A 121896-nucleotide genomic window follows, 5' to 3' on the forward strand; every position below is an offset into this window, starting at 1 on the left:
TGTTTTTTTTTTTTTTTTACTCAAAGTAAGTTTTAAGCGTTATTATAATTAACACACAACCATACAAAAACTATAAATAAATCTTCTGGAATACTGTCAAATAACTGCAGGGTTGTGAGAATTTTTTTTTAATGCTAAATGTATGGCTAAGGTACATTTAAATACACAATTTGTTCATTTCAACTGTATACTGTACACTTTATTGTACTCCTGACAGTGAAGTTATCCTGCTTAACTACTTAAATATGGAAATAACTGAAGCAGAGGCAATAAAGCCACTTTGAAGCCCATTGATTTTACTGATAATGGCTAAGAATCCCAAGAACCCCATGTGTTCTTGTGAAATACATTGTAGGTTCACAGCCACAGATTGTCTATTTCACTTAGATAGCTGAAGAATTAAAATAGAATAAAACTAAACAATCTGAGATAGACAAGTCCCTGGGCATATTCATTCGTTTACAGAATTTACATATTTTACCAGGAGGTACAGAGTCAAAGAAGAGGAGATCCAAAAAAAAGTATTAAAAAATACTACATAAATTATAAGCGCCCATAGATCGCATGTCAAAAAACTGATGAAACACTTGGAAATCTAAAGACGGGCCGTATCACTTCCAGGTTCTGCCTTTTGGACTTTGTGCTGCCCCAGTCACATTATGCAGCGTATGGCAATGGTCCTTTGGCTGTACTGCTAAAATGTTGCAGCTCTGCCTGAAGTGATTGATTTAAATGATTAAGCTGGTCGAAAATACCTGACACATCAGCACTGTGAAGGATTTACTGTAATAAACTGCTTTGTTTGCGTTTTTGTTCAAGAAAATCATTGACCTCTGCCTGCAATTCAAAGTTAGAAGTTCATCGACTTACTCCTAGATAGCCATTAAGTGTTGACTCTTGGTGACCCAGGGTGTTTGACACCTGTTTGGTTGCTTTTTTTTGGTTGTTGGTAAAGTAATGTGTATAAAAGCAAAAAAAGACATTCTCTCTTACAAATGTATTTATCAACTTGCAGTCATATTTATCTAGATGTTGTTTTCAACCTTTGTTACTCTTTCTGGCATCCAGCAAACCCTGAAAAATAATATATATTTTTTTTTTTTACTTAGAGCTGAACACATTATCTTGGCTTTGTCCAGCAACAATTTTTTATTAAATTCCTACATCGGAGAGATTTTTGAGGTTCAAACAAAGAAAAAGTGGCTTATTACAAATTACAGCCAGAGCTTTAAGTGACAGAATTTCTGCAGCAGCCAGCAGTCAAGAGAAATCAGCGATAAAAGTACTATGACATACCTCCACGTGGAAGACTCGATGCGTTTTGTATTTTTTTTATAATCGCACCTCATCAGAAAAGAGGTTTCATCCCATGTCTTACAAGTTAAACGTTTCTGGCTTCAAGGTTGCAAACAGTCCTAAACATACTTATATAAAATAGCTAACACTTACTGCATAGTGAGCTGTTGAAGTAAACACCTTAACAAGCTTAAAAGAAAATGCACTGTATGTTATGAATATAATAATCAGCGACTTTCCATTTTTGTCTTCTGAAACGTTTCATCTATGAGCCTCTTTTTCTGTAAAAATAAATTCACTTTTGTTTTTCTATACATTTCCCCAGAATTATAGTAGAAACAATGCACTTTAAATGTTTAAAAATTTTTAGGTAAACATCTTTCAGTCTGGTGTCCAACATTTTGCAGCAAAAAAATAAATAAACAAATAAAACAAATAAATAAGCTTTCATGTGAATGCACTTTAATAAAAGGGAAGGACATCTAGGGAGTTTGCGCTTTAAACCACAACAATGAAACCTAATTAATCATTTCAGGCTTTCCACTTCATGACTCATTTTCTGCCCTTTTTTTCACTGTGTTTGAATTCTTTGTGCTTTGGAGGACGAGTAATGTTTTTCTGTTATTGCTTAGGAAAAAATACATTATACTATAATGTGATAATGATAAATAAACTTATTACAGCTGTAGACTATACAGCAAATGAAAAGTTTTCCATGCAAACTGGTTCAAATTAGCATGGTGAACAAATGGAACAGTAGGAATGAGTAAAAAGGCTACAACATAAACAGGAGACAAATGTTTACCTCTCCACCCAAGTGGCTGCATCCTGCTCTAGGAAATATAACGTTGTAAGAAATTCAGCCTACTGTGTTGAGGTACAGGTAATTTTTTGCATGTTCTGGGCTTAATGAAATAATAAGAAACAGTCTCCATTGCTTGACTTCCACTATATCCCGTGTTACTTGCTAAATACGGCTTTTCATGAGATTCCTGTTTTTGTGCCTTGGACGATCTTGCTTTGTCTTCTCATTTTTATCCGCCCTGCATTTCTAGCAGGGGGCTTAAACTTAACATTTTGCGGGACTTTAAGATACCAGGTGTAGGAGATAATGAACACAGGGATGATGGGGCAACATATCGCTCTGGTTGCGTGGAATCTGGGTGTCACGACCCATAGGGACAATGCCCCTATGGGCCAGAGGAGGCACCACTCAGTGTCTGCAGGTGTATTGTCCTTGTGGGTCGTGACACTGGGAAAACCGGAATGTCCTTGAGGTGGACACACAGGTTGACCTCTACCTGATGAGATGTTAATGGCGGGCTACCAGAACTCAAGTAATTGCTCTGTCCTGAGGGAGCTGTGAGGACCTGAGATGATCTCTCCTGGGATTGTCCTCACCCTGGAGGCCCTCGTCAAGGAGGGAGAGAAGGTCATGAGGTCATTCCAAGATTTGGTTTTATGCTATTCCCCCAGTGCTTCAGCCCACCCACAGATACCCCTTTGTGTGAGTGGCTCATAAACAGGATGATTGAAATACAAGATACACCTACATCTCTTTCACACTACTTTCTTCTTAGTTTGTAAAGTAATTGGTGGATGAGGGCCATGTGTTGAGGGCCGGAGTGGTGTATAAAATACAATTTCTGTTTCCATGAGCATCAAGGCAGACTGTATATAGCTATATAAAGTGCTGTGAGCTTGGGCACTGGAATGACCAGCAATGGATGTCTTTCAGACCAGAAGGGTTGAAATCCAACATGAGTTTGTGCGTGGCTTAGAAAACACAAATTCTTTAAGAAAAGAGTGGTTGAGTTAGAGCTCACTGAATAGGGTTGAGATAGGAAACCGTCTCCAAGTGCTGAATTCTTCAGGAATAGCAACCATCTGCACAAGACAGCTGGTCTTGAAGAAGATGTGGCAGTCAGGTGTGGGAGGCGGAGTGGCAGCCAGCCAGGTGGAAAAGATTTCAAGCGATTTTGTTTTCTCATTTTTTCGAGAATCATTCAGCATTAACAAAAAACTAATAAGAGGCCGATAAGCTACCTTCAGAAATATCTTGTCTTGATTGTGTGCACATCATTTTTTGTGCATGTGTTTTGAAAACTAGTCCCTTCTGGTATAACGAAGCCCAAAAAAATAACTGGGAGGATGTCCCCACAAAACAAACAGGTTTGTGACCTGTACTGTAACAATTACAATGGCAATAATAATAATAATAATAATAATAATAATATAAAACCCACACAAACACGAGTAGAACGTGAAAACGCCACACAGACTGAGTCTGATTCAAACCCACATGCAAACTCAGAATCCAGCAGCTACCCTTAGACACAAAAATTAATCCCATAATTACCTCTAAACATCATGTATTTTAAAAGTGTTCTATGCTAGATAAATATAAAGAAGCATTATTCCTTTTCTATTTGCTTCACAACATGCAAAATCAGTGGCACAGTCCAGCAGTGATTTAACATATTCAACTTCAATGATTTTTTTTCTATAATAAACATACAATACAGGTCCCCTATCAAACTCCCAGCATTGCAGATTAGTTCTTTCCAAAGCTGTTGTCTCCTGAACACTAGTTTTCTGTCGATGCAACATATGTTTTAACTAATAAGAGGACTGGAATTGTAATAACATAAGGCATAGGTGGACTTTGGTAAAAAACTTACAGTACCCAGAGGAACAATGTAAAGTTTATCACTTACAGCCCACATTACTCACTGAGGGAGGGGCTGTCTTGCACTGTTATAATCCCGGCCAGTTATATGCTTGGAAATACACAGTACCTGGTCAATGTTTTTAAAACCTGTTTCCATTAATTTTACCTTTAAATACACACACACACATTTTCAGAACCGCTTGTCCCATACGGGGTCACGGGGAACCGGAGCCTACCCGGTAACACAGGGCGTAAGGCCAGAGGGGGAGGGGGACACACCCAGGACGGGACGCCAGTCCGTCGCAAGGCACCCCAAGCAGGACTCGAACCCCAGACCCACCGGAGAGCAGGACTGTGGTCCAACCCACTGCGCCACCGCGCCCCCTACCTTTAAATATTTAGTTGCATTTAATTTTGAACAGTCGATACATTCCTATCAGATCCCATTGACAGATGTTGATGATAATAGTGATGATGGAGCAAAGGTGATAGATATTTAAGTTTATACCCTTATTTACGGTTAGTTTTCAGATGCCTCTACGCTTCATTGAGCAGATAGCCACTCCATTACTGAAACAAATTATATTTATGTAAAAACATAATGCAGAGCAATCTTTATTACAGCTTAGTTTGACCATAACTGCCACAAGCAATTTTATTGATTTATTGAAGCAATTTGCTCAATATTTTTTTTCACAGCTACAATTTTAAAATTGTGACATTAAACATTAAAAAATGCTTGAAGCTAAATAATTGACTTTTGCCACACACAAGCTGTTAAGTATGGCTTAATATAGCCTGGTAAGTAAATCAATCTTATTCATAAAGAGGTCAAATGAATAGAGAATTTACTCAGGAAGTCCTGTCTATAGTGGAATTGGCATTTTTTAAAAGAATAACTCAAATAAATATCTGTGATGTAAATATGATAAATATATGTTACATATGATGTGGACATGCAAGCACGTCTTAATTTAAGTTCAGGCTTTATTTATGGTTGGAAACAGTTATATATATATATATATATATACATATATATAGTCTGGGTGGGGGTGCGGTGCTACTCTCCGGTGGGTCTGGGGTTCGAGTCCCGCTTGGGGTGCCTTGTGATGGACTGGCGTCCCATCCTGGGTGTGTCCCTTTCCCCCTCTGGCCTTACGCCCTGTGTTGCCGGGTAGGCTCCGGTTCCCCGTGACCCCGTATGGGACAAGCGGTTCTGAAAATGTGTGTGTGTATATAGTCTGTTGACTTAAATTGTTATTCTCACCAAATTCATTCAAAATTCTCTTTGAATAAGACAAAGTTTTAAAAAGTAGACCTTAAAAAACAATGATGATTTTCTGGACTACATTATTACTTGTTTGACAGCAAAAAAAAAAAAACCCAATATATACACACATACATTTTCAGAACCACTTGTCCTATACAGGGTCGCAGGGAACCGGAGCCTACCCAGCAACACAGGGCATAAGGCCAGAGAGGTGGGGGGACACACCCAGGACAGGATGCCAGTCCATCACAAGGCACCCCCAGCAGGACTCAAACCCCAGACTCACCAGAGAGGAGGACTGCGGTCCAACCCACTGCGCCACCACATCTCACCTAAAACCCCATATATTTAGAAAGAATGATAAAAAGACCTCCAATAAAAACAAGTCAGTTTAGTGTTCTTCTCTTTTTTTTTTTTTTTTTTTTTTTAATGTAAACAAATTTGAAGAAACAAAGCTCAGGGCATAAAAGAGAGGTCCATGTTATCCTTCCTGAGCTTTTCAAAAAAGAAAAATTAAAGCTGAAAGAATTTAAGTGACGCGAGAAGAAAATATGGCGGACAAAGCAAGAAAGAGCATCCCGCTTTGGGGGCTCGGAACGCGCAGCGATGATAAAGGGCAGGTGCTTGGCAGACGGGCCCCTTGGAGGAATAACCGCTGCGGGCTTGTGGGCGCTGGGCGGGCACTGAGACTAACCACAGAGCGCACTCCTGACACGCAGGCACGCCTTGAACGCGAGCAAAGGGAGGCAAGGCAAAAGAAATGTATATGCGCACTGCCTGCTGCTCCCAAAGTGTTCCTAATAAGAAAACAAAGGCATGGTACTGATTTAGCCATTGCTCTTCATCCCTCACCCTGCAACTGGATAGCATTCTTTTGTTGCATGTTTCTACCAGCACCGCAATTAAAGGTCGGGGCCAAACAATACGGGCAACCAGGCGAAATGCAGGACGAGGAATTTTCCCAGCACGCCTGAAAACAAGCTGGACGGGTGCAGCGCAGAGCCCAGCCCAGAGACGAGACGCCGCGAAAAGGCACGACTGACCGACGCATTCAAAAGGAGTGCCTCGATCGAACGACTTCCTGACGGTCAGGAAACTCTGCATCTGAGCCTTTGAACCTGATGTCATTGAACATCTGTAACCGTTCATTTTTACGTCCGCTGTCGTGTTATGCGTTCGTCATTCTGGCCAGGGAACCAGGCCCACCGCATCTGCGTCACAGTGGAAAACTTTAAATTTCTTGATTTCTGCAGCAACGGTATGATGTACAATGCAACGTTTCGGTCGTTGAACTAAGCATCGGGGATGCAAAATACCTTTGCGCGTTAGGGAAATGGAGCAGGTACTAGTGGTGACTCTCTGTTCATTGTCATACTTTTCCTGCCAGTAAGCTTGGTAGTGAGCAGGAAAGTGTCGTGAAATGAAAAGAGACCCTCAGAATGGCTCCACCCTTCAGTTTGCTGTTACATATAATATCTGCTTTGTATCCATCTGCCAATTCCTCACCCAGTTAATCCATTCAACGATATCACCCCATTAGGCAAATTCACATTAGCGGGAGGTTGAATTGCTGTTTTTTCTTATTTCTTTTTGCTCCTGGACAAAAAAATGTCACCTATAAAAAAAAAAAAAAAGTTATTTTACACATATTTTATTATATGTGTAACAAAAATGACTGGATTCTATCACTTTATATTAATATGTGAATCACTGAAGCGATATAGTGCGGTGGCGCAGCAGGTTCGGCCAGTGCCTGGTGGGTCTTGGCTTCGAGCCCTGCTTGGGGTGCCTTGTGATAAACGTGTCCCCCCTCGCACCCCGCGTTGCCAGCTCGCTGCGGTTCTTGGCGATGGATGACATAGTGCAGAAGCACGAATGATTTTCGGACGGTCAGCATCATCATGAATGAATCGCTGAAGACACATGATATAAATAGCTGAGTTTGTGCGTAACTTTATACAGTTTATTTCTTACCGTTTGTACTGAATCTGCTTGTTTAGTTGGGAGTTAGAGTTACCATAATCGATATTGTCATTGGTTGAAATTGGCAACGGGACAGGAAGTAGGAAACATCAAGTATAGGCACGAGTTAGTTATATTACGGAAGAAGCATAGCATCCATATGCTTACGCTGTAAAACACATAGGCAGTGACTAACATACCTGCTGTTGGTGTAAAATTTCCACATTAAAGGGGGAAAATGCTGTTTTACTCAATCATAAATCCATTGTTCAGGGAAGCATGGTGGCACAGCGGTGCAGCAGGCTTGGCAGGGTCCTCCTCTCTGGTGGGTCTAGGATTTGAGTCCCGCTTGGGGTGCCTTGTGATGGGCTGGTGTCCTGTCCTGGGTGTGTCTCCTCCCCCTCCAACCTCATGCCCTGTGTTGCCGGGTTAGGCTCTGGCTTTCTTCAGCTTGTGTTTGGGTGTATGTCTGTCCTTTGTAAGAAAAAGGTATATTTTCATAAGCTTTTGTAGAAATATTTCATGGTTGAAGGGCAGCTGGTAGCATAGTGGCTTGAGGCTACTGCCTTCAGGTTGCAGGTTCAATCCCCACCTCTGGCTGTAGTACTCTTGAGCAAGGTCCTTACCCTAAATCTCCAGTCTCCATGTTTTTCTTTCTTCCCCATTTATACGTATAAGAAAGAGAATAAAGCAAATGCAACAGTGTTTTTCTGTCTTAGAAAATTCTGTCTATGATAACTATTGATACTGCAACTTATCAATCACTCTTCTTTGACTTACAAGGCTGCATGTTTCAGATTTCAGGCTTGTTTTCCCAGCGCAGCCAATATTTGGCCTGCTGGTTTGTGTTTTGGATGGCTGATTAAATGTCTTTTTAACAAGCTGGGTGGAAGAACATAAGGGTAGACGAAAAGAATTAGGAATTACAGACAGGGCTGGCAAGACAGAGCAAGTGCAAGTGAAAGAGCAGACAGCGTCTCTAACATCTTCTGCGCAGATCATGTTTGTGGACCTATGAAGAAATTTTGCTTTCTTTTGTTTGACTTCAGTTTCTTCTTTCTGCCCATCTGTGCTTTAACTTCCTGTCTTTTTTTGCTTTAAGAAAGTTTCTTTAGGCCCAGTTTTGTTCCATCGTATGTGGTGACCTCATTCCCTATCCTGCCTCAGCTTCCATCTATGTCCACTTCTCCCCACTGGGTAAAAACAGCTCCAATCTTTTGTCAGTTCTGCAAGACAAATGCCACATATTGCCCAGACCAGAGAAGTGAATTGTGTTTGAATTCAGTCAATCAGTATTAACATTATTAAACTTCATGTTTTCATTCTGAAGGGATCTCATTTGGTGTAAAAATCAGCGCAAGTCTTTTTTTCGCTGCATTGAACACATCTATATATAATGGACATGTTTTCTAGATTGTGAGAACTGTATGCTTCACAAAGAATTATACCGAGTCCCACAATATTACTATTAGACAGTGCGGATTATTTCAATTTATGTATCTTAAGGAAAAAACCTGTTTCAGCCTTGTTCAGTTATGACTATGGGCTCAACAAAGAAACTGAAGAGAAAAAAAAAAAAACTGGCATTCTGGATAAATAAATAAATTTGTTCAAACTCAATCCAATGACCAGCACAGAATTCCAAATCAGAGCTATTGACTCAATTTGTTCTTGAAAATGTTATCCATACACGTACTGAGAGCCTTTCAGTAAAAGTATTTTAATGAATACTTTTAAAAGCAAATGTTCTCCCTTTGAATATCAGTCACGCATGTATTTTTACTTGTCTTTGCTGGAAAGGAATGTCAAATTAAAAGACTGATTGACAGCTTCGATGTATATCATTTACATTTCCGTCTCGGTTGCCATGATAACCAAGTTTTCTGCGGTTCCCGTCATTGAGTGTTTTCGGTCGATTTCATAGAGCTGTTTGATTCGGGCTACTGGGGCTGGTTTGGTTGTGCTGAAAGTTTTCAAAGACCTCTGCTGTCTGGAACAATGAGCACTGATGGTTGAGGGCTATTTTAAGGCCTCCGTGAATTACTGTGCAAGGATATTTTGTGGTCTAATGCATAAAAATGCATTTAATCTTAAGAGAGAGTAGCAGCCCATCAATTCCTGTGACATTTTTATTGGCATCCCATGGAACCAAACAATATTGTGAACTGTGTCTGTCATGGGAAACTACATTCTGTTGCATTAACAGTGTTATAGATGTTCAGTATCTTTTCCATTTATTCATTTAGCTGATTATTTTCTCCAAAACAACTTACATCGTTCGGTTTGTATAATCGGCTAATTACACTTACCCATTTATACAGGTATTTAATTTTTACAGAATCGGTTCGGCATAAGTACCTTGATCAAGGGGACCGTAACCGGAGCAGAGATATGAGCCTTGGAACTTTGATTGCGCAGCAATGGCACTAACCACTGCACCCCCTGCTGCCCTTCAACAGAACTGACTTAACAATGTTTTTAAATAATGCATGAACTGATGTTTCACCAAAGTTTTACAGATATTTGTATCTGCCGGTTTCTGATGTTTATGAATCTCTCCTTTTGCCCCTCCCCACACACCCTGACCCAGAAGACTTATTCCATACAATTTTCATTCTCTTGCTCACTCCCTTTCCATAACCACTTGTCCTGGTGAGGGTTTCAGCAATCCAGAGCACATCCTGGAATCAATAAGTGCAAGGCGTGGAGGGGGTACACCCTGGACAGGAGGCCAGTATATCGCAGGGCAAAATTTAGTTCTGAAAAATCCATGAAAAATAATTTTCGTGCGGTTAAGTCGTCATCTTGGAAATACCTCAGAAGGGTTTGCTTGTAAATGAACTGTGCCCCCCCCCCGGAATATCGAGGGGGTGTGAACCGCACCTCCATAGGAAACAGTGCTATGGGTGTGAGAAGTGATGTAAATAAAGATAAAGTCAGCAAAGCTTAAATGTGCAGTAATTGCAGTTCATTATATTTATTATTGTGCATTAACTCCAAAAACATGCTAAAGTGCCGTTTCACTTTAGGGCCAAATATCTTTTGTTTTTAACCAGACAAGAGCTACGAGTTCATGTGATGAAGAAAATTGACTTATTTTCTCGCTCTTTTTTTTGGGTTCTTGTTTACGCTTTAGCGCCTTCTCTAGTCCTGGTGAATATTACGAAATGGAATTCTGGACTCATATCAAAACAAGCAAGGTGATTAGGAATGGCCAAAGACAAATTTTTGTCGCTACTTTCGAGTGTCAGAATACTGTCATCGGCAGCAGCAACACCTAGTTCACGGGAAAGGGAAGTCTCCACTTCCAGATTTCGCAAGTGTTTCAAAGAAAATATGTGCAAAACGCGCCTTCGCAGAGCCGCCCTCCCTGCCAGCTTCCACCGCCGCGAGCGTCCCGGCCCACAGGACGCCGGCGTCGCACCGGAAGGACGGAGCGACCCGAGTCACACGCGTCGGCTCAAAGCGGGACAGCACGGATCTGCGCGAAGATGCCGTCCGCAGCCGTAACATCAGCGTGTCTAATATTGTGGTTTTTTTGATCTTAAGGCATGTCAACGGCAGTCGCCAAGATCCAGCCAATTTGTGGGTTATGGTCAGTGAGTGAAGACTGTTTTTCCCATCACCACACAGCAAATTGCTTGTCAGAAGACGCTAGGCTGACTATCAACGTGACCGACTTTTGGAGGGGAAATAAATTAAAAACCGGCCCCACGTATTGGGGGGGGGGGGGGGAGAAAAAAAGCGAAGCGAACGATTTGGATCTCGCGATTTTCAACAGAGCCCAGACAATGGCGTTCCGTTTTTTACCAGCGCTCTGTCCGACAGCGCGGCGGTCCAAAATACCACACGTTCAGATCCAAGGAGGGCGACGCAGATAATCCGAACGACTTCATTAAAATGTTCCGCCATGCACATCGAGCAAGTATGAACGCGCATGTAAATTTGTTGGCTACGTTAACGGCTTTAGTTGAGCCGCGTACGAAACTCGTGGATCGCGTAACGGTTCCCGCAAACCGGGCAGTACGCGGCGAATCGAGCAGAAATTGTTCGGACGAAGCTCGAGAGACATATTTGCAGTCAACATGTATTTCCCCGTCGCGTCACAGCCAACAATTTTAGCGTCCGATAAGCCAACGTCAACAGAGGAGCAGACAGGAGACAGAGTATTAGTTCTGGAGCTGACACAAGGTGCAGAGTCCGGTCCAGATATGTGCAGCTGAGCTCGGCTTCATATTATGCACTATGCAAATTGGATATTTTGACACGAGTTATCCTTTACGACGCGCTAGCCGGGCCAACCGCTTCCAGTCGAGCGCCACAACAAGTGCGTTTTCCCCAACGAAACCCCCGCCCCCGCCTCTCCGATTTTCCCTGGGATATGCTCCCCAGATGCCGTGTGCCTTTTCATCACGGGATGCACGCGAGAGTCGAACCCCTCCGTATCGAGTGGGATCTAAGAGTTTGGGAACAGGAATCCCAGCCATCCAGGCCCAGTGCGTGTTGTGCCTGCTGCTCCGCAAGATTACCGGGACCTGCGGCTGGCATTCTAACACCTTTGCGCCACATGTGCCAAAGCTTTCAAAGCTCATATGCATTGCAGGAAGAGGGGAGAGGCTCATTTTCACTGGCTCCGCATTCCTTTCCATTCCAATATCTGTGCTTAGAGCTCCTACGTTAAATGGGGGATTAAAAGGAAAATACTTGCTTCTTTCTTCGCGGAATTACCTTTTAGTTGGGCAGGGGGCGAAGGTGGTATTTCGCAAAGAAGTGGGTTTGCGATACGATCGGAAAGGATGGGAAGAAAATGCCTTGACGCGTTGTGCGTCGGGGCACGTGCCAGCATGTCTTCCAAGATCCGGAGCTATAACGCTCGAGACTTAAGCTTTCTTGGGAGCGAAGGTCAGTTTCCCGCATTCAACACGACGGATTCCCACCTGCATCGTCAAAGCAAATAACCCCACCTTGGAAATGTGAAAACAAAGCAAGGTTTCAGTTTACGAAGAAACTCGCTCGAAGCACCTGGAGTCCAAGAAACCTCAGAGCAAAGGTCAACAAGTCAAGGAGTGGTATTTCTCCTCAGGTTACCACAGGTGTGCTTCAGACATTCCTGATGTGTCAACTGAATTGAGTGAATATATATATACACACACACACACACACACACACACACACACACAAACTGTATATTCATATTTCCCATTGGTGAAGCAAACAGCAGGGAGCATAATGATTAATGCAATAGGAGGGTCCCGGTTTTGAATCCATAGTCCTCCTCTAGGACCCTTGATCAAGGTACTTACCCTGTATTGATGCAGTAAGAATTATCCAACTGTATAAATGAGTAAATCATAGTAATTAGCTAAGTGTACCAAATTTACCTTGGAAAAAGGGGCGTGCGAAATCAGAAATATAAAAGGAAAATGTAAACACTGTACATTATTTCTCCCAGTTCACCTCAGAATTAAATCCCTTCTCTAGTTCTGGTTCAGTCATTAAATCCACTAAGTCAATGCTGTTTGAAATCTAAGGCAGTCGAAAAGTTTGTCCTGTTTTCTTATTGTTTTAATATCCAATGAGCATTAACTCAAAAGGCTTGATATCAGCTAATGTCAAAGGATACTTTAAATAATGCTTTTTTTGATAGTAGGAATAAAGTTTGCCTTTCCGTCACAATGAAACAGTGAAGCCAGCAGGTAGTATAGCATAGCGAAATTACATGACATGTCAAAAAGCAGTCACAAACTTCAGCACAAGTCCTTAACAGGGGTCTTTCTTAGGACCATCCAGAAACTGGAACGTATTCTCACGTCCTTATTCCAAAGCACGCGGCATTTCAGCCCCGTTCCCCACTCCGAAGGTGTACGAACTGAAGCATGCAAAAGGACGGACAAAATTAAAACTGATATTATTGCAAGGGATCACAAGCCAGCGGCAAATTAAGGGGTGTGATTACACGTCGATACCGAGGGGACTCCGGCAAATAGGAACATATTCGTAGTATTTCACTTCAGTTCTGTTCAGACTTCAAAAAAAAAAATCACAGGAAATCCCACTAAAAGAAAAGAATGTTTTAGAGAAAAAAAAAATAAAACATATTTGGACATCACTGACATAAACTGAAATTCTCCGACACTGGGGTCTTTTGCGCAAAAATTCGGTCGTTCCGCTCATTTGAAATCGACCGCAATCTACGCAAATGGATTCACGTATCTTGTGCCTGCGCCACCCTGACCTTGTTCGATCAGTTAAATATTTACACGTATTCTGTGGAACTCACACATCGAGAGCAAGACCGCGATGAACCCCCTCTGTCTATTTCCATTTCCCTGCAGCTCTTTCCACAACGCAGCGCAAACCTCTGTAATAATAATGGTTATGGGATAACTGGGCCGCAACATATTCCACCGGCTAAACCGATTTACCTCCCAACTCACGCAATATCCTCATTTAGATATCAAGTTTTTCGGCGAGGGTTTCGAAATGCTGCGTCTCCCCGCTCGTAGCAGCGTAGAGCTGAGTGTTAAATTACAAATTAGAGCTGAGGAGACATAACACTTACTTTGCATGCGTGTGGGTGGGAAAGGACTGGATGTGAGAAGGGAAAACAATTTAGGGAATGTATCGGGGGGAGTGTGGTATTGATTTCCTTGGGTCTGAAAGCAACGGGCCATGTGTTTTGCATAAAGACAGTGATTGGACACTATTTAACACCGTCCTGCGACATCGAATGGAACACGTTACGGTCCGTGTACTGTATGCTTTATTTATCTGGAAATAAGAGAGAACGCAAAGTTCTTCTAAGCTTTGCTGCTTTTGACTAGAAAGCACTTTTCAATCGATGGAGTCAAGGGCCACAGTTAGACTGGGGGACATTGGGTATTGAGGCAGGTAGAGTCCTTTCCCTCCAATCCAAGCACACAGGTTTGAATCCCTGGACCCTTGAGCAAGGTGCTTAGCCTGAAATGGAACAGTAAAACTTGCCCCGCTGTGTAAATGGGTAAAAAAATTTTTTGTAGCTCAACATTGTTAGTTGCTTTGGACAAAAAACATCAGCTGAATGTCAAACTGTTTGTGACACTTGGGTTGTGAAGCAGTTGCACAATCATATTTAAGATGCGGAAGGGTAGGAGTAAAAATAAGTTACTCAGTAGTAAAATAAGAAGCAATGAATGAGGTTTTATTTATTTATTTAGCAGACACTTTTGTACAAAGAAATTCCACTGAACACTATGTAGTGTTACCAGCCCACACACCTTATTCACCATGGTGACTTACACTGCCAGATACACTACTTACACTGGGTCACTCATCCATACATCAGTAGAACACACTCGCTCTGTCACTCACACACCATGGGGGAACCTGAACAGCATGTCTTTGGACTGTGGGAGGCAACCAGAGCAGCCACAGGAAACACACAAACTCCACACAGACTGAGCAGGGATCAAACCCACACCCTCTCGCTATGAGCCAGCGGTGCTACTCGCTGTGCCACCGTGCCACCCGACGCAACCTTCAGTTGACAGAGCAGTGCTTCCTTCGAACCCAAAGGCCACTGGTTCGAAATCTCATGTACTGCAGTACCCTGGTACCAATGCACTTAACCCTTAATAGCTGCAGCAAAAAACACCCAGTTGGATAAATGAGTAAATCGTTGTGGGAATCTTAATATGATTAGTCGCTTTGTAGAAAAGCATCAGCTAAATGAATAATTAATTGGCTTTCTGCAGTTGGAGAGCTGCCATTAGTCATTGAGGATGCAAGAATACTCGTCACGCTCACTCTTGATGTATGAAATGTTTTCCCAGATTTTAGCGTCCTGATGGTGAGGTCTCATCGAAGCTGCGCAAACGCACTTCATATTTGTCATTCTCAGCCTTAATTGCAACCATATCAAGCCCAGAAGCCTGGTTTGGAGGTGCTGGTCAGTCAAAAAGTAACATGGTTGCAGAAGCTTTTTTGCAGATCAGCTGAAATTTATTCATGTCTTAGCCTGTACAAAGTGACAAGAGTTAGACAAAAAAATTCAGCTCGTAGCATAACTTCGTGACCCCTGACGTGACTAGTTATTTAAATCTGAACTTGAAGTACCACATTAAGGACACACTGACAACTCAAAGCATTGCGAGATCTGTCAAATGACAGCGAAGAAGCGAAAGCCCATTTTCATTTTACAATCACACACAGATGGTGTGTCTTGGGATCACAGCCTTCCAAAACAACAAATCTACATCTGGTTTATACCAAGAGATAAACTACAACAACCTCAGAATTCTCATGCACGCATTCAGAAAACATTAGTCAGCATTTCAGCATGCGACGTTTCCGCGTCTCTTTGCATGTATGTTTGGGGCGTGAAGCAGGTTCACATGTTTAATGTAGAAATGATGGGTCTCGAAGATCTTTCTTCTCAGCTGGAAATCTGAAGCGAAACTCAGTTGGCATAAATGACTGATCTTGGTACAATGCGTTACTGAAATTATTTAACTTAGTCATTTTTACTGTATATATATATATGTGTACAGGTGGTCCCCGACTTACGATGGGGTTACGTTATGAGAAGCCCATCGTAAGTAGAAAATATCATAAATTGAAAATATCGTACTCGAAAATGCATTAATGCACCTAGTACACACCTCTGCCCAACATTGCAAAAGAGTATCGCTCCACATATCAGTTGCTCAGGAGAAAATCGAAATTTGAAGTACGGTTTCTACTGAATGTCTATCGCCAGCTCGCCATCGTAAAGTCGAAAAAAATCGTAAGTCGAACCATCGCAAGTCGAGGAGCATCCGTACGCATATATACACAGATATATACAGAGCATAAACAGTAAGGAGGCTGTACAAAGTTGTTCAAAGTGCCTCTTTTCTACCAGAATAGATGATGAGAATGACTTGGAAAACGAAAGTTATTAGGATGAGTTAGCGTGTATAAGTTACGAAATTAGCACTGGGGGATTCAAACCTGCAACCTTCAGGTCTGAACGCAGAAGCACGAACCACGACGTTAACAGCGAAAAAACGGTTAAGCGCCGTACCACCCTAATAATGCAGGGCCAAACCAATTTGTTTAGCTGATGGTTCAGTCGATCTACCAAGCAGCCCGTAATCTCCGCAAACCAGTAGTTTTAATGGGGGAACTGAGTGTCCATCACTTCATGGGACACTCATCTCTCCAACATGCAAGTTATGCAACAAAGAAATGACCACAATATCACAGCGCTACAACCTCCCCCTCTCAGTAAATTATTCGTGTCGGAGAGCACTGCGGGACGTTGAATAAATAACACCTCCCTTCTCTGTGACGGCAGCAGTGTTTTTCTTCCCGTTTTTCGGAAGGAATGCGACTCCTGCTCATGCAGTGTCTCTGAGAAGCGCATTTTTGCACCTGTGCTCGTAAGGCACGTTTCCTGCCAGAGATGTGACATTTAAACAGATGTGAGGAATAAAACAAGAAAAACATGGACTGAAAATGTGCCCCAGCAGTGCCCTGCCTTCCTCACATGGAAATACAGCTTCACAAGATTTACTGAACCACACCTCTGACATCAGATCCTTACAGAAGTGCCTCTGCCAGCCTTCAACTTGCCCTCAACTTACCCTCTTTTATCCACTTAATTTTTTTTTTTGCATAAAAAAAAGTGTAAATCCTATACACATGCTTTGGATTGATATGTTTCCTTACTGAGAGAACTCAGAATTTATTAATTTCTCTGACTTTGGTACCGTTGGTCTGATAGGTGATGCTGGTAAAGTTTCTACAGTATTAAATCTTTTTAAAATATTTTTTGCTCTGTATGGTTTACAGTCAAGCGGTGTGTGAGTGACAGGGAGAGTGTGTGCTCAGCCATGCTCAGTCGGTGTGGAGTTTGCCTGTTGTACCCCTGGGTGCTCTGGTTTCCTCCCACAGTCCAAAGACATGCTGTTCGGGTTCACTCATAGCATGAGTGACAGAGAGAGAGTGTGTGTTCCACTGATGTATGGATGAGTGACCCAGTTTAAGTAACGTATCTAGCAGTGTAAGTCTTCGGGTGCTCTGGTTTCCTCCCACACTCCAAAGACATGCTGTTCAGGTTCACCCACAGTGTGTGAGTGACAGAGAGAGTTCGTGTGTTCCACTGATGTATGTATGAGTGACCCAGTGTAAGTAGTGTATCTAGCAGTGTAAGTCACCGTGGTGAATAAGGTTTGCGGGCTGATAACCCTACATAGAGTTCATTGGAAGTCGCTTTGGACAAAAGTGTCTGCAAAATAAATAAAGGTAACAGTGGTTTCACCTCCAGTAATCCTATAAATTGTGTGTGGTGCTGGAACGTATGTAAAGCAGGGGAACAGTCTGTCCCGACCGTGTTATTGGCCACCGCTCGGCGTTTCCAACCGGGACGCTCGAGAGCAGGTGCCGAATCTGTGCCGCATTAAGGGCAGGGAGCACGTTCAAAGTGTTGCTGAGCCTTGGAAAAGTCCGCGCCCTCTGTTCTCCTGCCACGTGTTAGAGCGACGTGACGGGACTGTAGGTAAGGATTTCGACGACTCTTACAGCAATTTTAACAAGAACAATTACATCTGAGTAAAATTCCTTCCACTGTCTGAAGAGAACATATTATTAATTTCAATATTTTTTCAAGTGCATTGCCCCCCCCCCCCCCCATGTGATGATATAAGCTCAAACACATGTGCTCAGTTTTTACACCGTTAGAAGTAATTCCTCAAAAATTACTCTCCTGCGGTTAGTAGCTGCTCAGCATGAATGACATAATATGGATTCAGCTGACGGAAACAACATTTTTCCAGTGTTCTCCGTGAATGTATGGCTCTATAATGGTCCTACTTGTTTCCAGTTTAATAGTTCAGAGAAATAGTGTTGCTTCGAAGGGCATTTGGAACCATATTTTTCCCTTAGTTATTTAGCCACAACCTAAAACATTGCCCTCAACCAAAAATTCTGGATATAGCCATCAAAGTACGAGAGCCCAGCAAGAATATGTCAGAAGACAGTGAGAAAACAAATGTAAATGGTTTCCAAATTGTATCCAGCCTGTGCTGATTTGTATTAATATGTTACTGAAGCCCACTGCACGCCAGTGTTCAAGCAATAAGAAACAGCTCTAGAAATGAATCTCTCTTGGCAACGGTTCTTGTGACAAGGTGATGTTTCCAAATTAAAAAGAAAAAAAAAATGTTTTATATATATATATATATGTTCTATGTTATATATTTATATACTGCATATATATTTATATACCCACTGTCAACAACTATGTATGTATACATACACATATATGAAAATACATATATGTATACATATATAGTTGTTGACTGTGGATATACATATATATGTATTATATATATATATATATATATACAGACATATTTATATACAGTACATACATGAAGCATTGTATTGGACTGTAACTGAACTGACTGCTATGAAAGTTTTCATCATTGTGCTGTGTTTACAGTGGAGTCACGCTCTTCAAAACTGATTTATACAGTCATGATGCTAATGGCTCAGTAAATAACTGATCTGGAGCATTCCACATTTACGTTGAAAGGAACCACTAAACAACTTACTGGAGGTCCGATGATGTGCTTGTACACAGCAGTCACACTGGTCTAGTACATTTATACATTGTGGAGACACTTTTCTCCAAAGCAGCTTCCAATGAACTCTATTTAGTGTCATCAACCCACACAGCTTATTCACCATGGTGACTTACACTGCTAGATACACTACTTACACTGGGTCACTCATCCATACACCAGTGGGACACACTCTCTCTGTCACTCACACACTGTTGGGGAACCTGAACAGCATGTCTGGAATGTGGGAGGAAACCAGAGCACCTGGAGGAAACCCACAGGGAGAACATGCAAACTCCACACAGACTGAGCAGGGATCGAACGCACGTCCTCTCACACCACCCAGGTGCTGTGAGACAGCAGCGCTACTCACTATGCCACCGTGCCACCCCAGTTACTCCGGTTTCATGTTGTGTTTTTGTTATTTTGTCCACCTCCTGTATTTGCACAGGAGGTCTAAGTCATCAACAAAACTCTGTCAACATGAGCGTAAAGCAATACAGGTAAGAGCTTGAACTAAGAAAGAAATACACAGAGGTATTACAGTGATTAAAAGTAGAGTGATTCAAAATGCAAGAAAAAAAAATCAGCGTTCAATTGTTCTTAGGTAAACAATAGCAGCGTAAAAGCAAAATATAAACAATGGTTATAAAAACACAGCTTTAATTTCAGTTCTCCTGCCAAAAATGTACAATAGCGGCATTCCTTCAGTAGAAGATTGAATCAGGGATGAGATAGCACAGACCTTAGAGAATATAACTACACGGTCCCCCGTGTGCAAGACCGTGTGTGGTAAGAGTGCAGATAACATGTAACGACTTCAAGAGAGTTAAGATACGTCTGTTTATTAAAAAATAAGGAACTTGTCAAACACAGTCACAGTCACACGATGATGAACAGCAGAAACATCTGTACGATTGTATGGTAAGTGAATATGTTACGCAAATGTGCACCAAGTTCTACGTCTAAATAGCTTAATCTGTCAAAAAATTTCGGACATTATAATGACATAGGACGTTGTTGTGTTTTCACAGCAATCGCATGCAGAAGTCAATAGTTTGAAGATATACTTGTAAAATACACCGTTAGCTGTGTAGCAAATTCTGTAATTTATGCACACAAACAGAAAGTCTGTGAAGTGACAAAATTAAAAAAAAAAAAAACGAATTAATTGAACAGAATTAACTTCTCAAAATTAATTAAAAAAAAACAAAAAAAATCATGCCAGCACTGAGCAGGTTAACGCTCCAAGTAATATGAAGTAACTCTGCGCAAATGACTTCAGGAAGAGCTCAAAGATAAGGAGCGACCCAGCATCAGAGGGAAAAACTCAATGGGCATAACAATGTGGACAAAACAAAACAAACAAACAAGAAAACAAAAACAATACGACCCGAGGAGCCCGTTTGTCACGCCACCGTGCCATTTTCTAGAAACGTGTCTTTGTTTTCCTTTCATGACTGACGTCAGTGATTTGCATTTATTCATTTAGCGGCAGTGGCTGCCCAAGCCAAGTCCTTTTTCACTTCTATACACTTTTCTCTTGTGTCAACAAGCAGCTGCAGCAAAATGAACAGCAGGGGGTGTGGTGGTTAGAGCTATAAGCCGGTAGAGTAAGGGTCATGGGTTCGAGTCCGATTCCGACTGTAGGACTCTTATGCAAGGAAAATTAACCTTATTCACCACTACTTCTACATCCTTTCCCTCTGCCTAGCGATGCTGAAGTCCTTCTTTACTAATGTATACATCATTTGTGCATTTTAAATATTTACTATATTTTGACTACACATCATTTGTGCATTTTAAATATTTTCATACCATGTGCTCCAAGTAAATGGACTCCTTTGCTGCAGCAGCGATTCGTCAGTAAAACCAAAGAATTACTTTATCCGTTACTGAAATATTTGACAGAATTTAGTTTTCTCCTACTGTACATGTACGTAAATATATATAATACAGTGTGAGCAAAATGTATTTGGCACCACAAAGACATTATACATTTTAAGCAGCGTCCTTACTGTTGAATAAATATATTTATGCAAATAGTTGGAGTCGCCGATGTGCTTTTTAACGCAGTCCACATGTTTCTAATACTTTCCATGTATATATTGCAGGCTTTTTTTGTCCCAGTGAAATCCCTATTTAGGAATCTTCTGCCACAATAGTGATGAGACATGTCAGAGGAATGCTTTTTCTCCGATGGCTGGAACCGAAGCACTTAATGTAAACTCAAAGAATTGGGGCCTGTGTTTAAAAACGGAGCTCAGCCAAAAGCAATGCCGTATGACTTTCCAGGGAAATAATGAAGTACGGCATAACAGGTATATGGTTCTCTTCTTACGGCTGGTCTTCGATCTCCGTTTTGAGACAACGTGGAAATACGACCGTTGTAAGCAAGGGCACTAATTTACCTTAAAACGCCCTTGGTACCAAGTTAAAAGCAAAATTAGTAGTCTTTGTATGGCTGATGCCTTTGCCCAAGATGACTTCAAACGTTGTATAATGAAATTTATAATACCCAACCAAGCAACCAACCAAGCAACCAACCAAGCAACCAACCTCAATAAATGCTTGTCCCGAGCCTATCCCAGAAACACTGGGGGCAAAGCCGAAGGGGGCGGCACACCCTGGATGGGACGCCAGTCCATCGCAGGCAAATTTGTAATGATTTACACATATATACGTGAGGGTGTTCTCTGCGGACCGTCTTGAGGTAGGTTACATCTTTAATGGTATTCTGGAAAAGAGAAGGGGGTTGAACGAGGGATCTTCACACCGCAAGGACCAAACCACTGCGCTACTGCTGCCTGTCTTACAGTGTGTTATAATCGAAATTACCACATATTATACTCAGGGCAATGAGTGAAATCCCTTACTGTATCTGTCGACAGTATGTTGACAAGAGCACACTGTCATATGATTGCTTTCCTGGTCTGAGGATGGGAAAGGATTAGCATGTAAGCAGCATGAGGGTGGTTTGTAGAAGGAGTAGTCATCAAGTGTGCAGTTTCTCCAGAGTTATAATGACATTTTCAGCTTATGCTTATCTGTAATGTTCTCCGTTCTGTGTCGTCTACCTCAGACGGGCTCCGTCGGACGGCGCTGCGTCCCCAGTCCTCCCGGGCTTCGATGAAATAGTTGGCTGGGTTCCATGCCGCAATGGTTCCTCCAGCGGAATGCTAGGAGATATGCCTCGGTTCATTCCTGTAGATATGTCTCAATTGCCTAGTGTTTTAACACGCAAGGATCGACCGAAGAGCTTGGCTGAAGACTTCCCAAGAAGAAAACTTGTTATCGAATCATAATTTTGATATTATTCTGATTTGGTGCATAGGCAAAGGTTTTGTCAGAAGCAACCTGCAATTTCATCCTTCGATAGAGATGGAAATTTTATTGGATGAGAGTTTTCAACTTTGGGGTAATGCAGTAGGAACCATCCACCCGAACCATTAAAACTTCAGGCTCATGTTCTTAACCTCTACTGTATCAAGTCTAAACAGGCGCCATGGTGGCATAGCAAGGAGCTCTGCTGGCTCACAGCACTTGGGTGGTGTGGGTTCGATCCCCAGTCAGTCTGTGTGGAGTTTGCATGTTCTCCCCGTGTCTGATTTGATTTCCTCCAGGTGCTCTGGTTTCCTCCCACAGTCCAAAGACATGCTGTTCACGTTTACCCATAGTGTGTGAGTGACAGAGAGAGAGTGTGTGTGTTCCACTGATGTATGGATGAGTGACCCAGTGTAAGTAGTGTATCTAGCAGTGTAAGTCACCGTGGTGAATAAGGTGCATGGGCTCATAACAGTACATCATATCCACTGGAAGATGCTTTGGAGAAAAATGTTTGCTAAATATGTAAATGTGATGGTCGGGTAAGTGCTATATTGCACCACATAGTTAAATTAAAACTCTGTATTGTGAATCGAACCTGATGAAAAGTCAAAAAACTTTTTTTTCTTACAAATATTCAGATATAAAGGAAAAAAAAAAGTGAAAAATGGCAGTGCGATCTTTGACCAAGCAGACTTGTGATAAAAGTGGGGGCTGTAATTCTGTCAATCCCCAGAGGATGCTGCTTTGGGTTTAGATGACACCCCACTGCAAAGTGATGAATTCCTTTTCTGTCCCGCAGCACAAAAAGGAATTTGCAGCTCCCTGCTGCTCTCCACGGGAGTCTGACCGTTATTTGAGGTTCCGTTGAGCTCCGCAGAGAAACTTTTGCATTCTTACTTTAAGTTTCTGCGAACTGATCTTCGCTCATACAAGGCGTGACCACACACTGTGAGCACTGTGCCTCATATTGAGGGACCCTCTTTGCTGTGATTTAAAAAAAAAAAAAAACTCTTACAGACAAGGCTTTAGATCCAGAATTTATATGTAAAGTTCGTCACGGCTGGAAGCGGGAATCCTCACTTATTTAACCGACAAAGACACTTAAACTAAGACGAACATCAGTTTTGCGACAGAAAGAAATGCATTTCATTTCCGAAGGCCTTTCCCGATCGCTGCCACGGCACAGAAAACGAGAACATTCGACCGAGCCAAGCGCACGTGCTAAACACACGCCGCGTTCGTCAATTAAACGCGCGTGCATTAACAATTTTGCGTATTTTCCACACCGTTTCAGTTTAATTAAGTTTACTCTCCAGATTCTATCTTCGGTTATATGGGCCTTTCAGGACGTTCTAATGTACTTCCAATCGTAGCTTTCGAAAAGCAGGCTGGAGTCAAATCAGGTCGCTAACGTTTTGGGCACGGTTCCACCCTGTTAACACGTTTCTTCTGGGTCGCTAAAACGCTGATGGGTCTCGAAATAACAGCCCGGGGGGGGGGGGAGGTTTCCATAAAACTTGGCCTTTTGTTCAACCGGGGCCAACTGATTGCGGCACCTCTCGGCTAGGCATGCGGCACATGGGACAGCGGGGGGTGTTTTTTGGGGGAGCGGGAGTGGAATTACAGGGCTGGCGAACGCGAGAGCGGGTCCGATCCACGGGTCTTATCTAGACCTGACACGAATTCCATGACGGGCCGGAAACCGCGAGTCGACCTCTCTTTCCAACACCGAGGACAGCAGTCGCACGACACCCTCTCATCCGCTGCCAGGTAATCAAGCGGTGCATTGTGCGATTAGCGCAGATTGCCTCGAGGATACGGCATCTTAATGAAGCCTATGTTTATTTACCCATTCAGTGCTGCTCCCTCCACCCCCCATAAAGGCCAAGCCAGCTTGGAAAGATTATAAACATGTTTTGTAATCGCTTAATGAGATGATACTCCAGTGCGTGGCAAATCTGGATCTTTTTTCCCCATAACTACATTGCCTTGTATCCTCAGAATGCTGACAGTTCCCAGTGTTGGACTGTAATGCATTTCCAGTGATGAGCCTAATATGTCACTGACCTGCAGCGTAACGCTCGAAGGAAGGCTTTGCGTGCTTTTGACGGATTCAAGGTTGGGCTTTCAAAGCGCTCCAAGAATAACCCGTTAAAGAATTGACAAACTTTATGAATTCATGTACAAGCTGTCGGGTTTATGTTTCCCCAGATAATGTCCTCGGACCCATGTTGAACTTCAAGAGGAAATGCTGGGATAGATAACGCCGGGATGACATTATTACCCCTCTTTAAGGGTGCATCTGGAAATGATGTGGAAAAAAGCACTCGCTGATTGAACGTCTGCATGTTTTGCCGTAACGTTTCGGGAAAATCGTTCTTTTGCACTGCTTCTCAGTTTTCAGCGGGGCTCGAGGTTGGTATAGTTTCGAACGCCCCTCTGTCTGCACGTCGGCTGCAGGTGACTATGTAGCTGATGTAGATTTCAGTGTTTTCAGCAATATTTGGCATTTGCCTACTTGAAACAAAGGGTTAAACAAGAACAGGTTGAGCCACTGTAATCGCATTGCTTTCTGGAGGACCATTCTAAGGCACTGACCCGCTGGACTTGGTCTTCAGCTCAGCTCGGACATCTCAAGTAGCCCTACCAGTCCTGCATGCAAAGCTGTCTTTGCTTAATCTGCTCCTAAGAATAAACTGTCAACATTAATATAAATCTCTAGGAATGTACAGCTAAAGGAAAGACTTGCATATACACTTCATAAGAATTTATGATCGATTGGGAAAACTACTGATTCAATGCAACAGTTAAATAAATGGTTATAATAATAAACTGAAGATACAATATGCAATACTCATAAAGTGAAGTTTAGATTAACCAAAATTCTTGAATTACTAGCCCACCAGGCACCACCCACACGCTGACTGAAGCCGCTTGTCCCGAGAGGGGTCGCGGTGAGCCGGAGCCTAACCTGACAACACAGGACGCAGGGCTGGAGGGGGAGGGGACACACCCCCGATGGGACGCCAGTCTGTCACAGGGCACCCCAAGCAGGACTCGAACCCCAAGCCTGTGTGTGCTCCCCCCCCAACCAGGCACCAGTATCTTAATATTGTAAACTGCTTTGCAGAAGGTTTCTGCTGACCAATTCAATAATAATACAACAACATTATTATGGAATCAGTTAGCAGACACTTTCTCCAAAGCGGTTTACAATATTAAGCTACTTGCATTTATGTAGCTGTTTGCAAAGTAGGGTATTTTTTGTAGCCTCCTGAAACCATTCCAACTTCTCAAGGGCAGTACGGCAAGTGGTGGGATTTGAACTCAGGTCCAAGTTTGCACCACTAGTCAATACACTTACACTTAATTCATTTCGCTGACGCTTTTCTCCAAAAGAAGTCATAATTATTTATGCGTCGGGGTAATTTATGACTGAAGAAATTTAGGATAAGTAACATGTTCAAAGGTGGGATTCAAGCCAGTTACCTTTGGATCTGAAGTCAGCGGCTCTAAGCTACTGCCAACTGCTTCACTTCTGACTTGACGGAAGGCAAGAACATCTCTGCTGAACGTCATCATTCCAGCAGAGCCAAGTTAAGAAGACAAGCTACAAAGACTCCCGATCTTTTATAATACATATTTAGCCATACTAGTTATCGCAGATTAGCTATTATACTGGGAAATCCATGTAAGCAACTGCTCTTTTGTTTTAAACGTAAGCTACTTCAACCGTTTAGACCGCTCAATACCGCGGGTCATTTTCGCTAAAAGTAAAAGATCGGGAGAAAAGCTATCGACGAAACTGTGGCGTTGTCCTTCACACGCTCAGAAGGGATGCCAGCACTGGTCCCGCACGTGGTGAACGAGCGGGAAAAAAACACGTCTGCGGCCGGACTCGTGAGCATCCGAGCTGGAAAAAAAGAGTGTTCCCACATGTTCTGCTCAGATTCCTAAAGTCAACAAAAGCACAGGGCAGCTCATTTCCCTGCACTTAGGACCTTGACATTGAGGGGGCTGGGGATGAAGAGGCGGAAAGGGACCTTCCCTCTGTGGGCTTATCTCGATTGCTTCCTGATAGGAAATGGCCACAAACAAATAAATATCCTCGAGCCTGTGAAAATCAGGTCCGAAGGGAGAAGTTGCCCTTACGGAGCGGGATCGTTCCCCGCCTTATCGGCGCGGGAAGTAAACAGTACAGAGTTGTTGTTCTGAGCAACAGGCTCCTGGTGGGCCGTTTCCCTCATCTGCGGTTGTTATACAATCGTCCATCCATCAATGCATCGAGTAAACCCTCAGCTCACATCCTCTCGGTATTCCGGAGATGTGTCGGACCCCTTCTCCCCCCCAAAAAAGTAAGCCTTCCAACTACTCGATGAAGAGGAAATGCCTTCAAACGGCGCATGTAAACAAGTGCCACCTTACACAACCTTTGCATTATCAGCGGGGGGCCGCGGTCACCTTCGCAAACACCATCACGAAGAAACAATGACAGGAAACGACGGAATCATTGTTTCCGCTCTAGTCTTTCCATGGTAATACTTGCACTTTTTTTCTCAAAGGTTCAAGAAGCGAATTGTCTTCTCGGATGTTCGCCCACGTTTTGTTCTCGGGTCGAGGCGTCCTCAGGTCCGCTCGTTCGAAAAACGAGAAATCGCAACGTTTATTTTCGCACCGCAACCATTTGCTTTTTTAAAGGCGCTTCACGTGTGGTTTGAGATACGAGAAGAATCTCCGGATGTTATATCGGATGATGTGGTCGCCACCGATCTGTGAAGACGTGATCGACACATCTTCGCAGCTGCCGCGATGTCAAATGTAGCAGGTTTGCGTCAGTGATGAGACTGGTTGGAGGGGCAGGAGAAAAGGAGGCAGCTGGAAACATAGTGGTTAGAGCTGCTACCCTTCATCCCAAAGGTCACAGGTTTAAATCCCATCTCCATACATGGTACTGTACCTCTGAGCTGGATATTTGCCCTAAATTGCTCCAATGAAATTACCCAGCTCTATAAATTGGTAAATAATTGTATGTAGCTTAACACTCTAAGATGCTTTGGAGAAAAGTGTCAGCTCAATGAATACATTTAAAAGGGTAGTAATCAGTTACATTTATTCTCTTACTTCTGCTTAAGTACATTCCTTGAGGTACTTTAAAGCATGGTTTTGGAAACAAAACTTTTATTTTTACTGACATAGTTTTGGAATGAAAGAAATGTACTTTAACTCCGTTACATTCGTCACCATTTTCTATGCTCTTCTGAATAATTCCAGGATGGGCTCTGGACCACCATGACCCTGATGAGAACAAGCAGTTATTGGAAATGGATGGATGGATGTTCTTGAAATTAATTATTTGGTGAGTTCTTCTCATTTTATTCAGTGGGTAAAGCTGATGCCTCATGATTCTTGAGCTGCTTAATGGGAGAAGGGTTCGAGTCCAGTGAGAGTTGTATGTTTCTCCCCCATGTCTGCACAGATGAAAGCACTGGTCTTTGGAAACACTTGGGAAACAAGATGTTGTTGTGGGTAGAACTTGACTCAATAACACTTCCAACATCAACATTCTATTTTACATTTACATTTATTCACTTAACAGACGCTTTTCTCCAAAGCGACTTCCAATGAACTCTGTGTAGTGTTATGAGCCCCCACACCTTATTCACCGTGGTGACTTACACTGATAGATGCACTACTTACACTGGGTCACTCATCCACACACCAGTGAAACACACTCTCTCTCTCTGTCACTCACACACTATTTATTTCATTATTTTATGTTGAGAAGATGACCTTAGGATGGGAGCAGCAGGTAGCATAGTAGGTAGTGCCGCTGCTACCTTTGTAACCAAGGTACTTACTCTAAAAAGCTCTAGTAAAATATTACCCAGCTGTATAAATGGGTGAATTTTTAATGGAGTGTAACATTGCAAGTCCCTTTGGAGAAAAGTGTCTGCAAAACAAACAAATGTAAATGATACTGTATGTGCAGCTAAAAAGGACATTTTGCAAGTTCTTAACAAGCTAATAGTAAGAAAAATGTTTTAAAGGTACATAACACCTGTTTTATCTTTTTAAAAACATTTAATTGTCAGAAAGTTCTGGAAAGCTCAAAATGATGAGTTAATTAACGCTAACTAACATGTCAGTAACAATGTCACTTGTTAATATTATTATAATATTATGGTTTTTCATAAATTCTGATTTTAACCAAAGGCTATGTGCTTAAGACAGGGCAGACCAGCAACTAAACAGCAACTTGAACATTTTCATATGGGCATCATATATCCTGATGATATAAGAACATTATAGGAGAACAACACTGAATTGTGCTTTTTTTTATAATTTAATATGTTTTTACATCACATGGTGTTTAATCATTCATTACTTTCAAAATGTGTGGATCATTTAACATGCTTCAGGGAAACAGATGCACCGCGTAGTGGGATCATTCAGGGCATGGATTTGTCACACAACTGATATCTCAGAGGATGAGATCTGTCAAGTCTGTAGAAATCCTACTGTATAAATGGTTAATGCTCTAAATTTGCAAAGCAGATATAAAGTATACATACATACATACATATATAAATATATATATATATATATATATATAAAATGCTGATTACACTTAAAGGGGGGGTTTGGCTTGTGCCTGCTGTCTGGTGGGTCTAGGGTTTGAGTACCCCTTGGGGTGTCCTGCGATGGACTAGTGTCCCGTCCTGGATGTGTCCCTGTGCCCCGTGCTGCTGGGCTAGGCTCTGCCTCGTCATGACCCTGCTTGGTACAAGTGGGTTCAGTCAACGTGTGTGTGTGATTACACTTGTGTTCTACTGCTTCAAGGAAAGTGTTTTCTTTATATAGTGGTTACTTAATAAGATCTTAATGGGCAGCATGGTGGCACAGCGAGTAGCGCTGCTGTCTCACAGCACCTTGGTGGTGCGAGAGAATGTGTGGAGGTTCTGTGTTCTCCCTGTGTCTGTGTGGGTTTCCTCTGGGTGCTCTGGTTTCCTCCCACACTCCAAAGACATGCTGTTCAGGTTCCCCATAGTGTGTGGGTGACACAGAGAGAGTGTGTTCCACTGATGTATGGATAAGTGACCCTTTGAAACTAGTGTATCTAGCAGTGTAAGTCACCACGGTGAATAAGGTGTGTGGGCTCATAACACTACGTAGAGTTCATTGGAAGTAATTTTGGAGAAAAGCGTCTGCTAAGTGAATAAATGTGAATCTATGGTAGTATTACCAATGGTAAACATCGAGAATTATTGCATTATTTGAAAGGCGGTGCCATTAAGTACTACAAATGTTTATCTCCCTCTCTCTATATATATACTGTATATATATATATATATATATATATATATATATATATATATATATATACACACACATATATAAATATGAACTATGCGAAGATATGGTTACACGATTACTTCAGGTGAGGGACCGGGTATTTCTGAATCATATGGCATATAATGCAAGTCACAGACTGTTGAGAATTTATTTATGCTATGTTATTACACGGTATTTGAATATTAACCCAAAGCTTTACTCCAAAGTGAGATGAATTGTTCCACGGTTTAAGGAACCACGGCCGGGGGACCAGCAACACATCCAACAACCAGTTTTACATGTTCTTTTCACATATAATACACATATGCGTCACTTTGGAGAAAAGTGTCTTCTAAATGAATAAATGTAAATGTAAATGTAAATGTAAATGCAAGGGGGGGGCGGTGGATTGGACCGGGTACTCTTCTCTGGTGGGTCTGGGGTTCGAGTCCCACTTGGGGTGCCTTGCGGTGGACTGGCATCCCGTCCTGGGTGCGTCCCCTCCCCCTCCGCCCTTATGCCCTGAGTGCTGGGTAGGCTCCGGTTCCCCGCGACCCCATATGGGACAAGCGGTTCAGAAGATATATATGTAAATGTTAATACAAAGGGCTGCTTGAAAGTATATGAACCCCTTGCGTTCCACAGTTTTACTACAAAATTGTTGTTGCAGTAGTTAAACCAAGTAGGTGAGTAGAATCAGGTGAGTTAATCACATTCATTTATTCAGTTTAAAGTTTAGATTTAACTTTTAGACTTTCAGTTCTTTTTAATATTTTATACGCTACTAATTACCATCCCTTTAGGGTTCGCACACTTTGAAGCAGTACAGACAAATTTGGAACTTAATTATGACACGGATTTGTAACGCTAGTAATGATGTAGTGTTGTGGCCAAGGAGCTACTCTACACACTGAATGGTTACTAGTTCATCCACCACTTTCTATCATAGCAGTCTTACAAAAAGTTACTTCAGTAAAAGTACCCAATGGGATAAACTGGTCAAATGCAGTAAAAATACAAATAAAGGTGTCCTCTGAAGAGTAGAGTAACAAACTCATCTCCTTTGTGTTTATGGGAAATGTTTTACCAACAAACCAATGCCTACAACCGCTTGCCCTGAGCAGGGTTGCAATGAGGCAGATCCTGTTCAGCAAGGCTGAAGGGGGATGGTATACACCCTGGATGGGATGCCAGTCCATTGCAAGGCACCCCAAGTAAGGCTTGAACGCCAACCCTACCACCCAATGGGCACTGGCTAAACCAACTGTGCCACCACCTTACAAGAGGTTTTACCACTATACCATTATACCACTATAATTGCGTGGGTTTGCCATAATTATTACTCAGCTGTATTATCGAACATTTATCCTTTAAAAAAACAGTTGTGAGGCCCATAAAGGTTTTCGTGAAGATGCTAAAATTAAATTATCATTATTCACTCTCTTCAATGAGAAAATCTAGATTTCTTTGTAATGAAAGAACAAATTCATAATTGCTTTGAATCCTGAGGCTGTCAAAAATATATATATATATTTTTTTTTTGTATAAACACATTTATTACACTGGCACCCTCTAGAGGAAACTGTGTCCTCACAATTGCCAGCTTTCAAGGCTGGATTCAAGATATGGAATTTATACCTTGCAAATTATCATAATGAAATAATGAAGTGGCACTTTTTCCATTACTTAGCACCATTTCCCTTGATTACTGTTGCTGCCAAACTTGATATTCAAACCTGCGTTGGTCTTTTACTTGGACCTGGGCCTTAGTAATGGACCAGGGGAAAGGGAATCCAGAATTATTTCGCAATAACATGCGCTTGCATTTCGATGCGTAGAATTTTTGGTCATTGAGTCGTGTTAATCAAATATTTTCCTTTTCCACAAATGTTTCGCCCCATGCTATATTTTAACAAGAAAACACTAAAGTATACCTTGGCTTTATTACTGTTATTCTTCATATTACACATAAATTAGCCATGGTGGGTGACTGAATAGTAATCAGGATAATGGTACAAGAAGAAACAATCATTTTAAAAAACAGTGTCGAGGACAATTACTGGTCTTTATCAAGAAAATAAAAAAGCACATACCGTAAATATATAAAACGGTGGGGATATTACTGAATATTCTGCAGGCTGCGAGAAAGAATCACATCGACATGAGGGAACATGGTACAATTACTCACAGTATCATTGGGGCTAATATCGACACAAGATGTCGGGGACACCGTGTGTTTCAGTTCTGTGCTGCGTTTGAAAAGACGTTTTTGAAAATACCATTTTGCAATGGTTTGCGTTCTTTTCAAAACGAACAAATGTGAAAGTGCGATACGTGAAAAGGAGAAGACCATTGTCAGCAGGAGCAAACTGGTTAAATGGAAATAATCTTTTCATTGTCATAAACTTATTATTGAAAGCTGTTATGAAGAATAACATCAGAAATAAGATGGCCCTTTTCATTTATAAAGTTAATTCTGCGTGAACTTAATTAAATTCTGCTCAATTCGACTTTTCGGCAAAAATATTTACATGACGTAACGTTTAATGTTACATTGTAGGGTATTGGTGTTCTGCATACAAACTATATTGGTTGTACAAGTGATGCATGCAAAAGCAATAGTCTGATCATAATTTACTATTACGATTATGATAATTACTCATTGCTGTTACTCATTAGTGTTAGGCAACATGACTTGACCACTGAATATGAATCGCTGTCAAATGACTTATAATAAAGACGAAATGACTGCTGCGTTGGGACTTGGATCTGGGTGGCTCCCAATGTTCTTGTCCACTACAGATTGAATTTTTAAGAGTTTTTGGAAAGTCAGAGGTGTTATGCTCCCAGCAGGCATGTAAACACTGGCAAAAATTCCAATCATTTCTCACATACTGCAAGCCAATATTCCAGGTCCTGGGCACAGCCTGCAGTTTCACTGAAATCCCTGTTTGTATTGAGCGAGACGCGTACGCCGCTCGAGGATTATTGCTCTCTTTGAGCGTTCTTCATCCTTTCTTTCTACCGTTCCCAAGGATACGGTGCAGTACTGTATGTTAAAGTGCAGAGCTGTGACCTGAACACTGGTTACTTAGACAACAGGAATGGCAATTAGTTGTGCGCTCTGACACAGCAAACTGAGTGCAGCACAAGGCTGAGATTTACCGCCCATGTTCCCCAATCGCTCTCGTTCCAGTAATTGAGCTCGATATTAACCGCTAATGATGGGAATTATAAAATCAGGACAGTTCTTTCAAATTCCCCTTCAGATTATCCTTTCGAAAGAAGGACATTCGCATCTCCTCCAAAAGGAATGTGTGCCTGGAGGATTAACTGTTATACATATTTCAGCAAAAAAAAGTTAACACATGCAGTAATGGGTCTGCTGGCTGCGTGATGTGCTCTTCCACAAAAATTCTGAACCAGAGCTCTTCTAGGCATCTCAGATGTCCAAACTGCCTTAGCAGCTGATTCTCATTTTTTTATCTCCACTTGCTTATATTTCTTTCATTCCTTGCATCTGCATCAGTTAAAATGTATGAATCATATTACCTAGACTGTGTAATCCCTCCTATGCAAAGTGAACCTGTAGACCGATTCTCACGCGATCAAGGCGAATATATCTTTCATATTTCTTCTTGTCGGTGCAACAGTGCTAAGACCCTTGCATAACAAAAGTGGCATGCGGATGGAATGCTGGGACTTGCAGGTAGATCTTATCCTTGTACAGCTACCAAGGAACCTGCATTGGTTATCTCCTACCCTAGACTGATGACATCCACGCAGGTGAGAGTGCCCCGTTGAGTACGCTGTGTGTTATGGAAAAAACTCGCCGTCTCCATATTTGCACATGAGCAACAAATACCTTAGTGATTAGCGTAACTATAAACACACCCTGATCTGCTTCCTCCTCTTCATCCTGATCAAACAAGCGCTGGATGGCATCACTCTGCAGGTGGACACACAACCCATCGCACAGGGCTTCAGTTGCAGATCGGTTCCAGATCAGTTCCAGATGCTAGCTTTGCATTTAAAATGGCCCAGAGATTCGAGCTCTTTAAGATCCTGATTACCTCCACGTGGGAAAAATGTGCATGTGCAGTGATTTGTTAGGAATGATTCGGGTTTACTACGACACAGGTAGTAAAGGGAAACATTTACGTTTACAAAGCTTCCCGTCTGTAAGGGGCCGATCGTAATTACAAGGCATTCGTGAAGTCAGGCTGTGTTCGCTCTCAAATCTACGTCATGGCTGGATGATGCAGCCAGCAGCTATTACAGTGTGAAGCTCTCAAATGTTCTACTAAACATTGTAGAGGCCTCCTCTTATCTGCAGTTGCTGGTTTGTACAAGTCCGTGGAGCTAGAATACTGCCGTTGAGAAGTTCACTCCCCACATGAGTGGATACCAAGCTACTGGGGCAATCTGTCTCACTTCACCTTTTACAGCAGGAATCAGATGTGTGAGAGCTTCAGCTGCACAGAAACAAAACCTCATAAATTAATAAAAGTACCCAAGTTATTGTTTCCTGAGTTGCTTAGCAAGAGTTCCTTCCCAAAATGACATACGGTTTTTCTCATGCGTGCATCAGTGTACTTCATCTCTCTTTTGTCAGCAAGCACTTGTCCAGTTCAGGGTCATGGTGGTCCAGAGCCTATTGCAAAAGGATAGGGGATGAAGCAGGCACACAACAAACAGGACACAAGTTCATTGCAGAACAATCACACACATTTACCTTTATTCACTTAGCAGACACTTTGTTCAAAGTGACTTACAACAGATCCTACGTAGTGTTACTAGCCCACACACCTTATTCACCAAGGTGACTACACTGCTAGATACACTACTTACAAGAGGTTACCCATGCACACATCAGTGAAACACACACACCGTTAGACACTCACACACTACGGGGGAACCTGAACAGCATGTCTTTGGACTGTGGGAGGAAACCAGAGCACCCAGAAGAAACCCACACAGACATGGGAGAACATGCAAACTCCACACAGACTGAGCAGGGATCAAATCCACACCCTCTCGCACCACCCAGGTGCTGTGAGACAGCAGCACTACTCACTGTGACACCGTGCCACCCTGACTCCTGGGTATTCCATGTAAGAGCAATTTATTGTCACCAGTTTACCCAAAACACATCTTTAGCACCCAGAGGGAACCTGCGTAAACACAGAGAGAACACGCAATCTCCACACAGAGGGATTCAGGCCCAGAGCCTGATTTAAATATCATCCATCGTCAAAACTGCTTGTCCTGAGCCTAACCCGGCAACACAGGGCCAAGGGGACACACCAAGGACAGGACACCAGTCCATCGCCAGACACCCCAAGCAGGGCTCAAACACCAGACCCCCTACACAGTAGGCACCTGGCTGAACCCACTGTGTCACCACACTCCCCAATTTAAGCAACCAAGCTGTGCAATTCTGCTTAAACACCTTGATCAAAAATGCTGTAGAAGGACACCCAGTGTTACTACTCCAAACATGCCACCAAAGCTTGACCTTAATTAACCCTGCAGGGTTACATTGCTCTGTGATACTGCTCAGCTTCTTCAAAGAGCAGATTTGATGGGGCATAACAAGTCGACCATTTCAGCCAAGGACGGAAGAGCAATAGCTGAGCCCATGAAGGCCATAGATAAAAGCAAAACAGAGGTATGTTGATCATCTTGTGGAGAGTCATCCAGACCGTGGTTTGGATGGGGAAGTGAGAAAGTTGGCCATTCGTTTGTCATACGTGATTGCTTTGCGTTGCGTGTTATTCCAGTGATGTCAAGCTAAAATACAGGTGCTGAGTGATTTTGGAAGGAACTGAGCATCTGCTGAGAGTCAAAGGTTTGTGAGATCACCAGGGAAATAGAGTAAACACAATAAAAACTTCCAATCAGGGGAGTGTCTCTTTGGAGACTCATCTGACATGTGTTAGAGTTTTTGTCAAAAGGGCACAATTGAATAATTACACACGGTACCCTATAGTCTCAAATCTCAGCTACTAAACTGCTGACTGCTTGCACTTAACACACAATGGCTATTTTGTTAAACTTTTTTTAAAAAAAAAATACAATAAAGCCACTGTGCACTCAAAAATAATAACAAGCACGCTGTAAATACATATACTTTTATGTGCAAGCTGATGTCATACTGATAATGTCATGCCAGTAATGTCATCCTGAGCTCAGTACACATTTATTCTGGCTAAATCACCTTTACCCGTGATATCATTTGTCACATATTCACAGTGCTGGATTTTTCTCTTTTTATAGGGTTGGCTTTCTTGGCAACTCTTCTGGATTTTCAACCCATTTCATTTCTTCATTGGTTCAGTATTCTTGGAGAAGAAAGGCAATTATTGATGGTTAATGTTTAAAAAGTTTAACCTCCATGAGGTTTATTAATATGAGCCTTATAGGTCTTTGCTAAAGAATTAAAAGTAATGATGTAGAGCAGAAGTGCACGGTGGTGGTCCTGTGGGTCCATTGTATGCACTATGCACTCTTGGTCAGTCTGAAATCTTTTTTGTTGTATTGATGTTATTTTCAGCTAACTTGGTAACATGTCACCTCATCTGGAAGTTCAAGTGTCGGCAAGTACTAATTAAAATGCCTATTGTAATATCAGGAGTTGTGCGCCTCTGAAAACACAAATCAGAAAAGGATCAAATTGAAACAAACACGGTGACGTGAGTGAAGTTTGGATTAGATGAGAATGAGAAAGTACTTTTTACTATTGAATTTTAATGAAATGAAATAAGTGATGAAACGATGTTCCTCATTTTCAACAAGTGTTCAAATGTTAATAGGTAAGAAGCGAAGAACCAGGTGCAATGTTCCGTTCAATAATCGGCCTTTTCTTTTCCTGTTTCCCACAGCATGACCTCAGTTCCAGGCAATAAACAGGCTGTCTCCGCTTCGTCTCCTCTTGATACATAACCTGGGGGGGGATAAAAAAAAATCTGTCAGCAATGGATAACTTTATAATAACGTCGCAAACCACACATCCTGCATGTAAGTGATTATTTGCCCAATGGTAAATTTGTACCCGATAGTCACATTTTACTCCTCGAAACGAAATTACAGCCTTGGAAACCACCTTTGAAACACATAGACAAAGTGTCAAGTGTAAGTTTTCATCCCGTCTCCTCTACCACAACAGAGCCAAGAATTACTTTAAAACCGTCAGGGAGACATTTGTACTTCATGAATCACTGAGAGGAACAAGTGTTTGTTGGTTGTCAGATGTCCCATCCTTTCTTTGCTCCTACAGTTCCTCCATTCTTATTGTAATGCCATCCTTTGTGTTTCAGGGTGAGCAGTGGTTTTACTGACACCTCTTGGATCTCAATGTTTAATACCAGCTGATGGGCAAATTCCAAATCAAACAGTACAGCTCAGAAAGTGCCCCTTCCTACCGCAACACCTAGCAACACCAGTGTTCCGAAAGAGCACGTGGCCCCCATGACCTGCACCAAGAGTGAAGCGGAAAGGTTGAGCTGGACGTTGATGTTACAGACACCCCTCGTATACCAAGAATAATCCTGAAGGTCTACTGTGAAGTGAATCCCTGTAAAAAGAACTCATTACCATGAATTTAAATAGGAAAAATAATTGATCCAATGCTGAGCCACAAAACTTAACCCATTTTTTCACTAAACATGCAAAATTCCTGCCTTATCCTATAACATGGACAAAATCTAAATCAAGACCAAGTCCAAAATATCAGAACTGCTCTGGATACCTTTAAATCCGGGCTTAAGACCAACATGTTTAAAAATGCTTATACATATTACATCTGTTCTTTCCTTTTCGATGTCCCCTTTCCAAGTCATCATTTGTCTTACTATTATTTTCTGTTTTTATTTTGTTGTTTTAATCTGTCCTTCGTGTTTGTCGTGAGTGCTGAGAGGTGCCTCGCAATGCCAGCACTGTGGGTTTTAATGTGGATCCAAATTTTATTCAATCAGTGTGTAGTTTAAATGTTCTGCCTGGGCTTGTGGGGGCTTTCTTTGGGTGCTCTGGTTCCCTGCCACAGTCCAAAGAAATGGACTGGTGACTCTAAATTGCTCATAGTATCTATGTAGGGTTGCAGTGATCTGGAGTCTATCCTGAAGCACAGGGTACCAGGCTAGAGTAAGATTCACCATAGACAGGACTCCAGCCTATCACTGTATCACTGTCGCCATGCACGCATTCACACATAGGTTTTCTTCAGGATTTTTTCACAAAATACTTTTTAGATTTATGCCGTATCCTAAAAGAGATACCTAACATTTGAACTGTAAACAATGGTGGAATATACACATATTATTGTTGACCCTGGCAGCACTATTAGGAGTTTGCAGTAAGTAATGTGCATGGCTGTGAATTACCACCATAAATGAGAGGGGTTTTTTGACTTTGGTCTAAGTGCTCAGGAGCCATTGACTTTATCGAGGTCAAATTCAATACAGTGCCCACAACGCTGACATTTTGCCTTCCTTTGTCCAACTGGGTTCTCTTCACATGTCATTTACCATGAAGTCAAAGTCTTTTTTCCTGAACACATCACCGGTTTACACTACTAATCCTGTAACAATAGACATGTCCTATGCAAAGCAATGAGAATAACACATTCTGTGCACTATTCAGCGCATGCTGGTGAGCTGAATTATTTACAGACCCCAAATAAGTTTGGGAAGGAAGTGAGGACCATTGCTTATTTTTTTTTAGCTTTTTCTGCTTTCGACATTGGTATAAAGTCCATTTGTTTGATCCCTGGAAAAACTCACTAAAATGACCAACACGTGGGCACAAAATTAAGTCCCAAAGTACATATTTCAGTTTCAGCTGCATATGTAACTACAAGAGGGGTTATTTTTATATTTTCATGTATAAATCCTCAAGGCTTCAAGAGAAAAAGAGTAAGGGATCTGTAAAAAGTCTGCACACGAAAGGTTCCTAAGAGACATGTAATTGATGCAGACTATCGACTTAGATACGGAAGTATGTAAATAATAGCAATACTAAATCAGCATTTGTCATAAAAGAGCTGAAAGTTGCTTTGTAAAGTCATAACTCTGACTAGACAAACTGTGAACAATAAATTATTCCATAATTGATTTTTTAAGTTTATCAGGATTATGCATTGAGGTTACTTATTTAATGTATTTAAGCAAACGTGAATACAGAAAAGAACAATTTAATGAGAGAAAATAGTGTGTCATTTCAGAAGTTCATGTTTCATAATGTCATTTTCAATACAGAATGCATATTTGTACCTTACTCTCTGTATGCTGCCATTCTCACTACATTGCAAAAACGCTCATTATAAAAATAAGAAAAAAAAAGACATTTCTGATACTGTGGACTCCAAACGAACTCAGGGAAAAACCATCTGAAAGATTATTAGCCACATGGAAAGAAGCCTTTCTATTAAAGTCAATTTGCCAAACAGCGGGAAGCCGCCGAACAAAACCTTTGGAAAAGGTCTTGGACAATCAACACAGTATAAAACAGAGCTGTAAAATGGCATCTGCCATGGAATAAAAGACACAGAACAGCGGGGAGAAAGACCCTGAGCTTCAAATCGACAGAACACTCAAAGCAAAAGAAAAAGTGCTTGCCACCTAACATAAAACTCAGATTTAGTGAAGGTCAGTTTCATAAATTTCCATCTCTGTGTGGAGACTGCTGCTCTAGAATTTACTTTTAGAAGTGTCCATTTCCACTAATTGCTATTAATCTTTTTCATAAGTCAATCAGGATGTCTTTGTATAGTGATGAATAGTCAAAGGGCTCGGTAGCATCTGGGGTTTGCATAGAATTATGGCCCTTTGTTCAAAGTAACCAAAAATGTAGATTTCGTCATGGTTTATGATGCACATGTGTATAAGAGAGATACTGACATGTACATGTGCAGGAATGTCTAATTTTTGACACCCTGTAACATCAAGTGAAAACCAAAGACCATTGCGCCAGATCCTCTAAAATATCTCCATGTCATATGTGTCTTCATAGAAAATTAGAATTTATCACTCCAGGTCTATGAATTTCATTATTATTAACCTTTACTTATTTAGGTGGAACCTTTCCTCAAGTCATTTTACAGTGATAAACCAGCAATTTTACTGGGATTTACCAATTAATACAACAGAGCATTATTACTGTATAAGTACCTTACTCAAGGGCACTAGAGAAGGAACAGGGATTTAAAATCTGGGATCTGGAACCTTCAAATTGCAAGGTAACAGCACTATATACCACGGTACTTGCAGCCTCACTCAAGTGTGCAGCAGATATTTCACCTCCTATTTTCTTGTGCACATATAATCAGAGTTGTAGGTTTATGGGTGGAAGGAGGACTTGTCTTTCCGGTTTCTTTATTGTTAGAATTCAATATATCCCATTACATTGTATTTATCTTCAGCCATTTAAAGAGGGTAATACCTTAATGTTCAACATTTGTTACCTTTTAGTGATGCTTCGCATTTCACACTTACAAGGAGATTATTTGGTTCCTAGTTTATTCCTCATTCAAAACACATTTTATTATGGTCTTTCTGTCATCAAACTGTAGAAGAAACATAGAAATATCAGAAACAGTTCAGTACAGACAGCTCTTATATATCAAAAGGCTGGAAGGAGCAATGGAAAAAGTCTTTGACCTGTGCCTTGAGAAGAGGGCGTATTGCCTTCGCATAAAACAGTATGCATGAAACTTATTCACTGAGAATTATACATTTTTTTGTAAACAATCCAGCTATTTAATGGGTTTTAATGAAGTGTTTTACAAAAGTAAAATAATGCAAACATATATGCTTTGCTGGAAAGTAATATACGTATCCACAGAGCCATTCTGAGGTGTTTTGGCTTAAATAATGGAAATCTATTTGGGACCAGAATATTGCATATTGCTTTCATTCCGTTCCTGGTTCTCATGCAATCTCCCCTGCTTCTGAAACATGAATGACCTCCTCTTGGCTGCACATTGAAATCGCACGGTCACCGTTTTTAACAGTCACCAATGGTTTATATGAAATGGCAGCATATATTTTCATCAATTTTCTTCCTTCTTTTTTCAGAACAGGATGTGTATGGGATGTGGTCAGATACGCGGAAACATAAAATTGGTTCATTTGTTGACCTGGGACTTTAAAATAAATATCTTGCAGAGAATCATTTCCTTTCTAACTAACAAAACTCCTGGTTTTCCACTACAAAAGCAGGATTCACTTTTCCTTTTTAACGTTCAGTTGAAAACATGTATTTGGTTCTGCGGCAAAAAAAAAAAAAAAAAATCAGTTCAGGCTGGGCAAGGAAATGTGTAGATAATTCAGAACACATGAACGTTGACCATTCCCCATAATATTGTGTCCTGGGTCCTAACTGCAGCCCCGCTTTTATGACAGTCACATGCAATAATCATTCATTTGTTTTCATCCAGTCCAGTAGTCCTTATGTTTATAGGACATTTGGGCTGCATAATTCACCCATCCCTAACTCATTACATCCACATTTCCATTGTCTGTGTAAGAAAAAAAAAAGAAACTTATGTCTTTCTCTGCAGTAACAGTTGTGGAAAAACCCTAAATTTACATTAAAAAACAAACAACACATTGGATTAAATGACAGGGTCTCGTCAGCAGCAAAAAATGCCGACCGTTTTCCGGTCGAGTCAATAAAAACAAATTGCATGAAACCCAATTTTCCCATAATTCCACATTTTGAGATTAGCAATCAATATATATGAATCAATATATTTATACCAGCCTCTTCCATTAATAGACACATTAATAGAGACACAGACTGTAAAATCAACAGAAAAAAAAAAAAATGTGGAATCAACATTGATAAGAGTATTCTGCCTGGCCAACTTACTTGGACTAACGAATACAAGGGTGAAAATCAAACTGGCCTCATATGTGTACTGATTTCATCTAATTATTACAAAATACATCTAATTTACAACAGAAGGAATCAGAGTCCTGTAAACACAAATACAAAGTGCATTTATTCAAAACTTTAAGGAAGTAAGGTGCACTAAAGTTATTTTTAATAGTACTTTTTTGGTTCCTAAGGCCAGTCAGTATGGGACAGAACTCAACTGGTTAACATGTCTTTCCATCTTTCCATGCTGCAGAGGTGATCCTCGATGACTGTATTGTATTCTTGAATATTTCTTAGTTCTTCTGCACTGCATCATAAAAATAATAAAAGCATGGACTGGCACAACAAGATGCAGATGGTTCTGTGAAAACAGCAAAAGGACTTGACCCACAACACGATGGTAAAACATATAATGGTGATGGACTGAAACCAGGCAGGCTGAGTCCAAACAACCTGGTGAGTATGCTGCCCCATATTGACTCAGCGGTGGGTAGCTTTTAGCACAGCTCTTTCAGTGTAACTATAGTAACGCAGTCTCAACAATTCTGTCCTGCAGTCACATCTCTGCTGGAGGAGAACAAGGAAAATAGCCACAAACACAGAATATAAAACTTCCAACTCTATTGAAAATAGAACCATTTGACTATGAGAGTTCTATGAAGCAGAAAGTATGTGCTGGGAAATTTTCATCCTGACATCTCTAAATACAGGACAAACATTCTCCATTCTAACATTTATTTCTGGCTGCTTGAACTATCAAAAAGTGCCTTTAAACTGTCTTTTCCATTCCTCTGGCATGTCCCATTAACCACCTCAATACTGAAATTTGTATTTCCTGGGAAAGGCTGCAGAGAGTGGCTTGTATTACACTTAACTGGTTGGCTGGATGGAAGGAAGATGAGGGAAATGAAAGGTAAAACTGAACAAGTGGAACTGATGATTTTGGGTAAGGAGATTGAGCATGGAGTAGGTAACATTGAGGCTGGGTCAAGGGAATTTGTGGAGATGAGTATGGTAATGTAAAGAGACAGGTGTTTTAGGATAGGGTAGCATGAGGTCAAGCAAGTAAAGGTAAAGTAGGGTAGAGTAGAGGATGGTCGAGTGTGTTAAGGTAAAGTAGGGTAGAATAGTGTATGGCTGAGTGTGTTAAGGTAAGGTAGAGAACAGTTATGTATGTTAGGGTAGAGAAGATGAAGTATTTCGGGGGCAGTGTAGAGCAGTATCATGCTAGGTATGGAATAAAGAGAGGGAGTCTGGGGGTTCTCAATATATTTCTTCCTTTAGATAATTATTTTAATGTACCTTCTGTGTACAGCTGAAAAGAAATATTCATTTGATTGTTTCCTGATCATAACATAATGATACAGCTATTACCACTGTTAGCTTAATTCTTCTCATCAAAGTGCTGGTAAAGTCTGAAAGGTGGAATTCAACATTTTAAAGATGTTTTGGAAAGAATTTCAAATCATTTCCATTCTACTGCTTGTTGATGCAGTTCACACAAGTACCAGTGTTCGTAGCTGTTGCTAGGATGTCTGTCATTGCCACTTTAGGTTTTTCTGCTAAGAAAAATGAAGATATTTCATGACACTCAAACTGGTTTGCATCAGAGATATATGTGGATATTATTTTCTTTCTGATATTAAAGACTCTCACCCCCGAACATACAACCGTAGTTTTCAAACCCTCTTAAAAATGTAATTATTAATTCCAGAACACAAGGTTTAGTCCAGTAGGCTGTAGAGGTGATAAACATTTGAAATCAGTTTCTTTTTTCCTAATCATGATGATGTTACTTGACTCTGAAGGTACAAATCATTACTGAGCTTTCATGAAAAAACGGAAGAACAAAGGGCAATACTTTTACTGCAGTAAAATGCATTGTTTTAATTATAGAATGATTAATGTAAACATGTCAGATTAAATGAATGCAAATTTGCCAAAAGGGGCCAATTATTTAGTAGATAAAAACAGAGAAGGAGGTTGTAGTCAAAGCAAGCTGCGAGGGTTGGGGGGGGGGGGGGGTACTGCAGGGATGGATCTGGACAGAACATCACTGAGACCTGATTTAATGTACAAACTAAACCAACCTCAAAACCCCAGGGTCACTAGCAGCGACGCTACAAAGGGCATCTGCCACTTCGTGCATTTTAGAAAACGTCTTGAAGAAAGTTCTGGCGTAACCAGCGAGAAGACTGCTCGACATCCAAGCGCTGTCTGGTGATTCCTGGCCAAGCGGTGGGCAGCTTGGAAAGACGACGCGAGGGAGGCGGCAGGAGCAGGCAGCCAAGAACTCCATCCTCCGTGAGACGGAAGCCAGACCACACATCCATTTGCAGAATACTATCACCACCGTGGCTCACATGAGAAATCCGAGTGTGGAAAAACCTGTGAGAACATACGGAGATTGAAAAGTCAGTCTAACTAGGGAATGAAATACATGACAGAGATGGAAATGGCACAGGGCAGCTGACGAGAGACAAAGGGAGCCAGGCCCAGAATCAACCACACGGCCACAGTGCCTCCAGCTTCCCTGTCTCGTAAGCCCTCGGGGCAAGCAGATCGCCTGAACGTCATTGCAATAGTGGCCTTCAGAACGTCCACGAAGTCAGAAGGGGCAATTCGACAAGGATTTACAAGGGAACGGTGCTGGAGGGCCACAAGCAAATACAAATCGTCATGGCAATCACAGCCGTCCTACGTGCAAAGTGGAGTGGAAGAGAACCAATCAAGAGCAGACAACAACATTTCAATCCATCCAAAATCCATTTACTCAAGTAAAAGTTGAAGATTCTAGGAGAAGCCACCAGAACTGGGAGACTAATGCATCATGCTTAGAAAGACCTTCATTAGTACGTACAACATTAAGAGGCACAAAAACAGGAAAGGAAGTCCAATGTCTGCAACGCGTCTTCCCTTCCTAGCCTTCCAGGAAAGGCTCCGGACCACCATGACCCTGACTTGGACGAGCAGATAATGAAAGCAAGTGATTTAGTGAGAAAACACAATGTGACTTTTCTTCTTAAATGTGCTTAATGACCTGCTATGTGTATTTTATTTCATAGGGAAGGAGAGAGAACATCGTAACGACAAACTTGCATTACTCGGCAGTAGCGCGCTTCCTCCCCTGTGCTGAGGGAATAGAAAAAAGTGGAGAAAATTTTAAATTGCATGGTGGATAGTGTCGGGAAAATGTTATAAAATGCTTGACCTTAAATACCAAAACTTTCTCGATTTGGACCGGCACAATAACGTTAAACTGTCGGAATTCGAGTGTGGCTATTTGACATCTTGGGAGTTAAAAGAAAATTGCAAAAAAAAAAAAAAAACCATAACATCCCCTTGGGAATGACTTCCTTCCCTTTGCAATGTTTGCTGTCTCAAACCCAGCTCTTTTCCTAATCATCGGACGCTGTGATAAGGCCCGTTTTTTTCTCTTGTTTTTTTTCTTTTGTGTTTCTTTGGAGATCACATGTTATCCACGGACTTTATTTCCCTCTTTAATGGCACAGTGAGTCACCCAGGCAAGTTTAACTGACAAATAAATGCGTTGTAAAATAGCCCTCTCCCTTAACTTCGAGTTTCACAGCTTTGGCCATTGGACTCTACACAAGGGTTTTACCACGGTGAATCAGTCTTTGATAAGTTCATATGAACACCACAGAGTGTACCATCTCCAGTGTAACAGCAGCCCTCTTTTTCCCACAAGTATTTCAATGCCAGTTAGATAAAAAAGAGAATCCACCAAATTACGTACCAAGACTTGATGGAATCAGCCAAAACTGAATAAGTCCTGTCAGGGGAACTGAAATGTTTTGATCTCTCTCCAATGACTTAATTAATTTTTTCCACCGCGTTTCTCCAGCCGTTGCCAGTTGTCATGCTAAATGACCAACAGTTGGACACTCCACCATCTCACATGTGCCTCTTGGCTCTTGAGCAATACTCGGTGGAGGAACCCTTGTCATCCTGCATCCTTCCTTGTTTCAGAAGAGTACTAATTATGTGCCAGCACAGATCCCGAAAGCACAGATCACGATTCAACTGTTATCTAGACTACATAGCTCACCCTACACTTGGACAGGCCTTTAGCAGCTAAGCTACCACATATTATAAATTCAATTCAGTTTAATAAATTTTTATAGAACACTTTTCCAACACAGTGGCACAAAACACTGAATCAAGATACAGCGGAGTAGCAAATAACAGCAGATATAAAGTAAGCCTATGAATAAAAGTTTAGCTGTACATTTATTGACTATAAGAATTATAATAGCTAGTTAAGTCATAGAGGAAGTCAGCTGGCAGCTGAGGAAAGGAAAACAAAAAAAACTCAGAACCAAAAGGCAAGGGAGAAAAATAAACCTCTTTGGGTCCAAGTACCAGTGGCTATCCACCATTCCTGGGCTTAAAACTTCATTTAGCCTTTGTTTAGCTGAGGGTATTTTGAATGTTAGATATGTAGGCCTCATCTAGCAATTTATATAGTGAAGTATTCCAGTAGGGACAACTCAGTGTAAACACCTTCATCACGGACAATACAGCAAGCAGGATTCGAACCAGGAACCGCAAGTAAACTGTCAGTATTTTAGGGAAACTAAGGTTCTTAATTAATGAGATTTGTATCCATGGCTTGCAGAAATAGCACGTTATTCCAGCAACCAAGGGTTGGCAACTGAAAAGGAATATGAGAGAATAGCTAGATTTCCATCTTCAGTAAAGAATATATGAAACACAAAAGAACCTGAATAAAAAGGCATCTAAAGGCAAGATTTGCTTGAAAATGTGTATGTCGTGCAGTGACTGTGTTATTGGAATGCAATATTTCAATGCGATAAAAAAAAATCCTCACAGCCTGCAACTGTGGACACATTTCTCCTCATTGTAACTTATACTGAAAAAAGGACTTTTGGGATCAACCCACTGGCTGCTCCTAAGGGGTCTGGGGTTCCATGACATCCAGGTCCATCGCAGGTCATCCAAATCCATTCTAGGACATCACAGTCACTTTTTCAGCTGTTCTAAGTTTTGCTGGACGTTTACCAGCGCTTGGATCTTTACTGTCCTTTTTCTTTCATCGCACGTCAGGTTGCTGGGCTTGACGAATCTCATCTCCGTGCGATCTTGTCGAATTCCCACAAGATCTAATCCCCGCCTTGTGACGGCACCATTGCACCATACAGAGCTTAGCAAATAATACTGCCTGTGCTGTAAAGCTGTCGCTCAATAACATATGGACTTCGGGAAGGTCAGCATGCTGAAAGAATTAACATGGATGCAGTTATGGATGTTTGGTGCCAGTAAGTACTCCTAGCAGTTTTCAACATCCTGTGTCACAAAATATGTTACTACTGGCCCTTGGCAAAATCCACAGCAGCAAAGAAGTCTACAATAAAAACTTTACAAATGTTATTTATTTCCAATGTTACGTGTTTTAAGAAATTCTCCCGAGATGAACAAAAATTGGTTTTCGACAAATTGAGAAATGCACTTTGTCATATAGGTATACTGATGGTTTACTAATGATCGAGGAGAACACGGTTGTTCGTGTCAGGAAAACCTAAAGATGGGGAAACACTGCGAACAGTGTTTTTTTTGAAAGGGGTCAGTTTCGCATTTTGAAAACATTTCACATGGACTGAGTGAATATTTGGGCCGCCGCCGGCCCCCCCTTCCCTTACTGCCCTGTTGGGCCGCAGACGCCCCCCGTGGAATCTCTCCTCGTCCTCCACTGTGGTGCAACTCAGTTGGCCGCATTCCTTCCGCCTTCTTATACGAGGCCGTGGCAGCGAGCGCACAGGCATGTAAAAACAAACTCTCGGGGACAGGTTAATAGGACCCAGAGTCCACATTGAAGGGGAAGGAATGCCCTGGGCCCTGGAGTCACGGTAACGCACGCACAAAGGCCAGGTTTACCAAGCAGTCCTGCTCCTCGGCCTCAGCAACGCTTGTCCATCCAGCTTCCTTCATTGTTAATAGCAGGAGATGTCTGTGTTTTCAGGGAACTGGAAATTACAGTTTACCGTAAATTATACCGCATCGTTGCTCAGCAAAAGGTGGCACAGCGAGTAGCGCTGCTGTCTCACAGCACCTGGGTGGTGCGAGAGGATGTGGGTGCGGTCCCTGCTCAGTCTGTGTGGAGTTTGCATGCTCTCCCTATATCTGCGTGGGTTTCCTCCAGGTGCTCTGGTTTCCTCCCACACTCCAAAGACATGCTGTTCAGGTTCCCCCATAGTGTGTGAACGACAGAGAGAGTGTGTTCCACTGGTGTGTGGATGAGTGACCCAGTGTAAGTAGTGTATCTAGCAGTGTAAGTCACCACGGTACATAAGGTGTGTGGGCTGATAACACTACATAGAGTTCTTTGGAAGTTGCTTTGAAGAAAAGCGTCTGCTAAATAAATAAATGTAAATGTTAACCCCCCCAGATTGAGCAGAACTGGGCGCTTCCCTTGAACCTTCGAACCCTTTTCATCACAACTGCAAAGCAAAACCTCTGATTTGTGTGATGTCCTGACAATTGTCAGACACACCATTCTTTGTACCAGTGCACAAAAAACTGCCATTAATGTCGAAAAAAGTGGTGAACGTAACTAAAATAGAATTAAATATGTGATATATAATGCAATCATATGACTTCCTATATGCCTTGTGACTGACTGGCGTCCCATCCTGGGTGTGTCCCCTCCCCTCTCAGCCTTGCGTCCTGCGTTGCAGGGTTAGGCTCCGGTTTGCCGCAACCCCGCTTTGGACAAGCGGCTTCAGAAAATGTGTGTCTGATTTCATATATGATTTGATATTGCTTTTGGTCAAGCTAAAAAAAATGGCATTTTAGTGACAAATTCATTTAAACCTTTGTTATAAAACATTGCATATAATACAATGGTTATCACTGGATGAAAAAATACACACACACACACACACACACTTTCAGAACCGCTTGTCCCATACGGGGTCACGGGGAACCGGAGCCTACCCGGCAACACAGGGCGTAAGGCTGGAGAGAGGGAGGGGACACACCCAGGACGGGACGCCAGTCCGTCGCAAGGCACCCCCAGCGGGACTTGAAACCCCAGACCCACCGGAGAGCAGGACTGCGGTCCAACCCACTGCGCCACCGCGCCCATGATAAAAATACATTTTTGAAATGATATTTGCATGTGATTTTAAATCATTTTATAGCTGTATATAAAGGCCCAGAGAATAAATAAAACAAATAAAACATGTGTCGAGAATTTCAGTGCACCTTTAGGTTATTTTCATTTTAAGAAAATACGTAGTACTAGTCTTTTTGCTGTAATGGTTTCTAAGTAGGTTTGAAGGGGTTTCAAATCTCAGTGATACAAAACACTTGTAGATATAGAAAATGTGTCTAGTATTATACTAGAGCTGAGTGAAAAATACACCATAAAAACTAACGATTTCAAAATATGCAATACCACATTTCACAATTTGTCTCTAAATTGTTCTGTTAAACTTTCCTTCACCTCCAAACCCAGACTCCCACGAGGATACATTTAAAATCCTTCTTCTCCAATAAAGGTTCATTTTAGTCCAAGTATTAAACGTTTATCAGAAACGGAAATGGGGACTGCAGAAAAACACAGAAAATTAGGCTTGTGAATTAATTGGTGTCGTCACGTGACTCCGACCCAGGGTTGGGGTGCAGTCAGCTTGTGTTTATCTCCTCATTTGGCTACCTGCTCTCTTGCACTTTCTACCGAGGCCGTGTTCCTGTTCAGACATGGATGGGACCGTATCCAACCAACCATACACTCACATTTATTTACTCAGCCGGCACTTCTCTCCAAAGCAGCTTACAGTGTTTACACACGGCAACATCCGCCATTTATAAAGCCCGGTAATTTTTTACATTTCGCTGTACCAATTTGGGGGGGGCGTGGTGGGTTTGGCCCTCTGGCGGGTTTGGGGTTCGAGTCCTGCTTGGGGTGCCTTGCGATGGACTGGCGTCCCGCCCTGGGTGTGTCCCTTCCCCCTCCAGCCTCGCGCCCTGTGTTGCCTGGTTAGGCTCCGGTTCACCGCGACCCCGCTTGGGACAAGCAGTTTCGGACATTGTGTGTGTGTGCATCTGTATCAATGTAGGGTAAGTATCTTGCTCAAGACTACTACAGCAGGAGGTGGGATTCAAACATGGGTCCTTCATGGCTCCACATACAGCAGCTGTAACTAGTGGCTACCCCCAAAAAAATTAACACCATGTAAAATTCATTGTGAGTCACAGATATTTCTTTTTAGTCTCCTATCTCTTTTTGCCATCATGATAGAGTGTTATGAGATTTTTATCCTCATCATTCGTTATTTGGAGTGAATATGCCATCAAGGCCAGATTATTGTCTTATATACCAATATCTACATCACATCGATACAAAAAAAATAAGCAACCTGCGAAAGGACCCTGGAAACAGCAAGGCCTTCCTAGGACATCAAAATCCAGTCCATGAATTAATAAAACAGAGTCCTATTTTTGAAAAGTGCCCTTGTCTGTGAGGATCTCCATGGGAAGGTTATGTATAAAATATTGTATGTGCCTTTGTATAATTTCATAATATTTTAGTTCTCTAGACCTGCGCAGTCTTTGATGCAGGATGTTCAACATGATCATTATAATCACAAACCCCCCAAAGTGTAAAGCACAGTATTTTAGGAACTGGATGGATTTCTGGTGTGCCATATGCAGACTGTTACGCTAAAAGCAAACATATTTCGTAAAAGACACAAATTGCTGTAACGGAAGCCAAGTGGGTAGATGAATCACAAAGCAGTTATTGCATCGCAAATTATTTTTTAGAAGCAAACCAGCTAAGTCTTTTTGCTTATAATGTGATTATTCTGCCCCAACAGGTAATTATGCAACTTTGACAAACACAAACTATGACTGTTTCCGATACGAATAAAGCACGAGAACCACCGTAGTGTTGGAACTGATCTTTCTTCTGACAATCTGAGGCTCTTTGGAATGTCAATGATCAGGCAAAATAAAACTTAAAAAAGGGTTTTATTACTGTACTTCAAAACATAAGTACACTCCAACAGCAGTCGCTCTGTCAAGAAACAGACAGTGGATGAAATGTAAATGACATTTGATGAGTTTGACTGCTAAATGTATTTTTTACATGTTGTATTTGGCCAGTCCTTTGAATTTAGACCGTTAGAGATTAACACAGCAGTCTATAACTGAACAGGGCCTATAGGAACACAAAGTATTCCGCAGACTCGGCAGCTCGACCCCTTGCCAGCACGAGAGCCATCCTTCATTAAGTCGATATAAGGTGAAGATATCAGCAGCAGTTTAAATGATCCCATATTATCTTGTTTCAGCAATATGCCATTTGGGGTCTCCGCACACAACTCCATTACATTAACCCGAGTCCTTCAAACAGATCCGATATGTTCAGGGCAATGTGGCTCTGGCTCTATAAAGGATACCTTTTCCAAGATTTATCTTTTTTCCATTAATCATCACATCTCCCTAAAAAACTATGTGGAACTATAAAGGTGAACACAAAAAAAAATTTCCAAAACTTAGGCCAACTTTCATCAGGAGTTAACTGACAGAAAGAAGGCATCTGGTGAATATTTCTGATCTGGATTGCAAAATGATGATATCACTTAGAAAAAATTTACTAAGAGGGAAAGATTTATACAGTCTACACATGAAAAAAAAAACACAATTCACACAAGTTGCCGCACCTGCATGACAAGAACGGCAAACAAGTGAACAATCATTTCCCTTGAGGAAAGACCTTATTGTGACATTTGGTGTCAGAAGTGGGATCTGATGATCGTTGGGCTGAACCTGGACACATAGCCTGTCTTGGAGAAACCAGGTACCTTCTACTTTAAGATGGCATAGGATTTACATGGATACTAATGAGGACGCATCTAAAACAGAAAGAGAGTCATGGTAAAAACTGTACATTTTGTTTTCGTTGTGTCTCAATATTGGCTGATTGTTACTTATGTGGGGTTAAAATGATTTCGTTACTGGTTTTTTTAATGACATGAGCATGGTAGCAATTACAGGTATTGTGACTCAGGCTAGCAGTGTTGCTGTTAAGGATCTCATTAACAGTGTTGAAACCTGCAGAAATGGTTATGGTTATGCAGTTGCAGATCACGCAATTTTTTTGGTGGCACTGAGGTGATGTCAATGGAACAAGACAGTAACAGTCTCATTTTGGGAACCCCACATAGGATTTTTATTCCAGTTGATGGGAGTCTAGAAACGGGATACACAGTGGTTAGAGGCACCACCTTGTATTCAAGGGACCAAGGTTGAAATCCTGATTCTGCCGTTTTACCCTTGATCAAGGTACTAATCCTGAACTGGTACTGTACAAATGAGTAAATCATTGAAAGCAGCGCTGCAAGTCGATCTGAAGAAAAGGATAAGCTAAACAATCAAAAATAAGATTGGGGTCTATTTCTTATTGCGTTCTATGTGACGTGCAAAATGTTTGGATGTTTTTACCTGGATGGATTTAATCGATTTAATAGCTGTTTGATATCAGATGCTTTTAGAAGCCAGAGGTACTGGAAAGGTTACTGTATCTGGATACTGGATACTGTATCTAGTTGGGGGGCTGCGGTGGCACAGTGGGTTGGACTGGGTCTTGCTCTCCGGTGGGTCTGGGATTCGAGTCCCGCTTGGGGTGCCTTGTGACGGACTGGCGTCCCGTCCTGGGTGTGTCCCCTCCCCCTCTAGCCCTTTTCCCTGTGTTGCCAGGTTAGGCTCCGGCTCCCCGCGACCCCGTATGGGGCAAGCAGTTTCAGACGGTGTGTGTGTATGTAGTTGTACAGCAAAATCTGGTTCACTATCACACTGTAGCACATAGGACATCACGAAAAACTGAAACCCCTTATATCTCTTGTTAAAAGGCATCAAAAGGGAAGGAATCCTCCTTTCGATGTAAATCGTTGGTGGTCGCAAGGTATCTCGCTTGGGGCGCAATGTCCAGCACAATGGACACACTCGCGTACCTTTGGGGATGTCTCTCCAGAAGGGCACCTTCAAGCAACCCCATACACAGCCTCCGCCCTGCAGGGGCCCAGTCGTCTACCCAGCGAGGTGGCTGTGCCCTGGCCGAGCGAAGAACGATCAGCGGGGTGTCGCATTCCACACCGGTCCCCAGCCAACATCAACAGTTGTGGCCAGCAAGGGCTCCGTGGGCCTCTCCTCGCTACCAGCCCAGTGCCGTCCTGTCTGCGCACAACCTGGACACGTGATCCCACGCCGAGCCTCCTGTAGAACCTCCTGTCTTTGCGCCACATGGTCCACACAAAGGACAGCACCCCAGCAGCAAAGCAGATCATCCTCCCTCATCACATGCATTCAATATATACCATTCATATTCATAAAAATCCCATCGCCTTGCTAAAATTATTCAGATTTTTTCATCTTAGTATATCTCCTGTTCTATTTCAGTACTGACTCTCCTGAGTCCTTGTTGCAATTTAACGTACGTAATTACCATCATCACCCGGTTTTAAACAGACGTTAAGATACACGGAGTACCCCACGTTGCTCGGTGTTATCCGCCATGGTGGAAATGGTGCTCGTATAAACATCTCAGACCAAAGGATGGAATTCAGCACAGTTGTGTCATCAGGTCACGTGCGCAGTGCTTCCTGAAACAGTACATTCCACACATTTGCATTAAACAAGAACGTAATATCGAACACTTTGGAGAGAGGCGTGCACTGAGCTGGCGGTTTTGAGGAGGACAACTTTTGCTGATCAAAGAGATGTTCCCGTCGGTTACCATTCAAGCGTTGACAGCGTGTGAGACCTGAGACTGACAGAAGGTTCCTGATGGATCCAACACAGGTGGCCAAATGTTATTTCTGAAAAAGCTTCCATTGACACCTCATCGTTATATGAAGTCAACAGAGTTCCCTGGTATACTTCACAAAATGAACAAATCCATTCTAATAGATGATATTTGTATTTTCAGTAACTGCTTGTTCTGGTAAGGGTCATGGGGGTCTGGAGCCTATCCCAGAATCACTGGGTGCAAGACAGGGAGGAGGGGGGTTCACCCTGGATAGGATGCCAGTCCATAATCACACAAACGGAGGCTGAAGCCGCTTGTCCCGAGCAGGTCACGGCAAGCCGGAGCCTAACCCAGCAACACAGGGCGCAAGGAGACGCACCCTGCACGAGACGCCGGTCCGTGCAAGGCACCCAAGCAGGGCTCGAACCACAGACCTGCCAGAGACCGGGACCCGGCCAAGCCTGCTGTACCACCATGCCCCTGCATCACCCCCTCCCTAATATATACTATAAAGCCTTTAATTTTTCAACTTAGGCATCCTGTGAAATTCCAGTGATGATTCATAAGAAGTATGTTGTCGTGGAAAAAAAAACAGCTCTAAAGCTTCTACTTTACAGTCGAGGGGTCATGGATGAAAGAGTCTGGGGGACAATCTGGCTAGAGCCATCAAGTTAGTTACCTAAAAAGAATTTAGGGGGTTTTTGGGGTCTTAAACCTTACATGGCAGAAGTGGACCAGCTCATTCCTTCTGTATCATGGACAGGAGACAAAAGGGCTGACACGGTGGCACAGCGAGGTAGCGCTGCTGTCTCACAGCGTCCGCGTGGTGCGAGAGGATGTGGGTTTGATCCACGCTCAGTGTGTGGAGTTTGCATGTTCTCCAGGTGCTCTGGTTTCCTCCCACACTCCAAAGACATGCTGTTCCACTTCCCCCGTAGTGTGTGAGTGACAGAGAGAGCGTGTTCCACCGATATATGGATGAGTGACCCAGTGTAAGTAGTGTATCTAGCAGTGTAAGTCACCACGGTACATAAGGTGTGTGGGCTGATAACACTACATAGAGTTCTTTGGAAGTCATTTTGGAGAGAAAGCAGCTGCTAAATAAATGAATGTAAAAGGCCTCCTAATCAATACGATCCACATCTGAGGGGAAGAACCAAGCCCATCCATGAAAGAGGACATTTATAAGTTGCGATGAACCACAACGTTGGAAAGAGGGAACTCTATCAAAGAATATGTGGGTAATTTTTGACACCCTAGTGTCCTCCCCACACCAAAAATGAGATGAACTCAAGTGCAGAACAATCCCACACGCTGTCAACGGACAGAACCTGAGCGCGAAGTAAAAAACGCCACAATCTCACACCACGGCTCCAGCGATACAAACAGCATCCTGGAGTTAAAAAAAAAAAGAGGGTACACTTCAAAGCCCTGGTGCGATTGCCACATTTCGGAGAGTTCAAGTCGAAGACAGATGTGGATCGCGAGAGATCGGAGACCTCAGCGACTCGAGCCATTGGAGCACATTCACGTTTTTTTTTTTCTACTCTTTCCATAATGCACTTCACATGGCTCGAGTCGATCATAAAAACCACTCCGGAGCAACGTTCTCGTAGAGGGGAAGGCCGAGTTTCAGAGAAACAGGAACCAGCAGCCTGGCAGGTGCGTCTACGTTTTCCAGTGCCATGCCAAGCAGGGTTCCTTTGGCCTCTCCCAGCAGCGCGGGACTCGCCTCTCCTACGGAATGCCCCGCAGAGGAAACATCTAGCCTACAAAACAGATGATGGCGTGTCTCATGTAACCGCATGAACGGGTTACGGATATGACCGCAAGCTGCCATTTAACACACATGCTGCACATCTTCACATACACCAGATTACTGCTAAACGTCTCGACAGACACCCTTCAGCCACGCCGTAGGTCAAAGGGCCGATGCGGTTATTCCGTTAATCTATCTCGAAGAATCACGTTAAATTCTGCTCGTGGGATCCTGACGTGTTTCTTTCCCTAATACCGCACCGCACAGCATCCTTCAGCACACGCCGCAAACACATTGATCGACAAGAAACCCCAGCAGCCTTGGACAGGGAACATGAAGGAGAAGCCAAAATGTACCAAAATAAAGATATTAAGGATATTATTTAATTACAGCCAGTTTGCAGTAGGAACTCTTAATTATGCTCTCAGCCTTATAGGGGAATGAGCCCAATGTTATTAAATTCAATGTATGAATGTGTCAAACACACACACACACACACACACACACACACACACACTGTCTGAAATGCTTGTCCCATATGGGGGTCGCAGGGAAGCCGGAGCCAAAGCCTAGACCCGCAACACAGGGTGCAAGGCCTGGAGGGGGGGGGGACACACCCAGGACAGGACGCCAGGTCCATTGCAAGGCACCCCAAGCGGGACTCGTGCCCCAGACCCGGTCCCAACCCACCGCGCCACCGCGGGGTCCGCCATGTACGAACGCATTAATGCTTTTATAAAGGGATTTGATTTTTCCAAAATAATATTGTATATGAGGAACATTAAATATGGCTAGAGATAAATCTATTTTTATGTTTTCTGCATTTTTCAAAGAGATACAACATCAAGAGTTAGTTCCTTGTGATGATGAGAAATATTAAAATTGAAAACTGCGCAGCTATTGCCACCTGGTGGCTCAGAGAACTGAGACGTTTAGTCTGTTTGCATTTAGATGTTGTCACTTTACTCCAAAGGGACCTTACAATGTTAGGCTATTTATAATTACTTACACATTTACCCATCTGGGTGATCTTACCGGAGCAATTTCTGAGGGTAAGTACCTTGCTCAAGGGTTAACTACGTACTTACTTTTCTTCGGCTCGTGATTTTTTTTCACATGCAGCAAGATCCCCATTTTCACTCCAGTTTCAAAGGCTCTCTTGCCAAAAAGATTTATAAAGCACTATTAATTAATAATATTTTCATAAGAAGCGTTCGATTCAGTTACAACCCATATCGCTTCATTTTCAGTAAAAAAAACGAGGAGTTGATGTCTAGAGTCCCTCCTCTGAGAGTACTGTACAGGAACACGGTTTACACGGACGCGTCATGTGTTCCGCAGACCTTCGCTGAATGGTGGGTAGCTGCTGTCACCTGGGTCACTCACATCTGTGTCACGTGTGGTGACCTTCTCAATAAGTCTGAGACCCAGCGTAAAGGTCAGGCCACACTTCGGACATTTGCGGTGATGAAAAGGCTTTTTTTTTTTTTTTTTTTCTTTTAACTACATGGACCTCCCATCAGCATCCCAACAGCATCTACTCATCACTCCAAAGAGCTGGAGCCCCTTACAAGATAAATTCTACAGAAACACCGAATGGTACAAACATGTGCAAGACCTTCAGGAATCGCAGCGCTGGAATCATATCGCATTTTCTTTGCTCGACTTCCAGAATATTTCATGTTCCACCCAGATCAGCTGCATAGCTGCCAGGGAGTTTCATTACTTTAAACCGTGTAGAAAAGGAGGGCTATGTCCAATTGCACACAGAACTGCCGTTCCACACCTTTGTATTGTGTTTCCGTAATGGTTACGTGACTCGACACCATCCGGCACGCAGGCTTATCTCAACGTTCCTCCTACGTTCACTTGAGTTTCCTCCCACCATCCAAGAAACGTGGGTTTCCCCTGGACAGGCTACTTTAAACTGCCCTTAACTTGTGTGTGAGTGAATGAGTGTGTGATCGCCATAGGATGGGGTGGTATCCTAACCAGAGTGCACCCAGCGAACCATCCTATGCTTCCAGGACAAGCTCTGCACCACCAGGACCCTGGACTGGACAAGCGGTTACTGGTCAAGAATGGATCACTGATGTTCCAAAGAGCTGACATCAGTTTCAGCACAGATTTAAATCCACAACACAGGTTAGGAGAAGTACTATTATTATTATTAACATTTTTTTTTTCTTAATAAATGTTATACTCTCCAGTCATAGGCATCCAGGAAACACCCCCCCGCCCCGTACGAAAAACAAACAGTAAGCAACAACGTATAAAATTAAGAGGCCCGTGTGGCCTTTATTTAGAATGAGCACTCTACACAGCTCAGAACCTTGGGTCTAATCCTGCCCCCCACCCCCAGCCCCGCCCCCACCACCCTTACCCTAGTATTGAATAGCCCACACACACACCCACACCCACACCCACACAATAACAACTGGGTTGCACTGAACACACTAAGGACCACATCACAAAAGGTTAAAACTTGACGGAACTGAGAAACATACATTTTTTAAAAAAAAAAAAAAAAAAAAAGAAAAGAAAAGAAAAAAAAGGTCAGTTTCTTTAAAACACTTATATGCAGTGTAAATATTGATGGGGAAAATCTAAAAAACCCTAAAGAGAAGCCAATTCACACCAGAGGCCTTATATCCTCTTCACAGCAGCGTCGATTTCGGAGATCTGCTCCTTCAGCTGGTTCCACTGCTCCGGGTTCAAAGAAATGCCTGAAAAGAGTGTGATGGCAGTTCAGTTTCTATGAACAGAAAACACGTTCGCTCGTTTCATATATTTTATATTAATCACCGCAAGGGTGTTGGCTTTTGCACGGCGTTCTGCTGAGGCACTCACCTTTCCTACCCGGCTTCATCTCTCCCTCTTGGTCCATCCAGTACTCACGAATGTCGATCAGTACCTTCCCCTTAAAGTCTCTGACGCTCACATACCTCATCTTCCCAATCTAGAAAGCAAATGAGAAAAAAGAAAAAAAAAGCAGCAATAAACAATTTGTTTTTGGCAAACTTTTTTCTGATTGAGAACCATCCATATTCTCCCTGGGTATGTGGGTTTCCTCCAGGTGCTCTGGTTCCTCCCACAGTGCAGACATGTGTTTCAGGTGGATTGGTGACCAAATTGCCCTCACTGTGTGTGTGTGTGTGTGTGCGTGCGTGCGTGTCCAGGATGTAGACATCACAACAAGACATCGGGACTCGAAAATAACACAACGTTGACTGGAGGGTCAAATTGAGCACCCCCTGTATGTCCACACACACCGTAAGGTACCTGTGAAAATGGAGAGAACCCAAGCGATAATGAAAAGGGAAGAAACCAGAGCACTCGGTGGAAAAATTACAAAATACTTGTAATTTCCAGCAAGCGGACTTGTCCCGACACCCGAAGCCCCCAACCTGGAACATGTTGTCATCTTTGCTGGCACCACCTCTGGAGGACCCCCCTGCCCTACTGGAGCTCTCGCCACTCTTCTGCTTCTTCGCCGGTTTCTCCGGGGCTGCTGGAGCCTTCCTCTTGGCCTGCAAGGACAAGGCGGGGTCAGCGAGCGAGCGGCCGAGGGCCACCAGCCACGCTAAGAGCTTCGACGGGGAGCCGCTAAATGGATTCGTGACGTCCAGGGGTATCGGCCCACTTCCTGGCAGGCGGCGCGCGCGCTGGGCTTTGCGTCAATTCTAGGCACACGCTTCGGAGTTTGAATGGCCTGCTGTGAAACTGGGCGCGCGCGCGCGCACACACACACACACACACACACACACACACACACACACACACACACACACACACACACACACACAAGGCCTGTTTGGACCCAAGCTTCACGGCCTTGTCGTCACCGGGCCGATGAAACGCACCTTTGTCTCCACCTCACTGTCCGAGTCGCTTCCCGATGAAGTCGAGGACAGCACTTCCTTCGATTTGGGCATTCTGCAAAAACACGGTAAACGCGGATCAGCGCCCGACACCTCAAACGTAAAGTGACACGTGGCACAGAAAGCAAGACGTGCGTAACACCCGTCCCGAACGTATGACATTTCACAGCTGTTCTAAAACTACTGATAGAATAGGTTTAATCTGGACTTTTCAAAACTTCACTCAAAATACACCAGCCATATTTTTTATGATTTTCTTTTTTTGTCATCTTTGGTTGTGGAAGAGGTGAAAAATGTTTTGTAATTTGTTCATCTGTGTTTTACTGTGCATGTAGCACACATGATGTCATCATGTCCGGGGGCTTTCTCCTCTTCGTTGAGTTCCGGGCATCCTGACGATGGGATTTTTTTTTTTTTTTTTTAACCACATTGCATTTCACACAGACCGATAAACCTACATCCTTCAGCAGTCCGGCTGAGACTGAATTTTGCGTCCAACGCGGAGGTAATCTACGGCCGAGTCGGGTGGTTAAGAGCAGACTAGCTGCCTTAACAACTGCTGTAGGAAAATACAGTTAAAATCAAGTCTTCCAGGAATCAGGTAGAATGAGCACCAGTACAGACTATGGTCCATCCTCAGCAAGAGCAACAGGTACCAACTTAGTCCAATTTAGCCCAAGGTCCCAGATGTGCAAGATGACATACGACATTACGTGAGCAACATCACAACAATTTACTCATTTATACAGCAAGGTGTGCATCCATTCAGGGTACGTGAAGCACCTTGATCAAGGGCAGCGCAGCACGGGGAGGGATTTGAACCGACAACCTTCGCATTGCAAGGACACGGGCCTACGACTGCACTTCCCGTTACGAGACAAAGCGGCGTAATCATGAGATATAACCTCTGGGATGCTAATCTAGGAAAACGTCGAGGATAAAACTATTTAAAAAAATTATATTCCTGATCCCCCCCAACACACACACACACACACACACACACACACACACACACACCAACTTGTGTGTTATTTCTCCTCCGGGTTCACTAAGCCCGTCCGTGGTTGGGGATCTCCTCTTCAGGGTGCATATGGAAGCGGGCTCCGTTACAAACTAAGCATGTATATTTAAAAAGTCACGCGGCACTAATCGATCAGATTACTGTAGGAGAGAGGTGAGCGCCGAACACATCCGTCCTGCAGCATCCTGAGAGCCACATCATCATGATGATGATGATGATCCATCCAAGCACAGGAAAGAAGACATAGAGTTTAACGTTTACATCCAGGCCGCATGCAAGCTGGCGCACAGATTAGCTGGGCGAAGAAAGATCATCTGGGCTGCTGGGTTGATCTTAAGTAGCTGGGGAGCAGATGTAGGAGATTCAGGGCCTGGAAAAGAGGCGGTCATGCAGGGTTACCACACCAGCTGGTGTCTCTTCCAGCTGGGTCTGCCACTCAATTATATCATGTCTGTCCCCACCTGGCTTCCCCTCTGGATTACACCATGCAGTCCAGGTTGCTTAAGATACACTTTCTGGGCAGATCACGGGCTGAGAAAGAGTTCCAGAGGAGATGCTGGGCAGATGGCAACCATGACATGTTGAGTCCAGGTAACCAGAAGGGAAAGTACCCCTCAAAAACCCGATCCGCGCGGCCCTCAAGTGGTTTTCCGCGATACATCTGCGAGAAAACTGGCTTCGAAAACGCACCTTAATTATTTCGTAGCCAGCTTCACGCGCTGCTTAAAAGCGAGATAGAAATTGTCGTACTTACATGGATGGATGGATGAATGTATGCTTCTGCGATCTATTGACGCGCGATGGCAACACTCCCAGCAGACGTTAACCCACTTCTCACAACGGAAGCTCATTGGTCGGCTTTAGTCACATGGCCTGCACGGAATTGTGGGTTATGTATTTTTGCACGTATTTTGGACGTCTGCCTGTAGTTCTTCTTATTGTTTCAAACTGACTTTCACGAATAACCGTTGACCAGCGTCAGTAGTAGGAACGTATGGTCCTGCTTTACAGCAACTGGGGATATTCAGCTTTTATACATTAAAAATATCGTTTTAAGGCAATGTGGCGCACGCTGATCAACGTGATCTGGAAGTTAAACTCACATTTCAAACGTCACCGTAACACCAAAGGATTTCTTTGGACTGATTTTAAAAATAAATATTATTTACTTAGAAAGTGCGCATTTTGGGGGGGGGCGTATACTGTCGAAAACACCTAGCAACCAAATACCGTGGAACAAAAAAAAAAGAAATGACGCATAAGAAAGGTCGCTGATGTTAAGTGTGGAGATGGGAATGTGGCGCCCCCTCCTGGTTGGGCACTTTTTAGCAATCGTTGTGTGTGTGTGTGTGTGTGTGTGTGTGTGTGTGTGTGTGTGTGTGTGTGTGTGTGTGTGTTAAACGATAGCAAAGGGAACTACAGTATCTGCAGCCAACAGCTACAGTCCTCCCAACTGGGCTGGCATTGGGCGTATAAAAATATACTTTACACTCATATGGAAGGAATGCACATGTTGAACAATAATATATATTATTTAAATCACCAGGATGCATTATCTACGTGGGACAACCGGAGGCATCATCATGTTCCATCATCATATTCAAACCATCCAAAACCAAGAAGCAGTAATCATCACACACATCTCTCCTTCATCCTGTATTCTCTGTAAATAGATGCAAAGTAGTGTATTTACATCTATAGACCGTCAGTCTCCTGACCATCTGGTTCACATATGGTAAGAGTTTAAGGACCTCCACACCCCCCGAAGTGACTGCTTCCATCTTTAAGAAGTTTTACAGTGTCTTTTCATCACATCGCCTCCTCAGTTCACTCACTCATTAGCATGAAGATACAGTATGTTACTGCTGTAGTGCCCCCCCCCCCCCCCCCCCCCCCCCCAGCATGTATTACCCTAAATTACATTAATAACGTTTCTGGATATATTGTCTATAGCATTCATTTTTTCATTAATTTCCAAATTGAGGGCAGTGTATTACTCATACAATGACAGTGTCGATCACCAGCTCTCACTGTGTATGGAATTTCTATGACTTTACAGATGGACTCCTGACGGCTCAGACTGCAGGAATCGTCAAAGATGGATAAAAGTGATCAATTCTGTGAGAATGTTTCCAGCCATTGCTGACCACGTGTCCATCCATTCAGGTTAAATATGGAGCGAGCGCTATAGTTTTAAGACAAATTACTTTTTGTGTGTCTATTAGTGCTTGTGATAATAATAATAATAATAATAGGGATAATAAGAGGGAATTCCCTAGGAGCGGCAAGTCTAAACACCTCATACGAACCCCACCTCCCTGCAGGCTAAGGGAGGACAAGATCTTCTTTGGAAGAAACTTGCAGGTGGGATCAGGAATGACTGTTAAAGCAAGTTCTAGTGCTGACATGCTGTTTATGCAATGATAATAATAATAATAATAATAATAATAATAATAATAATGCACACACACATTTTCTGAACCGCTTATCCCATACAGGGTCGCGGGGAACCGGAGCCTAACCCGGCAACACAGGGCGTAAGGCCGGAGGGGGAGGGGACACACCCAGGATGGGACACCAGTCTGCTGCAAGGCACCCCAAGCGGGACTCAAACCCCAGACCCACCGGAGAGCAGGACTCGGTCCAACTATAATAATAATAATAATAATAATAATAATAGCAGCCATCTTCATCATCGTCATGTAACACTGCCTGAGGATTTTGGCTGTGACCTTGCCTGTATGAGTTTACATTTTCTTTATGTATTTCATGTTTCTTCCCAAAATTCCACTTCTATTATCCCACTTGTATTAATTCATTTAGCGCACACTTTTCTCTAACACGACTTTCAACGAACACAATATTGGGTTATTAGCCCGCACCTTATTCACCGAGGTAACTTACACTGCTAGATACTCTACTTACACTGAGTCCCTCATCCACACATCAGTGAAACACCCTCTCTATCATTCACACACTATAGGTGATTTAGAGTCATCAATCTACCTGAACAGCATATCTGTGGACTGTGGGAGGAAACCCACGCAGACATGGGTAGGACATACAAACTCCCCTTATACCCTGAGCTTCACGGATCTATTTGTGGATCACTGTGATGCTCACATTTACATTTATTCATTTAGCAGATGCTTTTCTCCAAAGCAACATACATCTTACAGAAATGCAATTTGTGCATTACATTAGGAGAAAGAGACATAGTTGTAGACGTGTGATTCTTAAGTAAACTTTGCTTCTTTCCTCTATATGCACCGATGTTCATCGCACGAGTAACTGCATAAAACTCAATACACGACTCCTGATCACCTTCCTACAATTTTTTCTTTTTTTTAAAGGTACATAAACATTAATGTACAATACAGAGTAGCAGCTGTGTAAAGGCTTATTTGGGCATGATCATAAGTTATACTGCATCAACATTTACACCTTACATGATCTTAGAGATCATGGGGGACATGAGTCCCGAAGGAGTTTTAAGACTCTTTTTAAACGTGGACAGAGATTCAGCGGTTCTGAGTGACAGGGGGAGGTCGTTCCACCACAACGGATCCAGAACCGAGAACCACCAAGCGGGCAGATGTGGAAGAGCGTAGCGGTCTGGTTGGGGTGTAGCGGATGATCGAGTCTTGTAGATATCTGGGAGCAGTTCTATTGATTCATTTGTAGGCCGTAACCAGGGTCTTAAATTTGATCCAGCAGCTATAGGAACCCAGTGCAGAGAAACAAGTAGAGGAAATACACGTGTGCGCTTCGGAAAGTCAAACACAACTCGTGCAGCGGCGTTCACTGTAGAGGTTTGATGGCAGTAGCAGAAAGGCAGACCGGATGAACTTGCAGTAGTGCAGACGGGATGTCACCATGACCTGGACAAGTAGTTGGGCAGAATCAGTGGTGAGGTAAGAATGGATCCGGCAGGATATTATGCAGGATGTATCTACAGGACCGGGTTGTGGTTTTGATGTGCTGAGAGAAAGACGGACTTGAGTCAACCGTCACTTCCAGACTCTTAGCCCAGGAGGAAGACAAAATGTGAGTTGTCCAGTTTGATCAGTAGATGCTTACTGGATAACTATATTTAAATGGGCAGATGATGCAATAATTAATAAAAACTGTGAATACATAATAGCAGGTAATGTAGTGTTGAGTGCAGCAGACTGAGGGAAGCCAGACACACAAGAGGGAATCCTGCTACTTCTTGTACCCCGAGAAAGATTCCATATATTGCTCCAATTTTAAAAAAAAAAAATCCAGCTGTAAAAATAAGAAAATTTATATGTCCGTTGCTTATGATAACAAAAACGTATCTTTCACACACTCTCAGCACTGACCAAACGCATTAAAAGGAAGAACGCGCACGTTCTGCCCAGCTTCACAAATGGCGCGCTTGTCTGTGGCTGACGAATGCGCATGCGCGATGTGACCCGCTTCCTGGCGTCGCGCTCCGGTGCCGGAGAGGAGGGTGAGGAGTCGGAGTTCGCTCGAGACAACAGGAAACCAATGATACCCATATGCCCTGTGGTCTCCTTCACCTACGGTGAGCAAACGCGAATAAAGCCGTTCCCGTTGCTTGTAAATGAAATACAACCGCGCTGAAGGTGTTTGTGTGAAGGAACGGCGCGGTTAATGGCTCCTCGGGGAGCCGCGCACGCCTCGCTGTGTCGCAGGGTGCTCTTGCTAACAGGCTAACCCCGCTCGGCGGCTCTGTCTCCCCCGCAGTGCCCGGCCGGCTCGGTGAAGATGCCAAAATGGCCACCGGCAACTACTTCGGGTTCGGCCACGGCGCTGCTGCTCAGTACAGGTGAGGAGAAGAGCGGAGAGGAGAGGAGAGGAGAGGAGAGGAGGGTGGGGAGGAGCGCGGGCGGGATGAAAAGGAGGGCGGGAAGGAGGCCGGCAGCGTCTAGCGGGCCGAGTGCGTCCTCGGCAATGATTGATGCTAGTAGTAGTAGTGCCACTATTGACTAGTCGTGGTCCCTATCACTATAGACTATCAAATCAAATGCGCTGAAAAACTGTTTATTGTATAAATTATACCGTGGGTACAACACTGGATCTGCCATTATTATTAATAATAATAATAATAATAATAATAATAATAATAATAATAATATTAAAAAATAATAGTAATTAGTATACTAACCCCGCATCGTGTGTCACTGTGTGGCTGCGGTGCATTTCAGTCAGTGCACCAGAATTGAAAAACTGTGTTTATACCGTTACAACACATGATTGATCTGACAGGCATTATTTATTATTATATTATTATTATTATTATTTACTAACCATACACAGTGAGTGTGTCACTGACCAGTGCATTTTCAGTGCACTAGAAAAACTGTTTATACCATGGTATTACAGCACTGGATCTGACAGACATTATATGATTATTATTAAAATAATAATAAGTAGTAGTATTATTCACCATATACAACGTGTCATTGTGTGCAGTGTGTTTTCAATGCACCAGAAAATAGTGTTTATACCATGGAATTAGTGCTCTGGATCTGGCAGGCATTACTGCAGCTATTAATAATAATATAATTAACCACGTACAGTGTCTCTACGATGTGTGCGTCTTCTCGCTGCCTCTTGTGCATTCTGTGCACTGGAAAAATATTGGCTCTGACATGTCGTGTTTTAATTAATGAACCCTGTACAGGGAGTCACTGTGCACTGGATGCATCCCGTATGATAAACACAGTGCTATTAAAGCTTTGTTTCTGATGTGTGGTATTTTATAAACCATATACAGTACAGTGAAAGTACATGATAAATTGCAGATTAGAGCACTGCATCTAATAAACAGTTGTATTATTATTGAATTTTAAAGGCTGTTTCACTGTGCATTGAATGCATTCATTGCACTGAAAGTCTTTGTACTGTGATGAACTGCAATCGGGGACTAATATGAAATACCTTGCTGGTATTAGTTGTTTTACATTATGTTAGTGCATTATCTGCGTTCAGTGGAATAAATCTCTGTTCATATCGTTAAACTGCCCATCAGTACACTGAATTTGACATGCATTGTTATTAATGAATTGTATACAATATGTGTGAAACACTTTTGATACCATGGCAAATTACAATTCAAAGTACCGAATCTGACATTTACTGTCATTATTAATGAACCATATGTAGCAGGTCAGTGTGCATTGAAGCAGTGCAAGAAATGAGCGTTGATACACTGGTAAACCTGCACATTGGCACACAGGATCTCATACACAGTGGTATTACTTATGAGCCATATGCAATATGTCATCGTATGCTGAGTGTATTCACTGAATGAAAGTTGATGATACTGCAGTAAACGGCACATAAATTTGAAAGATCTGACTTGCGTTGATATTATTAATGAAAGCTGAGGTAGGATTTGTGAATGCCTCTTGAAACTTGTAAAAATATATTATTAGTTTTTTGACTAGTTGATGCTTTCATCCAAAACAGTATTTGACCCATTTATACACCTGCGTATTTTTTGTTGTTTTTTTTTTTTTTATCGAATCAGGTTAAGAACCTTGATCAAGGGTTCTACAAGGGGGGAGGGACTTGGAGACACAGCCTTCATGTTACAAGACCATGTCTTTAACTTTTGTATTATCTGCTGCCTGAAGTATGTGTTAAATATATGCACTGGATTACTGGAGGATTATTTGTTATAATGCTGTTGTCAGCAGCATTGTGTGAAACTGGTCACCCAATTACTCCTTACCCAATTTGCCTTCTTTCCATACTCATGAGAGATACCAGAGCCGCAATGTTTGTCGTTCGTGCTGGTAGAAATAAATTTGTATCCCAGGTACATGCAAGAGTTTCATAAGATTGATTTGAAAGGAGCAGCTGTCCAAAAAACAATTCTTAGGAAATAGTGTTTGGTTTCTGAGTGACAATGCTGAGGTTTCGTGTTTTATTTAAACTTGCCTCCTTATCTCTCAATAAAAATCTTGAGGTTAAGCAGGACAACTCAAGAGACATTCTTAATGATGTTGGTATCAAGGGTCCAATAAGGAGTAGGGCCACCCTTTGCTTTCAGAACTGCTTCAGTCCCAAACTCTGTGTAGTGGGATTCTTCACCATTCTACAAGAAAAAGTCCTGTTCTTTGCGGAATGCCGGGCGTACAACTTCTCGTAAAGGTTTCTTCATGTTTAGATTTGGTAACTGGGGAAGCCGTGTAAGGCCATTGACTTCATCCCGGTGTTTAAAGGGGTATTATCATCCTGGAATATGGAAAAATCATGAGGGAATCATGTTTGCACCATAGGGTGCACCTGGTCCTGTAAAGTGTTCTCAGATTCCTTGGTTGTCATACAACCATGCAGAGCAACTGTAGCACCTAATGACTCCAACAAGATGGCTCCCCATACCATTACGGATCCCTCACCATGTTTAACATCTGACATCGTTGATTGTGGGTTAAAGGCATCCTTTAACTTCCTCTAAACGAAACCTGTCCAGATGTAGGACATTGGGTAAAAGATAAGAGGTAATGGTTTTATCGTTGCTCGTGGGTTCAGTTTTTTTTGGTCCTTATACCACTTTATGTATCTTTGTGCTTTGACATTGGATACAAGTGGCTTCAAAATGGCAACCCTGCCATAAATTCTAGCTTTATAAAGCGTACAACATAGAGATTTTGTTGAGGCATTCAATTCTCTGGTAATTTTTGAGGCTGTACTTTTTTGTCATTTAGCAACTGTCCTTTGAAGCTTCTGTTTATCCCTGTCGATGACCTTTGACTTAAGGCCACGGTTCGACGCCGATGGAGCTTTTGCATGTTGGGCGATTGCTTCCATTATTTTTGAAATTTTTCCTTTCAACACACTGAAATAATTTTACAGTTTTTGTGACTCATGACCCTGCAGTTCAGGTACTGATTATTTGGCCTGTTTGGAATTCTGTTTGTCAGACTTCTTTTATAACGACACCCATACTGCAAATTGGCAGTCAACCAAATATGACTCACCTTTGCAGTTGCGTTTGTAATTGTTATTTAGCCCAACGTTAAACTCCTTTTTCATTCGGTGTTTGTTTTCTTCTCTCATGGTCTATGCAGCCTGGTGAGAAGTTACAGTAGTAGAAGATCTCCCCAGATTTTCAGGATTAAATTACCTATTGTTTTCGTTAGCTAATAACAGGGTTTGCCTTTTAAATTGAGCTGTACCTTATTTAAAAAAATGTTTTTTTTTAATCAAACCATGTTACAGTTATGATTTTGTTAATGGGGCTGTCTCACTTTCAGAGAGACAGATGTGGGAAGCAAACTTCAGGTTGGTTTTTACATTGTCTGGAAAGCTGGGGATTTACTGACAGACTGGAGCAGCGTTTGGTATTGATCGGCTTTAATGTTTTTTCCTTATGGTTTGACGTCTTGCTTCTTGTTTACAGTTTAAATATTTACTTGGTGATTTCTTCACTGCAAACCACAGTTTAAATTTCCTCACCATCTTTCCACATGGCACCTGAGGCATCTTTTCATTCAAACATCCTTAAGTACAGGACGGCATGGTGGCACAGCGAGTAGCACTGCTGTCTCACAGCACCTAGGTGGTGCAAGATGATGTGGGTTCGATCTCTACTCAGTCGTGTGGAGTTTGTATGTTCTCCCTCGTGTCTGCATGGGTTTCCTCCTGGTGCTCTGGTTTCCTCCCACAGTCCAAAGACATCCTGTTCAGGTTTCCCCATAGTGTGTGAGTGACAGAGAAAGTGTGTGTGTTCCACTGATGTATGGATGAGTGACTCCATGTAAGTAGTGTATCTAGCAGTGTAAGTCACCGTAGCGAATAAGGTGTGTGGGCTGATGGTAACACTACATAGAGTTCATTGGAAGTTGCTTTGGAGAAAAGTGTTTGCTTAATAAATGAATGTAGAAGGCCTCCTAATTGAGGAAGAATAGGAAGAAGAGAGCTCATCCATGAAAGAGGACATTTATGAGTTGCAATGAACCACAATGTTGGAAAGAAGGAAATCTATCAAATAATTGTGTCTGATGAGTAAATGTAAGTACATTTGACATGAAGTTTAAGTTCAGATCATCCTGCTAGCGAATGATACATTTTTCCCTTTCCAGTGACCTCATGTAGAGACCTCTCCAGTACTCTAACATTTGGCTCACTTGAATGACCACTAAGTAATTTTAACAAATGGCTTAAAAGGTGTGTTTTTTTTTTTTTTTTCTTCTTTCTTTCTCCCTCCTCCACTGTCCTGGGGTCAGAATTGTTTTGCATGATGTATTTTTAATGTTTGCTGAAGTGCTTGGTACCAGTTTTTGAATTATTAAATCTGTATGACTTTGCATGTACCGAAGCTAGCCCGATACTGTGCAAGTCGCACACTGTTAGTTTTTAGCTGAAAGGCATACATTTGAAAAAACATTTACAGAAATTTGATTAAAACTGCATTTTTTGTTTAAATCGCTGTTAGTATTCCATTTAAGACAGTATGTGCCAAAAAGCTCAGAATAATCCATGTTATCTCATCTTTAATGATTGTTAATGACCTTTAGCGCAAAGTTGTTCTGATGCCATGACTATCTACACTAGGGTAAATGTTGATAAATAATTAACTTAAGTCCCCCCCGAAGGAAATTTGCATATGGAAATTGGATAATTCAAACTGCCTGAGAAGTTGACTAAAACATTCTCTGGAGATTTCCGCTGGTTGTGGATATGGTACAGCCCCAAACAAATTGTCAGACACTTTGGCTAAAAATATGCCATTGGAATGTTCTAAATTCTGTACAGCGAGCCAGCGTTAGATCATGTTGGGTGCTTCAGCATCTGCCAAGCAGCACATTTGGAAAGGCAATGGAAGGTTGGTAGGAGGAAGTGCTTACGTGCTATTTCGGTTGCACATTTTGTATTTATTGTTTTTAGTGAGGATAGTGATAGAGATATAAAAGCAAGTAATGTTTTACATGAGCATTGCTCTGCAGATGATATTCTGTGGACTAGAGAAAATCGGCCCAGTTACCTGAACTGAATGCAGAATCTGGGCCAATGGAGATAATAAAATAAGTTTGCTGTAAAGTGAATAGCAGTAATTCCCCCCCCCCCCCCCCCCCCCCCCTCTTTTGGAAATGTTCTTAAATTTCAAATTCTGAAACAACTCATAATTATTTCCTAATGTCATCTTCCATACAGTCAACAGCCGACCGCCGGGGTGGCCTACACCCATCCCACCACGGTGGCCAGCTACACTGTGCACCAGGCACCGGTAGCTGCTCATACTGTTGCTGCAGCCTACGCTCCCACTGCAGCCGCAGTTGCCGTGGCACGGCCTGCTCCTGTGGCCGTGGCCCCGGCTGCTACCGCCGCCGCCTATGGAAGCTTCCAGCCAGCCCATGCTGCTGCAGATTTTGGCTATGCCCAGAGGCAGCCGGAAGTTCCTCCTCCACCCCCACCAGTGACCTCACAGAACTACCAGGTAACGTTGATTTTAATCAGTCAGTTTTGCATATGGCTTTATCGTTTATTACAAGAGATTTAATGCTAAGCTCTGTGTCGGGGCGGGGGGGGATAGCTGTCCAAGGCTTGTGCTCAGATTCCTAAGAATGGTTTTCAAAGATTAACCCACAAATGGTTTTCCAGAAGGGTGGGGGAGATGAAGCTGTTTCTCTTCACATGGGCCTGTGCTGCGTCCCATGTGATCGTCTCACCACACCAGCTCCATCGTAAAACCATACTGTTGTTTTCAGGACTCGTATTCGTACGTGCGCTCCACTGCCCCAGCCGTAGCTTACGACAGTAAACAGTACTACCAGCAGCCTGCAGCTCCAGCGGCAGTGGTGGCAGCTGCACAACCTCAACCCACTGTGGCAGAATCCTACTTTCAGACAGGTATGCATTAGCCAGGAGACTCCTTTAAGAAGTTCCTCAAAACTGATAAGACATATGTAGAAAGTTTTTTTTTTTTTTTTTAAATTATTAAAAATTTAATGTTAATTGGGTTACTAAAATCTGCTAATGTTAAATGGATGACATGAGCTTGTGCTTTGCTTCCTCCCCTCCATTAGCTCCTAAGACTGGATACAGCCAGGGGGCCACACCATACACCCAGGCCCAGCAGACTCGACAGGTCACTGCCATAAAGCCAGCAGCCCCAAGCCCGGCCACATCGACCTTCTCTATCTATCCGGTGTCCTCCACAGTGCAACCTGTGGCGGCAGCAGCAGCAGCAGCCTCAGTGGTTCCTTCCTACTCACAGAGCCCCACCTACAGCACGAACGCCATCACATACTCTGGTTAGCTGCCACCATTTTTTTTTTATTCACCTGCTTGACTTGAATAATTTTGAGTGCATAGGTAAACAGACTTGTATCCAAACAAGGTGGCACATTCAAGCCATGTAAGGTTCCTGATGTTGATAGCCTGAAGGAGATACAGCACTTTTATCTGTTTGTGTCAGTCACATTTCAGTGCTGTATTAGTGTTCAAGTTGTAGGTACACTGATTACTTGTAGAACTTGAAGGCTTCACTCAATTTTCTGCTCACGGATTCATGTTGTTAACTGTTTTCTCACTTCTCAGCTGGTTAGCTGTTTCACAATTAGTTAGGATGCAAACAGCAGTTTTCTACGTAGCAGGAGGCAATGGGTGCTCTGCAATTTCTGGGAAATGAAAACCATTGAATTATGGGAAGTTTCTTGGCACAGTGGGGATGGAGAGCAATTCCTTCTCAGTTACACTGGCTCATTCTTTTACAAGTGATTGAGTTGCGAATTTTTGAAGATATGAACATTTTCCACTTTGTTTATTTTTAACTCTCTTTTCCTACCTATTTCTGTTTATTGCAGAGCAAACAACTTGTATTTATGTAATTGGTCAGCTGATAGAAGTATAGCACACTTCGAATAAGAGTGTTGGGCCGTCTTAATTCACCTCACTTTCACATTAACAGCTCATGTCTAGTGCTCCTGAGAGTCTGTGATTGCAAATATTTCAAGATTGAGTAGTTGTTGTTTCTTATATCTGAGATTTGTGTGAACCTGACCTAGTGGAAAAGTTACTTTGGACTAAACGTTAAAGGAAATGAGACTCCTTGTCCCACTTGTGTTTGTAAAGTGAGCAGCCAGTGTTTTAAAATGATCTACAGAAGTAGAGAAAAAAAAATTAAATATGGAAAAAATCAAAAGTGAATTTACAAATGTACAAACATGAGATTTAGTATGTGTGCTACTCCAGTAGCTTGAGTATGTAAATGTTTGTGTAGGAGTTCACTCATGCTCCTTTGCGGTGCCTAGATGACATTGCACAGGAGGAGTTCTGAGTATTGATCTTCTTGTCGAGCACAGGCACATCGTACTCTGGTTACGAAGCAGCTGTGTACTCGGCTGCCTCGTCCTACTACCAGCAGCAGCAGCAGCAGCAGCAACAACAGCAACAACAGCAGCAGCAGCAGCAACAGCAGCAGCAACAACAGCAACAACAACAGAAGCAGGCAGTCGCAGCTGTTACAGCGACTGCAGCCTGGACTGGGAGCACCTTCGCCAAGAAGACCCCTTTCCCCAGCAAACAGCTGAAGCCGAAGCAGCCCCCCAAACCCCCACAGATTCACTACTGCGATGTGTGCAAGATAAGCTGTGCGGGGCCTCAGGTGAGCCCAGGCTCACATGTGTGGACCTCTTCGGGATTCTTCCGCTCGGCTCAGTTTGCTGCAGCACAATGTGGCTAAATATTAATGCAGAAAATGCGGTGCATTGTGGTGGAGTACAGTGCTTTGTGTAGGGAATGTTTTTATCTTTTATTTGGAATTTTTTCTTCTTTTTGCTTTTTGGCACTAATTTTTTTTTCCCTAGCACAATTGCAAATTGCAGTTTTTTTTCCTTTAATTCAATTGCAGATATTCATATTTATTAGTAACTGCTGGCTGAGTTGTATTACTCTGACGGTGGTTTTCTGTCCTGTGCAGACATACAAAGAGCATCTGGAGGGTCAGAAGCACAAGAAGAAAGAGGCAGCACTGAAGGCATCTCAGGCAGGGAGCAGTGGAGGGACAGGTCCAGCTCGAGGAGCACAGAACCAGCTGCGCTGTGAGCTCTGCGATGTGTCCTGCACAGGCGCCGATGCTTACTCTGCGCACATCCGTGGGGCCAAACACCAGAAGGTCAGTATGTTTCATTTGGGTATTCTCAGGTACTGTGGTCTGTCTGTCTATCTTGCTGTGTGGTTTGTGCCAGAATTTTAGTATTTGTGTACTCCTGCTTTTTGGGTCTGCAGCTACAGAGACGAGAGGTAGTGTAGAGGTTCCCATTTAAAATCCTGATCCTGCTGTAGTATCTTTGATCAAAGGTACATAACCTGGATTGATATAGTAAAATTTACCTGGCTGGAAAAAAAAAATGGAAAAATTATTTGAAGTAGTTTAGTGTGGCCACTTAACATTGACAAGTGTAACATAACATTGACCCACAAGCCACCACGGAGGAATGTCAGCCAAATGTCCATCCATCTTCCTCCGCTTATCTGGGACCGGGTCGCGGGGGCAGTAGTCTAAGCAGAGCCCCCCCAGACTTCCCTCTCCTTGCAAACCTCCTCCAGCTCCTCTGGGGGAACCCCAAGGCGTTCCCAGGCCAGCCGGGAGACGTAGTCTCTCCAACGTGTCCTGGGTCTGCCCCGAGGCCTCCTCCCAGTGGGACATGCCCGGAACACCTCCCCAGGGAGACGTCCAGGAGGCATCCGGAACAGATGCCCGAGCCACCTCAACTGGCTCCTCTCGATGCGGAGGAGCAGCGGCTCTACTCCGAGCTCCTCCCGGGTGACTGAGCTCCTCATCCTCTCTCTAAGGGTGCGCCCAGCCACCCTGCGGAGGAAACTCATTTCTGCCACTTGTATCCACGATCTCATTCTTTCGGTCATGACCCAGAGTTCATGACCATAGGTGAGGGTAGGAACGTAGATCGACCGGTAAATTGAGAGCTTCGCCTTACGACTCAGCTCCTTCTTCACCACAACAGACCGGTACAACGACCGCATTACTGCGGACGCCGCACCGATCCGTCTGTCAACCTGCCGCTTCATTTTTCCCTCACTCGTGAACAAGACCCCGAGATACTTAAACTCCTCCACTTGAGGGAGGAGCTCCCCCCCAACCCGGAGGGGGCAATCCACCTTTTTCCGACTGAGGACCATGGTCTCGGATTTGGAGGTGCTGATTCTCATCCCCGCTGCTTCGCACTCGGCTGCAAACCTCTCCAGTGCACGCTGTAAGTCTTGATTCGATGAAGCCAACAGGACCACATCGTCCGCAAAAAAGCAGAGACAAGATTCTGCGGCCACCAAAACAGACACCCTCCGTTCCCTGGCTGCGCCTAGAAATTCTGTCCATAAAGATAATGAACAGAATCGGTGACAAAGGGCAGCCCTGGCGGAGCCCAACATGTACCGGGAACAGGTCTGACTTACTGCCGGCAATGCGAACCAAGCTCCTGCTCCGGCCATACAGGGAACGAACAGCCTGTAGCAACGAGCCCTGAACCCCATAATCCCGAAGTACCCCCCACAGGATGCCACGAGGGACACGGTCGAATGCCTTCTCCAGGTCCACAAAACACAGATGGACTGGTTGGGCAAACTCCCATGTAAGGGTATAGAGCTGGTCCAGTGTTCCACAGCCAGGGCGAAAACCGCATTGCTCCTCCTGGATCCGAGGTTCGACTATCGGTCGGATTCTCCTCTCCAGTACCCCGGCATAGACTTTCCCAGGGAGGCTAAGGAGTGTGATCCCCCTATAGTTGGAACACAATCTCCGGTCCCCCTTCTTAAAAAGAGGGACCACCACCCTGGTCTGCCAGTCCAGAGGCACCGTCCCTGAACTCCACGTAATGCTGCAGAGGCGTGTCAGCCAAGACAGCCCCACAACATCCAGAGACTTGAGAAACTCGGCGGATCTCATCCACCCCCGGAGCCTTGCCACCGAGGAGTTTTTTGACTACCTCAGCAACTTCAGCCAGGGTAATGGACGAGTCCCCGGCCTCAGCTTCCTCTACGGAAGGCGTGTCGGAGGGATTGAGGAGATCCTCAAAGTACTCCTTCCACCGCCCGAGGACATCCTCAGTTGAGGTCAGCAGCGCACCACTTCCACTGTAAACAGTGTTGGCGGAACACTGTTTCCCCCTTCTGAGTCACCGGACGGTTTGCCAGAATCTCTTTGAGGCCGACCGAAAGTCTTCCTCTATGGCCTCACCGAACTCCTCCCAGGCCCGGGTGTTTGCCGCGGCGACTGCCAGAGCCGCGCTCCGTCTGGCCCGCCGGTACCCATCAGCTGCTTCAGGAGTCCTATGAGCCAGCCAGGCCCGATAGAACTCCTTCTTCAGCTTGACGGCATCCCTTACCTCCGGTGTCCACCACCGTGTTCGGGGATTGCCGCCGTGACAGGCACCGGAGACTTTATGGCTGCAGCTCCAAACCGCCGCCCCGACAATGGAGGTGTGGAACATAGTCCATTCGGACTCGATGTCCCCAGTCTCCCTCGGGACCTGGTTGAAGCTCTGTCGGAGGTGGGAGTTGAAGACCTCTCTGACAGGGGCCTCCGCCAAACGTTCCCAACAGACCCTCACTATGCGTTTGGGCCTGCCAGGTCTGTCCAGCTTTTTCCCCCGCCATTGAATCCAACTCACCACCAGGTGGTGATCAGTTGACAGCTCAGCCCCTCTCTTCACCCAAGTGTCCAAGACATATGGCCGAAGATCAGAAGAAACGACTACAAAGTCGATCGTCGACCTCCGACCTAGGGTGCACTGATGGACACCCTTATGCATGAACATGGTGTTCGTTATGGACAAACCGTGACTAGCACAGAAATCCAATAACAACTCGCCGCTCGGGTTCAGATCAGGGAGGCCGTTCCTCCCAATCACGCCCCTCCAGGTGTCACTGCCGCTGCCCACGTGGGCATTAAAGTCCCCCAGTAGAACGACAGAGTCCCCAGTGGGAGCGCTTTCCAGCACACCCCCCAAGGACTCTAAAAAGGCCGGGTACTCTACACTGCCGCTAGGCGCATAAGCACAAACGACAGTGAGAGACCCCCCCCAGGCCTGGCTGCAGGGTGGGGCCCCGGTGACCCCATACCGGGCGGGGTGAACGAGATCCTTGATTTAATAGTCATAAGGGGATTTTTGAGCCAAATGTGAGTTTCTTGAATTTATATTTATTCATTGAGCAGATGCTTTTCTCCAAAGCGGCGTACATCTCAGAGAAATGTCATTTGTGCATTACATTGAGAGAGCAAAACATAATTGCAGACATGTGATTCTTAAGTAAACTTGGTTTCTTTCCACTTTATGCACCGCTGTTCATTGCATGAGTAGGTGCATAAAACTCTAGATGATAAATGGATCAATATAATCACTCGCACAGACACACATTTTTTGAACCGCTTGTCCCATATGGGGTTGCGGGGAACTGGAGCCTACCTGGCAACACAGGGCGTAAGGCCAGAGAGGGAGGGGACACACCCAGGATGGGACGCCAGTCTGTCGCAACGCACCCCAAGCGGGACTTGAACCCCAGACCTACTGGAGAGCAGGACCCGGTCCAACCCACTGCACCACCGAGCCCCCTCCATATCATTAGTTGTGTGCTTTTTAAATACTGAAAGTTTTGAGAGCCTTGCACTTGGCTAAATAAAGGCAAGTTTGAAAAGTTATTAGTATTTTTCATGTCTCCAAATATTTTATGTTTCCCTTCCCAAGTGTACCTATTTTAAAATAAAATATGAGTTAGAAAAAGTAACTCGTTTAGCAGGTAAGTGGTAATTAAACACACCCAAACCATATAGGAGTACGGGATCATCTAACTGAACTCACTTCCACAGCGTTTATTGCTCATTGCTGGTGTTTGTGGATTTTGGTGATCGATAATGTGATGAAAAACCGAACACATCTTCAATTTTAAATTCATGTTTAAGAATTTAATGGGCCAGTGAATGTTGTAGTGACAGAGTTGCCGTCTTTACGCTCATAGGAGCCAGTTCGAATCCCATCACTTGCTGTAGTATTCAAAAAGGAATGTGCGATCGTGTGCCTTTTTGGCTGTAACGGGAAGAATTTGTGTCCTGCTTTTGTGTTTTAAAAGGTGGTAAAACTACACACCAAACTGGGGAAGCCCATCCCCTCCACAGAGCCCAGTGTGGCCACCCAGACCACTGCAGTGACTGTGACAGCCCCAATACGGACCCCTGCCTCAGCAACAGGTGGAATAGCAACGTCCACCCCTGCTCCCACCTCCAGCTCTTCTTCCTCTTCCACTTTCTCCCCTTACCTGAAACCTGTGAACATTGTCGGCAATGCTGGTTCAGCGACAGTCCCCACAAAAAGTCCTCTGGTTGTCCCTACCAGTGCCACAGCTGTGAAGAAGGTCAATGCACCCAAGATCAACTTTGTTGGTGAGCAAAATATTTTTCCTTTATCTTTTCAAAAGTGTAAACTCTTTTTCCTTTTTAGTTTTATAGAGTTAAAATTGGTAAAATGTTGTTTATAATTGCATGGTGGTGGTTTGTGTTTTGATACTGAGATGTGGAATTCCCAGATACATCCAGAAGCAGGCCCTCATGAGTCACTACTCTTGACTTAGTTGCACAATTATAAATGACTCTAAGAATAAACACATAGTTTAGTCCATTTTTCCAATAATGCCTCACACTGATAGGACAGCATGTATTCCATGTGCCTCCTATTAAGGAGGGTTTAATAGGGCCCCGTGGCTGTGATCACACAGTTTTGGTTGCTGTTTGGTTTTGTTTGATTTTGTTCTCTGCCATGCAGGTGGCTGCAAGCTACAGACCACTGGCATAAAGGCAGAGGACATCAAGGCCGAGGCATCGAAGCAGGTGCAGCCCCCGGCAGCTGCGCAGGAGGTTAAGGCCGATCCCTTGGAGCAGGCAGCTGCGCAGTCCGCACTCGCCGCCCTGCAGAGCGACGTGCAACCGGTGGGCCATGACTATGTGGAGGAGGTATGCTAGTGTCCCGAAAAACCAAAAGGTTTTTGTGTATTTTTTTTTAGGTGTTTTTAGAATGAACTGATACTGATTGTGTTCTAATAATACTCAGGTTGACTCTCCTCCCCCCTACTTCTGTTGACTGAAAAGCAGGTTCTTACATTTTTTTTAATGTTTCTTGCAAGTGTCAAATGTAGTGTTTTGTGTATGTTTCCAGGTCCGAAACGATGAAGGCAAAGTGATCCGGTTTCACTGCAAGCTGTGTGAATGCAGCTTCAATGATCCCAACGCAAAAGAGATGCATCTGAAGGGTAGGAGACATCGGCTGCAGTACAAGGTTAGCGAGCGACACACTGCTTTTCTTTTTCTGGGCCTTTACTTATAAACTTCAGGGAGTGTGGCTTTGGTTTTACAAAAAGGGGGTTAAAATAACCAGATGTCAGCATTTAGTTGAATTGTTTCCCTGTGTACCCCACATCAGCCACATCTCTGGAACCCACACTGGGTTATTGAATTAGCTGAACGCCTGTGAACAGTTTTAGCTTTAAATTTCTGGTATGTATAAACAGTATTTGAAGGTCTTGTTGCCATTTTCCTGTATTAAATGCATTTTGGTTTGTCATATGAATATTTTGTAGGTATGTGTTTTATGCAGTACTTTTTGGGATTATTTGCTTATGGGTAACGTCTGCCAGTTTGAATCACTTAAATGATTTTTTTTTTTTTTTTTTTTTTTTTTTTTTTTTTTGAACTCCTTGCTTTCCAAATCAGAAAAAAGTGAATCCAGACCTCCAAGTGGAGGTCAAGCCCAGCATCCGAGCACGTAAGATCCAGGAGGAGAAGATGAGGAAGCAGATGCAGAAGGAGGAGTACTGGAGGCGGCGGGAGGAGGAAGAGCGCTGGAGGATGGAGATGAGGTGAAGCAATGCCCCCTCCGTATACTGCTATGGAAGTGACCACCAACCAAGTGAACAAAAGTTACAGTGTCAAAAGTAAAGCTGGAGGCAGTCACTGTAAGGTTTAGGTTGAGGTTTCATAGTGAGATGAAGGCCAAGTTGATATGAGTTGCTGACCTTCCTGCCTTCTGGAGATAAATTTATCTGTTTATAAAATGGACTACTATAAATGTAGGTCTTGTAATGATAGTTTAAATTTTGTTGGTGTCATAAGAGTAACAAAGGTGTGTTGCAGGAGGTATGAGGAGGACATGTATTGGAGACGCATGGAGGAGGAACACCACTGGGAGGAACGCCGCAGGGTGCCAGATGGGGGGTATCCGCAGGGCCCCCCTGGACCTCCAGGATTGCTTGGGGTCCGGCCCGGTCTACCCCTTCCTCAACCTCAGGGATCTGTGGTATGTTCTTTAGTACACAGGATAACAAAATATAACAGAAAACATTTGCTCAGGGGGGTTCAGCACATCTAGTGCATCTTCTCTGAAAGCTTCCTGAGAGGACTTGCATGTGGAGACCAAAACACAGAATGTGGCAATATCCACCCATTGATCCATTACAAAAAAAGTCTCCCTGTTATCATAAGGGTCGAAGTATACTTAATGTTTTTCAGGGTTTTTTTTTTTTATAAATATGGGTGTTATGTACAGTGATGCCTATCTTTGGTTCATGTGAACAGCTTAAAATTAGATTGTTTGTTTCTTAGCCGACATCCCACCTCTGTTATGCTTCCCATTGATTTTCTGATAATTCAATCATGTAAAGTGTGCAGGCCAACCAAATGGCACTGCTTTGCATGAGGAGCAACACAAGTGGACTGTAACTCTATACCCACACTGTCCAAATGGATAAATTCAGCTTAATGCCATAAATCAGCTGTGACACGAACAGGGTATTTCAGGTGAATCATTGTAAATTGCTTTGGAGTGAAGCATCAGCTAAATAAATGCATAATAATAACAATGTATAAGAGCATTTAAATGCATTGTTCCCAAAACATTTCCATATTTCCCTTTCTTGTGGTGTGATTGTCAGTAGCTCAGTTCTCCATAAAAGGAGTGTTTATTTTACATTTTTCTGGGGGAGTTGGGTTAAGTAATTAAAATATCAAAGACCAGAACGGTGAAAAGTCCTGAGTTGTGGATTATATTTCGTAATTTGCTTTCTAGCCTCTCCGTCGACCTGATTCCTCTGACGATCGATACGTGATGACCAAACACGCCACCATCTACCCTACAGAGGAGGAACTCCAAGCCATCCAGAAGATTGTGTCCATCACAGAGCGTGCACTGAAACTGGTGTCAGACATAATCTCCGACCAGGAGAACAATGCGGATGGAGAAAAGGACCAGAAGGATCTCCCGAGAGACAGGTGGACTGTGCACATTGTACAATTCAATTTATTTTTATAGAGCGCTTTTCTCACACAGCAACACAACTGTGAGTGTGTCTGGTGAAAATGCTTCTACTGTCCTGCTTCTTCCTCCTTGTTCCCCAAAGTCATAGGGTTCTGAGATTGTGAGGAGAAGGATCTGGTGTTACTACCAAAGGTGGTGTTGACACTGGGTGACATCTTTTTATCCCAGACCAACTGTGATTTGTTCTGCAGTATTTCGTATTATTTGCTGTGCAAGGAGGCTTCATAACAGGAACTGTATTCCAGCCTGTTTTCATCTGCAGGACTCAAACATACCAGAGTGGACGGCAGCCAATATAGCCAACTGGAAGCCCTGCAGTGAACTCTAAGAATCTGTTCTTGTTGATGTTTCCAACAGAGATCAGCTGCTCTACTCAGATGGGCTTCCAAGGAATTCAGAAGTGATGTCTCAACTCTGTAGTCTTGTCACTGAACCCTTTCATCCTGTCATATCTCCCAGGGCTCTGAAGGGCGTGATGCGGGTTGGCGTGCTGGCCAAGGGGCTGCTGCTCCGGGGAGACAAGAACGTCAGCCTAGTGCTCCTCTGCTCCGAGAGACCTCGTAAGGACCTCTTGGCACGCATATCGGAGCTCCTCCCCAAACAGCTTGAGGTAAGAGTCGTTATTTTCAATAATGATTTCGTAACAAAGAGCTCCGTATCATTTTTGAATTTGACTGATCAAGCAGGAAATGTTAACAGTTTAACAGCAGGTCTTGAGTTTGTGGCTCTGTTACTTCATTGACCTCCCCACACACACACACACACACACACTCAAGTGGTGTATTAACTCCAAAGATGACATTTTTTCCTGCCAGGAATTCCTTAGGAGTGTGATTTTGAGAATTTGTTAAAGTCCCTTTGGACAATGTATTTTTTGGAAATCATAGCTATAACATCATAGACCCAGGGGAAAAAAGTAAATTTGACTTATGTACCAATGGAAAATGTTTTGGTATAAATGGTGCAGATTACCCGAATACCCAATGACTGGACCAGTTAAGCAGAGTCAGTGTTTTATAATGCACACCTATGGTCCCACTACAGACAGAATTTGTTGCTATAGTCCAGGTTTGTTTGTTTGTTTGTTGATTTACTTGCTGAACTTCACAGGCTGTTACACCAGAAAAGTATGAAGTCAAAGGCTCCTTGCAAGAGGCCGCTATAGTGCTGACTTCCTGCGCAGAGCCCAAGATGCAAGTGACCATCACTCTGACATCACCCGTGGTCCGTGAAGAGAACATGCGGGAAGGAGGTTGTAAACAGTCTTAATCTTGTTTCCTTGTTTTCCTCATGTTTCAAGGAGCTCAGTTGCTGGCACAGAGCAAGCAGTGACCATCACACAAGCAAACTGATGCAGGGATCCCCAGCATGAATATTTTATTTATGGTTTTTTACACTGAAATGGCAGCTACTGTGAATTTTTCTTTTATAAAAAAGTTGGTTGTTTTATGAGGAACACTTAGCAAATGGCGTTAAATTTGTGTAGTCTTGGTCATAAATCAACCCTGCTACAATAGTAATACCTCCTTTCTGCTCATTTCATTTTACAATTTCTAGTTTTCCTGTTTGTTCTTAAAGTATCCTTAGTTAACTGTTCTTAAACTATATTACTGATATTTTAAAAACCATGCTTCTTCGTCAATTGGAGAAATGTCATATTCAATTTACTTTTGAATTTTCCATGATCATTTTTCCTTGCACCAAGGGTACTCAGTCCTGGTCCCAGGAGACCCTCTTTCTATGCTGGTTTTTAATGTAGCTCAGGGCTTAAGTAATTATTCCTGAGTTGAGTTGTTAATTGAATCAGTGGCACAGTTCAAATATGATTAACCCAAATGTGTTAGGTGGACTCAGTATTGTTTTAAATTATTTTCATCTAATTTTTTTGTCTTAATTCATGGAATATGTGTAGTAGTGGGGAAAAAAATAAGCAAAATGCTTCTTGAATAGCACAGTGATCTTTTTGGTTAAGCAGATGTTACAGCTGTTATGCAGCCTATTTAATCTTTCTTGGAATTTCAACTTTAAGTGACTTAAAAATGTTTCCCTACCAATTCTGTTTTGCTTTAGCAGAGAATACATTAATATATTCTGTTCTATGTTTTTAGACCAAAACCACTTTGGTTTCACATGACTGAAAAAGTGTACCAGAGTCCTCTGTGTGAACATTTGGTTCAATAAGATTTGAATTGTGAGATTTATTCAATTAACAGTTATAACAGCAGAAATGAGCTTAGCTGCAGCAGAAACCAGCGTTCCAAGGGGATGATTTGCCTGGAAATGAGTTGAAACCACTGCTGGTATGCAATCCCCGTATACCCATCATGACCTAAATTTATGTATGTTAAAGTAGCACTATCATCAGGGCTTGTGATGGGGAAAAATACTGCCTGGCCAAAAAAAAAAAGTCACCACCTGGCTTTAACTAAGCAAATAGGTAAGAGCCTTCATTGGATAATTACTGCAGCGATTAGTGTTTCAGCTGGCAACACGTTATTTAACCCTACCTGATGCAGTTAGTAGCTTCTCATTTCTTAAACAACCATGTCGGAAGACTTATCCTCGTGGTCCTGGAAAAGATGTTACTCTGTTTCAGAAGGATCAAATTATTGGCCTGGTTCAAGCAAAGAAAACAACTAAGGAGATTGCTGAAACTACTAAAATTGGATTAAGAACTGTCCAACGCATTATTAAAACCTGGAAGGATAGTGGTGAACCATCATCTTTGAGGAAGAGATGTGGTTGGAAAAAAATCTTGAATGATCGTGATCAGAGATCACTTAATCGTTTGGTGAAATCAAATCAAAAAAAAAAAACAGCAGAACTCATGGCTATGTTTAATAGTGAAAGTAAGAGCGTTTCCACACACACAATGCGACTAGAACTCAAGGGATTGGGACTAAACAGTTGTGTAGTCTTAATGGGGGGGGGGGAGGGCTTCAGTTTCAAGGGAGCATAAAGGTTGGACTCTGGAGCAATGGAAAAAGATCATGTGGTCCGAGTCCAGATTTACCCTGTTCCAGAGTGATGGGTGCATCAGGGTAAGAAGAGAGGCGGATGAAGTGATGCATGCCTAGTGCCTACCATACAAGCCCGTGGGGACAGTGTTATGATCTGGGGTTGCTTTAGTTGGTCAGGTCTAGGTTCAGCAATGTTATGTGCCCAAAAAATGAGGTCAGCTGACTACCTGAATATACTGAATGACCAAGTTTTTCCGTCAGTGGATTTTTTTTCTTCCCTGATGGCACGGGCATCTTCCAAGATGACAATGCCAGGATTCATCAGACTCAAATTGTGAAAGAGTGGTTCAGGGAGCATGAGACATCATTTTCACACATGGATTGGCCACCACAGAGTCCAGACCTTAACCCCATTGAGAATCTTTGGGATGTGCTGGAGACGACTTTACGCAGCAGTCCGACTCTCCCATCATGAATACAAGATCTTGGCGAGAAATTAATGCAACTCTGGACGGAAATAAATGTTGTGACATTGCATAAGCTTATCAAAACGATGCCATGGCAAATGCATGCCGTAATCATAGCAAAAGGCGGTCCAACAAAATATTAGTGTGACTTTTTTTTTTTGGCCTGGCAGTGTATTAAACAAATGTTAAGAGAAATTTTACATTCTACCTGGTTTACACAAATGCTGAGTTTAATGCAATTTTGTTAAAATGCACCATGGCAGCAGTGAGGTACTGTCTGTAATGTTGACCTTGCTTCAGTGCCAGCACTGTCGCTCTACAGTTTTGGCTCTAACCCCCACGCATGCTCCTTACAGCTTGCCAAAGAAACACGCATGAAAAGTGCATTGTCTAGCTAGCTCCTAGATAACCTTATCATGCCTCTTGTCTTCCAGCAGATTTCTTGTAACTTACTTGAAATGCACGGTATCGTTATGTTCCTTTTAATGGGTCTTTGCTTGGTTTTGAAAGGCAACCACACCAAATCCATGGCCTTGACCTGTTGAAAGTAATATGGATTTTATTAGTACAAGAACAAATTGTGGAAGCAAAAGATCCATTTAATTTAAGCCCAAAGTAGGTGGAGACCACAAGAAATGCTCAACTATTTGAAGGGCTGCCTAGTCTTGTCACCCTAGCACAGGGATGGATTAATTCCCATGAGTGTATCAGCATGTGTTCCCTTGTACAGATGATTTGGGGGTGTTCCCTGGTGCACAGCAAAAGGGAGATGGCCCACCAGCACACACTGCAGTAAAACTGTATTAAATTGCATTTAACTTGGATTTTGAAGCCTGCAAGTGAATCTCCCCCCCCCCCACGCCCCCATCGGTCCTGTTTGGGTACACAAGGTGAGGGGCACCTTGGTGGGAGTAGTTTTTCAATCTGGGTTTACTGTCAATCATAACCCAGTGACTGCAGGTTTAAAACTCTTGCAGGAGGTACATGTAGGGATATCCTAACTGTTATACTAAGTTCTGCTTGCTTTGTATTCTCTCTGTGTTTATGACCTCGCATCCAGGTAGTGGTGTAACTCTCCACACCTGCAGGTCTTCCGTAAGGTTGGCTCCCATAGCTTTGGAAGGATTTTTGACCAAGTTCCCACAACCCCCACCCGATACTTTGCCACACGTACCATTTCATGCTATCTGTGGTCAATAAGCTGACATATCTTTGTCATCTCATGACTTTTTATCATCAGCCATGTTGTACTATAGGAAAAAAAACCCAAAACTGCATAGAAGGTTAATGGAATGCGGTTTATATAAATATTCACCATCTGTGTATGGTGTTTGAATTACTAATAATTCAGTAAATTACTAATGATCCTTAAGTAAATTGAGGCCCCTGATCTCTTCTATGTTAAGGGTGAGTTTTAAGATCTGTTAAGATTCATGGTGTTTGTCTGGGTTCATGTCTTTCACATAGGAGTATGGTTTCCCCCCCCCTTATAATTCCAGTATATTTTGTGTACTTTCTAATTCCAATCTTTATTCAAAGTCTGAAAGATATAGTACTTTGTACCATCGTGAATACTACAGGTTTCATAGCATGCCAAGGTCGTTGTCATCGCAGCTGTGATTTAAAGAACCCTTGGTATGTGTGGCAATGTTTGTTTGTAGCTCACTTGGTCAAACACCCATCCCCCTTTGACGATCCGATCCGTTTTTAGATGTAACCACGGGTTTGGTGAAAGATCCAGCGGACGTCTTGGACAGGCAAAAATGCCTTGACGCTCTGGCTGCTCTACGCCACGCTAAGTGGTTCCAGGTTTGGAGCATTTTACTTCTTTATTGTAGCCTTATGAGATGCCTTCTGAGTCATGTTTGAGTTTTACATTAAAAGTGGTTTACAATCATTGTGGAAACGGGCAAAAAAATCAAGGATGCCTTAGGTAATATTCAATTAGTTCTGGGGGGAAAAATAAAGAACAGTTTTAAATTTATATCATCTTATATCTAGTTTAAGGTAATAAGGCATTCTTGTAATTTGGTTGTTCACAGAATCCAGTGTATTTTTATTATTCCATAAGGCTGCAGTGTAACAGTTTGAGCTTTCACATTGAGTGTTTGAGAGTAAGAGAGTGAGAGAGAAGGAAATCTGATTAATTTGCCATAGAGAGACAAGCAAATTAAAGCAGATGTCCTTTGGCTGTTCACTACTCTTGTTACTCATTGGCCATCTTGTTATTCCAAGTTGTTTGTGAATTTCATAAGAATGGAGGTCAGGGTTTCTAAGATGTCAAGGGATCTTTTCTTGTACATCGTGTAAACTTTGATCTCTGATAAATCATGAGGTAAAGTACTCCTGTGAATGGCAGCTGGTCAGTTATGTTGAGGGCAAAGAGGTCTGAATCAGTTATGAGCGTCCATTGTAAACAGTGGTGTTGAACCTCTTGCAATGACCCGTACCCTGGTGTAAGCCAACATCGTTGTACTTGCAACTGATGAACCTTTGTCACGGTCAAGGCCAGAGCCAATGGTCTGCAGTCCTGTGTGATCATCATCCGTATCCTGCGTGACCTCTGTCAGCGTGTGCCTACCTGGTCTGCATTTCCTGCCTGGGTGAGTGACCTCTCACGCTGGACCTTTACAAAGCTTTACCACTGCCTTGCCTCATTCTGTCCGTAGGGATAAACTCTACCTGCAGAGGTTTATTCAACCCTGCTCTTACCTACCTGTACAGGGCTATTCTGCCTTATTCTTTTCTAACTGTTCTCTGCCTTACTCTACGTGCAGAGTTGAACTTCCTTATCTACTCTAACTATAGATGCTTACTCTACGGGGGTGGCGGCATCATCCGAGTTTAGCGTTCCTAACTAGCCTCATTCGTGCTAATGTTTAAAACCATTAAAGTTCCTTGTTTTAAACATCATTCTGTAACCTCAACCAGATGAGAACTGGCTTCATAAATCTGCAAAATTAATTTTTGCGTTCTCAGATTATTTGTTGCTGAATTGTACGTGTAATTTTGACGTGTCATTTTTACTGTGATGTGGGGGAATTGGTATGTTGCAATCCTTCTGTAGGCCATGGAGTTGCTTGTGGAGAAAGCCATAAGCAGTGCCTCTGTACCACTGAGCCCTGGAGATGCCCTGAGAAGAGTCTTTGAGTGCATTGCTTCTGGAATACTTTTACCAGGTAAAGAGTGGGCACATGAGTTTCTGTACAAATGAAGTGCGTTGCACTTTTATGCAGTAATTGTAGATTGAAAGTTTTCTGCATTTTTTTTTTTTCTTTTTCTTTCTCCCCCTGTCATTGGTAAATGCTCAGATATCGTTGAGCATTTGTATAACACAACCTATGTTTCAAAACAAAATATGACTAAATATGGAACAGCTGGTAGTGTAGTGGTTAGAGCTACTGCCTTTGGACCCAAAGGTTGCAGGTTTGATTCATACCTCCAGCTGTAGTACCCTTGAACAAGGTATTTACCCTGAATTGCTCCAGTAAAAAAAAAAAAATAAATAAAAATTACCCAGCTGTATAAATAGGTAAATAACACTGTAAGCTGCTTTGGAGAAAAGCATCAACTAAATTTAAAAAAAATGTATGTACATTTTAAATATTGATCATTTGTTATAGTTGTTTCCAGCCTATTTTATTTGTAGAGTGCCTTCTTGAGGTATTTCAAATGGGTTTGGCATCAAGTGGGATTTCTGTGCCAATAAAGAGAGAGCTTGTGGTTATTAAAGTATATATTTTTGAGTAAGCAATGAATATAAAAATAGTTTGAGGGACTGTATACAACCATATTAAGTTGTATGAATTTGTAAAATTTTCCCTGGGCTCTGCCTGAAGGTCAGTTGCCTAATTAATATTGTGCATTTATACCCACCTTAATGGATGAACAGGAAACTAAGATGCTGCTGCATGATTTTGTGCACAGGAGGTCCTGGGCTCCTGGATCCATGTGAGAAGAACCCTGAGGACACACTGGGTGCAATGTCAGAGCAGCAGAGGGAGGACATCACATCGAGCGCTCAGGTGCTGATGCACACAAACTCACTTTAAAGCAGTTAATGAGTGATTCAAAGCCCATCCCAACAGAACTTGAAAAACCTATGAAAGTTGATAAAGCAGAGTCAATCGGGGCATCTCCACAAACGTTAATTTTCCAGGGTTTTCTTTTTGTACAGAATGTTCCCACAAAGTTACAAAAATCTTTAACCCAGCTTCCAATAGTAAGAGCCTTTAGTGAAAGTCAACTACATCATAATGTTGAGTCAATAGTATTAACACAGGAACAGTCTTGCTTCTTAGTCTGTCGTTCAAGATCATTTTTTAAATCTGCCGAGCCACTAAATGTAACTTCTGTAATTTTTGTACTTCGCGTTGCTAGTTTGCCCTGAGGCTGCTGGCGTTCCGGCAAATTCACAAGGTCCTGGGCATGGATCCCCTGCCCCAAATGAACGGTCGCTTCAGCATTCGCAACAACCGCAAACGACGGCACGAGAACAACGATGGGGCCGACAGCTCCGAGGGTGAAGGGAAGAAGGACAAGAAGGACTACGATGGCTATTGAGACCTCAGTCACGCTAATGTTATAATGAGGTGCATAACCTGCCTCCTGTTTCTCCTTCTAGCTATAATGTTTTGTTCTTTGTGGTTACCTTAGTGCAATATCTGGAGTCTTTTGTCGGTCTCTGCTTGTAACAATTGACCTCTTAATCATAATTAAGCTAAAGCAGTTTTTTTCTGAAAACCGTACCTCTACTGTACCATTTTATTTTCAAACTCACTGTATTTAACCTATGGTTCCAGTCTTTTTTCAGCCTAGATGGAACAGTTTTTTGTAATAAGCTTGTAAAAATAGGGACATTGTGACAATGGGCTCTTAAGCATCTTTGGGGGGGGGGGGTGGCATTTCTGCTAACGTTTAAACTTAACTGTTATAGGTATAGAATAGAAAAGTTATAGTGTGCTTACTAGTATTTTTTTTATTATTATTAGTTTTTTTTTTGTTTTTTTTTTTTTTTGGTGTGTAGCCAGAGTGAAGAATGTTTTCCTCTTATTTAAAATATAACAGTTATATTATGTAAACATTGTATAATGAATAACTACGGTCATGTCTAATGACTGAACTGAAAATGTATTAAAATGTAAAGCCGGTCTGAATTTATGTTAACCTGTTACATTTCAGGAAGCTTACACATTCATAAATGTTTTCTGTTTATGACACTGTTATTATTAAGTGAAGCTCTGAAATAGAAAAGGTCTTGATTTAATGGTTTTGAAGGTTTGCCCTGCTCTTTAAGTTTTTAAACATTTCATAGTGTTTTGGTTTAAACAGGAGCAGTGAAATACTGTATGAAATCACTAAATGTAAGTTTGCTCCCTTCCTATACCTTATCTGCACTTGTTTGGGCAGAATAAAATAGTGTGTTTTTTTTTTTTTCCTCCCCCCTGTAAATGTTGTTCTGGTAAACTTAAGGTTATGAAATTAGTGTATGAAGTTACCAAATGCAATGGCAACAAAAGTGCAGCCAGACTCGGCAGGCCGATATTGTTTCGATTCCTTTCTGTCATTGTTTGTTTGAGCTAAAATGGAGTGCAGGAAGCATGCTTCCTGTGTCTTGTATGCCCCACAAAGCATTCCCCACTGTTAGGCAGGATGTTTTTCTGGACAAGTCTAGTCAAGTTGCAGGAGGAAAAGGAAACGCGTGGTGATGTCATGCATGTTCGCCAGTTTTCCCGCTTACAGGGTTTCTCAGACATACTTTGTTGTGATCTTGCAGCCCACAGCCTGCTTCTTGATCATGATGTACTGAGCCACAGTGTGACAATCTCAATATTTAGTGCAGTTAAATACATGTTTGTGTATTGTGCACCTGATTCTTGTAGTGTAATTTACACTTGGCTCCTCAGTTTACAAGCCCTACTAGGACTGGAAATGTTCCGAATTCAATTTGTTCATAAATTCAAACAAGTTTCTCACTACGTGAAAATCAACAGAATCTTAACACGTCCCTCCATTTTTTCATGTTAGGTTGCGTAAAAATCTCAAAGTTCTAATGAATTAAAAAGTTGCTGTAAGATGTCTTTTAATCCATTTTTTTTAACCATCTGTGTTCCAGATCCTATCCCAGAAACAGGGCAAGGAAGCCAGTCGGTGACACACTTTTATTTTACTATTTAGCTACATGAAGATTAAAATATTTAAAATGACAAAAATAAAAAGCAAACTCCGTTCAATCTTGATTACTGACAGATTCTTCGCACAAGTATTTGCCGTGTTTGTCCCTCAATTTATTTACAAGTAAAGTTTTGTAAAAATCTTGGACATAGTTAAGACATAGTATATAGCTAGCTATGATTAATAATTTGTAAGACAATGTTAACAACTTGGAGCTACAGTAAAATTAGAAATAAAGGACAATAATAAAGGACAAATTCTTCCTTTCTACAAACTTCTGTTTGACATCAGTTTTTGACTGATTCATAATGTAAGCATGCAACGTTTGTTGTCTAGTTATGAATCGCTGACACTCAAGAACACCAGACAGGATCTATAAACACTATGGAAGTGAAGTGAATCAAGCTGGTCCAGTCCCTTTCTGTTTGGGTGCATTTTACTGCCCCCTAACGGCTGGTTGCAGAAACGCAGGTTGCTTTAAAATTGAAGTACAAATTAGAATATGCAGCAGCCCTCTGAGAAATGGACCTAATGAACTGCGTTAGTGGTAATAATTCAAAGATGAGATTGTCTCGATATACTTGTCTCAGGCTTTTATGGGATCCAGCAGGGTGTATTGAGATGCGTGTGTTTCACACGGGCAGCTCCACACTAGACCTCAGAGCGCAGCCACGTCTGCACCCTGACACTTTACTAACGCTGATTTGTGCCCCAGATGCAAACGTGGGAGGTCCAGCTTTTCCAAAACCCCAACCAATGCGTTCAGGTCTACAGTCTGATTTTAGTCTGATCTTGAATGCTTTAACATCGAGCTGATCAAAAAATAATAAATGGCCAAGTGACAATTCTATCAAGTACTAGGACACTTAACTGTGGTGCAAAGGCTTTGTGAGGCTACAGAAGACAGTTTTTGCTTAAATAGAGAACAGTGTACAAGCAGCCAGTTAGAGTAACATACAGGTACTCAGTTTTTTTTTTAATAACCTTTACAGTGAATCTGCTAAACACCGTCATACTGAGTTTTATGTTGAATCCGTTAATCTGCTCTTGTGTGTTTCAAGTGAGCCAAAGGGCTTATAAATGTTCATTTGTAAATAATAGTAGTTCTGTATTACACAATAAATCCACAAATGCCACTGTATTCATTGCCTGTCTTTGTCTTTTTCATAATATTTATACTTCAAGCTATTTTTTAAAGAAAATTATAAACTTAATACCTTATTCATCACCCAGTATGCAAAATATATTGTACTGTATTGCATTTATCATGACTGTGTGTGTATAAATATATATGTATATACTGCAAGTCTCACTTTTGCAGAAATAGTCAGTGAAAGACCTTTTCCCCCTTATTTAACTTACATATAATGTGGAATTATATGTAAGTAAATAAGAGGTATTGTAAAAGGTAAACTTTGGTTGCCAAGGTTTCAGGTTCAAGCCTCACTTCCCCCTGCCTAGCCCGTCCTCACTATGCTTGCACTAAATTACTGTAGTAAAATAGAGTCGTGCTGCATAAAGCCAGGGCTCATACACGTATGTAGTGGTACAGCTGCTGGCGCTGGACCCCAAGGACGCAGGTTCGAATCCCACCACCAGCTGTAGAACCCATGCGCAAAGTACCTGCTCTATGTTGCTCCAGTAAAATTGCCTACCTGTACAAATGGGTAAATAACTTAAAACTGTCAGCTGCACTGAAGGAAAATCGTCAGGTCAATAATCACGTAGTGCCTGCATCAGTTTGTACCACCACGGTCGCATCTCGGTGCAGTTAAAAAAAAAAAAAAAACTTAACGCCGACACTGATGTCCAAAGCGACTTAGGATGAAACTCCTTATTTACCCATTTACAGAGCAGGGGAATCTTTAATGGAGCAACTGATGGTGAATAAATCGCTCAGGGTGCTGCAGCTAGAGGTGGGATTCGAACCCAGGTCCGAGTGTAAAGGCAACAGTTCTAACTGCCACAGTAAAAACTTCGATGATGATAATAATAACAATAATAATACGTTCCGTATAAACTAGTAACTAAAGATGATGCCCGTGTATTTCTTTCGTTGTATGTTTCTCCCATCGTCGTAGATGCCATACTGTTATTTGGAGGCATTAAAAAGCACGTGTTTCGCCCCAGGAAGTGTGCTGCGCGGATGATGAAGAGCAAGAGGGCGGCGGTGCCGCCGCTGCTGCCGCTGCTGCCGCTGCTCAGCGAAGCGCTCCCTTCGGAAAGGGAGGGGGGAGGAGGAAGGGTACAGCTCGCGGGACTGAGCGGCTCGCGGGACGGGCGGTTCGCGGGAACGAGGCGGCCCGTCTCGCCTTGCGGAAGGGGCGCGGTTTTGCTGGTCGTCGCCGCGATTCGGTCCTTCAGCGCCTCAGTTTCACACCGCGGTTTATCGGAGGGAAATATATGAAGGTAGAGACGAATTCGGGGACGTTGCGGTAATGCTGAGCGGCGGCGGCGGCGGCAGCGGCGGAGGCGGAGGAGGAGCGGGAGGAGGAGGAGGAGCGGGAGGAGGCAGCGGAGGGGGAAGGTCCCCGAAACCGTCCTTCGTGTCCTATGTAACTCCTGAGGTACGTGTCGGTCGGTGTCCCCATTCCCGCTCGAGCTCCACCTCCAGCTTATTTCACTTACTACAAAACACGATTTGAAAGAAGAAGAAGAAGAAGAAGAAGAAGGGGGGAGAAAAAAACACCTGCTGACCGAGTTAGTAAACTTCTTGTCCGGGTTGTTCACATCGCCCGAAAAAACTCTGGTTTTCAGTTGAAGCCAAAGTGAGAGAGAAACAACAATGAATGCGCGCATTTTGTTCTCGAGTTGCTTCGAAACTCCCCCCTCCCCCCTCCCTTTTTTTTTTTTAAAACGACCACCGCGTGCTTACTTTCTACCAAGAATAAGAACGCTCGGCAAATGTCTCGCGCTTTCGTAAACTGAGGCGTTTCGTCGCGAGCGAACGTCGTTTCGCGGAGTTTGCCTGGTGTCGTGTTCGTAGGTGTGTCTCCCGTTCGCTACACACTGACTGTGACTGTACCGTGTACGAGCTCTTCTTCAGCCCAAACACCCTGTTTTATCAGCTGCAGCCAAGTTATTGAGGGCTTTTACAGGTATATTTACTGTGGGGAGGGGACTTGGTGGTAAAACAAACAGTTCAGTCTCAATTTTATTTACACTTATTCATTACAGACAGTCCCCGACTTACGAGGGGATTACGTTCTTCTAAACCCGTCGTAAGTCGAAAATGCAATGATTTAATGCACCTAACCTACCAAACATCATCACTTCTTATCCTTTAAGATTCTTGAGATCGTCGATTGTGAAAGTCCAAGTTCACGTGCGATGGCCGTTACGGGCTCGCCGCCTTCATGCTGAGCAGTTTCTTGAGTTTCTCCTCAAGAGACACAGATGGGCGTTTCGTAGACATGATGGGGGAGGTATCCAAAAAAACGCTGGCAACACAGAACACTGTAGTACAGTATATTGGTTGTATACGCTAGCGACCACGTGGCAGTCCGGGAGGTGCAGCTCTCTGCCTCTGCCCAACTGCCCAGCATCACGAGAGAGTATCGCACCACATATCGTTTGCCCGGGAAAGGGTAAAAAATCTAAATTCAAAATACGCTTTTTTCTGAATGCGTATCACTATCGCACCATCGTAAAGTCGAAAAATTGTAAGCTGGACCCTCGTAACTCGGGGACCGTCTGTAGCTGACGCTTTTCTCCAGCACAGCTTAAAATGTTGATCTCTGTACAGTTATTTACACTGCCAGGTTATTTCACTGGAGCAATTTAGAGTAAGTACCTTTCTCAGGGGTCCTACAGCCAGAGGCAAGATTCAAACCTACAACCTTTCAGATGCAGAGGCAACAGTTCTAACCACTATGCTATCAGCTGCCCCTTGGCTTTTTGTCTGCGTACTCTTTTCTCCGCAGCAACTTACAATATTTGGCTTCTTACACTGATTTTGCCATTTATACAGCCTGTTCAGATTACATTTACATTTATTCATTTAGCTGAGGCTCTTCTCCAAAGTGACTTACAATGTTAAGGTATTTCCAACTATTTACCCATTTATACAGCTGGGTAATTTTATTGGAAAGTACTTTGCTCAAGGGTACTACAGCTGGAGGTTAGGTTTGAACCTGTGACCTTTGGGTCAAAAGGCAGCTGCCCTCTAAGATAAATAGGTACAATTGCCAAAGGATACTACAGCAAAGTAGGGGTGCGGTGGCACGGTGGCGCGGTGGGTTGGACCACAGTCCTGCTCTCCAGTGGGTTTGGGGTTCGAATCATGCTTGAGGTGCCTTGCGGCAGACTGGTGCCCTGTCCTGGGTGTGTCCCCTTCCCCCTCTGGCCTTACACTCTGTGTTACTGGGTAGGCTCCGTGACCCCATCTGGGACGAGCGGTTCTGAAAGTGTGTGTGTGTGTGTGTACTACAGCGAAGTAGGATTCAAACCTGCAAACTCTGGATCTGAAGGCAGCAGTTCCAACCCCTATGCTGCCTGCTGGAAATGGGTGAAAGTTCATTTACTAGCAACTGTACTGCTGTAGACATTGCAATACTACATAAATCCACCAGTTTATGCATCATTAATGTTATTCACCATTATGGAGTTGACTCCTTTGTCCAAGGTGACCTGGGTTGGATACCCATTTACACATACGGTAGGGTATTGTTACTGTATTTATTCAGGGTAGGTTCCTTTATTAAGGGCAGTACAATAGGTGGGGATTTGAACCTGACTTCTCTTTATTGTCAGTGGCAGCCCTGAACACTACACTACCTGTGGCTGGGTCATGCACGTAAGGTTTAGCCTGACTCTGTCTTTTATTACTCAAACCCAGATGAAGATATGCTGCAAAGAGCTTCCATCCATCACTCTTCAAGAGATTTCACAAAAGAATGATCTTTGTGTGAATTTCTCCAAATGTTGTGCAAACATGGTTCGTTGTGTGCTTACATTTTTGTCTGCTTGCAAAACCCGGTTATTTTATGCTTTGTGCCAGGGAATGGAAACAGGAATCCACTGGTCAATCCCATTGTAGAAAAACTGGACGAATAAAGTGGTCTGATGGACTGTAAAGTTGAGGGATTCCTCTGTTTGAAGCGCAAACATTTCTTTTAGAAAACAGGAAGTTTTATGCTCAGTGTCAAAGAGGAACTGGTCTAACAACCGCTTTTTGGAGAAGTCAAGTAAATGTGAGACTGTAATTGTACTCATTTAGTTTTCAATGCAGTCAAGTTGAGGACATGGACAGAAGTTATGTTGAAATGCTGCTATTTCAGTTTTTATAATTTTGTGAGCCAGTGTTGTTGGAAATGAAAAAAGAGACTTGTCTATGAAACACAGCTGTATTAAAATTAGCCTTCATGCTTTTACAGTTGTGTTCAGAATTTGTGTCCATAGTGGATTTTGTCACCAGACCCTTTTTTCTTTTTTGGATCAGCTTTATGGTGACTAACACATTTGTCCAGTGGTATTTGAACCAAGACCTTTCAATTCTAAGGCAACTACACTAACCACTACATTGCTGCCCTCAAGTTTGCCACTGTCTTGCTGTTATCTCATCTTCTGCTTGAGAACATGGACCGATTCAAAGAAGAGTAATGCTTAAAAATAGGCTCTTCTGGATTAAGGAAGTAATAGTAATGGCTTGTTCATAATGCCTGTCTTTGACAGTCTTTTGTATTATCATAATTTTCTTTTTTTTTTTTTTTTTTTCCTGAGGTTGAACATGCTCTCATGTATTTCAGATACTCCAAAACAGCTATCCTGTTAATCAGCACATAATGCAGTCATCTATCCCAGCTTGTATTGTCAGCTTTCTTGTGTCTGCTAGCTCTGTATTTAAATTTCCTTTCACTGCATTAGTAATAGTTTGTACATTTGACTACTGAGAAGTATTTCAGAATGTGTGTTTTGTGGGGTTTCTGTGTACTCATAGTAACTAGCAGAGGACTGCCCCAGTTGAAATAATTGTACTAACTGGTTTGGTAGGTCATGGTGCTTATTTCACAGGTAACACTTCGGAGTTGTGTTAAATGTGGTTTTTATCTTTGTTCCTTCAGGTTTAAATCTGCCTCCCTCATATATAATGGTTTTTTGACAATATGCTCAATTCAGTATAGATCTCTTCTGTTTTAGGAAATAAATTTAACTGAGAAAGAAATTTCAAGAAAAGAGAAACAGCCAGACTTGTTGCAAGGTAAAAGTTTTACATTTTTTTGATTGGAAGTGTTAAAGCATTCATATTATACAGTATAATCCCCTAACTTCCCAGTATTAACAGCTGCATAAATAAGAAATCCAACACAACAAACATTGGAGCTGGACCAATGTTGTATCATTTTGGTTTTTGTTTTAAATGTCCAGTTTAGGTTTTGTATCCTTTATGTTGAATATTGGTGTAATAATAATTTTATATTGTGCTTTTGAAAAGGATGCTTCTCAAAGGGCTTTACAGTTTAGAAGCAAAGAAAGTTAAAATACCAGCATTTCCTTTTAGGACAAGTAAACAACAAAACACAAAGAGAAAAATAATACAGATAAATGATGAGTGAAAGGATTACAGGGGTGGAAAAAATGGAGCATGCAAATGTGCTATGTATAAGTCATTTTGTACACTTGGGTCTTAACCCTAAAATAAAGAGGACAATGTGTTTTTATTTACTCATGGTTTAAAATTGCCCCCACATCATCATGGCTCTAAATGTTAAGTAGTTATCGATGGATGGTGAAAAATTTTGCAAGGAGTTTTCTGCAATCTGAGGGTCATACTTTTTTTTTTTTTTGTCAGTAGCAGAGAAAGTGGCTGCCTCTCTCATGCACTGTGCTTTTGCTGTCCAGGGGAAGTAATATTCTGCAGTGCCAGTCCCATTCGCAAGTGCACCCAGGATGACTTCTCCCAGCGTGGCATCTTTGGCTCTCTCTTCTGCACCAACTTCCGCATCTCCTTCATCAGCGATGAGACACAGCTTGAGGAAGAGGAAGTAAGACGTGTGCCATAATACCTTTTTTAGTACTGTTCTGATGTTCAGCTGACCTAAGACTAACTTTAGTGAAGCTACTGAAGTGAGCTTCCTCATATGACGCCGCAGCTATGGTTAACTTTCACTAAAAATATTTGGGCACGTCAGACTTGTTACATACTGTATTTTCTTTTTTCCGATCCATGTTCGTTGTGTCATGTGCATCAGTTTGTTTAAAACAAAACACAAGTGAAATGTTGTATCCAAACAATGCAGACCATGATTAGACATCATTGAAATTTTATCTGAATGCTCTGTCTGTTTGTGTAATTCTGTAAAGTAGCAAATCAGTTATATGATTTTCAGAAGAAGCTCGCCCTCCTTACTACTTTGGCCATATCTCTTTTGTCAAATATATAACTTTCCCATATTTCATACTCAGTGAGCAGGGATTATGAACAGCTAAAGATTGATTTAATACTGGACTGTAAAACTTAAATATGTAATTTTGGTATCTGTTCTAGGGCCAGGTCTTCAAGAATAAATTGTATGGAGAAAATGACATCCCTTTGACATGTGTAGATAACATTTATAGAGGTGAGCTCAACAAAACCAGCATTTGTAAGACTCTTCACTGCATCTCATTTAGAAATAATCTGTGGCTATATGGTTCTTCAGATAGCAGTATTAATTCTCAGTGATATATGTGAATGCTTAATACTAGATGAATATGTGGGGAAAAAATGTTGCATACATTTTATGGAGTATTTTAAATTAAGTTTTTAATTTGCATTTGAACTTTCTAGGATATGAATTTAATTTTTTGTTTATGACTTTCTTTTAGGATTCGATGAGAAGAAGAAACTGATAACAAGTGGTTCAGTGAGGAACAAGTACCCATCCAAGATTATCATTCATTGTAAAGACCTTAGAGTGTTTCAGTTCTCCCTGGCATTTGCTAAGGAAGAGGACGCAAAAAAGGCACAACATTCCGTTCCTTTAGAAATGCACCTCCGATGTCAGCATAGCTTCCACATTTGTCTGTATCTAGTTGGGCTGGAGCTTTATGTTGCTTGTCTGCTTTACTATCCAGATCTTCCAGGGCATTGTCCACCATTGCCTTGAGCCCAAGTCTCTGAAATGCATCTTCGCCTTCTCATACAGTGAAAAGATGACTTTCAGTTCAGGTAACAAAAAGATGTCACCAATAAAGGCAACATGAAAGCAGCTGCCTATATTAGAAATAAGTTTACATATAATTTTCAAGTTTGTGGGTGGTATCAGTTAAGAGGTAAACCACATGTTAATACAGTGTACTGAAGGAGGTGCAGTACACTTAAAACAGGGTGAGGTATGATGAGGCCTGTGGGAGTAGCTGTTATGATGCAAATACTAACTTTCCCATGACCTTCCCAGCTGACTCTCTGCTGATATAAACCAGATATGTTTAAATCTCATAGTCACAGCAGTTTGCCCTTTCGTTACTTCTACACCATGATAGGATGCGTAAAACGGGTAATCATGGGGGTTAGAGTGTTTTTTGTGTACTTTTTTTGGTCAGTTTGGCCTGCCTATTTATTTTGCAGAGAATCAAACAAAACTGAAGACCGTGATGTTTGACAGCATGGTGGACTGGGCCCAGGAAATGAAACGTACAAAAGGGAACTGTAAATTGGTTTCAGCCAATGCAGATTTCAATATCTCTACAAAGTATGCTCAGTTTTAAAAATATCTGTTGTTTGAAATGTGTTGTTGTGTACCATGATGTGTGTTTCTATTCTCAAGCAGCATATATGCCTGTCAGTTTGATTTCTCTCCATTATTGTCTTTATTGGTTTCCTTGGAATTCTCTGGTGTTTCCCTAGTGTTTTAGTGATGGGGTGGTTCTATCTGTCAGAAACCAGATATGAGCAACAATTAGGCCATGCTTTGGCTTAACGGAAGAGGATGAGCCAGAATGAGAATAAAGGAAGTGATAAGGAGAAATTCTGAGGGCAGACCTGCAGGCTTTGGGCAGATATGTGGAGAGTAAGGTGTGATGATGTCTGGCACACTGGAACAGGAGCTAGCAATGACTTTGCATTGTGGTATGGTCAGAACAGGCAAGAGTGGTGCCATGTCGTTGTCATGGGTCCTCATAAATCATGCAATAATTATTTTTCAGGTAATAGTAAAGAGATGAAGGCTCTATTCAGGGTTGAAATGCATTTTCCATTCTCCATAACTGGCTACATGACACTGTAACAAAGTCAGTTTCTAAATCAAGCATCATTACCAAATGAAATCCTCAGTTGTCCCATGCTGTATAACTTTGTCCAGTGTTTCAGAAACAATGTAAAGTCAAAATACTATACCAAGGCCAGGGTCTATATAAATAAGTTATAAAAATGCTTATGTTTCATGGGGCTAATGTGAATTTTATTGAAATTGTGTTTATCCTTCTATTCCTCAGGCTGCCACAGTTTTTCATTGTCCCTTTAGCTGTTTCAGAGGAAGATTTTACACAATTCCAGGGGAAAGGAATACCGGTTTGTATTTTCAGCATATACTTGTTTGGTCTTTTTGTCATTGAAATATTTTAATGATGAGCAGATTGTTTGTTTGTTTTTTTTGTTTTTTTTTTTTTTTTCCTAAATTCAAATGGAGCAGCCAATCTGGAGACTAATATTTTTTCAGTTCCAAGAACTGGGATTGTAATAACATGGATGGATGAATGGATGGATAGTTTACTGATCCTGAAGGAAACTGCATGAGACTACAGTAGCACATATAGAGCAAAGTAGTGGCAGAAGACACTAGAATAACAGAAATAATCATACTAACACAAATATAAAAGAGTGTAAAAGATGGTGTTCAAATGCATAAGTATTTCTGACAGCTTTATTCCTGTAGGTTGTGGGATGAGAGGGTTTGTCAGAGGTCATGGTGACACAAGCTCTATGACTGTTAAATATCATACTAATTGACTTTTTTGCAAAGCATCAGCTCTCTGTCAAATTACCCATCAAAATAATCTCAGCTAGTGATAAATCAAGATTTTAGGTAACATTAGGTCAAGGAAATGTAACTCAAGTGAGGAGGTTAGTTATGATAAACACATAGGTCTGATGTAAAATATCTCAGCTTTATTTTATTTCTCCTGTAGATTTGGTGCTGGTCTCATCACAGTGGCTGCGCTTTGTTTAAAACAGCATCTTTACCACTGATGCAAGAAGATGGTTGTTCCCAATCATACAGGACCTATATGGAAAGGTACTGTACATGTGGTGCACAGAAGATAGTGGTTGTTTAAAATCATAAAAATATTCAGTCATATCAGTGTGATCCAGCATGTTAAAATGTTTTCCCTGGTTGCAGACTGGTTCATTTCCAGTCTAGGTAGTGTGAATTGCTAGAGAAAACACACACACACACACACACACACACACATACACTGTCTGAACCGCTTGTCCCCTATGGGGTCGTGGGGAGCCAGAGCCTAACCCGGCAACACAGGGCATAGGGTGGGAGGGGGATGGGACACACCCAGGACAGGACACCAGTCCGTCGCAAGGCACCTCAAGCAGGACTCAAACCCCCCAGACTCAGCAGAGAGCAGGACCTGGTCCAACCCACTGCACCACCGTGCCCCCCCAGAGAAAACACTGGTTGCCCATTTCACAGAATGTATGAAGGAGTTGTGGACAGCTGTCTGTTGAAGTTTAAAACTGGGGCAAAAACTGTGTTCTGTGATCTCCAGTAGAATGCTGAACGCTGTGGCCCAAAATCATCTGTACTCAGTGAAAACGGAGGAGCTCCCTGAAACACTTCCAACCATCCAGGACATCCAACAGTCCTACAACAAGTTCAAACAGTTCTTCCTTGTTGGTAAGTTCATTACTTACAATAACATAGTAGATGTGCTTCGCAGCTTGCCTACACTGACAATGTGTACTGATACACGTGAGTGAAGGTATGTGATGGAGCTGAGTTTTTTTTAATGTATAACCACAGCCAGCATCATAAACATGCAAAGTCCAAAATTAAATGTGGCTATATTTTAATTGTTGCACCTGACATCAAGTTCACACACAGCTTTTCAACTACAGAAGGTAGATGAAACCTGTGGTCTTATCTATAACAATCTGCCTTCATGTTCTGAATGCCTTTGCCTCACATCTGATGTGATAGGAATGCGTGTAAAACAGGTTTAGTTAAACCAGCTATTTTCTTTAGACTTCGTACCTTTTCTTGAGCTTAATTTGTTTGCTTGTATCTAATTGTATCTCAGTGTTTCTTCCATGCAGATAATACTACTGAATTCTGGATGTCTGATGTGAAGTGGTTCTCTTCACTGGAAAATTCAGGATGGTTAGACATCATCAGGTATGCGTTTGTTGAAAATACAGAACATCAGAACATTTATTCAGAGAAAATGCTTGATACAGATGTGTTTGTATGGTAACCCAGATATTATCTGTTGCAGACAATGTCTTACTAAAGCTGTGGAGGTTGTTGAATGCTTGGAAAACGAAAATACAAATGTTCTTATAATGGGTAAAAATTCATGTTTTATGTGTTAATATGTCTGCTTTAATATTCTGCTTTATGGCTACCTAAAATCTAGTATAAAAAAATCTCTAAACTGTCCAGAAGTCCTACTTGTAAGAAAGCTTTTGATTTAAGTAGAAGTAGTGAGAAATGCATGTTCCTTGGAAACCACTGAAAAGTAAACAGTGGAGTTGAGTTGAAATGTGTTCTTTCTGGTTTGGTGGGTGTTTTCTAGAGGAGGAAGGCTCCGATCTGTGCTGTGTCATCTCCAGCCTGGTCCAGGTGATGCTTGACCCACACTTCAGAACACTGGAGGGCTTCCAGAGTCTGGTGCAGAAGGAGTGGGTTGCTGGTGGGCACCATTTCCTGGACCGCTGCAACTACTTGCACAAAGACAAGGAGGTATGTTCTGTGCATCATGCCCTTCCTGATGAGCTGAGGCCATAAGATGTTGTCCGTTGTGGTGGGTTAAAGCTCTGTGTGGAATGAATATAAGTAAGAAGGCTGACTTTTCAAGTTTTTCCTCTCTGTGATCATGACAAGTGGGGAAAAGGGTTTTCATTTTACTTATCGCATACAGTGTCCCTGTCAGGGAATAGGCTGAAAGATAAATCCCGTATCAGTGTTTTGAGGGGTGTAGAAAATTAGTTTTTTAACATGTTTAAGATTCACCATAAGTACATAAAAGTTAGGTACAGGTGTTTCTCCATCTCTAAGCACCAAATTAACAAATAAAAACAAATACATTGCTGCTTTAAAAATATGCATCTATGAGGAATTGGGAATAGTTTGATTATTATGTTTTTGTACTTCACTCACATTTTTATGATTAGTATTTTTTTTTTTTTATTTTTAAATCTACTTTTGCCATTGTCCAATGTGACTTCCAGTGCCAGGTCAAACAATATAGTGCAGGTGCTTTTAAGTCTACATAGTAGTAATCATAAAATGACTAAATTTCAAGTGCCATTCTCCCTCAAGCAATCCGAGATCATCCTCTGAGAAAAGTGTTAAAGCGTAACAAAAAAACACTTACAATTTAAGCTACTTTATATACCTAATGTCAACTACTGTACATTACTGTATGTACTCTCTGTGGTGGTGTTGCCCATTTTAGACCGTGTTAGTACATTCTTTATGTAAAAGCAAAAGTGTGTGTGTTACTATTCGCCAAAGGAAATAGATGCCTTATCTTGTTTTGCAAAATGGGAGGGGGGGTGGATCTGAGGCTATAGTTTGTGATTCCGAGCCCCGACCTCTAACCTCTGATCCAGCTGCAGTCTCCGGTATTCCTGCTCTTCCTGGAGTGCGTGTGGCAACTGCTCCAGCAGTACGCGCCTGCGTTCCAGTTCTCGGAGACCTACCTAACAGTGCTGTCCGACAGCGTCGACGTCTCAGTCTTCAGCACCTTCCTCTTTAATTCCCCACATCACAGAGCTACCACCATCCAGGTGAGGAGGCCAGCTACAGGATGACTTGTGGTCCTTCAATGACTGTGACTACAGAAATTAAGAGAATGCATCACATTGGGAATGTCTAAATTGGTGAGGTAGCAGCTGCGATTCTAATCAGTAACTTTATACACTTGCTCCTTGTGTTATGAACAGCTGAGTTGTAAATTCTTAAGGAATCTGAATATTTCTTGTTTATTTTTACCTGCATTTTCTTCACTAATCTTTGTTTGCAGTGGTGCAAATGTGACCTGTTTTTACATGCATATGTAAAATGCATCACAATAATATAGGAGTCCTGCAAATTAACTCAGCTCACTTCCACAATGTTTAGCAGCTCCAATCTGACTGTCTGTGATCTGTCTGTGATCAAAACCAAGATGACATACATTGTATATATTTATATGGGTTGAACTGGTAAACAGTTGGTATTGAGTAGGAGTTTCTGAAGCCAATTTTTTCTAGTTTGTCATTTTCATTCTTCATTTTAATGTAGCTCAAAGTTAATAAAAATACTAAAATCTGACTTTTTTCATTTATTATAGCTATATCCAAGATTGTGCCTATTCTGTGAATAAACCGAGAGACATCTGTATTATTGTTTTATTCACTGTAACACGGTGGTATGACTACCAATCCCAACTGTTTATATATACGCAACACTACAGTGTTGTATTGAATATTTGCCATTATAACCTTAAAGTTTTATGAAATTTAAATAATATTTTGGGATGGAGAAAGGTGCTGCTGCAATATTAGTGGTATGATGAGAGTGTATGTTCTGGCTGCGTAATTACACGGTCTGCTGCGCAGTGCCTTTGTCCAGAAGGCACTGAGTCTAGATACACTTTTGACCACAGACAGGTTAGTATTTCCCATGACCTTGTGTTACACGTACAGCTCTCTAGCTCACAGTCTTCTGCTTCTCTTGACAGCCTGTGTCCCTTCTAGCACAAAAGGGCCCATTAAACTTGCCAACCGTGTGGGACTGGTCTGTGCAGTTCAACAGTGCTGCCCAGGATTTCTTCACTAACCCTTTGTACGTGGAAAAGTCCCGTCAAGACAAAGTCCCCAGGAAAACATTCCGACCCAAGGTGAAGAGCACTTTTAATAATTTTCAGCATTTTTCCATGTCCTGTAGAAATTAGACATATGGTTAAAAATATTTGTGGGGAAAGTAAAAATATTATTTATGTTCTTTGCCACATGTTAGAATTCAAATATTATGCACCCTAAATAAATAAACATTCACTAATTAGCTTTTTTTTTTTTTTTTTAACCTTTCAATAACTTGTAAAACAAAACAACATGGCCTGTGCCCATATGTTACCTGACATTTCTTGCACCATCCCTCTTCCCTCCCACTAGCACCAGAGGCATCAGTCCTTGCCAAGCACAGCCTTCAAGTCCTCCCCCAAGAAGAGCTTCTTCAAGGATGAGACAGACAGCCTAAAAAAGATGCTGCGAGTGAAGCGCATCAGTCGCTGGTTGAACCCAACAGACTTGACCCAGAGCACCACTCGGGAGTTCTACGAGGCCTGGCAGCGCAAACCCCTGGACTACCACGGCCTGCTGCTGCCCTGTGTGGACGGTCCAGCTCTGCGTGTGTGGGCGCAGAGGTACTTGCGTTGGCTTCCTGAGGTGCAGATCTTCGGCGGCGGTGCCATGACTCTCGAGAAAAAGCTGGTAGACCTGCTAGCTGAGGTGCGGGAGCTACGGGGCAAGCTGGACTGGCACTGCAGTGTAGACTTTAGCCACCGGGGGGCAGCGGCACTCGCTGGGTCCTCTGTCCGACTATCTTCAGCATTTCCTTTCTTCGTGTCGCGCACCTGGTCCTTCAAACCAGCAATACCCAGCTGCCTCCAGAAGAACCTCATAACAGGCACCTTCGCTGACAAGGAGGATGAAGACTCAGAGTGTCTGGGGGTCATCTAAGAATCCGTCACAACTGATGGACTAAGAGGACGGTAATCCATTTCCTCTGGTGTCCATATCAATATACATCAGTGATGGCTAACAGTAAAACCAGAATTCTGGACCTGGATGTAGATCCAGTCAGATTCACTGTGCCTCATGTTGTGAACCAGTATGATTTCCTTCAGACTTAACATGCTTTGCCATTTTTATTCTGCTGCACAGATTTATTTGTCCTTTGCACCATTAACCATGAACTTGCAATAATATAGAACAGAGGGACGTTTTACTTTGGCACACTGTTTCTCAATATGAAAAGCAATTTTTTCGCCATGCTTTCTGATGATCCTGGTCTATACAGCAGCCATGTCACCGTGGTTTCCAAACTCATAAATCTGTTTACAAGGTGAGAATTGAGATATTCAAGTTGAATTAGCAGAACTTTTTTTATGGGAAGTTGGTCTTTTATGTATTCTGTTCTTATGCAGTCATCACTTTTTTCCTCCAGTTTGACTGGGTGACCAGGCAGTATTCATTATGTTTTTCATTATGTTAAACTTACACTGCATATCTAGAGATACACTTAACTGAAAATATTAAAGCATCTGTAATTTTCGAGCTACAGAGGAATATAGATCTGTAAAATTAGTTCATGAAATTTCACTTCTATATGAATATTTTTTGGTAGAAATTACAATTAAGTTCAGATTTCATAAAAAGAACCTTTGTTGCATGAGGGACATCTTTATAGGAGTCTAAATATAAAGTGTGTGTTGCTGCACGATGGTGGTCAGGTGTCATTATAGCCTGGTGCAATTTCTCTTTGACTTAGCAAATTATAGATGAAGGAAAAAAATTCAGTAAATAGTTATTCAGTTGAGTTTTCAAAATATTGTACAACCTTCCAAAATGTTACCTTCCAAAAATTTGTTTTGAAGTTTGTGATTCAGAATGAGCTGGGTGTGTTGGTACAGTACACCATGCAATGCATTCTAACAGATAAAATTTTAGATTCCCATCACCATATGAATTCAAATTCAAATTTAAATTTGTGCAATAAATAAAAAAACATGTGTAAAACTGTAAGGAAGCATTAATTGTAGTGAGAAAATTATAACAGATTTGTCTTTCGCGTTAAAACAGCCCCTTAACAATCATTGTAACTTTATTTAGTTTCTGTTGTTTACATGTTTGGTAATCTGCTAAAAACACAAGTGGCATATTCCTGGCCCAGAGAAAACTTATTGTAGTATTTTTATATAAACAGTACTGTGCAAGTTTTAGGCAGTTGGGGGGGAAAAAAGCTGTAAGGTGAGAATGCTTCCAAAAATAATGTTCTTAATTAATAAACTTCCTACAAAGCTCAGTAACCATCCATCATTAACAACCGCTTGGCGCGGTGGGCTTGGCTGGGTCCCGCTCTCTGGTGGGTCTGGGGTGTGAGTCCTGCTTGGGGTGCCTTGCGATGGACTGTGTCCCCCTCCCCCACCAGCCTTGCGCCCTGTGCTGCTGGGTTAGGCTCCGGTTCGCCGCGACCCCGCTTGGGATAAGTGGTTTCAGACTGTGTGTGTGTGTGTGTGTGTGTGTGTGTGTGTGTGTGTGTGTGTGTGTACTTTCTTTCTGTAATGACATGCAAAACTCATACCTTAATACTGTAACTTTTTGCAAAAGGAATGCTTGGAAATGTAAAATATGCTCTTTCCCATTGACACTAATGCAGAAGAAATTAACCATCTAAAACAAATATTTTGGTGAAACATCTAATTGCCTAAGACTTTTGCACAGTACTGTGTGTGTGTGTGTGTGTGTGTGTGTGTGTGTGTGTGTGTGTGTGTGTGTATATATATACACACACACATGCATACATACATACTTATAGTGGGTAAGTGGAAAAAGGTATATCACAGTTATTACTGTCATTTGAAATGTGTTCACTTTGTTCATCAGACTGCACTGAAAAAGATGTTTAAACTATTAGGACAACATGATTTCTGCACCAAAGTGAAGCAGTTAAAAGATATTCTTTTTTTTTTTCTTTTTTTTTTTCTCTTCTCGGGGGGCTAACTTATGTGTCCAATTTGAAGTTATTTTGAGGCTTTTACTTTGATCTCAAGTTAGGCTGTTGATACAGTTCTCATCGCTGTCATGCATGAACTGTATTTTTTTTTATAATGTTTCAATGTATAGTATTTGGTTAAAATCATTTACTATGTCAGGTCTATACTGTACAACCAATTGTTATGCTAAGCTGAAAAGTCCATATTTATAGTTATAGTAATGCATTTTTGTTACTGTATTTGTTATAGTTATTATGGATCTGCAATTAACTTTTATGTGAGTAACATTAAATGTGTAATTGGAATGAAGGGTTAAAAATTTCAATGACAAACTTAAGGTTCTCATTCCGAGGAACTTTTCAGCACCAAGTTGCTGTGTTGCACTGGAGAAACATGATAACAGGTGAATTCTAAAATGTATGCTTAATTTGTTGATGCACAAAACCTGCCTTTTACAGTCCTATTCAGATGTTTTTATGGTGTACCATCCATGGCAAGTTATTGAAGTTTATCGAAAAGCAGGGTATAGGTGTCTTTGTCTGTAGTCCTGATGCTCCTGCAGGTTTAAAAGGGTCTGTGCGGATGCTTGTACAGTGTTTGATGATGCTGTAGTTGATTTACATTGAATGTGTGGTGTAAGTTTTTTTTTTTTTTTTTTTTTTTTTTTTAAATTGTTATCTGAGGAGGAAAAATAACAGCAGAGAGCACTGAAATTTTGCAGGATCAATTGCATCTACGCCCCTAGATTTTACATTCAAGTATAAGCTATTCAGTGCAATAAGTACGTGTGTGTGTGTGTGTGTGTGTGTGTGTTTCTTTCTTAAATTCCCTACAGTCTTCTAAAAATGTTTTTTCGTAGGGCTACACTAAAAACTGCTGAGCAGGTCTGGATGAGTAGTTGATTAACTTATTCTGGCTAGTTATCATGGAGTTGCATAAAAAATTGGTAGAACTTGACTCCATAATTCTGGATCTAAAATGGTTTTACACAGTTTCCCCAGTATGGCATGCTTCACTTCGCACACCATCAATTTTCCTGAGGGAATTCTTTTTGGCCTCACTGATTAATTTTAATTAATGTCAAATTATGAATGTATGTTGTGCATGGGGGGGTGTGGTGGCGCAGTGGGTTGGACCAGGTCCTGCTCTCCGGTGGGTCTGGGGTTTGAGTCCCGCTTGGGGTGCCTTGCGACAGACTGGCGTCCCGTCCTGGGTGTGTCCCCTCCCCCTCCGGCCCTACGCCCTGAGTTGCCGGGTTAGGCTCCGGCTCCCCGCGACCCCGTATGGGACAAGCAGTTCAGAAAATGTGTGTGTGTGTATGTGTGTGTGTGTTGTGCATAATGGGTTTTCTTTTAAATGGTTGCATTTTCTGTGGGATATTTTTTAGATGTTAATTTAAACCACAGTTTGTTTAATCATGCTTATGTTTAGGTGATATATTACATAATATAAAATGTAAAATTTTGGTATAAAAGTCCAGAGAAACGTGTGAGAGTGAAACAGAAAATTTGTGTGGTCGTCATGATGATGATGATGATGATGATGATATTTTACTTTCCCCTGTAACTGTCGGATTAACCTGGTTTTACTGCACTGGCAGTCCTCAAATTTACAGCATAATTGGTTCCTGGAAATCTCCTAATTCCATCAATTTAAACAAGAGGAAATATTATGAGTCGCACATGATATGTCACACTACATTCATTAACAGTTTTTCCAAAGTAAACATAACTTTTCAGACTAAATTACAGTATTTTGCAGTATTTAGTGTAGATTTAAATCAAACATTTCTCAGAACGCAAAATACATGGCTTTTTTAATTGTATTTGCATATTATGTTCAAAAGGTCAGGTTGTAGAAATGTATGAATATAGAAAATATTTTACCTTTTGTGCTTCTTTCCTTTTTTGTTTTTAGGTTTTTACATTTTTGTAAACAGTTGTCTTAATAAAACTTTGGGAGACTGTTCAGTTTACGCAAACATGCATCTGAGTATTGTGTTCATAACTGAATGATACCTGAAGTTACGTTAATTTAAAAACTGATGGTTATTAAATGTGTACCAACAGAAGTTCATGTTAGAAATGTATGAATATATATTTATTGTATAATGCATTGAATAATTGTAAAATATTTTGTTAACTCTAAGTGTTGGTGGAAACTTAAGGTATTATCTCTTACTGGTGTTTTATGTGGTTTTATTAGTTTCAGATGATGTCACTAGCTTGGTTATCAAATAACTTTTAATCCAGGTGAGTCAACAGAATCGGTTAATAACCAAAATCTCTTCTACAGGCAATGGAAGTAGGTCCCCAAAATAAGTCATTTAACTTTATTTGAACGTATTCTGTTTCAGTCACTGAACGGTTCTTTTTCACTTGTATATGATCCTGGAAAACTCACTCGCTCACTCTCTCTCTGTCATTAACCACATATCCTTGTCAGGGTCACAGGGGTCCAGAGCCTATCCTACAACCACTGAGCCATTTGCTAGGAGGGGTGAACCCTGGACATGACATCACTTTGTCAGCGTCCAGCAAAAATCCAATATTTAAAAAAAAAAAAAAAAAAAAAAATCCTAAATCTATTTAAATTTTAAACTTGCCACAGCATGGTTACCTTCGGTAAAGTAATAAAAGGGTAAAAAATCCAAAATTATATTAGCATTTACTTTATTATACTGTTAGCTGCGAGAAAAATAGTTAATGGTCTTTTCTGTATAGGTGGGTATCATAGTGGGTAAAGCCATCCCTTTGTGCTGGAAGGACTGAGGTTCAGATCCCACCTCCTGCTGAAAATATGTTCGATCAAGGTACTTACCCTGAACTGCTCCAGGAAAGAGGCCTAATCGCTTTTGGCAGATTAATATTTTAAGATATTTTTGAGAAAAGCATCGGCTGAGTAAAGGTAACGATAAAAGTTCAGAGCCAATCAAAACTGGCTTCAGCGCGATGTTGAAAATCTGGTGTTCCGGTAAATTTGCGGTACACATCCGCAGTTACATCTCATGACATAAATCTAATGCTCTGATTAAATTCATACGCAGTCTGAGAACTTCGAGTTTCCCTCTTTCGGACGGTACGGTGTGTACACAGTTACATCACATTGTATGTATTATGAGCAAATGACTCACTTGTGTTATGTCTGCTAATTTTTTGGAAATGTTAAGACTGCATAACTTCAGCTTTGTGGTTTAAATGAAAACATTAGTCCATTAGTCCTTGAGATTGTTCTGTTATTACTAAACGGAAATATGACCTCTTATTATATCCCTCCAAAACACGGACAGATGAAAAGCCAGCAAAAAGCTGCTTTCCGCCAAGGGAAGGAATATTAATTTAGACCTTGGCTGTACAGTCTTTTTACTACATTTACATTACATTTACATTTATTCATTTAGCACACGCTTTTCTCCAAAGCGACGTGCATCGCATAGAAAATAAAAATGTGTTCATTACATTAGGAGAAAGAGACATAGTTGCAGACGTGTGATTCTTTAGTACAGTTAGTTTCTTTCCACCATACGCACCGGCGTTCATCACACGACTAGCTGCGTGAAACTTTATATAATTATCCACGATTTCTGATCACCTTCGTAGTGTTTTTTTTTTTTTAAATATAATCTGAAAGTTATGGTGCATGAACATTGACACCTTACATGAGCTGGAGAGATCTTGGGCAAAGTGAGTCTGGAAGAGGTGAGTCTTCAGACCCTTTTTAAATGTGGACAGAGATTCAGCAGTTCTGAGTGGGAGGGGCAAGTCGTTCCACCACAAGAGCCAGAACCGAGAACCTCCGTGCTTTACCTTTCGTGTGCGGGACCACCAAGCGGGCAGATGTGGAAAATCTTTTAATATTACTGACCAAGTGTTAATTGGTCATTTTTTCAGCGGTTTTGCATTTTACTCACAGTACCACAGTAAAGCACATAAACCATAGAGATTTTACAACAGTATGAAGACACAACATACTAAATATAATTGTATTTTACCCCAGTGATGGAACAGGGACCTGACCAGGGTGTACTCTGCCTCATACCCTGTGTTTCTGGTATAGGCTCCAGACCACCATGACCATACGTTAGAATTAGTGGTTAATGGAAATAAGAGAAATAATTTTACAGCAATATGTACAAAGCCCATCGGCCTAGCACCCAACACTTCCGGGATAGGCTCCAGGCCACCGCGACCCCGCTCAGGACAAGCGATTATTGAATTAGATCCAAAATGTTGATATCTGCACCATTTTCAGGAACTTTTTTTTTTTTCTTTTTTTTAATTGAGGAATGTTTGTATTTTTTCTGTCCAGGATGACCCCAGCTTGGTGTCCCGTGTTTCCTGGATAGGTTCCGGACCACCGCGACCATGTGTTCAACTAGTCATTCATAAAGATGAGGGGGAAAAAAAAAAAAAAAAAAACCATGTGGGTTATACTTTAGGACTTTTCCCTTGGGTGTGTTACCTGTGACAGTGGATGCATCGTGACTCCTTATCGATTTAATGCAAATTCCAACTCTTTGATTTACTCTGACTCCTCATGGGTCCACATACTGAAACTGTTAATTCCCTTCAGTGTATATATAGAGTTTTTTTTTAGCATGGTGTACCGTGCCCTTTACTGTATGACATTGGTTGATCCAAACAGGAAAAATGATGGGTCTCATGTGATGTTCTTTAGCACAGGATGACGATTGGTTTCTGCCCGGCGGCACAGGGCGAGGGGAGGGGACACACCCAGGACGGGATGGCAGTCTGTTGCAAGGCACCCCAAGCAGGACTCGAACCCTGGACCCGCCAGAGACCAGGACCTGGCCAAACCCACTTCTCCACTATGACCCCCAGATATTATTCATCCACTATCAAAATCCATTTGTGCGCAGTGAGTAGTGCTGCTGTCTCACAGTGCCTGGGATGTGGGTTCGATCCCTGCTCAGTATGTGTGGAGTTTGCATGTTCTCCCCTGTGTCTTTGTGTGTTTCCTCCCACAGTCCAAAGACATGCTGTTCAGGTTCCCCCATAGTGCATGAGTGAGGGAGAGAGAGTGTGTGTGTTCCACTGATGTATGGATGAGTGACCCAGTGTAAGTAATGTATCTAGCAGTGTAAGTCTTCGGGTGCTCTGGTTTCCTCCCACACTCCACAGACATGCTGTTCAGGTTCCCCCATAGTGTATGAGTGAGGGAGAGAGAGCGTGTGTGTTCCACTGACGTATGGATGAGTGACCCAGTGTAAGTAGTGTATCTAGCAGTGTAAGTCACCGTGGTGAATAAGGTGTGTGGGATGATAACACTACATAAAGTTCATTGGAAGTCACTTTGGAGAAAAGTGTCTGCTTGATAAATAAATGTAACTGGGATATTTTAGGGGCACACAATCACCTGATCCACATATCTTTGGACTGTGTCCTATGTCGTTTTACTCCCACTGCTCTGTAATGTGAGTGTTTTATTTTATTATTTACTTCCCCTAACTGGTTATTTTTTTCCTGCGTGTTTATTGGTTTATGTGCGAGAAACAGTTAGTTGGATTTCTTTCTAACAGTTTTGACATGATGATGATTCGCGGTTCAGTATGAGAAAGCAATGTGCTCTCTGTATATGACATAGAGATGATGATGATGATGATGAATACGATGGTTATCACCATCACTCATCGATGACCAGAAGATCATCATCTGCACCTCCGTTGCCATGGAGACCGCTGTGCCACATCCCCTGCTGCTGCTGTCGTCATCACCTCCACCATATTGGCCGAACGAGTTGCGGCAGCAGGGGCGGCAGCGACGGAGAGCCGCCGGGCGCCGCGTTTGCCGCCCACGACGGATGCGAAAGGGAGCGCGCGCTGCCTCGTGTTCGCGGCGGCGCGCTCACTGCAGGCCGAGCGAAGTAGGGCGGGAGCGGTGCGGTACTGGTACTGCCGGTACTGGACCAGCATGGCTTCCCTGACACAGCGCAGCTCCGGCCTGGTGCAGCGGAGGACCGAGGCTTCCCGAAGCGCCGCCGCCGCCGCTGCCGCCGCCGCCGACAAGGAGCGCGAGTCCGGCGACGAAGACGCGCAGAGCCGCCGCGGGGACGAGCAGGACGACGGTGACCGCGGGGACTCGAAGGAGGCGCGGCTGACGCTCATGGAGGAGGTGCTGCTGCTGGGCCTCAAGGACCGAGAGGTGTCCGCTGCTTTTACTACACGTTGCTGTGCTCGTGCTCGTGCTCGTGCTCGTGATCGTGATCCCGCTCGTGCTCCCGTCCGCGCACCACCGGCCGCGACGCGACAGGACTCGACTCGCTACTCTGACTCCCTACTCCGACTCTCTACTCCGTCTGCGCCCGTCGTCCTGGATCTCTAGTAAATAAATGCTGTCAGTGTGTAAACAGTCACTCCAGGCTTACCCGCCCCCCCTCCTCCCCCCGGCGTAATTGCGAAGGAAGTGTGCGCGCAAAACTGCGGGTCTCTTTTACTTTCATTAGTCTAGTAGTGCGGGACTGTGTGTGTCCCTCAGTGCCGCACCATCATGTCCCAAGTATATTATTGTGCTGGTCACTATAGTGACTATATAGTATGTGCCTTATTATAGTGCTGCACCATGTCTCTCATACTGGTGTTGGACTGTGTCCCTCAGAGTGCCGGACCATGTCCTTTATGGTGCTGTCGCTCATAGTGCCGGACCGTGTCCCTCATAGTGTTGCACCATGTCTATTTTGGTGTCGGACTTCGTCCCTTATGGACTGTGTCCCTTATGGTACCGGATTGCGTCCCTCGTAGTGCTGGACCATGGTGCCAGGCTGTATCCCTCATAGTACCGGACCGTGTCCCTTATGGACCGTGTCCCTCGTGGTACCGGATTGTGTCTCTCATAGTGCCGGACCGTTTAGACACGTCCCTATTTTAACAGATGTAGTAAATATTGTTAATATGAAAGCTGTAGAATTTTCCTTCCTCTCTTTCCTCCACGCTGTGCCACATAGAAGCCGTACCTGGCGGTTAGAACAGACAGCAGGTGGCGCAGCGGTTAGAGGTAACGCCTCTCGGTCTGGACGTTCCGGGCCAGAATCCCACCTCCTGCTCCAGGACCCTTGATCCAGGTCCTTACCCTGAATTGGCGCAGTAAAAGCACTCTGCTGTCTAATAGGTGGTGATTCATGGTAAATTTGGTTGTCTTACACTGTTATTTTACTGTATTTATTTTAAACAAAGTGGTACATTAGCTGAAGGTTAATACACGGGACGTCCTCGACTTACGACTCGGTTATTTATCATGTCTCTTTTTAGTAACTGCATTTTTTTTTTTTAACAAAAACACTCTTATTTAAACAACATTTTGTTTGTGATTCCATGGAAGTTCTTTTTAATTAGTCGTTATCCTGCAAAACTGGGCAGGGTCACTCTGGTGGTACAGAAGAAAAATGCAAAAATATTTGTAGAATCCTAAAATGTAGAAACTAAAGTAAAAAATAATAGTGCGGCATGAATACTGTATTGTATTTATATTATCGTTGTCCTGTATTAGTGTTATTTTAACATAAGTAATGTGTGAAATTATAAAAAAAAAAAGCCCTATCATACAATGTAACATTCATGTAATTGTTCATGTATCCTCATAGTTGCCTACATATCCTTATATATCCTTATGGTTCATATAGAAAATATAAGAAAGCCCTTTTAAGTTTTATACAACGTAGCATTCAAACATGTTAATTGTTTATACATCCTCATAGTTATATCCTTATGGTTCAAATAAAATAAGATATAAAATATAACAAAGCCCTATTTTACAATGCAACATTCATACATGTTAATTGTTTATACAGTATATCCTCATGGTTATATCTTTATAAATCCTTATGGTTCAGTTAAAAAATATAACAAAGCCTTATTACGCAACGTAGCATTAATACGTGTTAATTGTACAGAATAAGGTGATTTGCAACTTATGACAAAGTCGACTTATGATGAGGTCATCGGAATGGAACCCTGTCTAAGCTGGAGGACCACCTGTAATTATATGGAAAAAAATCAGTAATTAATAAGTGGGTGCGGACAGTACCATTCAATAAGAGTTCAAGAAGTGTAGTACGTTTTAACAGTTGGGGGTAACTTCCATCGGAATGGTGACGGTGTGTGTGAACCTGACCACAGGTGATATTCTTTATTTTTTTTTATTTTAAGTCTTGGTTGTTCAAAGAAATAATTTTCAACAGCGTTTAAAGGGCCAGCGCCCATTTGACTCGGGGAAAACTGTTTTACTCTTGTGTGAGTCACTAATCCATCCAATCTGGATATTTGTTTACTTTGTTTTCCTAAAATAGCCACACTTCATACACAAGAAAAGCGTTATGGCGCTTTCCCAGAACCAGTCCCGGGGCCGCACGGTGTCCACGTGTGTTACCGCGTACACTGGACTCGTTTCATCTCCCCTATCGTTACAGTTTGGGGTGAAGGTACGAGCTGGACACGTATGAAACATCAGAGGTACGTGTGGTTTCCAAAAACTTGTGGGATTAATAAGTGTCACCTGGGCTCGGTATGACTTGGACGCAAGGCTATGACTAAGAGATGATGTCATGTCTAGCCAGCGGAGGGGTGGGGTGGGGGGTGTATATAAACATACCTATAAACATTAGTTAAACTCGTCAACTCAAATCATACAAACGGATCTCCGCCGCCTTGTTCAGCAGAGAGTTTATTAATCCCATAGAGCAGTTTAATTTCCATGTTTTTACAGTTGCGAGTGCGGATGTTTGTAATTGAAACACTGTTTTTTTATCGTCGCACCACGGATGATATTTTTACTGTACAGGTGGTCCTCGACTTGCGTCGGGGTTCCGTTTCGACCGCCTTGTAAGTCGCAGACCCCCGTGCGCTGTATCACATAAAGCATAATAATATTTCACATTAACGTTCATGATGCTGCGGTGTATAAAAGGGCTTTGTGTAATTTTTTTCATTGATGATTTCTGTTACATAAAATTAATGAAGCACAATAGTAAGATAAACAGTATCAAATATGCCTTCATGCCGCACTGTTATTTCTATTTCTACATCTGTTTTATTTTTTCTTTATGAACCCCGGAACGCTCACGATTTTGCTTCCTAGCTACTGTAAATGAAAGTAACTTGTTAGGGAAATAAGACGGCTTTTTTCTAAATGAACGCGCTGAGTCGAATATGGATATCGAATATGGTGCCTTGGGTCGGCACGGTCGACCGATGTTACCCCACAGCGGATGGAACGTCGTCCCGACCTTTTTGACCAAACTTGGGGCCTTAAGAATAATATAATAAGGTTTCGTAATGATAATAACAAGGAGTCGTGTTATAAGTTGCATGTTATAATTTGAGGACCACCTGTGATTTGTTTCCATGATTCCCCCCCCCCACGCCCCCAAAAAAAATCTGTGCCACGGTAACATGGTATATTAATGATATAACACTTATTTAAGTGTTGAAGTTTTGCATGTCATTATTTCTTGTTTTTCCGCACAAGTCGCCCACGCAACGTGACGTGTTAAGGAAATGGTTTTCAAAAATCTGTTTACTCACTTTGATCTCAGTTGTTTAGGGGCAGCAGATGGCGTGGTGGTTAGGGTTAGGGTTCGAGTCCCACCTTCTGCTCCAGCGGCCTCGATCGTGGTATTTTCCCTGAATTAATACAGCGGAAATTGATATACAAAATCATCCTAAGCAGCATAGTGTACAGTAGGGGCCTTGGAGGAAAATATCAGCAAAGTAATGGTTAATAATAATAATAATAATGATTTGATTGCTCTCGAAGTGTTACTGCGAACGGTCACTCTCACAACACTTCGATTCTTGGGTGCGTTGCCCTGAAAGGAGATGGAAATTCACCGGAGTGTGCGAGCAGCACGCAGACAGACTGGCTTTATGTTCTGACCCTCGCAGGGACTGGAAACACACCGCAGCGCCGTGTTTGGGTGTGTGGCTGTTCTCAAAGCCCCCTTTTGAGTGTTGGTGGGTGGGTGGGGGGGGGCACCTCGACCGCTCGTTGCTATTTTGTTCAAAGGAACGTCTGTGTTACCTGCTCCTGGTAGACGGCCGTCTGACCGCTGGCCGCGTCTGCGAGCGCGTTTCTCGCAGTACGCGCCCCTCCGCGAGGACGTGCTCGGCGAGTCTCTTTCTGGGGCCTGAAGTTCCTGAACAACCAGTGATAAACCGCTTTATTAACTGGGATATTACTGCATGTACTTATGACCCATTAAAAAGAAAAACATGTTCATCAAATTAAGACATTACAGATGCATTTAATGAAGATTTAATGCATTATACTAAATGGTTGCAAGAACAATATATTAAATAAGAATAAGAATGATTATAATAATAGTTATTATTATTTATTTCTGCTTTATTTATTTATTTATTTTAATTATTGCTGTTAAAAGTTTGGTCAGCAGGTGGCGTAGTGGTTACAGCTCTCACTTTCTAATTGAGGTACTTACCTTTGGGTCACTTATCCTGAATTACTCCAGTAAAATTTACACAGCTGTATAAAGTGGTAAATTGCTACTTAGGATACAAACTATATTTATTCGTTTCTTCATTTAGCTGATGCTTTTCTCCGGAGTGACTTACTGTGATTTTCCCATTTCTACAGCTAGGTAATATTTACTAAAACTGATATTTTGAGTTGCTTTGGAGAGAAGTGTCAGCTGGATAATGGTTGGCTGTGAACAGTCAGGCCAGCAGGTGGCGTAGTGGTTAGAGCTACTGCCTTGGGATCCCAAGGTTGCAGGTTCGATGCCCACCTCTGGTTGTAGTACACACACACACACATTTTCTGAACCGCTTGTCCCATACGGGGTCACGGGGAACCGGAGCCCAACCCGGCAACACAGGGCATAGGGCCGGAGGGGGAGGGGACACACCCAGGATGGGACGCCAGTCCGCCGTAAGGCACCCCAAGCGGGATTCGAACCCCAGACCCACCAGAGAGCAGGACTTGGTCTAACCCACTGCGCCACCACACCCCTGCCTGGTTGTAGTATCCGTGAGCAAAGTACTTACCCTAAACTGCTCCAGTAAAATTACCCCGCTGCGTAAATGGGTGAATAATTGTAAATAGCTTAACATTTGTAAGTTGCTTTGGAGAAAAATGTCAGATGAATGAATAAATCTAAGTGTCATAATAATAACTACGTATGGTGTGACTGTAGGACTGAAAGGATTGTGGTGTAAGAGGTGATGTAAGAAATGTGTTAATATCTGCGACAGACAGATGAGCGGGTACACACACACACACACACACACACACACACACACACACGTCTGTGCGTTTGCCGAGAGGATGAGGTGCGGCGTGTTTTGGCGTCGCCTTCCCTGGCGCTCGCTCGTGTCGGCGTGACGACAGCGCTCGTTTTCGCACCTTCGCGGAAGCGTGTATCTGGGCGCAGCGGTGACGCGCTCGCTCTGTTCCGCCTCCGCGGTCTCCAGTCGAACCCGTTCGGGATGACGGCGGCCGGGTCGCGATCGCTCGCTCTCCGGTTCGGGAAACGCTTTTTAACTGTCAACGCTGTGGGTGCGTGTGTGTGTTTGTCCCCCAAGGGCTACACGTCCTTCTGGAACGACTGCATCTCGTCGGGGCTGCGCGGCTGCATGCTCATCGAGCTGGGCCTGCGGGGCCGACTGCAGCTGGAGGCCTGCGGCGTGAGGAGGAAGAGTCTCCTCGCCCGGAAGGTGGGTGTTGGGTCAGCGCCCCTCAGCCTATGTGCGTGTCCCCCTGTTGGTCTCACTTTGAGCACGTTTGACACTAACTTACTGTATTTACAGTTATTGTGTCACTTGTGGCTGCGCCACCTTTATTGTATCGAGTAAGTAAGGGGACAGCTGCTGCCTTTGGACCAGAAGGTCATAGGTTTGAATCCCACCTGCAGCTGTAATACCCTTGGGCAAGGTTCTTACCCTAAATTGCTCCACTGAAAATTACCCAGCTGTATAAATACATGAATGATTGCTGGTAGATTAACATTGTAAGTTGCTTTGGAAAGAAGCGTCAGATAACTGAGTAAACGTGAATTTAGCATCGATGCGAAAGTGTCACTTTAGATAATGTCAGTTAAGCAATAGGTATTTTTTTTATCTTTGTATATTTTTGGGAATATAATATTTTTTAGAATTATCGTTCATTTTTTCACTCTGATCTCATTGTATTATTTTGCAAACCCCCGAGATGCTGTTCAGATTTTACAGGAAATAGTTCTTGGCGCTGCAGATGAGGTGGTTGTGTCGCAGCAATGATGACCTGTTCGCCTTATCAATATTGGGATATTATTTATTGAAAAAAATAATTGCAGGAGTTGGTAGGTGATCTTAGACAGGGGCATCAGGGGGCGTAGTGGTTCGAGCTGCCTCCTTTGCGCTGGAAGAACCCAGGTTCGAATCCCCCCCCCCCCCTCCTGCTGCAGTGCCCTCGGTCAAGACACTAACCCAGAATTGATGCGGTAAAAATGACCCGGCTGTGTAAATGAGTAAATCGTGGTACGAAGCTTAACATTGTAAGTGGCTTTGGAGAACAGTGTCCGCTAAATGAATAGTGTAAAATGTAGTGACGGTTAGTGACCCTGTTAGAATGAAGTAACGGTGGGATCATGACTGAAACCCTGCTTGTCCACCTGTGTCCACTGAACTCTTCGGACCGTTACCGCGCCGTGGTAAAAATACCGCAATCAGAGTTTAGTAACTGGATATTTGATCATTTGCCCGCACTTACCTGCACAGGTAAATCCAGCACGTCTGCAGCGGTGTGACGGGAAGGTGCTCTCTGTTCCCAGGTGATCTGCAAGTCGGATGCGCCGACGGGGGACGTCCTGCTGGACGAAGCGCTGAAGCACATTAAGGAGACACAGCCCCCCGAGACGGTGCAGAGCTGGATCGAGCTGCTCAGCGGTGAGACGCACACGCATTTAGTCACAATTTGAAGTCGCCAACTGAAACGAAACGCGTGTCTTTGGACTGTGGGAGGAAACCAGAGCATCTGGAGGAAGGCCACGCAGATATGTTGAGAACGCGTAAACTCCACACAGACCGGGCCGGATTCGAACCCGCAGCCCGGGAGCTGCGATGCGCCAGTGCTGCCCAGTGTGCCATTTGAAGACGCCGCCGTGTTTGACCCTCATGTATGAGAAGGGTTCAGGTGGTGGTCTGAGCTCTTGGACCAGGTTCCCCTGAACTGCCTTCACTGGCTCTGATTTTTGGTCCAGAAAACAACAATTTGTTGTTTTTTTTTTTGCCCAAACTAAATGCACCTGTTCACCATGTAACAGTATGTATCAATATCACTGTATTTCCAGGCTAATAATAACAAAGTGATGTCCGATATTGATACCAGTAGAACTGTTGTGTGGGAATCGGTAACGCGTCATACGAAAATGGTTAATGGTCCGTGGAGCAAACGTGTAAATCTGTCAGGAAGACGGTGTAACTGGAGGTAGAATATCAGCTGCAATAGAGGCCGTTTCTGAAAATACGTGGGGACTCGCTGGTAATTTGGAAAGGAAGTATTCAGCATGTCATACGACCCTGGGGCTGCAGGGGGCGTAGTGGTTAGAGCTCCATCTTGTACTTGAAGGACCCAGGTTCAAGTGGCACCTCCTGCTGTAGCTAAGGTTGAATTAGCACAGTAAAAATGACCCTGCTCCATAAATGGTAAATGAACGTAGGGATAAACGTAAAGGTAACATCTGGCGAAAGTTGGGAACACGAAGGCTCTCGCACCCTGGTCCCGCGCTCAAAGGTGTGCTGTCGCCCCGCAGGCGAGACGTGGAACCCGCTGAAGCTGCACTACCAGCTGAGGAACGTGCGCGAGCGCCTGGCCAAGAACCTCGTGGAGAAGGGCGTCCTCACCACGGAGAAGCAGAACTTCCTGCTCTTCGACATGACCACGCACCCGCTGACCAACGGCGACGTCAAGCGGCGCCTCGTCCGTCGGGTGCAGGAGGCCGTGCTGGACAGGTGGGCCAACGACCCGCAGCGCATGGACAAGCGGCTGCTGGCGCTCGTCTTCCTGGCGCACTCGTCCGACGTGCTGGAGAACGCCTTCGCCCCGCTGCTGGACGACCAGTACGACCTGGCCATGAAGAGGGTGCGCCAGCTGCTGGACTCGGAGCCCGAGGCGGAGAGCGCGAAGCCCAACGCCAACGAGCTCCTCTGGGCCGTGGTGGCGGCTTTCACCAAATGAAGGTCCTCGAACCCCGGACCCGCGGCGCGTCTCCTCTGCCGTTCGGCCGGAGGAACCGAGTTCGGCCTCCCGCCGCGCCGCACCGCGCCGCGCCGCTCCTACGAACGCTCCGGCGTCTCGATCCCTCTGCGTCGAGATCCCGCCCTCACCCGGACTGACGAATTTTTCCGTTCCGATCTTGCCTCCGGAGCCTTTTTCTGGGAGAGATGGGTTTATTTTTCTTTATGGAAACATTTCTTTCGGCGTGCGCGTTGTACACCGAAACCTTCTGTGTGGCCGTGTTCCCCTTTTGAATGATAAAACACTAATAAATATCTCCACCCCTTATTGCCATATTTGCACGCTGTTTCAGCGACACAAGGATTTAATATTTTCTCACTCATAGGCATCTCCCACTTATGCCTTCTGCTTCAGTTAGCCTTTCGTTCAAACTTTTCACATATTCATTTGCTGCCCGATACTGCTTTTCCATCTAGGGGTCGGAGCTGCTGCCTTCGAGCCTAAAGGACACTGGTTCAGATCCTGTCTACCGCTGCGGTACCCTTGAGCCTGGTACATACCCTGAATTGCTCCAGTTAAATTACCCAGCGGTATAAATAGGTAAATAACTGCAGGTAGATTAACATTATAAATTCCTTTGGAGAAAAGTGTCAGTTAAATCAGTCAATTAATTTGAATTTCTTCTGTAAAAACCATCAGCGGAGGTACGAAGTCTTATTTGTTTTCATTTTTCCATTTTTCAGACTCTTTGCCCCAAAGTGATGTACAAATCTGAGTAAACAAAGGTGCGTTTCACCGACAAAGAGCTATAGATACAGATTTGCCGGCATACGTTACAGGAGGGGCCGCATGTAGAATTGATGGGGGGGGGTAATTGTTTTTTTAATGGAGGAGACGGCTGTGGAGACCCTTCTTGAACTGAGAAGGATTCAGCAGCTCCGAGGGATAGCGGGAGCTCGTTCGGGCAAACTGCATTCGGCCCTTCGGTGCGTTTCGGTACAATGTACGGTACCAGTGAAAAGTGAGAGTCCTCTTACTGCACCAATTTACTCCACGGGGTCTTTGGTTGACATGTTTGGTCAGGAAATCATGCGTTATGATCGTG

General features: G+C 42.7%; 4 protein-coding genes across 7 annotated transcripts; 3 read left to right on the plus strand and 1 right to left on the minus strand.

The window, feature by feature from the left end:
• Positions 1-57172: 57172 nt before the first annotated feature.
• LOC108938033 (activated RNA polymerase II transcriptional coactivator p15-like) lies at positions 57173-60617 on the minus strand. The gene is made up of 5 exons (XM_018758303.2): positions 60530-60617; positions 58737-58809; positions 58281-58403; positions 57724-57832; positions 57173-57599 (listed from the first exon to the last, which is right to left on the minus strand). The coding sequence occupies exons 2-5, from the start codon at positions 58806-58808 to the stop codon at positions 57520-57522; spliced, it is 384 nt and encodes a 127-aa protein (XP_018613819.1). The 5' UTR covers position 58809; positions 60530-60617; the 3' UTR covers positions 57173-57519.
• Positions 60618-64245: 3628 nt separating this feature from the next.
• Positions 64246-88503, plus strand: LOC108938002 (zinc finger RNA-binding protein-like). 2 transcript variants are annotated; one of them, XM_029259397.1, is made up of 20 exons: positions 64246-64327; positions 64510-64591; positions 69931-70213; positions 70485-70626; positions 70803-71030; positions 72081-72382; positions 72698-72892; positions 76861-77170; positions 77550-77737; positions 77940-78059; positions 78494-78639; positions 78914-79076; positions 79845-80047; positions 80553-80703; positions 81204-81345; positions 85232-85329; positions 86028-86123; positions 86588-86699; positions 87448-87545; positions 87901-88503. In XM_029259397.1, exons 1-20 carry the CDS (start codon positions 64291-64293, stop codon positions 88081-88083), a joined length of 3279 nt encoding a protein of 1092 aa, XP_029115230.1. In that variant the 5' UTR covers positions 64246-64290; the 3' UTR covers positions 88084-88503. The 2 variants fall into 2 exon arrangements, 1 of the variants encoding a protein (XP_029115230.1); XR_003798285.1 differs by lacking the exon at positions 85232-85329 and having other exon boundaries at positions 87901-88087.
• A 3418-nt stretch (positions 88504-91921) lies between these two features.
• LOC108938001 (myotubularin-related protein 12-like) lies at positions 91922-105901 on the plus strand. Of its 2 annotated transcripts, none has more exons than XM_029259398.1 (16): positions 91922-92261; positions 95833-95893; positions 96535-96677; positions 97181-97253; positions 97501-97637; positions 97750-97843; positions 98243-98366; positions 99109-99184; positions 99802-99908; positions 100396-100523; positions 100943-101021; positions 101122-101192; positions 101422-101588; positions 102461-102637; positions 103573-103731; positions 104006-105901. In XM_029259398.1, the coding sequence occupies exons 1-16, from the start codon at positions 92133-92135 to the stop codon at positions 104570-104572; spliced, it is 2292 nt and encodes a 763-aa protein (XP_029115231.1). In that variant the 5' UTR covers positions 91922-92132; the 3' UTR covers positions 104573-105901. The 2 variants fall into 2 exon arrangements, with proteins under 2 accessions (XP_029115231.1, XP_029115232.1); XM_029259399.1 differs by having other exon boundaries at positions 91923-92261; positions 100399-100523.
• Positions 105902-112352: 6451 nt separating this feature from the next.
• Positions 112353-121378, plus strand: LOC108938000 (Golgi phosphoprotein 3-like). 2 transcript variants are annotated; one of them, XM_029259657.1, is made up of 4 exons: positions 112353-112769; positions 118160-118291; positions 119386-119500; positions 120367-121378. In XM_029259657.1, the coding sequence occupies exons 1-4, from the start codon at positions 112539-112541 to the stop codon at positions 120789-120791; spliced, it is 903 nt and encodes a 300-aa protein (XP_029115490.1). In that variant the 5' UTR covers positions 112353-112538; the 3' UTR covers positions 120792-121378. The 2 variants fall into 2 exon arrangements, with proteins under 2 accessions (XP_029115490.1, XP_029115491.1); XM_029259658.1 differs by lacking the exon at positions 118160-118291.
• Positions 121379-121896: the final 518 nt, after the last annotated feature.

Source organism: Scleropages formosus, chromosome 17 (genome assembly GCF_900964775.1).
Source record: "Scleropages formosus chromosome 17, fSclFor1.1, whole genome shotgun sequence".
In the NCBI taxonomy this organism is placed as follows: domain Eukaryota; kingdom Metazoa; phylum Chordata; class Actinopteri; order Osteoglossiformes; family Osteoglossidae; genus Scleropages; species Scleropages formosus.

Bases quoted from the DNA above. Each gene is read 5' to 3' on its own strand.
- LOC108938033 (XM_018758303.2), bottom strand. From the start codon at position 58,808: ATGCCCAAATCGAAGGAAGTGCTGTCCTCGACTTCATCGGGAAGCGAC. The intron at 58,404-58,736 runs GTGCGTTTCATC...TTGTCCTTGCAG, and splicing joins ACAGTGAGGTGGAGACAAAG to GCCAAGAGGAAGGCTCCAGC. The intron at 57,600-57,723 runs GTGAGTGCCTCA...CACTCTTTTCAG, and splicing joins GATGAAGCCGGGTAGGAAAG to GCATTTCTTTGAACCCGGAG.
- LOC108938002 (XM_029259397.1), top strand. From the start codon at position 64,291: ATGATACCCATATGCCCTGTGGTCTCCTTCACCTACG. The intron at 71,031-72,080 runs GTTAGCTGCCAC...TGTCGAGCACAG, and splicing joins GAACGCCATCACATACTCTG to GCACATCGTACTCTGGTTAC. The intron at 77,171-77,549 runs GTGAGCAAAATA...TCTGCCATGCAG, and splicing joins ACCCAAGATCAACTTTGTTG to GTGGCTGCAAGCTACAGACC.
- LOC108938001 (XM_029259398.1), top strand. From the start codon at position 92,133: ATGCTGAGCGGCGGCGGCGGCGGCAGCGGCGGAGGCGGAGGAGGAGCG. The intron at 98,367-99,108 runs GTATGCTCAGTT...TCTATTCCTCAG, and splicing joins GATTTCAATATCTCTACAAA to GCTGCCACAGTTTTTCATTG. The intron at 102,638-103,572 runs GTGAGGAGGCCA...TTCTCTTGACAG, and splicing joins ACAGAGCTACCACCATCCAG to CCTGTGTCCCTTCTAGCACA.
- LOC108938000 (XM_029259657.1), top strand. From the start codon at position 112,539: ATGGCTTCCCTGACACAGCGCAGCTCCGGCCTGGTGCAGCGGAGGACC. The intron at 112,770-118,159 runs GTGTCCGCTGCT...TTGTCCCCCAAG, and splicing joins TGGGCCTCAAGGACCGAGAG to GGCTACACGTCCTTCTGGAA. The intron at 118,292-119,385 runs GTGGGTGTTGGG...CTCTGTTCCCAG, and splicing joins AGAGTCTCCTCGCCCGGAAG to GTGATCTGCAAGTCGGATGC.